General features: G+C 43.2%; 1 protein-coding gene and 1 non-coding gene across 2 annotated transcripts; both read right to left on the minus strand.

The window, feature by feature from the left end:
• Positions 1-479: 479 nt before the first annotated feature.
• On the minus strand, positions 480-87,554 carry LOC126209802 (innexin inx2-like). The gene is made up of 5 exons (XM_049938938.1): positions 87,129-87,554; positions 59,525-59,689; positions 33,824-34,063; positions 24,709-25,680; positions 480-2,311 (listed from the first exon to the last, which is right to left on the minus strand). Exons 1-5 carry the CDS (start codon positions 87,552-87,554, stop codon positions 2,090-2,092), a joined length of 2,025 nt encoding a protein of 674 aa, XP_049794895.1. The 3' UTR covers positions 480-2,089.
• On the minus strand, positions 59,888-59,962 carry Trnas-gga (transfer RNA serine (anticodon GGA)). Its single transcript has one exon. It is a non-coding gene; the product is annotated as a tRNA-Ser (tRNA).
• Positions 87,555-134,032: the final 46,478 nt, after the last annotated feature.

Consider the following 134,032-nt stretch of genomic DNA (forward strand, 5'->3'; position numbering starts at 1 on the left):
AAGACTATTAGTATCACTGTTTTGAAGATTCTTACTTAAAGAAACTGTTAATTCTTTTTTCTTATCACACTGGATACACATTCCTAGAAATTATTTCAAAAATATATTACCGAAATTATCTCAAAAATAAAATAAAAATGTTGATAACTTTTCTCTTGTCTCATAGGCTACAGATACTTAGAAACCCCTGTATCATGTTTTAAATGTGTATTACGGTTTTTTTTACTTTCTCTCATCAACGTTCACTATGAGATAAAGTGTTGATAGTGTTATTTTAGAGATCTTCGTTTCAATGCTACTGTATATTAGTGATTCTACAACAAACATCTGCAATCGTAAAATATAACACTTTGTATTTTATAGAAAAACAAATATGGGTAAATATCTTCATATCAGAGCAAATCACAGGTGGTTCTGGAACAATTGCACATTTGCTACGGTGAGTATAACTACACAGCTAACAGCTTTTTTTTTTGTTTTTTGTTTTTTTAGCATCATTGCCATTACACAAAGTCTTAGTGTTGCAGTTTAACATTTTGACCATATTCCTGAATTTGTAGTATTTACCCTCAACTAGAAAAAAATCGTCCAAGAAAAATCAACAAACTATGCACTAAATTCTGTTGATATGAGTTACATGTCTATGCAGAAAATTTCTCTCCTTTTCAGTGGATCAGCCAGGAGAAGGAAATTTTATATTTGTTGACATAGAACAGAAGTTATAACAATAAAGCTATAGTAACTGGCATACATATAATCAGTCAATGTGAACATAAAGAGACCAGTGGAAAATGAAGTAGTTGATGAGGCCACAGAAATACAGTATCTGAAGTAGATTACTGAGAACTCTGTTTATAATGTCTATATGTAGCAGAGTGGGATAAAACTGGAGCATGAGAGAAAACTGAAGTTCCTCAGGAAGGATTTCTGGCTCCTCTTTATGTCAGCAATTACCATTCTCTTTTATATTCACTGGATGTTTGTTGTAATACACATCATTTAGTTTGGAAATTATTTTAAGATTTTAATCGTTTTTCTGTTTAGCTTTAACATACCTTGTCTTTCTGATACCGCAGAAGTCTGCAGTTCTGTTTAGACAGTTCATTGATTACTTGCTTCATAATAAATGCGGTCAGTATTTGCAGTTATTGCTGGAATTATTTAATGTCTGCTATCAATTGTACTTCAAATCATTCTTTGTCTTTGATGTGAACAATTGTAAGCTTCAATAAATATAAATGTATCTACTAGTTCTTAGGATACAGCTGGATTTAAAATGAAAAAAATATATTTCATCAATACCGCATTTCATAGCTTATGACATGATGGAATGGAAATAGATTAGATGTATTTAAAGTGACAGATGTAGTTCAAATTTTTAGTGCCTGCAACAGTAATATCGTCAACAGTCATACAGTTTTGTGCTTAATGGCGCATACCATACCTCATTCCGTGTGTCCACAGCAAAGGCTATCTTTTATAAATAATCATGGCAGGCTTTGTTCTTTAAGATATGGTTTAGCAATGCACAATGCTATTATAAAGTGTTATGAAACCTCTAGTGTTAAAACTGGAAAGAAACACACCATTGTCCCATATCAAAGATTAAGAAATGTTGTTGGAAATGTGTTAAATTATCACCAACGGAGATTCAGAATAGTTAATTACGCCTTATTGAAGTGTACTCTGTGAGTCTAGCTAGGGACAACTAAATACTGCATATGGGATGCCAAACTGTAAACAAATTTGTGGTGGGAAATATCTTCCTTTCGATACGTTACCTGGTACATTATTTTATCCTGGAGGCTTGGTTCGTCACAAAATTCTATATATATCTAGATGCTTAGCGTCTACTTTCTTACACTTTGAATTATGACTAATACTTAGTTTAACAGATGCTGTTGGTATGTTTGTTGTTGTAGGTGACTCGCCAGAGACAAATATGGTGCTGCTAATGCATTATATTCCTGCCTGGAAGAATCGCAGGTGAGGACATGTGCGTAGCTGGAGTGACTCTTCTTCTCCAGTTGGCTGGAACATTTTCTAGGTCCGCTGGCGAATCGCTTGCTGTGGTGTTACTGGACAGCATTCAGACACAAGACACCTTGTCCTTATCATCTCCGATGGACAGATTATCTGGGAATTTCGGCGTCTCCCGTTCTGTGCGTATAGCGGTTGGAGGCTCCCGCAGCGAGTAACGATCTTGTTCCAGCCGGTCCCTCTGTGACTTTACACCTGCGTGACTCTCCTGACCTGGCGAAGACGTCTCGATCTTCTCGATCTTCTCTATGCATTTCCTCACAGTGAGTCCCTGTAAAAATTGTGTGTATATTTTTATCTATTTACTAGCTGACTGACAAAGGTAGACCACTTATACATGCAGCCTGACAAAAAAAAAAGTGAAGCAGCCAGAAGTGGAGAAGCAGACGAAATGGAACCCCACAGTTTGTAAATTTGACTCGATACTGAAATTACCTCTCAAAGAACTTGGCAGTGTGAGCCTAAATATCAGTGTGATGTCACACCCTTTCTGGCGAGGAAGCTCCCGCTGTTCCAGCTGGGATAGGGGGTCATAAAGCCGTTGTATACTCTCCTGAGGCAAGGTAGCTCACAACTATTGAACCTGTCCTTGATATTGTGGATAATGGCACTGGGACAGGACAAAGTTTATGTCCAAGCTGGTCCCACACATGTCGTATCTCGGACAGTGATGGAGACAGTTTTACATGTGAATGAGCATTTTCATGTTGAAAGCTGGCACCACGATACTGTCGCACGAGAGGCAACGCCTGAAATACCATCAGAACTCAAATGATGCCCGATAATAGCTCACACTATGACACAAGAAGTAACCACCGCAGTGTCTCCCCAGAACACTAGGAGAATGGTACCTCTACACAGGTCGCCGCCAAACTGTCCGACCACAGTCATCCAGGCTAATGCAGAATGGTGGTTCATCGCTCAACACTTTGCCCCGGGGTTCGATTCCCAGCCGGGTTGGGGATTTTCTCTGCCCAAGGACTGGGTGTTTATGTTGTCCTCCTCATTCCATCATCATTCGTGAACGTGGCGAGTTTGGACTGTGTGAAGATTGTGACTTTGTATGGGCGCTGATAACCGCGAATTCGAGGGCTCCACAAACCAGACATCATCATCATCATCATCATCATCATCATCATCATCATCATCATCATCAACAACAACAACACTTTGCGACGCCAGTCATCACCACTCCATGCTACCCAATCGGCAACACTCTGAATGGACCCAATTTTTGTTGTGGTGATAACAGCAGTTTGTGCACAGCACTGTAAGTTCCAATTCTGGCTACTGCTAATCTCTGATGAATGGTGTGGGGTAACATGGAATATGGCATGGGGTCCATTTCTTGTTCTCAGATGGTGAGCGCAAATGTGAAAGGTTAACAGCATCTATGGTACACACCCTTCTGATCGTTATGCCTGTCCTCAGGTTCCTATTCAGTGCAGCACTGTGCCATTGCCACACATGAATGCCCAACGACTCGACCAGCTTGCCAGTTCCATCTGATAACGCAGTCTCACACATGTATGGTGCGTCTCCATGTCCTTCCCAGTGATCATTCAGCACCTGACGCTGTTTGCGCCCCCTTATATACCGGGGCTGGTAGAAACACTAAAGACAATCAACAATAATGTGCTGTTGAGGCCATTCTATCTATTACAGAGAATTGTAATGCTGATCATTTACATACCAGCCGATGGTGTACATTGATATCAGGCCATGTCTTCAAGGTGGTTCACTTTTTTGTCAGGCAGTGTACAATATACATTTTCGTCTTTTTTCATGTCACTTATGTCAAAATTCCCACTCCACCCCTAAGAGAGATAGAGGTGTCTTACACCAATACATTGATTTACTGATAGTAAGTCATATACACTGATGGACATGGGGAAATGTTACACCATAAATCTTGGCCGAATGTTACTAAAATGACCATTTCCATTGGCTATAGGATTTGTTCATCATAATGTTATCCTTCTCCAAGCTTACAGACAGTACAGAAAAAAAGCCATTCGTACATATGAATGGTGTGAGTGTGAGCTGTCTATTGGGTTTTAGTGTGCCTAACATCACTGGAACCTTTCAGGTGGAGGTCTCAACACAGTACCCACAGAGAAAGAGCCCGTGCAGCTTGTTGCCATCTTTTGGACTTTGAGAAGTGTCACATAAATGGAGCATCATACTGACAGATCACATACACATTTGGCTGTAGTGCAATTACTGCAGCACAAGTGGTGACGAGGTGAGGCCAGAAGAGTTGTCACTGCTCTTTCCAGAAAGATAACACAACAGTAAGATCGTATGAATAAACCACAGGCTCTGAGGAATAGGCGGACGACGATAGTTGATATTCGGAGAGGTGGGGGTGGGGGTGGGGGCTACACAGGCAGTGTGGGGCAGTCAGACCAACACCAACGTGTCTGTAGATGACCTGAAACCCCATACCTCTCCAGTTCCCAGAATCATGGTATGGGAAGGTATTGGATATAACAATAAGAATGGTTTGATAATTGTTGAAGCAAGGTCGAAGTTGTTAACCTGTAGTGATTCCCATCATAAACAGGACCCCAAATGATATTTTTCAGTAGGATAATCCCACACTGCAGGTCACACCACTTTGAGGTCTTGCCCAGCGACCTGATTTTTAATTCATAGATCATGTCACACATGTGATGGTAAGACGTATACTTTGATACCAGCCTCTAATTAGCAGTCTTGATGGTCGGACAAGGCATGTGTTCCAGGCATGGCAAGAAATTCCTCAAGATATTTGGAGGCCGTTTGTTTCCATGATACAAGAAGAATACAAGAGTTATTGATGATTGCAATGTGTGTGTGTTTATACTGTGGTGTCACTGCCAGACACCACACTTGCTAGGTGGTAGCCTTTAAATCGGCCGCGGTCCGTTAGTATACGTCGGACCCGCGTGTCTGTAGATGACCTGAAACCCCATACCTCTCCAGTTCCCAGAATCATGGTATGGGAAGGTATTGGATATAACAATAAGAATGGTTTGATAATTGTTGAAGCAAGGTCGAAGTTGTTAACCTGTAGTGATTCCCATCATAAACAGGACCCCAAATGATATTTTTCAGTAGGATAATCCCACACTGCAGGTCACACCACTTTGAGGTCTTGCCCAGCGACCTGATTTTTAATTCATAGATCATGTCAGACATGTGATGGTAAGACGTATACTTTGACACCAGCCTCTAACTAGCAGTCTTGATGGTCGGACAAGGCATGTGTTCCAGGCATGGCAAGAAATTCCTCAAGATATTTGGAGGCCGTTTGTTTCCATGATACAAGAAGAATACAGGAGTTATTGATGATTGCAATGTGTGTGTGTTTATACTGTGGTGTCACCGCCAGATACCACACTTGCTAGGTGGTAGCCTTTAAATCGGCCGCGGTCCGTTAGTATACGCCGGACCCGCGTGTCGCCACTATCAGTGATTGCAGACCGAGCGCCGCCACACGGCAGGTCTAGTCTAGAGAGACTCCCAAGCACTTGCCCCAGATGTACAGCCGACTTTGCTAGCGATGGTTCACTGCCTACAAACGCTCTTATTTGCCGAGACGACAGTTTAGCATAGCCTTCAGCTACGTCATCTGCTACGACCTAGCAAGCCGCCGTATTCAGCTACTATGTCTTCTGAACAGATAATATTGTGACTCATGTACCGTCAAGAGCGACGTTCATCATTAATGGATTAAAGATAAGTATCAAACTCATTCCGTCGGCTTTCTGAATTCTAATTCCTTGTCATGTTCCAGAGCTCACGTCAGTATAGTCCTTCCTTCCTCACGCCAGCCTGCGTGAGCTAAAACGCGTGCATTTCGGCGTCCATTCGTAGCACGGTGTTGGCTCTTCTGCCAACACAACATATACAGTGTTTCCTTCACATTCCAATGTCCTTCAGACATGCATGAAGGCTTCGGTGACATATGGAAGTTTGGATCAGTCCTGGAGTCATGCCAGGGTAACCGCTCTCAATGAGAAAATCCGGGCTCGAGTCGCGATCCGGCATAAGTTTTCATGTATCACAAACAGCTGACGTCAATCCGGATTCGTAAAACGCGAACCCATTTCGGAGTACAAAAGCGTATTCGTGCCTGTGGGAGTCTGAACTCCTAATGCAGATGAGCCCCGAATGGGAAGTTTTACCATTGCCCCTTTATGTGACGAATACGTCCACAATTTTTGTGCCGTGTTGAGGCATGTTTTTATTCTCCGTGGCCAGAGAGTCATTTTCGGGGGATTGTCGCGCGAGGGAGAGCAACACGAGCACGTGATTGGCCCTAGCGCTTTCGTGACCGAAGTGGACGCAGTAACTGGGCGGTGTGGTCAGCTGCTGGGTTGCCGACGATGAAAGAGTGCACAGCACTGAAAGCCTCTACTAGCTTGGCGACGGGAAGTCACTAACGGTCACAGTGTGGCGTGGCGCACTGTGGACTCAGCAACCTGGTAGAGCGGTTGGCGTCTTCGGTACCCAGGCGAGAGGGTAGCAGTTGCAGCGGAGGCGGAGGTGGGGCCGAGCAGCGTCTGCGTGCTGTAGCAGCTCACGGTTGCACCCGAGTGGCTGAATGATTCAGAACTGTGTGCAGTGCTGACAAGGGAACCTCCCCATCGCACCCCCATCAGATTTAGTTATAAGTTGGCACAGTGGACAGGCCTTGAAAAACTGAACACAGATCAATCGAGAAAACAGGAAGAAGTTCTACATCTACATCTACATTTATACTCCGCAAGCCACCCGACGGTGTGTGGGGGAGGGCACTTTACGTGCCACTGTCATTACCTCCCTTTTCTGTTCCAGTCGCGTATGGTTCGCGGGAAGAACGACTGTCTGAAAGCATCCGTGCGCGCTCGAATCTCTCTAATTTTACATTCGTGATCTCCTCGGGAGGTATAAGTAGGGGGAAGCAATATATTCGATACCTCATCCAGAAACGCACCCTCTCGAAACCTGGACTGCAAGCTACACCGCGATGCAGAGCGCCTCTCTTGCAGAGTCTGCCACTTGAGTTTGTTAAACATCTCCGTAACGCTATCACGCTTACCAAATAACCCTGTGACGAAACGCGCCGCTCTTCTTTGGATCCTCTCTACCTCTTCCGTCAATCCGATCTGGCACGCATCCCACACTGATGAGCAATACTAAAGTATAGGTCGAACGGATGTTTTGTAAGCCACCTCGTTTGTTGATGGACTACATTTTCTAAGGACTCACCCAATGAATCTCAAACTGGTACCCGCCTTACCAACAATTAACTTTATATGATCATTCCACTTCAAATCGCTCCGTACGCATACTCCCAGATATTTTACAGAAGTAACTGCTACCAGTGTTTGTTCCGCTATCATATAATCATACAATAAAGGATACTTCTTTCTATATATTCACAATACATTACATTTGTCTATGTTAAGGGTCAGTTGCCACTCCCTGCACAAAGTGCATATCCGCTGCAGATCTTCCTGCATTTCGCTACAATTTTCTAATGCTGCAACTTCTCTGTATACTACAGCATCATCCGCGAAAAGCCGCATGGGACTTCCGACACTATCTACTAGGTCATTTATATATATTGTGAAAAGTAATGGTCCCATAACACTCCCCTGCGGTACACCAGAGGTTACTTTAACGTCTGTAGACGTCTCTCCATTGATAACAACATGCTGTGTTCTGTTTGCTAAAAATTCTTCAATCCATCCACACAGCTGGTCTGATATTCCGTAGGCTCTTACTTTGTTTATCAGGCGACAGTGCGGAACTGTTTCGAACGCCTTCCGGAAGTCAAGGAAAATAGTATCTACCTGGGAGCCTGTATCTAATATTTTCTGGGTCTCATGAACAAATAAAGCGAGTTGGGTCTCACACGATCGCTGTTTCCGGAATCCATGTTGATTCCTACATAGTTGATTCTGAGTTTCCAAAAACGACATGATACTCGAGCAAAAAACATGTTCTAAAATTCGACAACAGATCGACGTCAGAGATATAGGTCTATAGTTTTGCGCATCTGCTCGACGACCCTTCTTGAAGACTGGGACTACCTGTGCTCTTTTCCAATCATTTGGAACCTTCCGCTCCTCTAGAGACTTGCGGTACACGGCTGTTAGAAGGGGGGCAAGTTGTGTGAAACTATGAAAAAAATAAGCAAAATATACAAACTGAGTAGTCCATGCGCAAGATAGGCAACGTCAAGGATAATGTAAGCATAGGAGCGCCGTGGTCCCGTGGTTAGCGTGAGCAGCTGCGGAACGAGAGGTCCTTGGTTCATGTATTCCCTGGAGTGAAAAGTTTACTTTCTTTATTTTCGCAAAGTTATGATCTGTCCGTTCGTTCATTGACGTCTCTGTTCACTGTAATAAGTTTAGTGTCTGTGTTTTGCGACCGTACCGCAAAACCGTGCGATTAGTAGACGAAAGGAAGTGCCTCTCCAATGGGAACCGAAAACATTTCATCGCAAGGTCATAGGTCAGGAAAACACGTCTGATATATTCTATACAACACTGGTGACGGCATGTGCGTCACATGACAGGAATATGTTCTCGACCAACCTAACTTGTACACTTGGCGAATGGGTAGAAAGATTCTTCTACCTTTCCCGATTTAGGTTTTCTTGTGGATGTGATAATCACTCCCAAAAAAGTGATGAAAACATGAGTTTGTGACATAAACAGTAAAAAAAAAATTTTCACTCCGGGGAATAATTGAACCAAGGACCTCTCGTTCCGCATCTGCTCACGCTAACCACGGAACCACGGCGCTCCTGAGCTCACATTCTTCGCGATGTTGCATATGTTGCGCATGGACTACTCAGTTTGTATATTTTGCTTATTTTTTCATAGTTCCACACAACTTCTTCCTGTTTTCTCGATTGATCTGTGTTCACTTTTTAAGGCCTATCCACTGTGCCAACTTATAATTAAATCTGAGGGGGGTGCGATGGGGATGTTCCCTTGTGAGTACAATCACCGAGTGTATTGGATAGCAAGCACTGTTCATGCTGCAGTTACACACCGAAGTTTACTAAGAGCTATATTTGCCTGTAGGGAGAGCTACTGTTAAAGCTAAGTTTTGGAGAACAACGACAAGTCGCACTTTGTACCTTTTATTGACCGGTTTCGCTCTTCAAATGAACAAGAGCATCAACAGAATAGACAGTTTAAAGTTAGCTGACAGCTATGCAAACACAAAAAATACGAGAGCTACAAACCCAAGTGATGAAGTTAAATTTCTTGGATGTGAGGTCCAGCAGTTACGCAAAACACCCTTTTTTCAAAGTTCCCTAACATGTTTCAGCACGTCTGTCCCATCATCAGTCGGTTTCTGTTTTATTTAATGTGTAATGTGAACATATTACTAAATAATTACAAAATTACGCAAATATTTAGTTCAAACAACTATTTGTTTCTGTTAGTTAATACCTGTACATTAGGTCTGCATGATTTTGCAGGACCACTTGCGCATTATTTCGTACAGGTAACTTGTCATCTGCAACCAAACGAAGCTTTTTTTTGTTATGGTTTTAGGGCGCAAAACTGCTACGGTAATTAGCGCCCGACCAAACGAAGCTGATGAGAAATTTTGTTGGGAGTTAACCTCTCACTTTACACTTCAAATATTGTGACAAACTAAAATACGTTTAAAACATAAAATGATAGGTTAGCTCCTAGCCGGCCGCGGTGGTCTCGCGGTTCTAGGCGCGCAGTCCGGAACCGTGCGACTGCTACGGTCGCAGGTTCGAATCCTGCCTCGGGCATGGATGTGTGTGATGTCCTTAGGTTAGTTAGGTTTAAGTAGTTCTAAGTTCTAGGGGACTGATAACCACAGCAGTTGAGTCCCATAGTGCTAAGAGCCATTTGAACCATTTTTGTTAACTCCTAACAAAATTTGCCATCAGCATCGTTTGGTTGCAGATGACAAGCTACCAGTACGAAATAATGCGCAAGTGGTCCTGCAAAATCATGCAAGCCGAATGTAAAGGTATTAAGTAACAGACGCAAATAGTTGTTTGAAGTACAGGGTGTTTCAAAAATGACCGGTATATTTGAAACGGCAATAAAAACTAAACGAGCAGCGATAGAAATACACCGGTTGTTGCAATATGCTTGGGACAACAGTACATTTTCAGGCAGACAACCTTTCGAAATTACAGTGGTTACAATTTTCAACAACAGATGGTGCTGCGGTCTGGGAAACTCTATAGTACGATATTTTCCACATATCCATCATGCGTAGCAATAATATGGCGTAGTCTCTGAATGAAATTACCCGAAACCTTTGACAACGTGTCTGGCGGAATGGCTTCACATGCAGATGAGATGTACTGCTTCAGCTGTTCAATTGTTTCTGGATTCTGGCGGTACACCTGGTCTTTCAAGTGTCCCCACAGAAAGAAGTCACAGGGGTTCATGTCTGGCGAATAGGGAGGCCAATCCACGCCGCCTCCTGTATGTTTCGGATAGCCCAAAGCAATCACACGATCATCGAAATATTCATTCAGGAAATTAAAGACGTCGGCCGTGCGATGTGGCCGGGCACCATCTTGCATAAACCACGAGGTGTTCGCAGTGTCGTCTAAGGCAGTTTGTACCGCCACAAATTCACGAAGAATGTCCAGATAGCGTGATGCAGTAATCGTTTCGGATCTCAAAAATGGGCCAATGATTCCTTTGGAAGAAATGGCGGCCCAGACCAGTACTTTTTGAGGATGCAGGGACGCCGGCCGCTGGTGGCCGAGCGGTTCTGGCGCTACAGTCTGGAACCGCGCGACCGCTACGGTCGCAGGTTCGAATCCTGCCTCGGGCATGGATGTGTGTGTTGTCCTTAGGTTAGTTAGGTTTAAGTAGTTCTAAGTTCTAGGGGACTTATGACCTCAGCAGTTGAGTCCCATAGTGCTCAGAGCCATTTGAACCATTTTTTTTGCAGGGACGATGGGACTGCAACATGGGGCTTTTCGGTTCCCCATATGCGCCAGTTCTGTTTATTGACGAAGCCGTCCAGGTAAAAATAAGTTTCGTCAGTAAACCAAATGCTGCCCACATTCATATCGCCGTCATCAATCCTGTGCACTATATCGTTAGCGAATGTCTCTCGTGCAGCAATGGTAGCGGCGCTGAGGGGTTGCCACATTTGAATTTTGTATGGATAGAGGTGTAAACTCTGGCGCATGAGACGATACGTGGACGTTGGCGTCATTTGGACCGCAGCTGCAACACGGCGAACGGAAACCCGAGGCCGCTGTTGGATCACCTGCTGCACTATCTGCGCATTGCCCTCTGTGGTTGCCGTACGCGGTCGCCCTACCTTTCCAGCACGTTCATCCGTCACGTTCCCAGTCCGTTGAAATTTTTCAAACAGATCCTTTATTGTATCGCTTTTCGGTCCTTTGGTTACATTAAACCTCCGTTGAAAACTTCGTCTTGTTGCAACAACACTGTGTTCTAGGCGGTGGAATTCAAACACCAGAAAAATCCTCTGTTCTCAGGAATAAACCATGTTGTCCACAGCACACTTGCACGTTGTGAACAGCACACGCTTACAGCAGAAAGACGACGTACGGAATGGCGCACCCACAGACTGCGTTGTCTTCTATATCTTTCACAACACTTGCAGCGCCATCTGTTGTTGAAAATTGTAACTACTATAATTTCGAAAGTTTGTCCGCCTGAAAATGTACTGTTGTCCCAAGCATATTGCAACAAACGGTGTATTTCTATCGCTGCTCGTTTAGTTTTTATTGCCGTTTCAAATATACCGGTCATTTTTGAAACACCCTGTATATATTTCCGTAATTTTGTAATCATTTAGTAAAATGTTCACATTACAGATTAAATAAAACAGAAACAGACTGATGATGGCACAGAGATGCTGTAACATGATTGGGAACTTTGAAAAAACAGTGTTTTGCATAACTGGCGGACCCTACATCCAACAATTTTGGCTGACAGCATTAAAGATTGCCTTTAAAGTTAGTTGACAGCCCCAAAGACTACTCTGGCTGTATTACAGTACCTAAGCTTGCGTTTAAAGTACGTTTAAAGTACAGTGGTAATGATGACACTGACACCACCAAAGAATCAGTCTCATCTTTAGCACTGTCAGTGTCAATGTCACCATTACCACTGTACTTTAAATGTACTTTAAACGCAAGCTTAAGTACTGTAAGACAGCCAGATTAATCTTTAGAGCTGTCAACTATATATTCTGATGATGCTCTTGTTCATTTGAAGAGCGAAACCGGCCAGTTAAAGGTACAAAGTGCGACTTGTGGCTGTTCTCGAAAACTTATCATGTGACAAGTGTCATTGTTGTCTGATAGCATGCTGCACGTGCCAGTGTGTTCTCTGGAAGTGACTGCCATTTTGATTTTGCTACATCGCACGGCGTATGAGTGAACTATTTGCATTATACAGATAAGCGAAAGATATTTTCTTTGTGTTACTTGATGCCTTTTGTCCAAAAAAAGTCACTTTGTTATGAACTGCTCTGTGCTAGTGATTAGTTGGGCGATTTTTGTACAGGCGTTTATTGAGTTACGGGATTTCTCTCCCAAAAGTCATCAGGCGCGTTTCCCTTGCTGTTTCGGCAGACATTTGCGTTTTCGTTTGTACGTTGTGTAGCTCCAATCAGACCAAACAACTACTGTTGGTCGCGACTTTCATCCGGCGCCCGTTGTCGACGGAAAGCAACGGTTGGTTTCCCTTTACAAACAAAATTATTTTTAAAGTGAAATTTCACGTTCTCATTCGGTAGAGCGGTCACGGATTAGTCTAGAGCGATATTTGTTTTATCGACATGTATAAACGGTGTTGTGACGGCGACCAAAACAGTCGCGGGGTTGTAGTGACGGAAATGCGGCGGGGCCCGCGGAGCGGCCCGCAGACAACAACACAACGGGGTAGGACGGACACGACCAACGGAGGACGTTACAACACAACAAGAGCAGACAACCGAGTTACGAAAACCAAACAAGACAACCACGCCTACTCGTAAAGAAAACACGAAAGTCAATACGCTGTCTAATGCGAGGCGATATGTCCTGAGACGGACGCGACATTAGACTGGCAAGCAGAGTTTTTTTTTTTTCTTTATTGAATTTCAATTCCCCCCGAAGGGGGGCGGGCTGGCAGCAGCTTAGTATGCCGCTCTTCAGCCTACAGACGTTGTGAGAAAGATGCAGAGAATAAATAATAAAAACAGGCGATAAAATCGGAGAGTTAAAGAGTAACATGGCGAAAAGAAATCGTGGAACTTAAAACAAAGAACAGAGGGATGATGAAGCTAATAAAATACATACGAAGCAGACAGGTAAAACAATAGACAGACAATTAAAAAACACGGCGACAGTCTGGATTCTGTTCGCAAAAGACATAAAATTCACACCGAGCGACAGCATGGTTTCTGTTCGCAACATGAGAAAGACAAACAACACTGAATAGTCACTGGAACACTGCACTAAAAAGTTGGCAAATGTGACAGACCACAGTCGAGAGCAGGTGGGGGGAGACGGGACAGAAGATGGGAAAACAAAAAAGGGGGGAAAGGAGAGTAAAAGCGAAGGGGGGAACCGGGAAAGGAGCCGATGGAGGATGAGGACCCATAAGAGGGGTGGGGGGCAGACGCGACAGGGAGTGGGGTAGGCAGAGGAGGGGAATACGGAAGGACTTGGGGGGGGGAGGTAGGGAGAAGTTTAGTGGGGAGAAAACAGGATGGAAGGGGGAAGAGGGAGCCCAGGGAAAGGACAGAGGAAAGGAGGGGGAGTGAGGATCAGAGTTGATAGGAGGGATAAATGGAGGGAGAGAGGGCATCGTCCGGGAGGGGGAGTTGATGGAAACCACCTTGGGAAAGGAGATGGAGGGTGTAGAGATGGAGGGTAGGAGGGCACAACGGTGATGACGTGGCAGGGGGCGGGGATGGGAGAGGAGAGGAGCAACCAGGGGGTGAGGGGGTTCAAGACGGCGGGAGGTGTAGAGGATGCGGATATGTTCGAGGAATAGGAGCAGATGGGGGAAAGGAATGAGATCATAGAGGATCCGCGTGGGGGACGGGAGGCGTATACGGAAGGAGAGGCGGAGTGCACGACGCTCAAGGATCTGGAGGGACTGATAGAATTTGGGGGGGGGGGGGGGCAGATATCCAGGCAGGACTGGCATAACAGAGGATGGGACGGATTAAGGATTTGTAGGTGTAGAGGATGGTAGAGGGGTGCAACCCCCACATCCGGCCAGAGAGGAGTTTGAGGAGTCGGAGGCGGTTGTGGGCTTTGGATTGGAGGGAGCGGAGGGATCCAGGTGAGGTGACGGTCAATGGTGAGGCCAAGGTAGGTGAGGGTGGGGGTGAGGCGGACAGGACGTGCGCAGACAGTAAGGGAGGAATCCAGGAGCCGGAAGGAGCGAGTGGTACGACCTACGATGATCGCCTGGGGCTTGGAAGGATTGAGTTTCAGGAGCCACTGGTTACACCATGCAGCAAAAAGGTCAAGGTGATTCTGGAGAAGGCGTTGGGACCGTTGGAGGGTAGGAGCGAGGGCGAGGAATGCGGTGTCATCAGCATATTGCAAGAGGTGTACTGGAGGGGGGGGGGGGGGTTGGGGCATATCCGCCGTGTACAGGAGGTAGAGGAGAGGGGAGAGCAAGCAGAGCGACAGGCAGGCGCTAAAGTACTCTATCGGGGGCGCCGCTATTGGCCGCTGGGACCACGTGTTCCACTGTGGCGCCCTCACACTAAAAGCGGGCCCGGAGGTGCGCGCCGCCCCAGCTTACGACGTGATGGTGCAGACACCTCCAGGGGTCTTTGACGTCCATGACGTCTGGCGGGCATTCAAATTCCCCTGCTCGTGGTACCAGAAACGGGGACTGTAAGACACGAGGAATAAACAGTATTGCAGCAGCGACTGAGTAGCGCTGCATGCTAGACACTGCTGTCAACTGCTGGAATACTGGTCATTCTTCGTGTTGTACTGTCTGTCTGTGATAGCAAATACCAATCTAAAAAACGCACTAGACTAATCTGGGACCGCTATATCGAATGGGCACGTAAAATTCCTCTTTAAACATCATTTTGCTTGTAACTTGTAATGGTACTTGAACTACGTAACCATTACGGCAGCTCCCTGAACCTCTCGATACCAGCAATATTCTACTGTATTTCCGTAAAGTAGTTGACATATTTCTGAGACAACATTCAGATTTTATTTGATTAATGTAGAGGTACTTTGATACATCGATATATTTATATTGCAATGATATTATTCTTATGTGTATTCTTTCCTTTGCCACTATGATCTTTGTCGTACTTGTAACTCTGATTTTTGGGCGCATAAGTGATAGTGAGTTAGAGTCGGACCTTGAGAAACTCAAGTGTTGGACGTCATGTTGGAAAGACACATATTGTAGCCAGTTCATAAAATGTGAACTTCAACAGTGAGGAAGATGTTTTCAAGTATGTTTTGTATTGTGAAGTGAATAAAAAAGAAGTGTAACTTAAATTCGGAGTGCTGATAATTTTTTTTTTTTTTTTTTTTGCATCACTATTGTGCTACCTTTGAAAGGTTTAATCTTCAAGAGTGGTTTGTGAAGCGCATCTACAAAGCTTGTGAATATAGCGGGATAAAACCTAGGTCTCTTTGCATCCGAGCTTGGAATCATCACCACCTAGATTTTCGACGATAGCCATGATTTTACAACGAGACCAGTGTGGGAAACACGAAGAGATGAGTGCCTAGTTTATTCATTATTACATGAAATGACTTTATTAACTTTGCTCTAATGACACCTGCCACATACACTCCTGGAAATGGAAAAAAGAACACATTGACACCGGTGTGTCTGCTTGTACAGCCCTCTCGCAGTGTCCGGAGCAAGTACGGTGGGTCTATGATCACACGCACGGCACAGCGGACACACCAGGAACCGCGGTGTTGGCCGTCGAATGGCGCTAGCTGCGCAGCATTTGTGCACCGCCGCCGTCAGTGTCAGCCAGTTTCCCGTGGCATACGCAGCTCCATCGCAGTCTTTAACACTGGTAGCATGCCGCGACAGCGTGGACGTGAACCGTATGTGCAGTTGACGGACTTTGAGCGAGGGCGTATAGTGGGCATGCGGGAGGCCGGGTCGACGTACCGCCGAATTGCTCAACACGTGGGGCGTGAGGTCTCCACAGTACATCGATGTTGTCGCCAGTGGTCGGCGGAAGGTGCACGTGCCCGTCGACCTGGGACCGGACCGCAGCGACGCACGGATGCACGCCAAGACCGTAGGATCCTACGCAGTGCCGTAGGGGACCGCACCGCCACTTCCCAGCAAATTAGGGACACTGTTGCTCCTGGGGTATCGGCGAGGACCATTCGCAACCGTCTCCATGAAGCTGGGCTACGGTCCCGCACACCGTTAGGCCGTCTTCCGCTCACGCCCCAACATCGTGCAGCCCGCCTCCAGTGGTGTCGCGACAGGCGTGAATGGAGGGACGAATGGAGACGTGTCGTCTTCAGCGATGAGAGTCGCTTCTGCCTTGGTGCCAATGATGGTCGTATGCGTGTTTGGCGCCGTGCAGGTGAGCGCCACAATCAGGACTGCATACGACCGAGGCACACAGGGCCAACACCCGGCATCATGGTGTGGGGAGCGATCTCCTACACTGGCCGTACACCACTGGTGATCGTCGAGGGGACACTGAATAGTGCACGGTACATCCAAACCGTCATCGAACCCATCGTTCTACCATTCCTAGACCGGCAAGGGAACTTGCTGTTCCAACAGGACAATGCACGTCCGCATGTATCCCGTGCCACCCAACGTGCTCTAGAAGGTGTAAGTCAGCTACCCTGGCCAGCAAGATCTCCGGATCTGTCCCCCATTGGGCATGTTTGGGACTGGATGAAGCGTCGTCTCACGCGGTCTGCACATCCAGCACGAACGCTGGTCCAACTGAGGCGCCCGGTGGAAATGGCATGGCAAGCCGTTCCACAGGACTACATCCAGCATCTCTACGATCGTCTCCATGGGAGAATAGCAGCCTGCATTGCTGCGAAAGGTGGATATACACTGTACTAGTGCCGACATTGTGCATGCTCTGTTGCCTGTGTCTATGTGCCTGTGGTTCTGTCAGTGTGATCATGTGATGTATCTGACCCCAGGAATGTGTCAATAAAGTTTCCCCTTCCTGGGACAATGAATTCACGGTGTTCTTATTTCAATTTCCAGGAGTGTAATAACTTTGTTGTTGCCCGAAAATGCAGTATTTAGCAGCGTGAGCAACACCACAATCATTATTAAATTTTGACCTTTGTTGTGGTAGGGTTGTTAGAAACTCCAACAAACCAACGCTTTCCATCGACAACGGGTGTCACATTAGACACGTTGTGAGCACTATTTGTTTGTGCTGACTGCAGCTACATGTTGCAAAAACGAAATTGCAAACGTCTACTGGAACGCTAGTGAAAATGCGTCTGACAGCTCGTAGGAGAGACCCGCTGAATATCTGTGTAGATATTTTTGTAGGGCGTTTCAGGTAGCTTCTCATCGTAGTTAGTTGGTGACGGCAGTAGTAGAAGATGAGTACCCATTTACTTGCCGTCTAGATGATTTTAAATAAGTCTGAGAGTTGTTGCAGTATCTCATCGTGAATTGCAGAAATGTTTAGTGTATTTCCTGTGTGTGGTCGAGACGTAACATTGTAATTCTTACTATTGTTGCCTGATTCTGTGTGCTGGGGCAAATTTTTCATTTTAATTCTGTTTATTACACTGAAGGTTTCATTTGTATCCTCTTGCTTGCTATATGGGGCTGCAGATGAAGATTTATTTACTCTTACTGAATTTTTGTTCACTTATCAAGAGGAATTTTATGCTGAGTAAATTAATTGTTGAACTGGGTCGGACATCCGCACAACCTCCAGCCCGAACCGCACTACATGCAAAACCTACGCTATAATTCGATAAAAATCAGTGTACTACTTCATGGTGTAACACGTTCCATTTCTGGTAGTTTATGTACCAAAATTGGTTGAAATTGTCTGGGCATTCCGGAGTTATGCTGAAGATACACACATAAATAATTTCTAAGTATTCAGATTTATTTTTAACCCGTTGGACCTTCCTTTGGATGACATGTAATAACGCAATACATCAAGACATACCAGATGGTTATAAATAAACTGCAGCTACTGACGGGATTCCAGTGTTGGCTGTAATTATCGCACGACAGCGAAACTTCGTACATTTGCTAATGCGTTAATGCGGAACTGATTACGTAGGAAATAACATTAGTTCTCATTGTGGCCAGTAGGTGCTCATCTGGCGCTGTACACTGTTTGTATGACGGTATGGCGTCCACGCTGTCATTTCAACTACCGCGAGCAACTGTTGATCACGTCATTTTACGGATTCAGCGCTTCGTCGACGCCTCCGGTGTCCATACTGAACAAATTGTGTAAGCTGCGGTTAATAATAAAATCAACATTTTGCCTTTCTCCCTTGTTTGGCATTTTCTGTCCACGTTCCGATCGTAATCCATTAGATATGGAATCATTTCTATACGTCTTTCATTAACTCACAGCGCTAGATTTGCACCTGGTGGCCAAAATTGGAACTAACATTTTTACCAGCGTAGATCGACTCCGCACAACACTGTGTTGTAGGGCGTCTACATCCACATCTACCAAGTTTCGCTACCCACACTGGACGTCTGTGGGTAGCTGTAGTTTAATTACAACCACCTGGTATCAAAAAAATGGTTCAAATGGCGCTGAGCACTATGGGACTCAACTGCTGAGGTCATTAGTCCCCTAGAACTTAGAACTAGTTAAACCTAACTAACCTAAGGACATCACAAACATCCATGCCCGAGGCAGGATTCGAACCTGCGACCGTAGCGGTCTTGCGGTTCCAGACTGCAGCGCCTTTAACCGCACGGCCACTTCGGCCGGTTCCACCTGGTATCTATAACTTATTAAAAGATAAATTGATATAAATGAAATTCTGTCGTAAGTTGCATTAGGAGGAATGATATATTTATTGGTCGTGATTAGTGTCGGACCTTGTGTCCATTCTCAACTCATCCGTCTTAATAAGTAATTGACATACAGTGAAGTGGATGTTTGTAACAGCCACAGTAGACACCCAAATGACAGTGCAGATAGTGTAACATACAATAGGCAAGTCAGAGTCATGTGTATTGCATTTCTTTTGTGTGCTGTAACTGCATACTTGACTGTATTTCCATTACTTACAAAGGTAGTTGGTTTGGGAATGGGCACAATGTCCGCAAATAGTCACCGCCAATAAATGAAAGCTATTTCTTAATGCATGGAATTCCAACCATTTATTTGAATAAAGGAAAAGTTGCGGTTCTACTTCACCTTCAGCATGCTAGAGATCTGTCATAGATTATAGTTAGAATAATAAACTAGTGAACTGTAGAGATGGAAAATTAACAACACAAGTATTTAGGCGTCCTTTAACAAAGACAGCTGATATGCAACATGCATCATATGCTTCCTGGGAGATCAGCACTGTGTTCTGGATTTGAATTCGAGTCTGGGACTTTTGCGTTTCGTGGGCAAGTGCTCTACCGACCAACCTATCCAAACATGACATATGACCCGCCCTCACACGAGGAAAGGTGCAGGTGAAGGTAAATTTGTGAGGTCGCGTCGCGAGCCGTGCTTTCACAGATCAGCCGGGAGAGCATTTGCCCACGAAATGCAGACATCCCAGTTTTGGGTCCTCGTCCGGCATACAGTTTTGATCTCTCACAAATTTTCAAATCAGCACACTCTCTGTTGCAAAATTAACATTCATTCTGGAATGCATCACGAAATCATGTACCACAAGAACTTCCTTTTTTGTAAACTATTTGGAAAAGTCTATTTTGTAGCCACTTATCTTAGAAAATAGATAAAGGAAAGGCAAACCTACATTTCTATCATTTGTGGACTTAGAGAAAGCTTTTGACAATGTTGACTGGAATACTCTCTTTCAAATTCTAAAGGTGGCAGGGGTAAAATACAGGGAGCGATAGGCTATTTACAATTTGTACAGAAACCAGATGGCAGTTATAAGAGTCGAGGGGCATGAAAGGGAAGCAGCGGTTGGGAAGGGAGTGAGACAGGGTTGTAGCCTGTCCCCGATGTTATTCAATCTGTATATTGAGCAAGCAGTAACGGAAACAAAAGAAAAATTCGGAGTAGGTATTAAAGTCCATGGAGAAGAAATAAAAACGTTGAGGTTCGCCGATGACATTGTAATTCTGTCAGAGACAGCAAGGGACTTGGAAGAGCAGTTGAAAGGAATGGACAGTGTCTTGAAAGGAGGATCTAAGATGAACATCAACAAAAGCAAAACGAGGATAATGGAATGTAGTCGAATGAAGTCGGGTGATGCTGGGGGAATTAGATTAGGAAAGTAGTAAAGGAGTTTTGCTATTTGGGGAGCAAAATAACTGATGATTGTCGAAGTAGAGAGGATATAAAATGTAGACTGGCATGGCAAGGAAACCTTTTCTGAAGAAGAGAAATTTGTTAACATCGAGTATAGATTTAAGTGTCAGGAAGTCGTTTCTGAAAGTATTTGTATGGAGTGTAGCCATGTATGGAAGTGAAACATGGACGATAAATAGTTTGGACAAGAAGAGAATAGAAGCTTTCGAAATGTGGTGTTACAGAAGAATGCTGAAGATTAGATGGGTAGATCACATAACTAATGAGGTGGTATTGAATAGAATTGGGGAGGAGAGGAGTTTGTGGTACAACTTGACAAGAAGAAGTCACCGGTTGGTAGGACATGTTCTGAGGCATCAAGGGATCACAAATTTAGCATTGGAGGGGAGCGTGGAGGGTAAAAATCGTAGAGGGAGACCAAGAGATGAATACACTAAGCAGATTCAGAAGGATGTAGGTTGCGCGAAGTACTGGGAGATGAAGAAGCTTGCACAGGATAGAGTAGCGTGGAGAGCTGCATCAAACCAGTCTCAGGACTGAGGACAACAACAACAACAACAACAACAACATTTTGCAGCCATCAGTACATATGCAGTTCTATTGCTGACTTATATTTCTGGCCTCATTAATAGCATAAGACAGGTCTGACGGAAATCCAGAGGAAAACATGGGCATTCTTACGAGATATGTCATTGACAGTCTTACTATGTTTGGGTAGCCGCGTGGTTTGAGGCGCCTTGTCACGGTTCGAGCGGCTACCCCTCTCGGAGGTTCGAGTCTTCCCTCTGGCGTGGGTGGGTGTGTTTTCCTTAGCGTAAGTTACTTAAGTTACATTAAGTAGTGTGCAAGCCTATGGACCGATGACCTCAGCAGTTTTGTCCCATAGGAATTTACCACAAATTTTCAATTTCGACTGTTAAACGACTGTCCATGCCGCTTCAGAACCTAGGGAGTGGGCTGACAGATACCAAGCAGCTGTATGATGAGCAACGTCTCATCGTGGTGCAGTACTTTGATAGGAGCACTCAGTAGGATTCCTCTGAATGTCCAAACTGGTGTGCCAAAGAACAGCAGCAGTGGCTGTTTACTATTCCACGAGTGAAAGAACCTTTCCTGTGTGCTACATATCTGACCTATCTGAGAAAGTTGATGTAGCACTTCTAATGGAAATGCTCAATCGCTCATTTCCTTCATTTAATGAACACCTCAGTAAGTTCCATAAATTCGCGATTCAACCCAGTAAAGCTCAGTTTGCAATTTCACATTTATTGTAGGCTGAATGTCATAAATAAAATGGTTATGTGTACTTAAATAAAGGACATAATTTAAACATGAATACTGAATTTATTTAAAAAATAAATTTGTTGTCTGATATGAATACGCTAGAAGTCATTGATGTTGACACTGTTATCTGGAAACCGTCAGTCTATCTTCAGAGGAATTTTAGGGTAAGTACTGAGAATTGCAAGTGTTGTGTTCTTTCTGTGAACATTTGCTTGAATTATATCATTTGGTATTGTGAAAGAAAACTAGTGCGAATTTACATTGAAAATAATATATCTTATAAAATGAGTCCTACACCCTTTTGCGCAAGGCATGAATAATACATTGTGCAAGGCACTGTACCGAGACTTAGAATACTGTATAATAGACATCATCAAAGAGGATAAGTTAACATAATTACTTACAACATTCACATTCAAATTGAAATTGAAGTTCCAACCGTCGAGATCTTTGCTTCAGATCTTTAAGCAGTTGGGTAACATTGAGTCATGCCAGTTCACTGTCAAGGAAGCGAGATTTTCTAGAAACATCATAATTTTCAATACTAATATTTGGACGAAGAGAGGGTAACGGGTTTAGATTCTGTACGAAACTCATCATTGGCTGTTCGAAACCTACTGGCACAGGAAAGATCTATCAGTTGGCTGTAATGAATTTACTGAGACTTCTAAAGGACGCAACTGCCAACGAAGAGAGAATGAACGGATAACGATCACCGTATAGCATTCACTCACCTAAGCAACGACTGAAATCAAGAAATATCTCCTTCACGGCAACCAAGGGCTACAAATATCAAACTCAGCCTAAAACCGAGATGTTGTCAACATCATAAGACTACCTCTGTATGGAAACATCACAAAAAGTAGTCCCAGGACATCTCGAGAATAGGGACTCTGGCAGTACGTCAGCAGACTGCAGACGAGAAAACAACATCCAAAGCAAATCTTCTAATATGGGGATACCCATAATATTCCAACGTGTGCAATTGTCGTGAGGTCTAGACAACCAGCGCATGTATTCCTGCCCAATCTAGGGAAGCCCATAGAACATCATCTCAGCAACTCATAATGTAACTAATGTCGTTAAAGTAGCTTAACATTTGGCATAACTAATGTATTCTGTTTTGTATACATATTTATTTGTCACTTCTGTTGATCCCTATAAGAGCACCTATGCTATTCACATAATTTGTGCTGTTTTTCCCTCTTTCAGTCTGTAATATGATGCCACCATCACGGATAATTACAACAAAAGCAATGGACAGAAGCGCGTGGCACTATCACCATTTTACAGCACTTCAGTCAGATTCAGGCCTCTTCCCTGCTAAATGACGCTGCAGACAGCTTTATGTTTCCTGTGTGCCCTTTTTCGCAAATTCCACTATGCTATGATAAAGTGAAAGGACAGCAAAGGCAATACAATTAAATACATTTGTGAAAAAATGGTTCAAATGGCTCTAAGCACTATGGGGCTTATCATCTGAGGTCATCAGTCCCCTAGACGTAGAACTACCTAAACCTATCTAACCTAAGGACGTCACACACATCCATGCCCGAGGCAGGATTCGAACCTGCGACCGTAGAAGCAGTACATTTGTGAACTCAGTTTATTTGGACAAGATGTGATCATTACACTCACAAATGCACGATCGTGAAATTTTGGAAGATAAGTTTCAGTTCTAGCATTTGCCTGATAGACAAAGGAAATCTCTCGAAAATATTGGTTGTAACCAAGACTATGGATGTATGAGGGTCATTCCAACAAGTAACGCTTCCTAGTATGGTCCACATACTGAAATACTTTTGTTAAATTAGGTCAACTTGCTTGAACAATATGTGATCATCTGGACAGTAAATTTCAGTTCTAGCATTCACTCGTCAGCCATGAGAGGACTCTCGAAAACACTGATTCGATCTATGAGGATCATTCCAAAAATTAATATTCCCCATTTTTTATGTTGACATTGAATACCTGAGACAGATCAGTTCTCATCCCTCTTCATGAACAGCATCTCGATCAAGTCATCTCTGATGATCGGTGGATTACGATCGAGGGACTTTCTACCCAAGTCGACCTTGCTCAGCTACAATCTCTCTTCATGAATAGCGTCTCAATCAACTCATCTCTGATGATCGGCATATTTAGATCAAGGAATTGAAGGTTGCGCAACATATTGTCTAGCAGCCAATACAAACGACATTCAGTTCTGCATACGTTACCCGCTATATGTATGTGAGATGGGTCACACGGAATCCAAAAGACAATCTGTGGAATGACAGCATTCAAATATTTCAACAAACAGGTAGTTCAAGACTCAGCCATCAGCAGATGAACAGATGTGCGCAGCCTTCTGGGATAGTTTGCGTAAGGTACTTTTGAATATCCAGGAGCATAAAGCAGCTATGAGTTCAGAACGCTTCAAGACGACACTGACTAGGCGGGAATCCCGAATTTCTACAGTCGACCTAGAAAAGAAGACAAATTTCCGCTTGCCAGGCCCCACAATAGTTTTGCTACCGTGGAACGCATTGTTAAATCTGGCTATACTGTCCTACGACATCAGCCATAGAGTCCTGATTTAGCAATTTCAGATTTCCATACCACTGAGCCTAAGAAAGAGAGACCATGTGGCCAACATTTCCACTTAGAAGCAAACCTGTAAGATGGTGGCTAGCCTCAGCAGGTTCAGGTTGCTAAGAGCGCGATATGCAGCCTCTTGTTCATCGTGGGCAAAAGTGCATAAATAATGTGGAAAAATTACAGTATTTACCTGATATACCGTTCTATGTAATTGTGTCATTGAGCTTTCTTTATCTGCTACAGTTTCCATGAAAATAAATGGGAAATGTTAGTCTGATAATATGACATATCAAGGTACTCCATTGTCCCAGACGAAAATGAAAAATAGGTGTCTGAACGTAGACTTACCATTCGTGAGAGATCCGAACTGGGGCAGAGGGCGCCATCATTGTCATTGTCACGAGGCACGTCCCAAGTCTGGCGCCGCTTTGGATCATCTGGGAACATGCGCCCCCCTGGCAAGGGCCATTCCGTACTGGTCGACCTAGCTCCACTTGCAGAACATTGTGCCAGACTGCGACTGGTAGACAACTTGTTACTGGAATGGTTAGAAGCCATGCTCGAGCACTTGCCAACAGGACCAGGGTCGGCACCTTGTTGCTGCTGCGAGCCGTCGGCTGGGGGGTCGGAACTTCCACCGACTGATTGACCTGTGTGGTCAGCTGGTTTGGTACTGTCACAGCTGACCAGGTAGGCCGATCGAACAGGGTATTCCACGGCGTAAGTGCAGAAACGCCTGTCGTTCGGTGGCTCTAAAGTCCCACCAGGAGCAGGTTCTTTACCGGACAGCTTCTTCTTGGCAGTAGCGGGGGGCTCAGAACCGCCACTGGAGGACTGTCCCACATGGTCAGCTGGCTTGCCACTGTCGCAACTGACTTTGTAGGCTGACTGAATAGGGAATTCGCGGGTGTGACTGGATAACAGCCTGTCTGAAGTCCCAACAGGAGAAGGCTCTTTACTGTACAGTTGCTTTTCGCAAGTAGCCGGGGGCTCAGAACCACCAGTGGAAGTCTGGTCAGCGTGGTGGGCTTTCTTGGTGCCGTTGCAGTTGACTCGGTAGGATCCTCGGACGGGGAGCCCCACGCTGTATCGTGCGCCTCCCATCTTGGCCTTCACCGCCTCCTCCACTTGCTGCTTCATGTCCCTGACCACCTCCGCCAGCAGGTCTCTGAACTCCTCGCGGCCTCCTAGCTGCCTGCCCAGGGTCACGGCCAGCATGAACTGGCTGAACGACGATCGTCTGGCGAAGTACTTGGCGTCGTCTGTGTTGCACAAGAAGCCAGCTCTGAGGCGCCACTCGCGAACTGATGGGGACACCACCTGCTCAACAGACAATAAAATTATGTTCTTCCTTACTCTAGAACATCCATACCTGATGGTATTAAAGAAAAAAATCCAGTTGGTTTTTTTGTTTCGATTTTGCCTCTAGAGTATGTGCTCTATTCAACCACGTAAAAAACAAGTTCACACTGCACACTTAATTGTACAAAGAAAACACATAAAGTCGTATTTATACAGGGTGAAAAGTATTTAAACTGACAAACTCTGGGAGGTTGTAGGGAACATCGAAACAAACATTTTTCGCTTATGTCATTTTTTCGTATGAGGAGTATTTAAACCGCTAGAGGAAGATTTCTCTGGCGCCTCGTCAAGTTGGAACCGCATGCTTGCCTTGTAGGCAGTGGGACGTCTTCCAGCAATTCTGGCAACGCACTGGCGAGACAATTTTAACAGTGCCTGCCATTTAATGGCGTAAGTAGCAGATACGGCCCAATTAAACAGTCTCCAACAACACCGACCCACACATTAACGAAGAACCGCACTTGATGAGCGCTAGTAACTGTGGCATGTGGGTTATCTTCACTCCAAACATCCGAATTGTGCATATTGAAGACTCCATCACGCCCGAACATTGCTTCATCGGTAAACAACACAGAGGATGGAAATGTAGCATACATTTCACACTGTTCCAGGTACCACTGCGAAAACTGTGTTCTGGGTGGATAATCAACTGGTTCAGGTTGTGGACACTCTGTAAGTGAAATAGACGTAACAGTTGCTCTCGAAGGACTGTTCTTACGTTCCTCTGATTCATCCCCATGTTACGTGCAGTTGCACAAGTGCTGATTGAAGGATCCCACTCCACATGCTGCAAGACAGCTTCCTCAAATTGCAGCGTTCTTACCGTGCGACGGCGTCCCTGTCCAGGTAATCTGCTAAATGATCCGGTCTCACGCAGACGTTGGTACACAGCAGCAAAGGTCGTATGATGCGGGATACGGCGATTAGGATATTGTTGTTGATAAACCCGCTGTGCAGCTCGTCCGTTGTGGTGCGCTACGTAGTACGCACCAACCATATCAGTGTACTCACTCCAGGTCTATCGCTCCATTAGTAAACAGAGACAATGCACTACTACACTGGTGGACAGCAGTTGCCTACAACTGAAGAGCGTAATACGCTGTCCAACAATTGAAGATCGTAATACGACATCTAACAACTGAAGAGCGTAATACGGCCTCCACTGGTTTGAATAATCCTCATAGTAAAAAAATGACATTAGGGAAAAATATTTGTTTTGATGTCCCCTACAACCTCCCTGAGTCTGGCGGTTTAAATACTTTTCACCCCGTAGAATTAAAAGCTCAAGTTGTCGCATCATTTTGCACAGTAAATTTCTAACAAAAAGCGAGATAAGTAAATTAGATATTTTTGTGTTATCACTTAACACTATCTCTTAAACTGAAGCTCTGGGTTGGGTTGGATTGTTTGGGGGGAAGAGACCAAACTGCGAGGTCATTGGTCTCATTGGATTACGGAAGGATGGGAAGGAAGTCGGCCGTGCCCTTTCAAAGGAACCATCCCGGCATTTGCCTGGAGCGATTTAGGGAAATCACGGGAAACCTAAATCAGGATGGCCGGATACGGGATTGAACCGTCGTCCTCCCGAATGCGAGTCCAGTGAAGATCTGGATGTTAGTAAACACTGCAGAATTTTCCGTATAACCTTAAACAAATTAACAAACACTCTATAACTGCGAATGTCTTCATTATACAAAGTGGATCAGCTTATCGAGGGAAGTTGTATCCGATATTCATTAATTATCATCATTACCGTCGTCGTCGTCATCATCATCATCATCATCATCATCATCATCATCATCAAATCGGCGATCGAGGATCCTGTAGCTGATGTGCCGACCTTACAATGCTCCTCCATAGATGGCAGTACTGTGCACTTTGGATCCAGTTGTCACGTACTCGCATCGCTTTCTGAGTCTTCCGGTTGCACGTGTAGCCTCAAGTTTTCCCATACGAACGGCTTTTGCCCGAGAGGTGTCTGGCCGCCTAGCATTGGCGCCTGCCAAGCTTATTCTCCACGTTTTCAGTTTTTGAACGATGTTCGGTTGCCTCATCAGCTCGATATTTATTACTCACTTCAAAAATTCTGAGGTGTGATAGTCAAATTTGGGACACGCAAACAAGATGTGATTTGTATCAACTTCTGATCCAAACTCTCACTCAAATGCAGGAGAACCGTAAATCAGGTTAGACCGCTTTAGGATTCGTTGTCCTCTGCGACTGAAATGATTATAATCAGGAATGAGCACAGCAAACAGTCACGTATCAATTTGTATTTTATTTCAAATCGAACTAGATTTCAGCTACAGTACAGCCCATCAGAATGGAAAAGAAAATTGAGAATGCGCTAGGTGACGATCAGTTTGGCTTTAGGAAAAGTAAAGGGACGAGAGAGGCAATTCTGACGTTACGGCTAATAATGGAAGCAAGGCTAAAGAAAAATCAGGACACGTTTATAGGATTTGTCAACCTGGAAAAAGCGTTCGACAATATAAAATGGTGCAAGCTATTCGAGATTCTGAAAAAAGTAGGGGTAAGGTATAGGGAGAGACAGGTTCATATACAATATGTACAACAACCAAGAGGGAATAATAAGAGTGGACGATCAAGAACGAAGTGCTCGTATTAAGAAGGGTGTAAGACAAGGCTGTAGCCTTTCACCCCTACTCTTCAATCTGTACATCGAGGAAGAAATGATGGAAATAAAAGAAAGGTTCGGGAGTGGAATTAAAATACGAGGTGAAAGGATATCAACGATACGATTCGCTGATGACATTGCTATCCTGAGTGAAAGTGAAGAAGAATTAAATGATCTGCTGAACGGAATGAACAGTCTAATGAGTACACAGTATTGTTTGAGAGTAAATCGGAGAAAGACGAAGGTAATGAGAAGTAGTAGAAATGAGAACAGCGAGAAACTTAACATCAGGATTGATGGTCACGAAGTCAATGAATTTAAGGAATTCTGCTACCTAGGCAGTAAAATAACCAAAGACGGACGGAGCAAGGAGGACATCAAAAGCAGACTCGCTATGGCAAAAAAGGCATTTCTGGCCAAGAGAATTCTACTAATATCAAATACCGGCCTTAACTTGAGGAAGAAATTTCTGAGGATGTACGTCTGGAGTACAGCATTGTATGGTACTGAAACATGGACTGTGGGAAAACCGGAACAGAAGAGAATCGAAGCATTTGAGATGTGGTGCTATAGACGAATGTTGAAAATTAGGTGGACTGATAAGGAAAGGAATGAGGAGGTTCTACGCAGAATCGGAGAGGAAAGGGATATGTGGAAAACACTGATAAGGAGAAGGGACAGGATGATAGGACATCTGCTAAGACATGAGGGAATGACTTCCATGGTACTAGAGGGAACTGTAGAGGGCAAAAACTGTAGAGGAAGACAGAGATTGTAATACGTCAAGCAAATAATTGAGGACGTGGGTTGCAAGTACTACTCTGAGATGAAGAGGTTAGCACAGGAAAGGAGTTCGTGGCGGACCGCATCAAACCAGTCAGTAGACTGATGACAAAAAAAAAAAAAAAAAAAAAAAAAGCCCATCGTCAGTGATTTTGTAGCAAGTCGTATACATCTTGCTTGCTCTACGTGACTCGCTACAAAACGCACCGATGGTGGCTGTACTGTATCTGAAATCTAGTTATATCTGCAATAAAATACAGGTTGATACGTGACTGTTTGCCGCGCGCATCCCTGAGTTGAACTATAAATACTGGTTCTATGTAGCTGTAGAGGAGAGAAGATGCACTATTGAAGCCGAGTTGAATGATATTGGAAATCAACGATTAATCAAAATGAGTCGTCGTGGAACACGGCCTTGTAGGAATCTGAAGATGTTACGCCACTTAATATCCACCTGATGTTTATTGTGACACGTTCCACATCTCTCACCATTGACGATTTCTCTAGTTCTTGTATTACACTGAAGCGCCAAAGAAACTGGTATAAGCATGTGTATTCACATACAGAGATACGTAAACAGGCAGAATGCGGCGGTGCGGCGGCAACGGCTATATAAGACAACAGGTGTCTGGCGCAGTTGCCAGATCGGTTACTACTGCTACAATGGAACGTTACCAAGATTTAAGTGGGTTTGAACATGGTGTTATAGTCGGCGCACGAGCGATGGGCACAGCATCTCCGAGGTAGCATCAGGAATCCGGTAAAACATCAAATCTTCGACATCGCTGCGGCCGGAAAAAGATACTGCAAGAACGGGACCAACGACGACCGAAGAGATTTGTTCAACGTGACAGAACTGCAACCGTTCCGCAAATTGCTGTAGTTGGACTGTTGATGATTGGAAACATGTTGCCTGGTCGGACGAGTCTCATTTCAAGTTGTATCGAGCGGTTGGACATGTTCTGGTATGGAGACAACCTCATGAATCCATGGACCGTGCATGTCAGCAGGGGACTGTTCAAGCTGGTGGAGGCTCTGTAATGGTGTGGGGCGTGTGCAGTTGGAGTGACATGAGACCCTTGATAAGTATAGATACGACTCTGACAGGTGACACGAACATCAGCATCCTGCCTGATCACCTGTATCCTTTCATGTCCATTGTGCATTCCGAGGAATTTGAGCAATTCCTGCAGGACAATGCGTCACCCCACACGTACAGAATTGCTACAGATTGGCTCCAGGAACACTCTCCTGAGTTTAAACACTTCCGCTGGCCACCAAACTCCTCACACGTGAACATTATTGAGCGTATATGGGATACTTTGCAACGTGCTGTTCAGAAGAGATCTCCTCCCCCTTCATGCTCTTATGGATTTATGGACAGCTCTGCAGGATTCATGATGTCAGTTCCTTCCAGCACTACTTCAGACATTAGTCGAGTCCATGCCACATCGTGTCGCAGTACCTATGAGTGGTCGCGAGGGCAATACACAGTATTAGGCAAGTTTACCAGTTTCTTTGGATATTCACTTTGAAACGATTTAGCGGCCATTCACTATCCACTCTGAATGCACAGGGTACGTCTCAGTCATGGGAAACGTCTGATAAAGACGGCGAACTCCCAGCAGAGCACCCTATCTCAACTAGATGACATACAGCGTATTTCTCACGAAGGTTCGTGCTACTCCACTAGACTGTATCTACTACTTAAAGGAAATTTTTCTAACTAGACTTCACTAAAAGTTTATCATGGCGCCAGTTGAAGGTGTCGATCGCTCGCTCGTTCATCACGCAATGTGCGCCCAGTCGATATGCCGACAACACACCAATAAAAGTCGTTCTCCGTTCTCCGTTCCAGCAGATGCTACACGGCTCCAGTTGATCAGTGCTACATTCGTCGGCAGCACGGCACTGCACCTCGTAGAGATCAGAGCATTCTTCGATGGCGCCAGCAGCTTCGAGACACTGGTTGTTAATGTCCACTGGCTGCTCCGGAGTGCTCGTTCAAGACATAGAGCGCATTCACAGAAAATTTTCTCATTGTCTGTGTTTTGAAACACATCGAATTCAGTTGATACAATCCCTTCATGATGCTGAAAACAACAATACCATGTAGATGTTTGTGAATTCTTGGAGAAGAGCATGAACAACAGGTGTTGACGCACTAGGGCATGTATAACAACTCCGTAATACTGAATTGATAATGGCTAGTTCGTAGCGAAATCTGGATCTGCTCTAATGAAGCTAGAACAGAAACAGAGAATAATGCTGCTCTTTATCACTTTGAAAATTTCGATCAAGGTCAAGGGCGTAGCATTTCAAACACACTATTTAACATACACGTTGGTCATATCACTAAGGAATGATAAAATTGTATCTTGGTACAACAGTAAACGTTTTACTGTTGACAAGTGACCTTATAGAAAAATCTGAATATGTTACTGAAATATCTGTGTAGGAATCTGAACTAATTGCCAAAGAATCTGACTTAGAAATTTCGCTACATAAAACTAGGTTAATGGAATTTCACGGAAAAATATCCAGTCCGTTCAATGATAATAACAACAGGACACTAAATCTCTCATTTCTGCTATCTACGAGCAGACATCAATTTAAATAAAAATAAAGATATGAACACTTCAACTATAAAAAATGGTAAGGGATAAGTTAATTGTTTTGAGAAATCTCATAAATCTATTTCATTGTGATTTATTTATTCAGATAAGTCACTGTTTTCGAATATTTCTAGAGTAATGACATATTTTTAAAATCGTAAATTATAACCACAATTGTATTCTTAAAACTACGTCAATGGATACTTAACAGTGTATACTTGCAGACTTAGCATTGATTTACTGCTGTTTACTTTTTGAGCGAGTTGGTGAAACGTTACTGTGAAACCTCTCAAAAATACAAATTTAAAAGGTCCGAATTGTATCAGTTTATGATATGTAGGGTTTGTGTTACCAATTTTTGCGAACAATAAAGTGCAAAAACCTCAGAAATTCATCAATGATTCTTCACAATATAAAAGAAATTTTATTTTAGTCTTACTGTGGCACATAAACTATGTTAATGATGCCATCACAATTTCAGTAAATTCACGTGAAACATGGTAAGGGACGTAACACTGTTTGCTTGCTTAAATAATTATTCACATTTATCTAATTAGCAACCACCTTTGAATTTGTGTGCGAGAACTTAAGGATCTTTATTTGAGACGTAGTTAGTCACATTATGCTTGGATTTCTACAAACCACCCTAGAGAATCATTTTCCTGGCAAGAACACTACACACGTTACTACAACTGGCAGCATTGTTTCTGGCACTTACACTGTTAACAACCACACATGGTGGCAAAGTTCCTATTAGTGAGAATCTGAAATTACAGACAGAGCTCCCATTTCTCAGTTTACCATGGATGTGTCAACTAAAATCAATAAAGCATAATACATACCATGTTTTACATGCAATAACTCTGTCATCAACTGTCTCTTACCGAAAGTATGCACGTATGTCTGGGATCTCCTCTCAAATCCCTGGATCGATTTCAAGCAAATTTATCAAAGAAACAGCTGCCCTGAGCAGCCAGAAACATCATTTGTGGGTTTTATAACATCACAGCTCATGTACGAGCAGAGATACTGGTAGAAACGGGTTTTTCCAGTTTCTGGCATACACACTGCCCTGCACAACAGGCATGTTATGAGGTAACAGTATTGGCCGGCCAACTCAACCTGCTTTGCAGGGCAGCCTGCATGTCTGTAATGACAAATAGTTATCTGGTCAACGACACGTAGGCTGCCCTGTATGACAGATGAGTTGTGGAGTAATGTCAGCCCGTTTTTTTGAACTGTTCTGCAAGGGCTACACGTGTGAATGAGTATGGCTGGGGACAAGTTGAGATCGGTAGAGGAGGGGACGGAGTCAGCAAGGGGTGGAGGAAATGGAAAGAGAGAGGGGAGGAGGAGAAATGCATGGGGCAGGTGGGAAGCATAGACAGGTGTAAAAAGAAGAGGAGGAGATGGAGATGGAAAGAGAAAAAGGATACGGCCAGTGGGAGATGGGTGAAGATATGGTTAGAAAGTGGCGTGGAAAAGATGAAGAAGAGAGGAGCAGCTGAAGAGAGAGAGCGAGAGAGGTGAAGGAGACATAGAGATGGGAGGATGAAGTGAATAGACCGAAGGAGGGAGAGGTGGAGGAGGTGTGTTCAATATATGCAAGTGATGTTGCAGGGAAAAACTAGTGGTACTATAAATAGAATGTTTAATAGCAAGGACTGACACCAAAATGAAAATATATAAAGTGAAGGTAACACTGGTTTTAATGCATGGGAGAGAGACTTTGGATCGCACTCAAGTCCCCTGTATGCACCAAACAGGGGAAACTATATTTTCAACGTAGGTTCAAGCATGCTGAAGATTAGATGGAATATGTAACTTAATTTTTTATAATATCGAGCGAAGAGTGGACGATTACAGAAGAAAATGAAGAGTTCATATAAACAGAATGAATGAGCATAGATTGTCAAAAAAGATAAGACTTTATGAGCCATAAGGATGAAGAGATCCTGGAAGACCTAGAAAAAGACGAGAATAACTGTGAATGTGAAGTCAGTACAGGCATATTGCCTAGGTCATGAAGCGAGGAAGGAGACGTGATACAGATGTTGTTACTTACGAGGATGGCCCGGTAGAGCAGGTTGACGGCTGCAATACAGGCCAGCACCCAATACCAGAACCAGAGCACCACGTACACCTTCTCGTTGAACACATTGATGGGCAGCACGCACAGCCCGTCCAGCGTCTGCACGTCCCCGGAAGGCCCGTACTGGCGGAAGGAGCACTTGGTCACCCTGGGGAACAGCCGTGCCAGAGCGTCCTCGCGGCTCTCCTCGCCCAGTGCAGACTCGGGGAACACCTGTGCACGGGAGAACCGTAGGCACCAGTGACGTCACAGCTGGCTGATAGCACTCGGCAGGCGGTCGTCATTCCGAAGACTGGTTTGATGCAAGCGCTCCACACTAGTCTACAGACACAGCTACACAGATACTCCGGAAGCTACCATAGGATGCATGGTGGAGGCTACCTTGTACCAGTATAATATTACACCTCCACAGAACAAATAGTCCTGATACGGGAAAAGCCACGTATAACACAATTATACGGGGAATTGTGCTTATGGTATACACCTGTTAGCACTTTTACAGGAATTGACCGTGATGTATGACTAATGTATATGGTAAGCAGGCTATTAGTTCCTTTTCCTAAAACTTCTAGCTGTTAGAAAGAAATGCAGTGAAATGGAATAATACTGAATGTAGGATCTTACTGCACCAAGTTCATTAACTGGTTTGTCTAATGGATTAACGGTCGCCAGCGTGTCTAGGCAAAGAAATGATTAAGTTTCAGAAAAGCAAAAGTAAATTTGGCCTATTTTCCTGCTGCTCCCCACATTGGTTTCACAAATAAATATAACTTTTCAGGATATGGTTCTGAGACACAGGAACCTTTTAGCTACCACACCCATATACATGTTTATTGACCGCACACCGTGTTACTGGAGGAGGCCGAAATGCACGCGTTTTAGATCACGCAGGCTGGCGTGAGGAGGGAAGAACTATACTGACGTGAGGTCTGGAACATGACAAGGAATTAGAATTCAGAAAGCCGACGGAATTACATACTTAACTTTAATCCATTAATGATGAACGTCGCTCTTGACGGTACATGAGTCACAATATTATCGGTGCAGAAGACATAGTAACTGAATATGGCGCCTTGGTAGGCCGTAGCATATGACGTAGCTGAAGGCTATGTTAAACTGTCGTCTCGGCAAATGAGAGCGTATGTAGACAGTGAACCATCGCTAGCAAAGTCGGCTGTACAACTGGGGCGAGTGCTAGGGAGTCTCTCTAGACTAGACCTGCCGTGTGGCGGCGCTCGGTCTGCAATCACTGACAGTGGCGACACGCGGGTCCGACGTATATTAGCGGACCGCGCCCCATTTAAAGGCTACCACCTAGCAAGTGTGGTGTCTGGCGGTGACACCACAATACATATATAGTTTTGATCTAGAAATGCCATGAATTTTTGATCATCACTACGTGCAAAAAGAAATTGCCAGGGGGGAATTCTGTGTTTGCATTTTGTATAACCAACAAAAAAATTAAATACTTAAATATTCAGACAGCATAATACACACATTTAAATTTATTAACACACTTTATTTACACCTTTCTCTTAAGAAATGATCTTCAAAATCCAGAGGTAGGGTGCGGTCACACTATATTGTCATTCAGTGTTTTTATGCAACCTGACTTCACTGTTACTCAGCCACATAAGCAATTTTCTTTTTTCAACTCTTTGTACTTTACTGAATTTAATTTATAACTGAAAGTACTTCGCTCAAAACTTAATGGCTCACTTTCCCTTTCCTTATTGTCAGAAAGGGAGTAACAATTTTAAAATCGTTAAATTTGTGTGATAACTTCTGCCTCAGTACCTAATCAAAATTTCAGTACACACATTTATTCAAAGATGAAAATTAGTGCTTGTCGATAATGTAAAATCACTTCAAATGTTTTTGTAATAGGTTTACTCGGAATAATCCAACACCTATAGGTGAATGATTAGAAGTAAAAAAAAAGGTTGAACCAAATTTTATGTTTAACAAAATAATTATTCAAAAAAAGGTAATTTTGAATTATGGTTCACGCTACTACAGTTCTAATCACACAGTTCGTAACCTGTTGGCTGTAGTCGTTGCGTGTGGCTGATAGCAATGGCGGTTACATTACCCATGGTACGGCGTACAAGTTTCTTGAAGTATTAACAACACTGGTCAACACTCATTTTCTTGCCAAGGATATTTGAGTGGCTTTAGGATGGGTTAGTGGTGCTGAGGACGACTATAGCAACCATTTATGCAGTTTGGCTCTAGTTTTTGAGATAATGCATGATTTATTCAAAAAATTAGAAAAAATTGCTAATACTGAACTCGAGCGCTACAAACTACAATGAAAAAAGAAAATAATCTTTATAAATAGCTTCTATGAAAACCTGATAGGCATTTGTCCACGTATAAAACATAATTGAAAAGTTTCTCTATAAGTATATCATTTTCCGTCCATGACGAACCGCTTCCTGCACGCTTTCCTTTTATAGGTCTCTTCAGAACAGTCACGTTGCAGATTCCAGCAATAATCTGCCATCATATGCCTGTCCCATCTTCCTTTATATCTTTCCTCTATTCCTTTCATATCTTGATGGAACCGCTCTCCTTGTTCCTCACTAAAATCACCTAGATTACGAGGAAATCGATCCAAGTGGCTGTGAAGGAAGTGCAATTTTATGCTCATGTTAGCTCCTAAGTTTTGAAAGTTAGTGAGCATGTTTTTGACCAGTTCCTCGTAATTGAGAGCTTTATGATTGCCCAAAAAACATTTTACAACAGCGACAAAACTGTTCCAGGCCGATGCTTCAGTGACAGTCATGACACTTGTAAAATTGGTATCGTTGATGAGCCTGCGAATTTGAGGACCATAAAATATTCCTGCCTTAAGTTTTTCACTACTGAGTCCAGGGAACGTATTGCAGATGTATGTGAAGCAATTACCATTTCTGTCTAAAGCTTTGGTGAATTGCTTCATTAGTCCTAACTTAATATGTAATGGTGGAAGAACAATCTTGTCCCTACTAACCAGAGGTTCATTAATGATATGGCTGTTGGTGAAGCAAACATGTTCCCTTGGAGGCCATGTTTTCTGCTTCCAATGTTCGTGCTTTGCCCTACTATCCCACATGCAGATAAAACATGGGTCCTTTGTGTATCCACTTTGTTGTCCAAGCAAGAAGTTCACCATTTTCAAATCAACACAAATCAACCACTGGTGCTGCATATACTGAATTTTCTGCAGAACCATCTTGATGTTAGCATATGCTTCACAAAGTTTTGTTGAGTGGGCAATTGGAATAGATGCGTAACGATTGCCATTGTGTAGGAGAACACATTTTAAACTTCTAGTGGAACTGTCTATGAAGAGACGCCAGTCCTCTGGTCTATATTCCGGCAGCCCCAATTCAAGTAAAAGTGCAGGTATATTGCTGCAATACACTATAACCTCTTCTTGGTTGAAGTGTGGAAGAAGGTTTTCTTCTCTCGTCCGGTAAGCTGTTATTTTAACACTTGGATGAAGACAGTTCTTTTCCTTAAGCCTGGATGCTAAGAGTTCTGATGCTTGCTTTGAAAGATTGAGTTCTCGTATCAAGTCACTGAGCTCCTTCTGGTCGAACTGCTGGGGTTGTGTCTCACGTCCTTCGTATTTCGAACCACTACTTGTACATTCCTCGCCGTGCACATCGTCATCTGATGATGTTAGCGTGGGTAATGTTGTGAAGGTTGGTACAGGAACATCGTTGCTGTGCACCACCGGTCTTCTTGCTGACTCCAAATCGGGATATTCCCACTTTCGTTTTTTGAACCTATTAAAACCTTTCACATTAACAATGCAAAAATAGCAATCATCTGTATGGTTCTTCTGCTCTCGCCATACCATAGGCACTCCGAAGTTTAAGCTTTTCCTTTTTCGTTTTGTCCACTGCCGTATGCACTCCACACAGCATTTACAAACTTTATGGGGTGCCCACGCCTTGTCTTGATCTCCAAGTTTAATTCCGAAATATGCCAGATACGCTTCCTTCACAAAAGGAGTGATATTCTTCCTGTTCTTTTGAAGAACGTATTCACCACAAATGTAGCAGAACTCATCTGGATGGTTCACGCAAAGACGGCGTGAAGAACTCATGTTTTCCTAAAACAAAATTGCACAAATACTACATATTATGCAGAACTTTCTTGTATTTGCATGTCAATCACATCCAACAAACATCATTAATTGTTTTGTGTGAAATGAATACTCACCTCTTATTTGCTACGTCACGATGAAAAGGTTCTATCTCCTTGAAGCTGCACTGCATATGTGTGTGACTTTCGACCATCGCCATTTTTCTTGTTTACACTGAACGCTACCTATCGGCTGTTGCGGGGATTACCTCGGCCAACAAATGAATGTCGAGTACCGCCGAATTCAAATCTGCACAACCCTCAATATCTTCAACACACGCACCGCACAACAGGACTGAACACATGCTGACAGTGTGATGTTTGCATGATGTAATCCTCAACCACACAGATGCACTCCCTGAGCACAATTGTTTAATAAAGATAGTACAATATCACTAATTAAAAAACAGGTAGCAAATACATTACACCATATATGGACCCTGCAGTCGATATTATCCACATGAAACTCTCATTTCCACAAATAACCTATATCTCAAAAACCAGAGCCAATTTGGAAAAAGTACAAATATACTCGGAATGAGTATCATAACAATATCCCATTTTCGTTCAAACTTCCCTGGCAACGAAAGAAAATTTTTATTTTGTAGAGCTGTGTAATTAGTTCATCTAAACGTCCTTGACATAGCCCAACAGCTTGTACCAAAGCTGTAATAAATCAGCAGTCGTCATGCGAGGCTACTGTGCAACAATTTCCAGGCGAGTCATCAGGTGCTGCGTCCTATTGTTGCCTACAGACTGTCTTCTCGTTCCCGCTCGCTCTGCAGGTAGCGCGCCAAAAACCTAAGCCGTTTTTTAGGCTTACCACAGTAACTTCCACACACTACAAAAGCACTCCATCTTGTACATTACACATACCCTACACAATGTCCCTAGGTGTGTACCGTTTTCTGCAAATGACAACTTGCACAAATATATAAAATTACATACACGAACATTTTCACTTCATTAACCCATAACAAAACATTATTGAGTAAATCATGTTACCTATATTTCTTTACGTAAGTTACAAACATAAACTAGCAAAGCACTCTAATATCACACGTATCACGCTTTCTGTATAGTCTTTGCATATCACAGATATATTACAACACATTTAAAATGCAAATATTCCTTATAAATTTGATGACTGATTGAATAATAGTGTTATACCACAGAAGAAATATTGAATTTAATTGATGAAAGGAGAAAATATAAAAATGCAGTAAATGAAGCAGGCAAAAAGGAATACAAACGTCTCAAATATGAGATCGACAGGAAGTGCAAAATGGCTAAGCAGGGATGGCTAGAGGACAAATGTAAGGATGTAGAGGCGCATATCACTAGGGGTAAGATAGATACTGAGTACAGGAAAATTAAAGAGACCTTTGGAGAAAAGAGATTCATTTGTATGCATATCAAGAGCTCAGATGGAAACCCAGTTCTAAGCAAAGAATGGAAAGCAGAAAGGTGGAAGGAGTATATAGAGGGTCTATACAGGGGCGATGTACTTGAGGACAATATTATAGAAATGGAAGAGGATGTAGACGAAGACGAAATGGGAGATAAGATACTGCTTGAAGAGTTTGACAGAGCACTGAAAGGCCTGAGTCGAAACAAGGCCCTGGCAGTAGACAACATTCCATTAGAACTACTGACAGCCTTGGGAGAGCCAGTCCTGACAAAACTCTACCATCTGGTGAGCTAGATGTATGAGACAGGCGAAATTCAGTCAGACTTCAAGAAGAATATAACAACTCCAATCCCAAAGAAAGCAGGTGTTGACAGATGTGAAAATTACCGAACTATCAGTGTAATAAGTCACAGCTGCAAAATACTAACGCGAATTCTTTACAGACGAATGGAAAAACTGGTAGAAGCCGACCTTGGGGAAGATCAGTTTGGATTCCTTAGAAATGTTGGATCACGTGAGGCAGTACTGACCCTACGACTTATCTTAGAAAAAAGATTGAGAAAAGGCAAACCTACGTTTCTAGCATTTGTAAGAGAAAGCTTTTGACAATGTTGACTGGAAAACTCTCTTTCAAATTATAAAGATGGTAGGGGTAAAATACAGGGAGCGAAAGGCTATTTACAATTTGTACAGAAACCAGATGGCAGTTATAAGAGTCGAGGGACATGAAAGGGAAGCAGTGCTTGGGAAGGGAGTGAGACAGGGTTGTAGCCTCTCCCCGATGCTATTCAATTTGTATATTGAGCAAGCAGTAAAGGAAACAAAAGAAAAATTCGGAGTAGGTATTAAAATCCATGGAGAAGAAATAAAAATGTTGAGGTTCGCCGATGACCTTGTAATTCTGCCAGAGACAGCAAAGGACTTGGAAGAGCAGTTGAACGGAATGGACAGTGTCTTGAAAGGAGGATATAAGATGTACATCAACAAAAGCAAAACTACGATAATGGAATGTAGTCGAATTAAGCCCGGTGATGCTCAGGGAATTAGATTAGGAAATGAGACACTTAAAGTAGTAAAGGAGTTTTGCTATTTGGGGAGCAAAATAACTGATGATGGTCGAAGTAGAGAGGATATAAAATGTAGACTGGCAATGGGAAGGAAAGCGTTTCTGAAGAAGAGAAATTTGTTAACATCGAGCATAGATTTAAGTGTCAGGAAGTCGTTTCTGAAAGTATTTGTATGGAGTGTAGCCATGTATGGAAGTGAAACATGGACGATAAATAGTTTGGACAAGAAGACAATAGAAGCTTTCGAAATGTGGTGCTACAGAAGAATGCTGAAGATTAGATGGGTAGATCACATAACTAATGAGGAGGTATTAAATAGAATTGGGGAGGAGTTTGTGACACAACTTGACAAGAAGAAGGGACCGGTTGGTAGGACATGTTCCGAGGCATCAGGGGATCACAAATTTAGCATTGGAGGGCAGCGTGGAGGGTAAAAATCGTAGAGGGAGACCAAGAGATCAATACACTAAGCAGATTCAGAAGGACGTAGGTTGCAGTAAGTACTGGGAGATGAAGAAGCTTGCACAAGATAGAGTAGCATGGAGAGCTGCATCAAACCAGTCTCAGGACTGAAGACCACAACAACAACAACAATACTCCTAGTCTTTCCTGTTCCACTCACAAATGGAACGAGTGAAGAACAACTCTCTACGACGGTGGTTTGATTAGTCTGATAAATGGAACATATCTGTCGCGCCTTCATGGCTGGTAAGCTTGAGTATTCCAAGGATCATATAAAGAATTTCAACAGTGTACAGTTGGCAACTGTCTGAACAGATCAGTGCGTCGACTATGACTGAAAATGTATAAAACCAAGTTTTGTGCTGTTATTAACCATTCTCATTTGGAATGTTAGACAGCTGCACAAATCAAACCAGAACTGGAAGAAGTTCTCGCGGACTCCGCACCAGACCATTTACTTTTGTATTAGTGGATATAAAGGTGACTAGACAAGCACTGAAGACGAAGCGCGCTCCAGCCATCCGATACACGTCACCACAAAGGAAAACAATAAAATCCAGGATATGGAATGCAAGACCTCCGAATGAAAATTCGTGAGATTTCTGAGACTGGAGCCTCCTCAACTGCACGGAGAAATGGCTATGAAGAAGCTGTGTGGGAGGTGGTTGCCGCGATTCCTCGCAGTCACCAAAACTGCATCCGGCACAGCAACTCGAAACTTTGGCTTGCTGAGAAGAAATTTTCATCAAATGAGGAAGTGACAGGCACAGTCAACGAGTATTTTTCAGAATTTGACAGAACCTGTTTTTTCGATAGGATGGAAATACTGGAGGATCGATGGTTGCTGTTGCTGTGGTCTTCAGTCCTGAGACTGGTTTGACGCAGCTCTCCATGCTACTCTACCCTGTACAAGCTTCTTCATCTCCCAGTACTTATTGCAACCTACATCCTTCTGAATTTGCTTAGTGTATTCATCTCTTGGTCTCTCTCTACGATTTTTACCCTCCACACTGCCCTCCAATGCTAAATTGGTGATCCCTTGATGCCTCAGGACATGTCCTACCAACCGATCCCTTCTTCTAGTCAAGTTGTGCCACAAATTTCTCTTCTCCCCAATCCTATTCAACACTCCCTCATTAGTTATGTGATCTACCCATCTAATCTTCTGCATTCTTCTGTAGCACCACATTTCAAAAGCTTCTATTCTCTTCTTGTCCAAACTATTTACCGTCCATGTTTCACTTCCATACATGGCTACATTCCATACAAATACTTTCAGAAATGACTTCCTTGCCGGCCGAAGTGGCCGTGCGGTTAAAGGCGCTGCAGTCTGGAACCGCAAGACCACTGCGGTCGCAGGTTCGAATCCTGCCTCGGGCATGGATGTCTGTGATGTCCTTAGGTTAGTTAGGTTTAACTAGTTCTAAGTTCTAGGGGACTAATGACCTCAGCAGTTGAGTCCCATAGTGCTCAGAGCCATTTGAACCATTGACTTCCTTACACTTAAATCTATACTCGATATTAACAAATTTCTCTTCTTCAGAAACGCTTTCCTTGCCATTGCCAGCCTACATTTTATATCTTCTCTACTTCGACCATCATCAGTTATTTTGCTCTCCAAATAGCAAATACTTTAAGTGTCTCATTTCCTAATCTAATTCCCTCAGCATCACCCGACTTAATTCGACTACATTCCATTATCGTAGTTTTGCTTTTGTTGATGTACATCTGATATCCTCCTTTCAAGACACTGTCCATTCCTTTCAACTGCTCTTCCAAGTCCTTTGCTGTCTCTGACAGAATTACAATGTCATTGGCGAACCTCAAAGTTTTTATTTCTTCTCCATAGATTTAAATACCTACTCGGAATTTTTCTTTGTTTCCTTTGCTGCTTGCTCAATATCGATGGACCAAGCATATATCCCTAAAACGCGATTAGTCGAGAAGTAAGGTGTGTTGTGTATGAAACAAACACTTTCCTAGCTTCTTTATCAGACTAAAAGAAGACTACCCTCGTACATACTTCCGTAGGAACCCTAATTTCTCTTGTTTTCTCTTCATTTGCACCTACATCTGCATCTACTCTGCAAATCGCGCATGTCTGGCAGAGCGTTCATCGAACCACTTTCACAATAATTCTCTATTTTTTTCCAGTCTCGAACAGCGCGCGGGAAGAAGGAACACTTATATCTTTCCGTGCGAGTTCTGGTTTCCCTTATTTTATTATGGTGATCGTTTCTCCCTATGTAGGCAGGCGTCAACAAAATATTTTCGCACTCGGAGGAGAAAGTTGGTGATTGAAAGTTCGTAAGAAGATTCCGCCTGAACGAAGAACGCCTCTATTTTAATGGTGTCCACCCCAAATCCTGTATCTTTTCAGTGACGCTCTCTCACCTATTTCGCGATAATACAAAACGTGCTGGCTCTTTTGAACTTTCTTGAATCGTATCCGGTAAGGATCCCACACCGCGCAGCAGTACATCGTGAGGGGATGGACAAATGCGGTGTAGGCAGTCTCTTTAGTAGGTCTGGTACATTTTCTAAGTGCTCTGCGAATGAAACGCAGTCTTTTAGTTTGGTTTCCCCACAACATTTTCTACGTGTACTTTGCAATTTAAGTTGTTCGTAATTGTAGTTCCTAGCTATTTAGTTGAATTTACGGCCTTAAGATTAGACTGATTTATCGTGTAATCGTAGTGTAACGGATTCCTTTTAGCACTCATGTAGATGACCTCACTCTTTTCATTCTTTAGGATCAGTTGTCAATTTTCGCACCATACAGATATCTTTTCTAAGTCGTTTTGCAATTGGTTTTGATATTCTGTTGACTTTATTAGTCGATAAACGACAGCATCATCTGCAAAGAACCTAAGACGGCTGCTCAGATTGTCTCCTAAATCGTGTAGACATACACTCCTGGAAATGGAAAAAAGAACACATTGACACCGGTGTGTCAGACCCACCATACTTGCTCCGGACACTGCGAGAGGGCTGTACAAGCAATGATCACACGCACGGCACAGCGGACACACCAGGAACCGCGGTGTTGGCCGTCGAATGGCGCTAGCTGCGCAGCATTTGTGCACCGCCGCCGTCAGTGTCAGCCAGTTTGCCGTGGCATACGGAGCTCCATCGCAGTCTTTAACACTGGTAGCATGCCGCGACAGCGTGGACGTGAACCGTATGTGCAGTTGACGGACTTTGAGCGAGGGCGTATAGTGGGCATGCGGGAGGCCGGGTGGACGTACCGCCGAATTGCTCAACACGTGGGGCGTGAGGTCTCCACAGTACATCGATGTTGTCGCCAGTGGTCGGCGGAAGGTGCACGTGCCCGTCGACCTGGGACCGGACCGCAGCGGCGCACGGATGCACGCCAAGACCGTAGGATCCTACGCAGTGCCGTAGGGGACCGCACCGCCACTTCCCAGCAAATTAGGGACACTGTTGCTCCTGGGGTATCGGCGAGGACCATTCGCAACCGTCTCCATGAAGCTGGGCTACGGTCCCGCACACCGTTAGGCCGTCTTCCGCTCACGCCCCAACATCGTGCAGCCCGCCTCCAGTGGTGTCGCGACAGGCGTGAATGGAGGGACGAATGGAGACGTGTCGTCTTCAGCGATGAGAGTCGCTTCTGCCTTGGTGCCAATGATGGTCGTATGCGTGTTTGACGCCGTGCAGGTGAGCGCCACAATCAGGACTGCATACGACCGAGGCACACAGGCCCAACACCCGGCATCATGGTGTGGGGAGCGATCTCCTACACTGGCCGTACACCACTGGTGATCGTCGAGGGGACACTGAATAGTGCACGGTACATCCAAACCGTCATCGAACCCATCGTTCTACCATTCCTAGACCGGCAAGGGAACTTGCTGTTCCAACTGGACAATGCACGTCCGCATGTATCCCGTGCCACCCAACGTGCTCTAGAAGGTGTAAGTCAACTACCCTGGCCAGCAAGATCTCCGGATCTGTCCCCCATTGAGCATGTTTGGGACTGGATGAAGCGTCGTCTCACGCGGTCTGCACGTCCAGCACGAACGCTGGTCCAACTGAGGCGCCAGGTGGAAATGGCATGGCAAGCCGTTCCACAGGACTACATCCAGCATCTCTACGATCGTCTCCATGGGAGAATAGCAGCCTGCATTGCTGCGAAAGGTGGATATACACTGTACTAGTGCCGACATTGTGCATGCTCTGTTGCCTGTGTCTATGTGCCTGTGGTTCTGTCAGTGTGATCATGTGATGTATCTGACCCCAGGAATGTGTCAATAAAGTTTCCCCTTCCTGGGACAATGAATTCACGGTGTTCTTATTTCAATTTCCAGGAGTGTATAAGGATCAGCAGAGGACCTATAACACTACTTTGGGGAACGCCTGAAATCACTTCTGTTTTACTGGATGACTTTCCGTCAATTACTACGAACCGTGACCTCTCTGACAGGAAATCTCAAATCCAGTCACATAACTGAGACGGTATTCCATAAGCACGCAATTTCACTACAAGCCTTGAAGGGTCGCCGGTTCCTGTCGGACGTGGGTGTGTGCAGCAGGCAGTTTCGGACTCCTTCACACAGCAGGACAAGAAGTTTTACCAAACTGGTACTCTCTACCTGCGCAGCAGTGGGATTACTGCTTCAGTGCTCACGGTGAGTTTGCCCGATTGGCACACCGATTCTGGACTGTATGGCCTTCGAATGGAAACTTTTGGATTGCACTTGATCAGCAGTAGAATCGTTCTGCAGTCAGCTGCAAATCCCGGATGTCTGAAGTTTTCTCAACAACCTTTCGCGAAAAGAATTCCAGTTTCAGTTCACGAAGAATCTGGCGTGTTGATCGAATCTAACAGTAACAAACGTAGCAAAACGCCTCTGAATAGCTTCGACGTCTTCCTTTAACCCAAACTGGTGTGGATCCCAAACACTCGAGCATTATTGGAGAATGGGTCGTGCTAATGCTACATATGCCGTCTTCTTTACAAACGAGCTAAGTTTCCTGGAATTCTTGCAGTAAACCAAAGTCGATCATTCGTCTTGCCTTCTACCGGTCTGACGTTCTACCTCCTTTCGTAATCGCTGTGCAACGTTACGTCCAGGTACTTCATCGCCGTGGTTGTGTCAGGCAACACACGACTAGTTAGTTAGTTAGTTAGTTAGTTAGTTAGTTACGTGTTCCACTGATCAGTCTCACGGTAACCGTTATGATGTGGAACGTGTCAAGTGCATAAGAAATGCACACATGAATCAAGGTTTTTTCTAAGCTTAAAATTTTTATCTACCCCATTCCCTTAAATGGCACAAAATGCGTATATTATACCCATAAATTTATTTATTCCTGTTCAGGAACTCATCTATGGTATAGAAGGAATTGTCAAGGAGATGTGATTTCATTTTATTTTTGAAACTATTACTGCTGTCCGTCAGACATTTTATTTAATCTAGTAGTTTATCGAAAAGTTTTACAACATAATATTTTACCCCTTTCTCTGCCAAAGATAGGTTAAGTAGAGAATAGTGTAAGTCTTTCTTTCTTCTGGTATTATAATCATGAATGCCACTGTTGTTTTTGGACTGGTCCATGTTGCTGAGAACAAATTTCATTACAGAGTAAATGAACTGTGAAGCTGTTCTAAGAATTTCTAATCTTTTAAACAGACGCCTACAAGATGTGCGACTATGAGTCCCATACATTTTTCTAACAACATTCTTTTGAGCAGTGAATACATTTTGACTAAGTGTTGAGTTACCCCAAAATATTATTACGCAATGACATCAGAGAGTGAAAGTATGCAAAGTACGTTAGCGTACTAACTTCTGTATCCTCAAAATTAGCAATTATTCTGATTGCAAAAGTTTCTTATCCTAGTCGCTTTAGGAGATAAAAATATGAATTTTCCAATTAAGATTCTCATCTATATGTACACCCAAAACCTTAGTATGCTCTACCCTGGGTATTGTCTTCTGTTTGTTTCCTATTATGAATGATTCATTGCTCGAACGAATTGAGAACTACATAATTACATAGATAGGAGGAAAAATTACACAGTCATAGCTCAGTCACTCAAAATGATTCAGAAATTTTACTTGTTAGAATGAAATCAGGCGATGATTCTTCTTCTCTGCAGGCTCGTGCTTTGCGGCAGTCTGCTAATCTGTACAAATAAAATGCCTCGTATTTTTGGGAGCGTTGTATAATCAGTCGGGAAACCTCAGATCAAGCGGATATTTGGCTTTGATGAAGTTTAACCTTCCGAAGAAGTAATGGAGCTCTTGGATTATTAAATGCAGGTTCGTATCCAGTCTTTCGGAAGTTCCCTTCTGATTAACAACTACGCAATATATCGATGAATATCATTAATTGTCAAATGTCAAATAATGTAAATTGTTACAGACCTTTTGTATGAAGGAGCAATATATATATATATATATATATATATATATATATATATATATATCCATTTTAATAGTACAATTTCGTATCAATTATCTTTTGTCATAAATCTCAATAATCAGATTACAGTTCTTGAAACAAAGCTCAGGCACGAAGACAATCTCGGACGCTTTTTTCTAACAACCACCAGAGAGAGTACTACAAAGAATAATTATGTGCTCATGGCATAGCCATTGTATGAAACTACTTGAAACTACATGGATTCGGCGAGTATGAAGATAGAAAATTACTAAACGTCATTCAAGGGCAGAATTGTATCAGAACAATTCATCGAATATAATGAGATATTACATGTTGATGTGTTCTATTTATTGAACTGTACTCCTTGCAGCAGAAAATTAGATGTATTGTGTTTTTTCAAAGTTCAGAAGAAGCCCATCCGCAGAAAACCAGTTAACAACTTTTCCAACGACCTTATTTATATCGTTTTCTATTGGAGTTTCTTTTGTTGGGTTAATCATCATACGTGTATCATCAGCAAACTAATACTGTATTCGAGCCTCACAGAATTGTTTTTCCTACTTATCTACGTTTACTTGTATCTTCCTCCTTTAGAGCCCGCTGCCACCAATAACACCAAACAGAAATTTTGTCTACGTCATCTTGTGTCCCCCTGAAATCACTCAATGATGATGCCTTCCCGCACACCACAGCGTCATCAGCAAACACACGCACATTGATGCTCATCTGACAGACCATTTATGTATAAAGGGAACAACACCGGTCCTATCACACTTCCATGGGGCATTTCTGGCGATAACCCTCTCTGATGCCGGCCGGAGTGGCGGAACGGTTCTAGGCGCTACAGTGTGGAACCGCGCGACCGATACGGTCGCAGGTTCGAATCCTGCCTCGGGCGTGGATGTGTGTGATGTCCTTAGGTTAGTTAGGTTTAAGTAGTCCTAGGGGACTGATGACCTCAGAAGTTAAGTCCCATAGTGCTCAGAGCCATTTGAACCTCTCTCTGATGCACATTCACATAACCTACTGGGTTCTATTAATTAGAAGCTCTTCGAGCCATTCACACATGTGAGGTCTTATGACGTACACACGGACCTTACTTAACAGTCTGCAGTGGAGCACTGTCAAACGCTTTAGTGAAACATAGGAATGTGCAATGCGCAAGCCTCTTCGTCTCTCCATAGCGACCAACTTACGTCCATATGGAGGTGCTCGCCGTAGTGAAGAGATATTCCTGTAGAACTTCTACCCACATCATTTATTTCTGTTATCAAATTGAAGGTTCCTCCATGCTCCAGGTTGTGTCTGATCAATTGAGTCCTCTTATAGTCAAGATGAGCCATAAATAATTTATTTTCTCTCCAATTCGATTAGTAAACTGTCGAAAGATGTTGAGAAATAGACGTACTTACAATATATGAGGTGTTTCTCCGCTGTATCAGTGGGAAGAGGAAATTGTGGAAACCACAGACAAGAAGTTACAAGAAATGGTACAGAATGATAGGACGTGGGTTAGGACGTCAAGAAACAGTCTTCATCGCACTTGATAGATTTGTAGAGAGCCCTTTAACTATTTTAACTGTCGTTTGGCTTCTGTACAAGTTGTAAACAACTTTCCGCTGCCTGTATTGTGTCCTTGGTACTTTCAGGGTAACAACATGGGTATTCAAGTCAACATTACATATCACAGTAACGGACATCGCAGTTACTCTTACTCTGTAGCCATACGTTGAAATACCGTAGTTGATGGCGTAACGTCTCACTCTGTAGCCATACGCTTAAATACCGAGCTTGAGGGCGTAACGACCTCAGTTACATGATTCAGAAAAAATCCTTTATTGGTCAAGATCGTAATTTATTGTTATTATTATTTTATTAATTAAATTGTGATCTTGAACAATGAAGGATTTGTCTGAACCCATTAACCACTAACAATTACAGATCGCGTATCTGCAACTTGATTACGTCAGGAAACAACAGTTTAATTTCCTGTCGACTGCCGGCTCGTTATCGGTGAAGTTCCAGGTGGAAGACGGATGTGAACGAAAACCATCAGTTTCGTTTTTCGAAGGAACCGTCCCCAAATTGCCTTCGGCGGTTTAGGGCAACCTTAGAGAACACGAATCTCAATAACCAGATAGGGAATTCAAACCAACATATCTGTTTGCAAGCCCAAAGTCAGCACCAGGGACAATCAGCACCGTTGATGGGTGAAGGACCTCCAAAACCGGCTGGGCACTACGAGAGGTAGTCATAAAGCTTCCGTTACCACCTCGGAAAAATTGAGTTACGAAACCAATTTTTTGTTTGCCTACGGGCACATTCCTGTAGTTCTGTTACAAATTTAAAAGCGCATGCCAGACTGCCACAGTACATTGCTAGGGGAGCCAAAATAGCGCAAACTACCGCATTACACGTCTAGAGGAGCCAAACTGGTGTAACGCATCTTCAAGATGATGATGATTATAGTTTTAAAGAGATGAAGCATCTTCGTCATTTGTGTCTTAATCAGTCTCTGACCCCCCTCTCCCACTCTACGGAATCTGTATACTTGAATTGCCTCCGTGCGCGTGCGAGAACATTTGTAAATGTATGCGTGTCGTGTATGTGAGGTTGACTAAGGTATTCACCTAATGGAACGTGAGAAACTACCGAAAAACCACTTCCAGACCGGGATGGCGATTATCGCTGAAACAACCCGTTATCGGTTACACTGGTACCTTTCGTCTGCAGTTTAACCTGACTGTTAAAACCGCTCAAAACAACCATCTTCTGAAATAACTATTTTCGTATTTCTTTTCTGTTACTTCCACTAATAAACGTAGATTTCGAACGTAGAGTGAAAAATTCTAGTGGAAGTGAAAGAGCAGATGATCACGATCGATAGAGTGTTGGGGCTACGGCAGAAGTCGATTTCATCGTTTCCAGCAAAGATTACCTAAATGAAGGCGTAAGAGAGAGGGAAAGGTCACGAGATGGTGACATCCCTGCATCGTCCCTTTTGGATGGCATCAGTTTTTCACGTTGAGCAACCAAAAATTTAAGGGTTCAGTCATTTTCTCAAGTGTACAGTACATCAATAAAATTGTAGGTATTATAGCGATAAAATTTGCCTGCTCTTCCAAGGATCATTGCTAATGTTTCCTCCTTATACAGCGTGAAAAGAATTTAAACCGACAAACTCTGGAAGGTTGTAGGTGGCACCAAAACAAACATTTTTCCCTAATATCATTTTTTCCTATGAGGACCATTTCAGCCTGTGGAGGCCGTATTACGGTCTTCACTTGTTAGAGGGTGTATTACGCTCTTCAGTTGTAGGCAACTGCTGTCCACCAGTGTAGTAGTGCATCGTCTCTGTTTACTAAACCTGGAGTGAGTACACTGATATGGTTGTTGCGTACTACGTAGCGCACCACGACGGACGAGCTGCACAGCGGGTTTATCAACAGCAATATCTTAATCGCCGTATCCCGCATCATACGACCTTTGCTGCTGTACCAACATCTGCGTGAGACCGGGTCATTTTGCAAATTACCTGGACAGGGACGCCGTCGCACGGTAAGAGCGCTGCAATTTGAGGAAGCTGTCTTGCAGCATATGGAGCGGGATCCGTCAATCAGCACTCGTGAAATTGCACGTAACATGGGGACGAATTAGGCGAATGTAAGAACAGTTCTTCGAGAGCAATTTTACGTCCATTTCACTTACAGCGTGTCCACAACCTGGAACCAGTTGATTATCCACCCAGAGCACAGTTTTCGCAGTGGTACCTGGAACAGTGTGAAATGCATCCTACATTTCCATCCTCTGTGTTGTTTACCGATGAAGCAACGTTCGGACATGATGAAGTCTTCAACATGCACAATTCGGATGTTTGGAGTGAGAATAACCCACATGCCACAGTTACTAGCGCTCATCAAGTGCGGTTCTTCGTTAATTTGTGGGTCGGTGATGTTGGGGACTGTTTAATTGGGCCGTATCTGCTACCTAGGCCATTAAATGGCAGGCACTATTACAGTTTTCTCGCCAGAGCATTGCCAGAATTGCTGGAAGACGTCCCGCTCCCTACAAGACAACGCATGTGGTTCCAAAATGACGGGGCGCCGGCACATTTCAGTCGTCGTGTGCGTCGATTGCTGGATCGACGGTTCCCAGAAACGTGGATTGGCAGAGGTGGTGGTGTACCATGGCCTGCTCGATCCCCAGATATGTCCCCTCTGGACTTTTTTGTGTGGGGAGAGATGCGCAACCTTGTTTACGCAACTCCTGCTGCATCAGAAGACGATCTGGTTGCCCGGATAGTAGAAGCAGCAGGAACAATTCAGGATACTCCTGGGGTCTTTGCCCGTGTCAGACAGAACATGATTTGACGGTTTAACCTTTGTTTACGTGTCAATGGAGGCATTTTTTTAAATCTACTGTAATTGAAATCGGATTGTGTTAATGTGTTGCCTCTTGGTCATAAAAAAATGGAAAAGTGTTTGTTGGTTTAATTAATTTGCCACCAGAGAAATCTTCCTCTACCGGTTTAAATATTCCTCATAGGAAAAAATGACATTAGGGGAAAATATTTGTTTTGATGTCCCCTACAACCTCCCAGAGTTTGTCGGTTTAAATACTTTTCACCCTGTATAATGTCGTAGGCTTGTTGTGTCATCTCCTACCTTTAATCTTTTAAAGCACATGGAGCACTGCACTTCATTGCTACAGCACTTCGTAAAATCCAGGATTTCAAATCAATCACCTTTCAGCAGTCTAGTTTCGGCGATTTACACTACTGACCATTGAAATTGCTACACCAAGAAGAAATGCCACCGGCGCCAACCTTGTGTGAATGCTCTGAAAAGCTAATCATTTGCATATCAAAACATCTTCTTTCTGTCGGTTAAATTTCGCGTCTGTAGCACGTCATCTTCGTGGTGTAGCAATTTTTATGGCCAGTAGTGTAGCTCAGTATGATAAATCAAGCAAACATAAGTTGGCTTCTTCTATGGCTGTTGCTACAGTTTGTAAACTCAATTAATTCTTCGCCAAAAAAAGGGGACATTCGTTTCACACATCCTAAGAAATTCTGCTTAGGTTCTTTGAAACATACAAAAATGTAAAACACTGTCAGCATAAACATGTTATCTATAAGGGGCATAATGAAATCAAAGCCTCGATATTCTGGATCACAGAGTTTTTACATTAAGTATAATAAGGAAAGATATAATATTATCTTTGGGGGTTGGCCTAATGCTAAACCGAAATTTCTATAAGACATTTCATTAAAGTCGGCTCTCTATAGTAAGAACCATACGTGTTACAGTTATGAACTTTAATTTGTATCAAGATATAATGATTAACTAGCAAACGCATAATGTGTAAAATGTCAAGAAAGGAAGTGGCTACATTCGCTGCAGCTGAAGGAATTTTTGCGTACCATACCGTATGTCATAATCAAAGCTACAGTTCCATGCATTGCAAAACAAATGCCATTAAAAGGTCTATGGTGTCAAGTTTAGTTGTGAATGAACAGAAGCTGAACCTATTGTCAATAATGTTTTAATGCTTTGGTCCAAACAACTTCTTAAGGAACAGACTGACTATGTAAACTTGGTAAGTTTATCCATTACTTACTTACTTACTTACTCACTTACTCACTGGTCATACCGGACTCGAGAGTCCATTACCGCAGCAACGTATTTTCGCCATCTGTCCCTGACTTGGGCTATTTCCTTCCATTCACCTTCAGTACCTAGGCCCCTCAAATCAGCCTTCACATTGTCCTCCCATCTACGCCTCGGTCTCCCCACAGGACGTTTTCCCCCTACCAGTACTCTGCGCGCTGCCCTGCCCTCACCCATTCGAGCTACGTGACCCGCCCATCGCAGCCTACGTGATTTAATAATACTGATTATGTCAGGGCTTGAATAGAGTTCGTGAAGCTCTTCGTTATGCAGTTTTCGCCACTCTCCGCTAATGTCATCCCATTTCGCTCCGAAAATTTCCCTCCAAATTTTGTTTTCAAATACTCGAAACGGCTTTTCATGTTGCACAGTGAGAGACCAAGTCTCACACCCATACAGCATAACTGGTAGAATAATAGTTTTGTATATTCTAATCTTTAAATTCCTAGACAATATCCGTGATGAAAGTAATCTATTCAGTGAGAAGTAGTACGCATTTCCCGCCCGTTATCTCTTCTTCAGTTCGGATTCAATCTCATTTCTCGAAGTGATGTCCAAGCCTAGATACTTAAATGTGTTCACTTTTTGAAACTGCATATCTTCAACTCTTAACATTTCCTGATCTACTGCTGTTGGCATTCTAGTAGTAACCAGGTATTTAGTTTTGTCTTCACTTATCCTTAGACCTACATCTTCACTAGCCTTGATTAGCGCATTCGCATTTGCTGTTACAGATTCTTTCCTATCGCTAATGATGTTTAGATCATCTGCATACCCTAATATCTTAATATTTCCATTTAACTCCACACCCTCTGAATTATCTGCTGTCATTCGTACAATATAGTCTAGGACTAAATTAAAAAGTAGCGGAGACAGGGCATCTCCTTGCTTAAGTCCGTTCTTTATTACAAATTCTTCTGACTTCAATTTCCCCACGCGTACTCTACCTTTTGTGTTTTTCAAACTCGCTTCTATAAGTCTAACATACTTCTTTGGTATTCCAAGTTCCAAAAGAATTCTGTACAATTTTGACTGCAATACTGAATCATAAGCTTTTGTAAAATCTATGAAAAGATTATGAACTGGTTTATTGTATTCCCATTTCTTTTCCAAAATTTGACGCAGGGTGAATATTTGGTCTATAGTTGATCTGTTCCTCCGAAATCCGGCTTGGTAACCCCCCACAATTTCATCTGCATATGGTGTAAGCCTGCTTAGCAGAATATTCGAGGCAATTTTGGAACATACTAGTAATAGTGATATCCCTCTATAATTACTACAATCCATTTTGTCGCCCTTCTTAAAAACTGGGATCAGAATCGACTCCTGCCACTCTTCAGGTATCATCTCTGAGTTCCATACTTTAGCTATCACTTTGTGAACTACTTCCACCAATTTCTGTCCCCCATTTTTAACTAACTCTGCAGTTATGCAGTCTGATCCTGGTGCCTTATGGTTTTTCAATTTGTTGATTGCATCTCTTACTTCCTTTAACGTTGGCTCAGGTATCTGGGGTTCTGCTGTATGTATTTCGTACTCCTGCTCATTTCCTGCTTCCTGGTGTACATTTAATAGATGCTGAAAATGCGCCCTCCACTTACTTAATACAGCACTGGGGTCTGTCAGTATTCCCCCAGCATCTCTCGAGGTGCATTTGTCCTAGCCCTGAAGCCCTTCCTATACCCATTTACGCCTAGGTAAAGTTCCCTAATGTGTTTTGTTTTACTGTTTGTTTCCGTTTTTGTAATTTGATTGTTCAAATAATCCCTCTTCTTTGCCCGTAGCCTACGACCAACTTCCCTTCTCAAGTTCAAGAACTCCTCTCGTTTTCTGTCTCCCACTGTATCCCAATCTAATCGTGCTTTTTTCCTTTCTTCTACCAATTTCTTGCATTCCTCATCAAACCACGGTTTCCTCCTGTTCTTCTAAATTGTACCTATTGTGACCTTCGCTGCCTCTTTGATATTATTCCTCACAGTGATCGACTGTTTATTTACATCCTCGTCTTGATCTTCGTGTGTCCTGAGAGCATCTAACATATTTGAAATTTCAATCATGTACCTTCTTCTAAAGTTTTCATCATTTAGCTTGTCAGCGTTGAACCTAACAAGTTCTGCATTGTGACACCCTGATGTTGCTGTAGATAGCCGTTGGTGAACTTTGGCAACTACAAGAAAATGATCAGAATCGCAGACTGCTCCCTTGAAAGTCCTAACATTTTCTATACTAGTGTGCCATCTCCGATCTACAAGAACATCTATTGCTACCAGTAATCATAAATCAAAAAAATTTCTTACAGTATTAGTTAAATTTTTCGTTTCAGAAAACAAGGTGTATCCAAAAATATTGGAATTCATATCTAGTGAAGATTAAATTTCTAATCTAACATCTAAAAATGTGATGTCAGTTCTGCACGATCACTGCCAAGAATCAAAGTTTATGTTTTTTTCTGCTGGAAATACGAACAGTATGTTTGGTGGAGTAAACAGAAGTGGCAGAGGAAATGGTTTTGTTAAATTATAAGCCAGCCTTGGTAGGAATTATGGATGTGAGTTGAAGGGCGCATGTAATCCACAATAGTGTGGAAACAGTCGTTGGGAAACTGGCAGTTGATGCAGAGAATATCATCTGTAAAATTTTGAAGTATTTTCATATTTATTCTTTAAGGGTGCAAAACTCCAAGAGGTCTACGATTTTGTAAATGGCAGTTACCGCTAACTGCTAGGTCAAAGCAGTACCAGATGGTTGGCATTACTTCCTGCTTTAGAAACAATTGAGAAATTATAAACCGCTGCATCCTTTATTGTATGATTATATGACTGCGGAACAAACACTGGTAGCAGTTACTTCTGTAAAATATCTGAGAGTATGCGTGCGGAACGATTTGAAGTGGAATTATCATATAAAATTAATTGTTGCTAAGCCCGGTACCAGGTTGAGATTCATTGGGAGAGACCTTAAAAAATGTAGTCCATCAACAAAGGAGATGGCTTACAAAACACTCGTTCGACCTATACTTTAGTATTGCTCATCAGTGTGGGATCCGTACCAGATCGGGTTGACGGAGGAGATAGAGAAGATCCAAAGAAGAGCGGCGCGTTTCGTCACAGGGTTATTGGTAAGCGTGATAGCGTTACGGAGATGTTTAGCAAACTCAAGTGGCAGACTCTGCAAGAGAGGCGCTCTGCATCGCGGTGTAGCTTGCTCGTCAGGTTTCGAGAGGGTGCGTTTCTGGATGAGGTATCGAATATATTGCTTCCCCCTACTTATACCTCCCGAGGAGATCACGAACGTAAAATTAGAGAGATTAGAGCGCACACGGAGGCTTTCCGGCAGTCGTTCTTCCCGCGAACCATACGCGACTGGAACAGAAAAGGGAGGTAATGACAGTGGCACGTAAAGTGCCCTCCGCCGCACACCGTTGGGTGGCTTGCGGAGTATAAATGTGGATGTAGATGTAAAATCATTATTCCCTCTCTTGAATCAGATTGGCCTTTATTTTTGAAATCAGTTTTCATCGACGAGGAATATAAATTATAATTGAGGTTTGCTCGTAGTTAGAGCAATCTTTTTAAAGAAAAATTCGAGAAATCGAAAAGCAGAACGCCTGCCTTACTGGTAGGAAAAATAAAAACCAGAAAGAAAATAATTTTGTGAGTTTTCAATCTATATTGAAGACATTATACGCCGATGATCAAGTTTCCCACAGTAGTTTTCTTCCTATGCTCATTCATTCTAAGCATAACGTAGCATTTGAATATTTAATTTCACGAGGGAAGCAGTTTTGAAATTATAATTCCCTTTGTTCGACCACTTTGAAAAACGTGCTCCAGCGGAGTGATACACATAGAACGAAGTATACCATTGATTCAGAAAGTAAGCTGTGTAGAAACAGACAATGCAGAACTATTTGAAGAATACTGTATTGTCAAAACGAATGTAGCTGAAAAATTAAATTACTACAACGATTCCGAGGACGAGGTGCACTGATGATGCTTTACCTCAATAAGGCGAGTTTGGTGGAGCAACCCGCATTTTTCTAGTTGCAACGACAGAACAAAAATACCCACAAGAATAGTAAAGCAACTACAGACAACAGGGCCACACAAATGAAGAAGTGTAGAAAATGACTAGTACTGCCACGCACCTTACGGCGGCATGCGGCGCATGTACGTAGATGTAGATCCCCTCAGTGTAGCAGACACACGGACTGTAATCATCAGTGAGTTCCTTCAGCTGTATACGGTATAACTGAATAAATTTATGGACTCTCTTCGTCTTCGAGGCTAGACGAGGGGTACGCGATATTGACGGCAAGTCTCGCAGGGGTGTCTAATTTTTTTGTCCTGTGTGCATATCTATAATCTAATATACACTACTGGCAATTAAAATTGCTACACCAACAAGAAATGCACATGATAAACGGGTATTCATTCGACAAATATATTATACTAGAACTGACATTGTTGTGTCTAGACCATACAGCCTAGACACAATTTTGTAGCCGATAGGGCACGCAATGCTAACGCAGACGGGCGTGAAGTCTGGAACATGAGACTTATAAATGAATAAGAAGAAAAGTACGTAGATGCTTGTTACTTAACTTTTAATTAGTCCTTGGAATACATCTCTCTTGAATATTAGTAAGCTATAGGCACTGATACAAATGGCGCCTTGCTAGGTGGTCGCCATTTAACTTAGCAGAGGGCTATTCTACTGTCTATCTCTCGGCAAATGAGAGCAAGGCTTAGCACGTCCAATCGCTAGCTATGTTGTCCGTACAACTGGGGACGAGGTCTCCTCAGTCTCTCGAGACCTGCCTTGTGGTGGCGCTAGGTTTGCGATCCCACAGTGGCGACACGCGGGTCCGACATGTACTACAGGACCGCGGCCGATTTAAGTTACCACCTAGTAAGTGTGGTGTCTAGCGGTGACACCACAGACATGTGATTACATTTTCACGCAATTTGGGTGCATAGATCTTGAGAAATCAGTACCCACAACAACCACCTCTGGCCGTTATGACGGACTTGATACGCCTGGGCATTGAGTCAGACAGAGCTTGGATGGCGTGTACAGGTACAGCTGCCCATGCAGCTTCAACAAGATACCATAGTTAATCAAGAGTAGTGACTAGCGTATTGCGATGAGCCAGTTGCTCGGCCACTATTGACCAGACGTTTTCAGTTGGTGAGAGATCTGGAGAATGTGCTGGCCAGGGCAGCAGCCGAACATTTTCTGTATCCAGAAAGGCCCGTACACGACCTGCAACATGCGGTCGTGCATTATCCTGCTGAAATGTAGGGTTTCGCAGGGATCGAATGAAGTGTAGAGCCACGGGTCGTAACACATCTGAAATGTAACGTCCACTGTTCAGAGTGCCGTGGATGTGAACAAGAGGTGACCGAGACGTGTAACCAATGGCACCCCACACCATCACGCCGGGTGATACGCCAGTATGTCGATGACGAATACACACTTCCAATGTCCGTTCACCGTGATGTCGCCAAATACGGATGCGACCATCATGATGCTGTAAACAGAACCTGGATTCATCCGAAAAAATGACGTTTTGCCATTCCTGCTCCCAGGTTCGTCGCTGAGTGCACCATCGCAGGCGCTCCTGTCTGTGATGCAGCGTCAAGGGTAACCGCAGCCACGGTCTCCGAACTGATAGTCCATGCTGCTGCAAACGTCGTCGAACTGTTCGTACAGATGGTTGTTGTCTTGCAAACGTCCCCATCTGTTCAGGGATCGAGACGTGGCTGCACGATCCGTTACAGCCATGTGGATAAGATGCCTGTCATCTCGACTGCTAGTGATAGGAGGCCGTTGGGATACAGCACGGCGTTCCGTATTACCCTCCTGAACCCTCCGATTCCATATTGCGCTACAGTCTGGAACCGTGCGACTGCTACGGTCGCAGGTTCGAATCCTGCCTCGGGCATGGATGTGTGTGATGTCCTTAGGTTAGTTAGGTTTAAGTAGTTCTAGGGGACTGACGACCTCAAATGTTAAGCCCCATAGCGCTCAGACCCATTTGAAGCATTTGGTTCCATATTCTGCTAACAGTCATTGAATCTCGACCAACGCGAGCAGCAATGTCACGATACGATAAGCCGCAATCGCTATAGGCTACAATCCGACCTTTATCAAAGTCGGAAACGTGATGATACGCATTTCTCCTCCTTATACGAGGCATCACAACGTCGTTTCACCAGGCAACGCCGGTCAACTGCTGTTTTCGTATGTAAAATCGTTTGGAAACTTTCCTCATGTCAGCACGTTGTAGGTGTCGCCACCGGCGCCAACCTTGTGTGAATGCTCTGAAATGCTAATCATTTGCATATCACAGCATCTTCTTCTTGTCGGTTAAATATCGCGTTTGTAACACGTCATCTTCGTGGTGTAGCAATTTTAATTGCCAGTAGTGTAGTACAAAGCTCAGTGAAAAGAAAAACAAAGACTGAGTACTGAATAAGTGACGGTAAAGGTAGCATTCATAGTCCGCAATTACCTCGAAGCCATGCCGAAAGAACTCGCCGTCCAGGAAGAGGTTCATGAAGAACATCTGGCCGACATCGACAGCGAAGTTGAGGGCCTCGCAGAAGAGGACGACCCAGCCGGTGAAGGCGCCATTCCCCCTGTGTCCCAGCAACAACCTGCCAGCGCCAGGCAAGCCCTGCAACAACAACAGACACTCTACAACACCAGCTAGGTCAGTCTTCAGTTGTGTGATGTTAGTGACGTGCTGCCCTGAAGACTTATCAAGGCACTTTCATAAGATGTTTCGATCCAGGGAAAGCGTTCGACAATGTAACGGGAGCAAGATGTTCGAAATCATAAGAAAAATTGATACTTCCTGGCAGATTAAAACTGTGTGCCGGACCGAGACTCGAACTCGGGACCTTTGCCTTTCCCGGGCAAGTGCTCTACCAACTGAGCTACCCAAGCACGACTCACGCCCCGTCCTCACAGCTTTACTTCTGCCAGTATCTCGTCTCCTACCTCTCCGCTGCAGAGTGAAAATCTCATTCTGGAAACATCCCCCAGGCTGTGGTTAAGCCATGTCTCCGCAATGTCTTTCAGCAGTGCTAGTTCTACAGGGTTCGCAGGAGAGCTTCTGTAAAGTCTGGAAGGTAGGAGACGAGATACTGGCAGAAGTAAAGCTGTGAGGACGGGGCGTGAGTCGTGCTTGGGTAGCTCAGTTGGTAGAGCACTTGCCCGCGAAAGGCAAAGGTCCCGAGTTCGAGTCTCGGTCCGGCACACAATCTGCCAGGAAGTTTCATATCAGCGCACACTCCGCTGCAGAGTGAAAATCTCATTCCATAAGAAAAATTGTTATACACCGAAGCGCGAAAGAGACTAGTATGGGTGTCCGTATTCAAATACAGATATATGTAAACAGGCAGAATTCTGCGCTGCTGTCGGCAACATCTATACAAGACAGCAAGCGTCTGGCGCAGTTGTTAGATCGGTTACTGCTGCTACAATGGCAGGTTATCAAGATTTAAGGTAGTTTGAATGTGGTTTTACAGTCGGCGCACGAGCGATAGGACACAGCATCTCCTAGGTAGCGATGAAATGGGGATTTTCCCGTACGACCATTTCACGACTGTACCGTGAATATCAGGAATCCGGTGAAACATCTCCAACGTCGCTACTGCAGGAAAAAAATCCTGCAAAAACGGGAATGACGACGACTAAGGACAGTCGTTCAACGTCACAGAAGTGCAACCGTTCCGCAGATCACTGCAGATTTCAATGTTGGGCCATCAAAGAGCATCAGCGTGCGAACCATTCGAAGAAACATCATCGATGTGGGATTTCGCAGCCCACTCGTGTACCCTTGCTGGCTTCAGGACACAAAGCTTTACGCCTCGCCTGGGCCCGTCAACACCGACGTTGGACTGTTGATGACTCGAAGCACGATGCACGAGCGACATATCTCGTGCGGTTCAGGCACTTTGTCTGCCACGAACCAATCAGAGCAGTTGCTGTGGATCTGTGATTGGTCGAAGGGCGTGGCGTGACGTGGAAGCTTCACTCTGGCGCTGAAACTTGTTCTGTGTTAAGTTGTATCATACAACCGGAGAACTTATACAAACAGTAAAATCATCTTATAAAATTCTTAACTGTGGAGTCCCTCAGGGAAGTATTATTGGGCCTTTTCTGTTCATTGTGTACATCAATGATATAATAATTCCAAAAAATGCAGACCTTGCGAATTATGCCGACGACACCTCCTTCATAAGCTGGGGCCCTACAAAACAGCTAGCACTGCAAAATAATATGAAGAACACTAGCCTCATCACAGAATATATGACCAAAAATAAATTGGCATTAAATAAGGAAAAGACAATTCTAATGGAGTTTATGCTAAATTATAAATCAAGACTAGTGGATACTGAGCCAGAGTTATCAATTGAAACAATTGATAAACATAAATTCCTGGGTATTATAGTTTATGAACATCTTACATGGAAGGAGCACATCAGCTATATGTGTAAAAAAAATCTCGTGTAATACCTACCTGCTAAAATGCCTTTCTAGCATAAAAGCGTCACTAGTCTTAAGACAAATCTATTTTGGTATTATACACTCCCACCTACAATACGGTATTGAGATTTGGGGCGGGGCACCAACGGTATACATGGATAGGGCTTTTAGAGCCCAGAAGAGAGCAATTAGGATAATAGCGAATATTAGTAAACGTCAATCCTGTAGAGAATACTTCATTAAGTGTAATATACTAACAGTGTATTGATTATATGTTCTAAGGCCTACACTTTTTGTAAAAGAAAATATGGAGCACAGTATAATAAATAGTGATATCCATAGTTATAATACATCAAGGAAGAAAGAGGATTACCACATAAAATTCAGAAATAAAAAAGCAACTTGTTCGGGTGAGTCTGGTTGAATCCTATAATCGCAAAAGACTATATAGTCGGGGCAACCACAGCTGCGAATGTGTATTAGAAAACCACATCATCTGTAAGAAAATCCTTTATATTGGACTCACGAACGGTTTCATGTCATTACAACAACGCCGGCCGTAGTGGCCGTGCGGTTAAAGGCGCTGCAGTCTGGAACCGCAAGATTGCTACGGTCGCAGGTTCGAATCCTGCCTCGGGCATGGATGTTTGTGATGTCCTTAGGTTAGTTAGGTTTAACTAGTTCTAAGTTCTAGGGGACTAATGACTTCAGCAGTTGAGTCCCATAGTGCTCAGAGCCATTTGAACCATTTGAACCATTACAACAACGTCTTCAGATGAATATCTATATATAAACACTTAAGCCTTATGTTTACCCTGTAGTATAAGTGTATAATCGTAGATGTAGTTGTAATAGAAGGTAAGCACATACCTCAGGTCATAAGAAGATCAACACTGAAGATTTATGGAAGACCCAACCTTCGTTTAGAATGAAAACTAAATCACTGAGAAGGTGGTGTGCCGAAATTTTGAAGTTGCAACGTAGAGATCCTATCCCAGATTAATTGGTGGGGCCTAAAATAAAATGCCGAGTGACAACCAAAGTTAATAGGAAGTTAAAACACACTGAAGCGCCTAAGAAACTGGTATAGGCCTGCCTATTCAAATACAGAGATATGTAAACAGGCAGAATACGGCGCTGCGGTCGACAACGCCCATACAACAAGTGTCTGACGCAGTTGTTAGATCGGTTACCGCTGCTATATTGGCAGGTTATCAAGATTTAAGTGTGTCTGAACGTGGCGTTATATTCGGCGCACTGGCGATCGGACATAGCATCTCCGAGGTAGCGATGCAGTGCGGATTTTTCGATGCGACCATTTCACAAGTGCACCGTAAATATCAGGAATCCGGTAAAACATCAAATCTCCGACGTCGCTGCCGCTGTAAAAAGATCCTGCAAGAACGGGACCAACGACGACTGAAGAGAATCGTTCAGTGTGACAGATGTGCAACCCTTACGTAAATTGCTGCCGATTTCAATGCTAGGACACTGTAGCGGGACTTTGAATTTCGCCGCGCTACACTCGTTCCCTCAGATAAAAATATCCCGTCGCAGCGGTATGACCGCTCGACGGCAGAGAGAAAATACCAAAATTGTAACCTTTTTTGTTTTCTATCCGTTTTCAATGGTCTCTTGATAGCCGAAGCTAAAGGCAGACGTGATCTGATGAAGACGTTAAAAAAAACTTATTAGCTAGTCTTGATCTGATTTTAATGTGTAGACATATTGTGGAAGTTGTTAAGAAATTCGGAGGATGGATGTAGCAAAGTAAATTAAATTGCATACAGTATCAAGATGATTTTAATTGGTATTAATTAGTGATTCCTGGACTATTGCAAGATTTCGGAGCAGACTTCTCACGCAGAAATGAAGGAGATTTTTTAAGACCTGGACGCCGCCCGAAAGAAGACATGTTAACGTGGTAAAGAATGAACTCAAAGCTACGCCATTTCCCCCTGTCAGTTACATTTTGTTGTTCTCTGTTCTTTTTCAAAAATTTTGGTAGTGGTAATTGGTTTAAGTTTTGCTCAAAAACGCCACAAGGACCACCCCAACAATAGCTTTTCCGAATAACGAAGTCCGATAGCTTTTCTGTAATACGAAGTCCGATTTACATTTCATTCTTTCCTTTTTTCACGGTCATTAACGATTTTAAAAAACCCATTTTCACTTACGATTTCTTCCCACATTATCAACCTTTTTCTTTTTCTTTTCTTCTCACTTTTTTTTTATTAACCACTACAACACCAACAAGTGTCAGCGTGCGAACCATTCAACGAAACATCATCTATATGGGCTATCGGAGCCGAAGGCCCACTCGTGCACCCTCGATGACTGCACGACACAAAGCGTCGCATGTGCCCGTCAACACCGACATTGGACTGTTGATGAGTAGAAACGTGTTGCCTGGTCGGACGAGCCTAGTTTCAAATTGTATCTAGCAGATGCCCGTGTACCGGTATGGAGGCAACCTCATGAATCCATGGACCCTGCATGTCAGCAGGGGACTGTTCAAGCTGGTGGGCTCTGTAACGACGTGAGGTGTGTGTAGTTGGAGTGATTTAGGACACCTGATACGTCTAGATACGACTCTGACATGTGACACGTGTATAAGCATCCTGTCTGATCAGCTGCATCCTTTCATGTCCATTGTGCATTCCACTAGGACAATGCGACACCCCACGGGTCCAGAATTGCTACTCTTCTGAGTTTGAACAGTTCGCTGGCCGCTAGACTCCTCAGACATGAACATTATTCAGCATATCTGACATGCCCTGCAACGTGCTGTTCAGAAGAGGTCTTCACCCCCTCGTACTCTTACGGATTTGTCGACAGCCCTGCAGGATTCATGGTGTCAGTTCCTTCCAACACTAGTCCGGACTTAATCGAGTCCATGCGACGTCGTGTTGCGGAACTTCTTCGTGCTCGGGGGATCCCACACGATATTAGGCAGGTGCACCAGTTTGTTAGGGTCTTCAGTGTGCGACCGCTACGGTCGCAGGTTCGAATCCTGCCCCGGGCATGGATGTGTGTGATGTCCTTAGGTTAGTTAGGTTTAAGTAGTTCTTAGTTCTAGGGGACTAATGACCTTAGAAGTTAAGTCCCATAGTGCTCAGAGCCATTTGAACAATTTGTGTGTGTGTGTGTGTGTGTGTGTTTGTGTGCGTGTGTGAACAAAAAGCTAATCAGTGACCTGTTTCGAGAATGAAGAGAGTAATATTTTATTGAAGATGGCGAAATATTGAATTGAGTTGATTTTAGCATCCGGCAGCAAACCCGAAGAGACTTTCAAGACTTACGGCTCCGGGAAAGCCTACAAAGTCACAACATACGTGACATAGTTGAGAACATCGATGGCTTTCCAGGTAAATGGTATCGGTGGATTTTGCTCAACCGGATTGTAAAACATTTTTTCCGTGTGTAACTGTAAGTCGCAGGAGGTTCGCCAATTGTTGCGCAAGAACATCGGCACTGCCGGTCGGAGTGGTCAAGTGGTTCTAGGCGCTACAGTCTGGAACCGCGCGACTGCTACGGTCGCAGGTTCGAATCCTGCCTCGGGCATGGATGTGTGTGATGTACTTAGGTTAGTTAGGTTTAAGTAGTTCTAAGTTCTAGGGGACTGATGACCTCAGGAGTTACGTCCCATAGAGCTCAGAACCATTTCAACCAAAATCGGCAGTGCATAGCTCCCTCTAACATATATTGATGGAACTTTGCCACCATACAGTATACAGCAAATACCCAACTGAGAACTGGCAGAGAGCTGCAAGACTTTCGGTGTGTGAGTGGTCAAAGTAACCACCGCTGTCAATTTATTCCCGGTTTACGGTATCACTTTCTGCCTATAGCCCCACGTTGTCCTGACACGGCACCAAGTGAGTTCTTCCTCTTTCCTCGAATGAAGAAACCGTAGTTTCGACGGAATTGTACAGATGTCTATTCAGCTCCAACTGCCTCCCCTAAGTTCAGTGATTTTAATTGCTTTTACATTCCTGTATTTCGGCATTTATGTGTTGTTCAAAAGATGTAACTGTATGAAGGTCTTCCTCCTTGGTTTGACAAACACTTAACCAACCTAGTGCGCTCCGAATGGCGACCTAAATCGCCGCATCTTAGTCCCATAAAAAGTCCCTGGAACTGTTTGAGTTCAGCAAACGGTAGTACGTACGGTTGTGCGTTAATTTTGTTACAGACACCATTACATGTTTTTCCCCCACACAGCAGTAATGCTGTAATCGTAACATAGTTCGTGGTCTAATGTACGCTGATAAAGCCCAAGCGGACGAAATCAGCTACACGCAGATAACACAGACCAACGACAAAAATTTTTTTTGAAAAACTTTTCTTACTTTGACACCTGATCTTTATAGATTTTTATGAGCTGAATCCAAATCTAGCCTTAGTTTTTTTGTATCACCCACAGTTTTCGAGCAATATGCTTTTTATTCTATGGTATAAAACCCTATGCTATACGGTAAATGGGGAAATTAATGAAACACTTTGTTTCAACATAAGCATGGTTTGTATTTACAGTAAGCTACTTAAAACAATGATATGTGTTAATGGAGGTTTCACTTGACAGCTGGAATTGGTTTGTATTTTTTTCTCTTTTTGCATTGAAGCTTCTTGTGTGGACTAACTGCTTATTTGCTTCTGTCTCGGTTTCCTCGGCCGATGTTCGTCTGATGATTTTACTGACGTTACGCCAGCACGAGTGGATGGCATTGTCAAAGCTTCAGCCTCCATCGCTGGTGGTGAACTGGAGCCGAGCTCGCGGCCGCAGACTATAGGTGCCTGGCGCACCAACGTCAGAGGGCTTCTCCGCGGTCATTTCCGGTGCGGTTCTCCTCTTGCTACCTGCGACGGTCGTTCGCTGCAGTACGGGAAGCCAGGATCCGTTTACCTTAAGGCTTTCCTCTTTCTTGTTCAAACTGTTCGCGTGTTTTTGTATTTCTACAGCTTCTCTGAACAAGCAGGTGTGCAGGGGTTCTCTACAGCCAGAACTTCCGTGCCGGCGAATTTTATTACGTGGTCGGTCTCACTCAGCGCGTGCTCTGCCACGGCCGATTTCTCCACCTCCCCCAACCTGCAATGTGGCTTATGTTCTTTGATCCTGGTGTTGACTGATCGTCCAGTCATTCCGATATTGCACAAACACGGCAAGGAAGATCAAAGAGTGTCTTAGACCGGCAAAGTATAAAAGGGACCCACTCGCAATGTCGGGAATATACCGTATACCAGGGCTACCCCACGTGTGGTCCGCGGACCCCTTAGGGGTCCACCGGCTCTTTCTAGGGGGTCCGCGGCCACCTTTCACCAAATCGTGTAAAATAATGAATAAAATTATTGAATAAAACTGTGAAAATGAAATTCATCACTATTTTTTTCGTGTGAAAAACATGGGTTCTTTTATTTCAGGTTGTATGCCCAAGCAGCCTTTGCGGTTCCTAAGTGAGAACGCATACACAGTTTAGTGCCGGAGAATGCGGCTCCTCTGATCGACTGTTTCGCAACAATACGGGGGTCGTTGGTGCGCCGGCTCACGACGCTAGATGCGCTGAAACCTTTTACGCATGCGCGGAGTGAGCTTTGTCGGCCATTCACACCGCTCGCTAGCACGTATGCGGCCCCAGGCATCATTAAATGTTAAACCTGCTTGGTCAGTGCACTACCTATTTCATAAGTCGATTTTTGACCAGTTTATTACTTCTAACATGGATCGGTGGCTGAAGTCAGGATCTTTGAAAAAGGGTGCAGTTTCTCCACCGCCTTCACAACAAAGGAAGTTTCCAGTTGAAATGACTGAGGAAGGAGGACGACCAAAGGAAGACTTTACATACATTTGAACATTTTTGTTAGGATTTCACGAAAAACCACACACACACACACACACACGACTATTACGAAATGTGCATGCTCTTTACACAACAGTAGCCAAATAGTGGAAGTGAACAGACCATAAGCGGCAGCTTGTCAACAGCGAACGGTTTGGACGTGCCGTTGATTGCTCTTGGAGGAAGACAGCTCCATCGTGTGAAATTTCAATTACCAAGTAATTTTAATCAGGGTATAGTGTGTTGAACAAAGGGAATAAATCCACTAGTAAGTGTCTAGATACAGTGGGAATTCAAATTGGATCGTTAATTTCAAGTTGTTTTCATTCATTTCTAAACCAAAGACTACTGATACTTCGGAGGGGGGGGGGGGCATTGGCGTCGGATGTTGTCTTTCAGCATCCCTAGAGATGTCGGTCGATCACGATACACTTGCGACTTCAGGTAACCCCAAAGCCAATAATCCCACGGACTGAGGTCTGGGGACCTGGGAAGCCAAGCGTGGCGAAAGTGGCGGCTGAGCACACGATCATCACCAAATGACGCGCGCAAGAGATCTTTCACGCGTCTAGCAATATGAGGTGGTTCTGATAAAACCCCATGTCATTCCAAGCATGTGTCAATTTTTACCTCTCTATCTACATTATCCCCCCCATGAACCATGGACCTTGCCGTTGGTGGGGAGGCTTGCGTGCCTCATCGATACAGATAGCCGTACCGTAGGTACAACCACAACGGAGGGGTATCTGTTGAGAGGCCAGACAAACGTGTGGTTCCTGAAGAGGGGCAGCAGCCTTTTCAGTAGTTCCAAGGGCAACAGTCTGGATGATTGACTGATCTGGCCTTGTAACAATAACCAAAACGGCCTTGCTGTGCTGGTACTGCGAACGGCTGAAAGCAAGGGGAAACTACGGCCGTAATTTTTCCCGAGGGCATGCAGCCTTACTGTATGATTAAATGATGATGGCGTCCTCTTGGGTAAAATATTCCGGAGGTAAAATAGTCCCCCATTCGGATCTCCGGGCGGGGACTACTCAAGAGGATGTCGTTATCAGGAGAAAGAAAACTGGCGTTCTACGGATCGGAGCGTGGAATGTCAGGTCCCTTAATCGGGCAGGTAGGTTAGAAAATTTGAAAAGGGAAATGGATAGGTTAAAGTTAGATATAGTGGGAATTAGTGAAGTTCGGTGGCAGGAGGAACAAGACTTTCGGTCAGGTGAATACAGGGTTATAAATACAAAATCAAATCGGGCTAATGCAGGAGTAAGTTTAATAATGAATAGGAAAATAGGAACGCGGGTAAGCTACTACAAACAGCTTAGTGAACGCATAATTGTGGCCAAGATAGATACGAAGCCCACACCTACTACAGTAGTACAAGTTTATATGCCAACTAGCTCCGCAGATGACGAAGAAATTGAAGAAATGTATGATGAAATAAAAGAAATTATTCAGATTGTGAAGGGAGACGAAAATTTAATAGTCATGGGTGACTGGAATTCGAGTGTAGGAAAAGGGAGAGAAGGAAACGTAGTAGGTGAATATGGATTGGGGCTAAGAAATGAAAGAGGAAGCCGTCTGGTAGAATTTTGCACAGAGCACAATTTAATCATAGCTAACACTTGGTTTAAGAATCATGATAGAAGGTTGTATACATGGAAGAACCCTGGAGATACTAAAAGGTATCAGATTGATTATATAATGGTAAGACAGAGATTTAGGAACCAGGTTTTAAATTGTAAGACATTTCCAGGGGCAGATGTGGACTCTGACCACAATCTATTGGTTATGACCTGTAGATTAAAACTGAAGAAACTGCAAAAAGGTGGGAATTTAAGGAGATGGGACCTGGATAAACTGAAAGAACCAGAGGTTGTACAGAGTTTCAGGGAGAGCATAAGGGAACAATTGACAGGAATGGGGGAAAGAAATACAGTAGAAGAAGAATGGGTAGCTTTGAGGGATGAAGTAGTGAAGGCAGCAGAGGATCAAGTAGGTAAAAAGACGAGGGCTAGTAGAAATCCTTGGGTAACAGAAGAAATATTGAATTTATTTGATGAAAGGAGAAAATATAAAAATGCAGTAAATGAAGCAGGCAAAAAGGAATACAAACGTCTCAAAAATGAGATCGACAGGAAGTGCAAAATGGCTAAGCAGGGATGGCTAGAGGACAAATGTAAGGATGTAGAGGCTTATCTCACTAGGGGTAAGATAGATACTGCCTACAGAAAATTAAAGAGACCTTTGGAGATAAGAGAACCACTTGTATGAACATCAAGAGCTCAGATGGAAACCCAGTTCTAACCAAAGAAGGGAAAGCAGAAAGGTGGAAGGAGTATATAGAGGGTCTGTACAAGGGCGATGTACTTGAGGACAATATTATGGAAATGGAAGAGGATGTAGATGAAGATGAAATGGGAGATACGATACTACGTGAAGAGTTTGACAGAGCACTGAAAGACCTGAGTCGAAACAAGGCCCCCGGAGTAGACAACATTCCATTGGAACTACTGACGGCCTTGGGAGAGCCAGTCCTGACAAAACTCTACCATCTGGTGAGCAAGATGTATGAAACAGGCGAAATACCCTCAGACTTCAAGAAGAATATAATAATTCCAATCCCAAAGAAAGCAGGTGTTGACAGATGTGAGAATTACCGAACAATCAGTTTAATAAGCCACAGCTGCAAAATACTAACACGAATTCTTTACAGACGAATGGAAAAACTAGTAGAAGCCGACCTCAGGGAAGATCAGTTTGGATTCCGTAGAAATACTGGAACACGTGAGGCAATACTGACCTTACGACTTATCTTAGAAGAAAGATTAAGGAAAGGCAAACCTACGTTTCTAGCATTTGTAGACTTAGAGAAAGCTTTTGACAATGTTGACTGGAATACTCTCTTTCAAATTCTAAAGGTGGCAGGGGTAAAATACAGGGAGCGAAAGGCTATTTACAATTTGTACAGAAACCAGATGGCAGTTATAAGAGTCGAGGGATATGAAAGGGAAGCAGTGGTTGGGAAGGGAGTAAGACAGGGTTGTAGCCTCTCCCCGATGTTATTCAATCTGTATATTGAGCAAGCAGTAAAGGAAACAAAAGAAAAATTCGGAGTAGGTATTAAAATCCATGGAGAAGAAATAAAAACTTTGAGGTTCGCCGATGACATTGTAATTCTGTCAGAGACAGCAACGGACTTGGAAGAGCAGTTGAATGGAATGGATGGTGTCTTGAAGGGAGGATATAAGATGAACATCAACAAAAGCAAAACAAGGATAATGGAATGTAGTCGAATTAAGTCGGGTGATGTTGAGGGTATTAGATTAGGAAATGAGACACTTAAAGTAGTAAAGGAGTTTTGCTATTTGGGGAGCAAAATAACTGATGATGGTCGAAGTAGAGAGGATATAAAATGTAGACTGGCAATGGCAAGGAAAGCGTTTCTGAAGAAGAGAAATTTGTTAACATCGAGTATAGATTTAAGTGTCAGGAAGTCGTTTCTGAAAGTATTTGTATGGAGTGTAGCCATGTATGGAAGTGAAACATGGACGATAAATAGTTTGGACAAGAAGAGAATAGAAGCTTTCGAAATGTGGTGCTACAGAAGAATGCTGAAGATTAGATGGGTAGATCACATAACTAATGAGGAGGTACTGAACAGGATTGGGGAGAAGAGGAGTTTGTGGCACAACTTGACCAGAAGAAGGGATCGGTTGGTAGGACATGTTCTGAGGCATCAAGGGATCACCAATTTAGTATTGGAGGGCAGCGTGGAGGGTAAAAATCGTAGGGGGAGACCAAGAGATGCATACACTAAGCAGATTCAGAAGGATGTAGGTTGCAGTAGGTACTGGGAGATGAAGAAGCTTGCACAGGATAGAGTAGCATGGAGAGCTGCATCAAACCAGTCTCAGGACTGAAGACCACAACAACAACAACATCTACATTATTCCGTGGTTTATTAAGTTTTCAAATTTATACTGACTTTTTGATCACCCGGTATATTCTGACTCCCTGCATAACATAGGAACAGCAAATGTAAAGGCTTTTTTCTCCTTTTTGTACCATTTTCTCAGATCTTCAACACACACATAACATACCTTATGCGGGGCCCAAGATTTATCTTGACCACCAAGTTTAGATCCAAAGTATGACAGGAAAACCTTTTTCATAAATCCTGTAATGTTTTTTTTGTGTTTTTTAATCACAAATTCACCACAAACAAAAACTGTCAGCAGAGTTTTTACAACCACGATTAGACATTGTACTGGGCACATGTACAGGAAACGGGAAAGTGAGGTTAGGTTGACAGCAAACAAAACACCATCTGTTAACACAAAAATAGAATCGACCTTTTTTTGCCAGCATATGTTTTTCAGCAGTGCTACCAACGTCATCTACATTCATTGCCCCTCCTTTTTTAATTATTTTAACTATATAAAAGCTGTTAAGTTCCTTAAAAATCGCTTAATTTAATAAATGTAACCGTAAAATGTGAAGAAATGGTCGGTGATAGTGTCTTAAGTATCATATTTGGATTTCACACCGTAAAAAGACATAAGAATAAGGTATTTTGAGCAAAAAAGTTTTTCCATCGTTGGCCTGTGTAATGAAAAAAAGCGTTTGTTTCAAAAAAATACAGAGCAGTAATACGCAGTTCCCTAACAGCAGCCGGCGGGGGTGACCGAGCGGTTCTAGGCGCTACAGTCTGGAACCGCGCGACCGCACAGTCGCAGGTTCGAATCCTGCCTCCGGCATGAGTGCGTGTGATGTCCTTAGGTTAGTTAGGTTTAAGTAGTTCTAAGTTCTAGGGGACTGATGACCTCAGAAGTTGTCCCATAGTGCTCAGAGCCATTCGAACCATTTGAACCCTAACAGCAATGTGAACTCTGCCTACGTTCTACGTCAATGTGGAATCACCACTCAAAGGTGCCAGGTGACAACATTAGCAGTGGAGGGTATATAAAGCTTCCCTGGGGGACGAGGAAAACAGTGCAGACGTTGTCGTAATGCGGAAACGAAGCGACTCATATGACGTCCCAAACGTCGTTATCGTTGGCTTTCTGGCCAATGGTGCCAACATTTAAGAAATGGCTAAGCTGTTCGTGTGCCGCCATGGTTGAAGTATACCGTGCTTGGCAAAATGGTGCCATTCAAAACCGGCGCCGAGGCAAATATGATGCGCCACGACTCACAGATGACAGATGTGAATGACGTCTGTGGAGATGTGTGTGGGCGAACAGACGAGCAGCTGTTGAGCCACTGACTGTCCAGATGAACCAAGGGGCTACCCGCGGTGTCTCCTCGACAACCATTCCGCGAATGTTGCTGCTTACGGGCTTCCACGACAGATCCCTGATTCAGGCAACGAAGGCTGTAATTTCCATTCTAATATCGCAACCAGACGTCCAGCGAGTGGCGAGAGGTGGCCTTTTCAGATGAATCAGGCAGACGGCCGTTGGCGGGTCGGTGTGAAACGTCTGTAAGCAAACACCGTCCAACAATCATCGGAAGGGTCCAGGCCAAGGGAGGGAGTGTTATGGTCTGGGGGCTGTTTTCATGGCATTCAAATGGCTCTGAGCACTATGGGACTTAACTTCCGAGGTCATCAGTCCCCTAGAACTTAGAACTACTTAAACGTAACTAACCTCACACACATCCATGCCCGAGGCAGTTTTCGAACCTGCGATCGTAGCAGCAGCGCGGTTCCGGACTGAAGCGCCTAGAACCGCTCGGCCACAACGCCCGGCGCTGCCTATTACACACAGAACTGTCAATCTGAATGATTTTAATACTGACCTGCCGATCACGTTTCATTAGCGCTGGAAGACGCTCTACGGGTACCACAGCACCATCCTGTCAGTGGAGTGGTGTGTCTCCCTCGGCACCCTACACCATGTATGGCAACTGGCAGCCATTGTTTCATTGGAATATAACAATGAGAAATTTCAGTCTTCCAAGGAAACTTGCTGCAAATCGCTTGTGCGTCCAGTCCTAGATTACAGCACGCACGGGGGCATTCACCCGCGCTGCATACACCGCAGGGACGGGAAGAAACCTTTACATGCAATACCTTGCTAAGCACCCTCTGTCGTGCGCTTCACAGTGGTTTTCGAAATATACACGCTGTCCCAGGATGAATGGTCAATGTTAAGGCATATGACAGGAGCGGTCATTGGAAGCAAAGAAGTCCAGTAAAGATGGTCTCTAAACCGCATACCTTAAGAGCTACGATGATTTCTTCATCTTCGATACTGTGCCTGCAACCTCTTTCCCTTCCATATTTTGGGAGGAGGTTGTATCGACCAAAGCAAGAAAAAGTTTTATAGTAAAAGAGGTGCGTTTCACACTAGCGTAGAAAAACAAGTGCTCGTCAACTAGCCTTTTTTGCTTAGAATGATCGTTCTTGTCGTATCCCATAAAATTGACCTCTCCACCTGGACACCCTAAACACAGGGTGACTATTAGTGAACTGGCGTTCTACGGATCGGAGCGTGGAATGTCAGATCCCTTAATCGGGAAGGTAGGTTAGAAAATTTAAAAAGGAAATGGATAGGTTACAGTTAGATATAGTGGAAATTAGTGAAGTTCGGTGGCAGGAGGAACAAGACTTTTGGTCAGGTGAATACAGGGTTATAAATACAAAATCAGATACGGGTAATGCAGGAATAGGTTTAATAATGAATAAAAAAATAGGAGTACGGGTAAGCTACTACAAACAGCATAGTGAACGCATTATTGTGGCCAAGATAGACACGAAGCCCACGCCCACCACAGTAGTACAAGTTTATATGCCAACTAGCTCTGCAGATGACGAAGAAATTGAAGAAATGTATGGTGAAATAAAAGAAATTATTCAGATAGTGAAGGGAGACGAAAATTTAATAGTCACGGGTGACTGGAATTCGGTAGTAGGAAAAGGGAGAGAAGGAAACATAGTAGGTGAATATGGATTGGGGGGGAAAAATGAAAGAGGAAGCCGCCTGGTAGAATTTTGCGCAGAGCATAACTTAATCATAGTTAACATTTGGATTAAGAATCATGAAAGAAGTTGAAAGGTGGCTACACTGAGCCACAGCGCCAGAGATCGCTAGAGAGCATTGTTCCGCCGCCTCCACGGGCAGTCATTATTGAGATGTGCTAGAGGTCAGTGCTTGGGGAGAGCTCGTAGTAGTCAGTTCGTGTTCAGATGTGCTAGTAGGGAGTGCTTGCTGAGATGTGGTACTGAAAAGTTCTTGTTGAGATGTGGTAATAGCGAGTCGGTGTGGAGATATACTGTATAGAGTGATTTTGGTCAATATATGAAGGTAACGAAACTTGATTTATTTTTCATTATTTCCATGTTTTAAATAATGCGTCATTACAGGTTCAGTCAACAAAGCATCTGGCTTGTGTTCTTGTATTAGAGTGTAATTCTGGTTTTCTTGAGTAATTATGGTATTTCTATTTTCTTTAATTAATTCAGTATAAATGATATCTAAAATTTCTTGTGTTGTTGAAGAAGAACCGTGCCAGATGCGTACGTTGAGTCATACTCCTACACACAGAACAGTTACACTTGTGCTTTGGTTTCGTAGGTTTTATAGTTGCTGGGGACTTAATTAATTAATTGTGTTAATGAAAATTTCCATTTCATTCCTTGTTGTTGTTCTAAGCAGTCAGATTGCGTAATAATAACAGTCAGGGCCAACCGTTTACGAGACTTCGTAAACGGACAGACAGCTGCTAAAGCAAGAAATCAAAATCATTTTCATTTCATTTAATTAAGCCCCCATGCACGTGGCGACCACTGCTTCGGATCGTCCCTTGGAATTCTTCTGATTGTAAAAATAGTAGGCAGTAGTATTGTTGTAGTAATTTGTAGTTTAGTAATTGTAGTCTATATTGCATGTGTAGATTTGGTAATTGGCATTCTTCTAATGGTATTTTTCAAAATTTTTGTTGTTGTCTTGTCTATGGGTTTGACAATTTAGTGCAATTATTTCAATTGTTCGATTAATCGTGTTTGAGGGAAACATTTCGTGTGAATGGTATTGTTGGAGATAAAGTGTCATTGTGTGTAATTTCATATAGTGACGAGTTTTGTATGTTTTGTAAATGATTACGCGGTCGATGAAAAAGGCAAAAATGATGGACAGTGAGAATGACGAAATTGTTGACATGGCGAACTCGCCAACACAGGACAACAGTATGATGAATAATGGAGTTGAAAACAATGTAATAAGTCGGGAAAATAGTCCGGAACCATTTCAAACTTTTTCTCAATCAGAAAATTCTCAGAATACGAGATTAACGATAGAAAATTCGGGAATAGTATTGAACACAGATAGCTTTACAGCTATGACGAACGAAACTGGTTTTGCGGGAAATGTTAGGGGCGAAAGGAATTTCGAACAAGTTAATACGGAGCAGTTGATGGGTGTAATATTAAATTTGGGATCTGAATTAAAAACAGTGGTAACACGGTTAGACTCACTGGGGTCACAGTTGGGATCACAAATAGGAACAATTAAAACAGAGATGGAAACAATGGAAACACGGTTTGACTCACTGGGATCACAGTTAGGATCTGAATTAAAAACTGAGATAGGAACAATGGAAACACGATTAGACTCACGAATAGGGACATGTTTCAAAAATATGAAAGATGAATTAAAGAAAGAAATCAGAGAAGTACAACCGATTTTGAATGCTCACAATAATAGCTTAATTTCAACAGAAATCAGACAAGAGGAACAGGACAAGGAACAGGAAGAAAAAGATGGCGTGATAGTACAGAATTTTTCAGAGTTAAATTTACAACGTGCACACGATAAGGAGGAAATATTTGAGAGAATAGAGGAATCCGTATCAAATGACAGCATAAATAACTTAACGCAACAGTATCAACAGTTAACTACTAAATGTGACAATACCGAAACCCGAGTCGCGACACTTACGGAAGACTTAATTCAACAGAAAGAAAAAATAGGTGACTCATCGGAAACAGTTGAGATTTCGGATAAATTGACAAGTCTTAGTTTAAATGGGGATAGAGATTCGGATGATACAGCTCCATTACCATTTGCAGAAACCGAAGAGTACCAGAATATAAATAAGCATGTTGAAAATCCGGAAAAATTTAATGAACGCGTTAAACAGGAATTTGAGGCATTACGAATGCAAGTCAAACAAATCGAAGGCGAAATTGTAGGAAAAGACAGTAGAAGAAATTTGGAATCACAGATAGCAGAGGGGTTTGAAGAAAATAATTTGTTTCATTTACGGGATGCAACAAGAGAGCGCCAGGCGCGCGAACTTGACAATAATCGACATTCGGACTGGGACAGACGCGGTAGGTCTTTGTCGCCACGAGGCGAAAACTTTGACTATAAACACTTTTTAACTGTTCGGAAATTTAAGATCTTTCGCAATTCTAAGAATGACATACATCCATGTGCGTGGTTAGATCAATTTACGTACGCACTTCCGCCGAATTTGCCACTAAGTCACAAACTGAAATTTATGTGCAGCTATTAAAGTCCTCAGGGGATTCACTACACTAAGTGAATATGTGCCGTAGCGATCACAGGGCCCCGAGCTGTAGTGGTGTTATTTCCCTTTTAGTTTTCTGCACCGCTGCCTATCTTTCACTATTCTTTGCATCTATAAAAACAACTCTTCTACTATCCATCTATCTAGACAGTAGGTAAAGATTAACCGGATATGACGATTTTACCCGAAAGTGACTTTGGAAATTACCGTTTGGACTTACTATATTTTCTGCAGCATTAATTCGTAGTTTAAATGAAATTTTACCTGTTTATATTCGTGACAATATTACTTCATATGTTGACGACATTCTTATTGCTAAACGTTCTTGGAGTGAGCACAACAAAATTTTGGATTCATTATTAAGTATTTTTGCAAGAGTTGGCATTACAGTGAACTTAGAAAAAAATCTGAATTTGGTCGTTCTCAGGTGAAATTTCTCGGTCACATTATTTCTACAGAAGGTATTCTTCCCGATCCAGAGAAACTAGATGCTATTCGTAATTATGCTGTTCCTACCACAAAACGTGATGTTCGTAGTTTCCTTGGTGTTTGTAATTTTCTTAGACGCTTTGTTAGATTGGACAATTTGGCCACACCTCGTTTATGTGAACTATCTGGAAAGAAATCTAATTGGTGTTGGGATGAGGAAGCTCAATCAGAATTTGAACAACTTCGTGATGCTTTAGTTGCTGCTCCACTTCTTTCACATCCGGATCTATCTAAAGATTTTTGTTTGGCGACGGACTCATCATACAAAGGCCTAGGTGCACATTTATTTCAAGAGATAGAAGAAGACGGCGTTGTAGTACAGAAGACTATTGCATTTGGAAGTCGTGTTCTCTCTAAATCAGAGAAGAATTATTCGATTACGGAACTTGAAGCTTTGGCTGTTGTTTGGGCTTTCACAAAATTTCGCACATTTTTGTTTGGTAGACATACTAAGGTTTACACTGATCATCGAGCTCTGGAATTTCTTATGTCGACAAAATTAACTCATGGAAGATTGTCACGATGGGCGTTGTACCTACAGGAATTTGATTTTAGTATTGTTTACATACAGGGATCTTCAAATATTGTTGCTGATGCTTTATCACGTGCACCTATGGGTTTGAAACAAAGTGCTGAAGAGGACTGCAAAGAAAACCATTATTGTTTGATGTACATTCAAGGTGTTGCGTTTGAGAACTTTATTTCGTCTTCGCTCCAGGACATCGCTAAGGAGCAAAGTAAGGATCCAATCTGGAAGGACATTAAGGAGAAGTGGAGGAGAAAGGAAAGCGTAGCGATCAGACAGTATTATTTAGTTCGCAATGACATTCTTTTCAAACGAAAATCGGTCGACAACTCTGTTTGGTTAGTTTGTATTCCTGATGAGTGGGTCAATAAATTGATTTGGTACACACATTTCAGTTATGCGCACTTTGGTCCCAGAAAATGCTTTCATAAATTACGAGAAAATTGCTACTTCAGTAATATGGAAAAACGTATTCGATCTGTTCTTGCCAAATGCAAATTATGTCAACAGGCTAAGCCGCCAACTGTTTCTCACAGAGCACCGTTGTTTCCTATCATTCCAGCGAAATTAAAGGACATGGCTGCAGTCGATTTGTTCGGTCCAGTGGTTCGTTCTACTAATGGTTTTGCGTACATTTTCGTAGCAGTGGAGTTGACATCAAAATATGTGTGTTTTACACCTTTACGCAAAGCAACAGCTCGTTCAGTATCTAACGCTTTCATCAAACATTTTCTTAAAGAAGTTGGTCATGTTGATAAGGTTATATCAGATAATGGATCACAGTTTCGCTCTAAAATTTGGCTTCGTACTCTACGGCGTCGGAAGATTAAACCAATTTTCATTTCACTTTTTCACCCTCAATCTAATGCTTCAGAGAGATGGATGAAGGAAATCAATAAATTGTGCCGTCTTTATTGTCATCAGAATCACAGAACTTGGGATCAGTATCTTCATATTTTTCAAAACATTCTGAATGAACTTCCTAATGACTCAACTTCTTTACCGCCTCTATTGATATTAAAAAACAAAGCACCGTCAAATCGCATTTCTGAAATCGTTCCTTTTCCGCCTTCACGAAAACTGCGGCATTCTGAAGTTGTGAACCTGGCTCTGCAAAATATTGCATCTGCAGCTGCTAGAAGAGAGAAATCAGCTAAGCGTCCTGGTCGTTTAAAAATCTTGTCAGTTGTCCAGAAGGTGTTAATTAAGTCTCATCGTTTGTCTCATAAAGGAAAAGGCTTGTGTCGCAAATTTTTTCTGCTTTATAACGGTCCATATAGAGTTCGCAAAATTATTCATGATAACACTGTTGAAGTAGAAACTCTTAAATCTCGACGCTCTAAAGGAATACATCATATATCGAACGTTAAAATTTTTGTGGAATGATATAATTTTGAAACATTTTTGTGGAATGACATACTTTAGAGAAACTAACAGCTACATGTAAACATGCGGAGAGTACAAGGATACCGCGCTGTGTTTTGGCGGCGGCGCGTACTCAAAGCAACAGTCAAGTCGGCGCGCCGCACAAGGCAGTCGTTGACCGCAAACAATCACTTCTTACGTCACGCGCCTACAGCTGATCGAGCGCCCAGTGTGAATGCACTGACAGCCGTAAACAAATACACAGTCTAATTTCTCGGATTAAATTCAGTATAAAACTATAGTGATTTGGTAAATTATGTTATTAACGTTCAGTATTTTTCAGGATACGGTTGTGTAAAATATTTAAGACCTTCAGGTAAATTCTGTGCATGTCCGACGTTAAGACGACTTACTATGGAGAAAATTTCAGGAAGAATGTAATTTTGAAGAAAAAAAAAGTAATAAACTAAAAAAGGGTAACTATTAATTGAGTTTATTTTTCAGGTAACATAATTCCACTTAGGTACGTATTTTAGATGTAATTTGCTGCTCGCGATTACGTGATTCATACTTTGTGCTAATTTCATGTTCTATGAATTTACTTGTGAAGCGACGTGCTTGTGTACATTTGCTGATTTTGACAATTATTGATTAATGAACAGTGTTATTACTTATGTATATTATGCATCGCTTGGCTGCATCGCTTGGCTGCACTGCTTTTTTATTATGTGCCTGCTGTGCTTATTTATTTACATTATAATTGCCACCTGATTAGTTGTGCTGTTATGTATGTAGGTTACACTTTGTGATTTATCTGCTTGCGCCTTCATGTTTACTTATTAAGATTACATATAAACATTTATTTGCTTATGCTGATATGATGCTATTGACTTGTTTATCACGTAAGATATATGTTTGCTGCTTTTTGTATGGATTGCATATGTACACATTTCTGTTTTGTTGTCATAACTACTCTTCAATTTAGAATATAGCAATGCTGATGTACAGTGTACGAACATAGAGTTTAGGTTACACTGTGGTATTAATTATAGATTGTTCGCTTGGCAGAGCCTCGTTGTAGGAATTGTGCTGCATCCACTTGTTGACACTCTGTTCTCTACTGGTATATTTACTCGCTATTGCATGTTTTGCTTACGCTTAGTGCCTTATATTTTAAGATAAGAAAATGAACTGCAGTAATTCTACGAACGACATTGGTGCAAGAAAGTCATAGAAGTCACATGAGCTGAGGTTTTATGGAAGCTGTATAAATTTATGCTAATAGGAAGGAAGCTGACGACATGACATACCAACACTAGGTTAGACCATTGACAGTTATTACACTACATTTTTCGTGAGCAATTGAAATAGGAAGTGACACTTGACACAAAAAAATACTCCACATGTTTGCTTCTGCTATGATTCTTGAAGTGGTGTACACACTGTGAAATATTATGATCATTCACACTCCGTAATCGTACTTAATCACTGAGAGTTATTCGAACTAAAGTCTGTTAGAGGTCATGTATGCATTTCTTTTATTTAATGATGGACAAGGAACCAAAATGTATCTTATAATTTATAATGAGTAGAAGATTTGGGTCAGATGGATTATACAGAGGTTGTGTGTGGACACTGTGTCTTCGGATTGCATGGGATGATGAACTGAAGTTTGCACTAGGATTTTATCTGTACTTGTTCGAGGAGACTGACTAGAGGAAAGAGTTGTTATGGAAGTGAAATGATATTGGTGCTGAGGTTTATATGTATCGACGTATTATTGAGGTATTGAGATTATGTGAAGTTGATGATTATTGGAGTTTCGTGGACAAGAGGTAAGGTAAATGAGGTATTAGTGAAGTATTGAGATTAGTGATGATTATTGGAGTTTTGGTGGATAAGAGGTAAAGTAAATGAGGAGCATATTGTTTTTGTTGGTTTATATGGAACAAGGAGGATGAAGATGGCAGACTAGAACACTAAAGTGGAAGGAAGATTGTCTATACACACACTTTGTTAAATCACTAAGCAGTATACACTTTTTTTTGAAGAGAGGAAGTATTTGCATATCTTGGCTTCCTGACAGTTGTTCAGCAACAGTACAATTTGATCTGGCTTGGCAAACATTGGTCTTGACATGATGACTATGACGTTGACTAACTATTATTGACTGTTATACATTGCTGCCACTACTACTTGATACACATGATGAACATAAAATTTTGACAGAATTGCATTTACACAGTTAACACTATTCAATTACACAGTAGTACTTAATGTGGATGAAAGATGAGTGGATGTGTTTTGTGTGTTTTCCTTTTATAATCCCAGAGAAGTGATCCCAACCTATCTCCTAAATATTATTTCACTTGTTTGTTGTGGCTTGCACTGACACCCATAAATATTATAGGTTAACTGTTATTGTGTACTGTAATAGTTAATGTGACAATTACCTGATATCATTTGTGTGTTTATTATGGTTTGTATGTTTAGTGTAAGAGCATTGATAATAATTTGTTAAAGAAATTGTATGTGCATTCAAACTACTGTTCATGACTGAACTGTCTCAGTAGTTATGGTGAATAGTATGGACTGTTACTTGCACTTTTTCTACATGATTGGTGCCACAAGGACATGTTTAATTTCTGCTGATGAACTGTGTGATCAGTGATTGTAAAAAATTATGGACTGTTACTTGTACCTTCTCTACATGATTGGTGCCACTAATGGACTGCTTCTACTGAAATGGTGTTACTTGTTGGTGACTGCACCTGCTCAACATTGCTGGGTGCCACTGATGGATTGCTTCTACTGAAAGAAGTCACCTGTTGCTGTGTGCACCTGATCAACATTGCTGGTGCTACTAATGGACTGCTTCTACTGAAAAGGTGTCACCTGTGCTGTGTGCATCTGCTCAACATTGCTGGTACCACTGATGGACTGCTTCTACTGAAAAGATGTCACCTGTTGATGTCTGCACCTGCTCAACATTGCTGGGTGCCACTGATGGATCGCTTCTACTGAAAAGATGTCACCTGTGCTGTGTGCATCTGCTCAACATTGCTGGTACCACTGATGGACTGCTTCTACTGAAAAGATGTCACCTGTTGATGTCTGCACCTGCTCAACATTGCTGGGTGCCACTGATGGATTGCTTCTACTGAAAAGATGTCACCTGTGCTGTGTGCATCTGCTCAACATTGCTGGTACCACTGATGGACTGCTTCTACTGAAAAGATGTCACCTGTTGATGTCTGCACCTGCTCAACATTGCTGGGTGCCACTGATGGATCGCTTCTACTGAAATGAAGTCACCTGTTACTGTGTGCACCTGATCAACATTGCTGGTGCCACTAATGGACTGCTTCTACTGAAATGGTGTTACTTGTTGGTGTCTGCACCTATTCAACATTACTGGGTGCCACTGATGGACTGTTTCTACTAAAAAATGTCACTTGTTGGTTTTGCACCTGTTGACCATTGCTGGGTGCTACTGCTGGAACTGTCAACTGCTTATTCTTGAGCTATGGAAAGCGTTTATGTGAATATTTGTATAAACTGATTTTTTGTGTATTACTGTTTGTGAAAAGTTATGAGACTCTTACCTGCACATATTCGTCATTGCTGACGCTATTGATTGAACTGTTTAACCACATAATACTTGTGTAAACTGTTATGTAAAGTCACATGTATGAAAAAATTTTTATTGCTTACTGTATTCTATATAATAGGTTATTGAAAGGTCAGTGCAAAGCCAAAATTTTGTCTAGTTATATGATATTTACGTATTAATATTATCTTTTATTTTTGTCTGTATTTTTTTGACGAATTTGGTGGTATTTTCACCACCAATGCTGGCAAAAATACCATCAAATTCTAGCCGTGGAGGAAGGGCATATGAAAGGTGGCTACACTGAGCCACAGCGCCAGAGATCGCTAGAGAGCATTGTTCCGCCGCCTCCACGGGCAGTCATTATTGAGATGTGCTAGAGGTCAGTGCTTGGGGAGAGCTCGTAGTAGTCAGTTCGTGTTCAGATGTGCTAGTAGGGAGTGCTTGCTGAGATGTGGTACTGAAAAGTTCTTGTTGAGATGTGGTAATAGCGAGTCGGTGTGGAGATATACTGTATAGAGTGATTTTGGTCAATATATGAAGGTAACGAAACTTGATTTATTTTTCATTATTTCCATGTTTTAAATAATGCGTCATTACAGGTTCAGTCAACAAAGCATCTGGCTTGTGTTCTTGTATTAGAGTGTAATTCTGGTTTTCTTGAGTAATTATGGTATTTCTATTTTCTTTAATTAATTCAGTATAAATGATATCTAAAATTTCTTGTGTTGTTGAAGAAGAACCGTGCCAGATGCGTACGTTGAGTCATACTCCCACACACAGAACAGTTACACTTGTGCTTTGGTTTCGTAGGTTTTATAGTTGCTGGGGACTTAATTAATTAATTGTGTTAATGAAAATTTCCATTTCATTCCTTGTTGTTGTTCTAAGCAGTCAGATTGCGTAATAATAACAGTCAGGGCCAACCGTTTACGAGACTTCGTAAACGGACAGACAGCTGCTAAAGCAAGAAATCAAAATTATTTTCATTACTTTTTAATTAAGCCCCCATGCAAAGTATACATGGAAGAATCCTGGAGATACTAAAAGGTATCAGATAGATTATATAATGGTAAGACAGAGATTTAGGAACCAGGTTTTAAATTGTAAGACATTTCCAGGGGCAGATGTGGACTCTGACCACAATCTATTGGTTATGAACTGTAGATTTAAACTGAAGAAACTGCAAAAAGGTGGGAATTTAAGGAGATAGAGCCTGGATAGACTGAAAGAACCAGAGGTTGTAGAGAGTTTCAGGGAGAGCATAAGGGAACAATTGACAGGAATGGGGGAAAGACATACAGTAGAAGAAGAATAGGTAGCTTTGAGGGATGAAGTAGTGAAGGCAGCAGACGATCAAGTAGGTAAAAAGACGAGGGCTGGTAGAAATCCTTGGGTAACAGAAGAAATATTGAATTTAATTGATGAAAGGAGAAAATATAAAAATGCAGTAAATGAAGCAGGCAAAAAGGAATACAAACATCTCAAAAATGAGATCGACAGGAAGTGCAAAATGGCTAAGCAGGGATGGCTAGAGTACAAATGTAAGGATGTAGAGGCTTATCTCACTAGGGGCAAGATAGATATTGCCTACAGGAAAATTAGAGACCTTTGGAGATAAGAGAACCACTTGTATGAACATCGTGAGGTCAGATGGAAACCCAGTTCTAAGCAAAGAAGGGAAAGCAGAAAGGTGGAAGGAGTATATAGAGGGGTCTATATAAGGGCGATGTACTTCAGGACAAGTAGAATATAATAATTCCAATCCCAAAGAAAGCATGTGTTGACAGATGTGAAAATTACCGAACTATCAGTTTAATAACTCACAGCTGCAAAATACTAACGCGAATTCTTTACAGATGAATGGAAAAACTGGTAGAAGTTGACCTCGGGGAAGATGAGTTTGGATTCCGTAGAAATGCTGGAACCTGTGAGGCAATACAGACCTTATGCCTTATCTTAGAAGGAAGATTAAGGAAAGGTAAACCTACGTTTTTAGAATTTGTAGGCTTAGAGAAAGCTTTTGACAACGTTGACTCGAATACTCTATTTCAAATTCTGAAGGTGGCAGGGGTAAAATACACGGAGCGAAAGGCTATTTACAATTTGTACAGAAACCAGATGGCAGTTATAAGGGTCGAGGGGCATGACACGGAAGCAGTGGTTGGGACCAGTATCAGTTGCAAAGCGATTTAGAAAAGATTGCTGTATGGTGTGGCAGGTGGCAGTTGACACTAAATATCGAAAAGTGTGAGGTGATCCACATGAGTTCCAAAAGAAATGCGTTGGAATTCGATTACTCGATAAATAGTACAATTCTCAAGGCTGTCAATTCAACTAAGTGCCTGGGTGTTAAAATTACGAACAACTTCAGTTGGAAAGACCACATAGATAATATTGTGGGGAAGGCGAGTCAAAGGTTGCGTTTCATTGGCACGACACTTAGAAGATGCAACAAGTCCACTAAAGAGACAGCTTACACTACACTAATTCGTCCTCTCTTAGAATATTGCTGCACAGTGTGGGATCTGTAGCGGGACTTAGAATTTCGCCGCGCTACACTCGTTCCCTCAGATATAAATTATACCGTCGCAGCGGTAACTCTTTTTTTGTTTTCTATCCGTCTATTGTCTCTTAATGCAGATGTAAAAAACTTATTAGCTAGTCTTGATCTGATTAAGACGAAAAAACTTATTAATGTGTAGACATTTTGTGGAAGTTGTTATGAAATTCGGAGGATGAAAGTAGCAACGTAAAATAAATTGCATTCAGTGTCAAGATGATTTTGATTTGTATAAATTAGTGATTCCTGGACGATTGGAAGATTTCGGAGCAGACCTTTCACGCAGAAATGAAGTACGAGATTTTTGAAGACCTGGACGCCGCACAAAAGAAGACACGTTAACATGGCAAAGAATGAACTCTTATCTACGCCATTTCCCGCTGTCAATTACATTTTATTATTCTCTGTTCTTTTTCAAATAATTTTTAAAGTGGAAATTGATTTGCCTTTTGCTCAGAAACGCCACAAGGACCACCCCAACAATAGCTTTTCCGAATCACGAAGTCCGATAACTTTCTGTAATGCGAAGTCCGATTTGCATTTCATTCTTTCGCTTTTTCACGGTCACTAACTATTTCAAAAAACCCCTTTTCATTCACCATTTCTTCCCACATTTCAACCTTTTCTTTTCTTTTCTTCTCTTTTTTTTTTATTAACCACTACAGATCCTTACCAGGTGGGATTGATGGCGGACATCGAAAGGTTGCAAAAAAGGGAAGCTCGTTTTGTATTATCACGTAACAGGAGAGAGAATGTGGCAGATATGATACGCGAGTTGGGACAGAAGTCATTAAAGCAAAGACGTTTTTCGTCGCGGCGAGATCTATTTACGAAATTTCAGTCACCAACTTTCTCTTCCGAATGCGAAAATATTTTGTTGAGCCCAGCTTGCATAGGTAGGAATGATCATCAAAATAAAATAAGAGAAATCAGAGCTCGAACAGAAAGGTTTAGGTGTTCGTTTCTCCCGCGCGCTGTTCGGGAGTGGAATGGTAGAGAGATAGTACGATTGTGGTTCGATGAACCCTCTGCCAAGCACTTGAATGTGAATTGCAAAGTAATCATGTAGATGTAGATGTATATGATTGTGGTGGCGTCGCTGCAAGGCGACGGGGGTGGAAAATAGAAACATGTGGGAACCCAACCGCCAGACGATGGTTGTAGTGTTGGCAGAAGAGCCAACACCGAGTTACTAATGGAGGCTGAAATGAGCATGTTCTAGCTCACGCAGGCTGGCGTGAAGAGGGAAGAACTATACTGACGTGAGGTCTCGAACATGACAAGGAATGAGAATTCAGGAAGCGGACGTAATTAGTTTCATACTTAACTTTAATCCATTAATGATGAACGTCGCTCTTGACGGTACATGAGTCACAATATTACCTGTTCAGAAGACATAGTAACTGAATATGGCGCCTTGCTAGGTCGTAGCAAATGACGTAGCTGAAGGCTATGCAAAACTGTCGTCTCGGCAAATGAGAGCGTTTGTAGGCAGTGAACGATCGCTAGCAAAGTCGGACTGGGGCGAGTGCTAGGGAGTCTCTCTAGACTACACCTGCCGTGTGGCGGCGCTCGGTCTGCAATCACTGATAGTGGCGACACGCGGGTCCGAGTAATCGTGTACATGTAGAAGCAGACGGGTGGAATCGGACTCTTCCGTTGACCCTCGGACTCTGACCACTTCCGGTGAAAACTGACCTCCTTGGTGGCCGCGCTGGCTGCGGCGCCGCCCTCGTAGGCCCTCCAGAGGCAGTGCGGCGCGACGCTGGCGGCGGCCTGGAAGAGCAGCACGTAGCACACCCAGCGGTAGTAGGCATGGTGGCGCATCGGCTCCCCCGGAGCCTCGGGCCCCACCCCCGGGTGAGCCCGCTCCTCGTCCGGGTCGAGGGCGCGCGCCAACGTGAAGGTGGACTGCACCCAGCAGTAGGCGTCGAGCGTGCGGTGCTCGCCGGCGCCGCGGAACAGGCAGTCGATGGGGTCGCCCACGTACTGGCGCGCCGACACCACCACCGAGCACAGCAGCAGCGCCGCGAACGTCAGCCCGTGGTGCAGCCAGCACGCCCAGTTGTCGACGCGCGGCCCCCCCTCCAGCAGGCCCTTCAGCGACGACACCGAGCTCAGCATGGCGGCCGCTCTCTGTTTCTGCCGCGACCGAAGAGCGCGAAACGCCGAGTCGCGACCGGCTGCACGCTGCGCGAGCGTCCGAACGCGACGGCTGCCTGCGACGGACTGAGCCCGGAGCACGGCTGACAGCACCCCTAGCGGCTACGAGCGGCAGCGGGGCAGCCCCGCGTCACAGATATTATACCACGCAGCTCCGTGTTCGTTAGCGATCTCTAGGCGAGATATCGAAGTGTGGTTGCAATTCTTTTTATTTTGCGCTCGATTATTTCAATTTTATCTGAACAAAACATAAATTCATATTACCATACGCCAAACTCCGGAGGTAACTGAACACCCATTCACAGCGACAAAGTGCAAAATTCATTTCTATGCGTCACAGATATTATACCACGCAGCTCCGTGTTCGTTAACGATCTCTAGGCGAGATATCGAAGTGTGGCTGCAATTATTTTTATTTTGCGCTTGATTATTTCAAATTTATCTGAACAAAACGTAAATCCATATTACCATACGCCAAACTCCGGAGATAACTGAAGAAACAGTCACAGAGACAAAGTGCAAAATCCATTTCTATGCCTCACAGATGTTATACCACATAGCTCTGTGTTTGTTAGCGATCTCTAGACGACAGATCGAAGTGTGGCTGCAATTATTTTTATTTTGCGCTTCTATCTATCTATCTATATCCGAATCCCGCTCCAGCTACTGCTGGGTCTGGGTGTTGACGAGTCCTATCCATTTGGCTCGGTCCTCCCACCACTTTTCTTTCTCCACTTGCTGCCAGGTCACACCTCTCCTTTCTACAGATATTCTCACTCCCATTTTCCACCGTGTTCTTCGACGCCCTCTAGGTCTTTTCCCATCCATCTTTAGTTCTTCCATAATTTAGGGGAGTTTCTGCCCATGCATCCTCTTAACATGCCCATACCATCTTAATCTCTTTCTTTCAATTTCTTCTCTCATACTTTCTCGTTTGAGGTCCTTTCTAATCTCTACATTCCTTACTCTCTCCATTCTTGTTTTTCCCTTAACTGCTCTGAGAAATTCCATTTCCCCTGCCTGCAGTCTGCTCCAGTTCCTTTCTGTCATTTTCCATGTTTCTCCACCATAGGTGGCAATAGGGATGTAATAATTCTTATTAAAAATAAATAAAGATAAGGGTGAAGTAATGGTATTTGGAAGAGAGAAAGGAATCAACGGAAATATTACCTTGAATGGAGAGCCCCTCAAAGTGGTAGAAAGTTTTACTTATTTAGCGAGTGAAATATCTAGGGATGGAAGAATAACGAACGAAATTAATAGGAGGTTACAAAAGGGAGGCAATTTCTACCAAACAATAAAACACCTGATTTGGAATAATGAAGTTTCAGAAAGAGCAAAACTCCTTATGTATAAGAATTATGTATTTTGCGCTTGGTTATTTCAAATTTATCTCAACAAAACGTAAATCCATATTACCATATCCCAAACTCCGGAGGTAACTGAAGACCCATTCACAAAGTACAAAATTCAATTCTATCGAGCAATTTCAAAACCATTTGAAACATAAACTGGTGTGAGCAAATTTTCGAAAGATGTAACCGCCATTTGACTATACAACAGGTTATTCCACAATCTACACTACTGGCCTTTAAAATTGCTTCATCACGACGATAACGTGCTACAGACGCGAAATTTAACCGACAGGAAGAAGATGCTGTGATACGCAAACGATTAGCTTTTCAGAGCATTCACACAAGGTTGGCGCCGGTGGTTTCCAACCGATTTCTCATACACAAACAGCAATTGACCGACGTTGCCTGGTAAAACGCTGTTGCGATGCCACGTGTAAGGAGGAGAAATGCGTACCATCAAGCTTCCGACTTTGATACAGATCGGATTGTAGTCTATCGCGATTGCGGTTTATCGTATCGAAGCATTGCTGCTCGCGTTGGTAGAGATCCAATGACTGTTAGCAGAATATGGAATCGGTGCGTTCAAAAGGGTAATACGGAACGCCGTGCTGGATCCCAACGGCCTCGTATCACGAGCAGTCGAGATGACAGGCATCTTATCCGCATGGCTGTAACGGAACGTGCAGCCACGTCTCGATCCCTGAGTCAACAGATGGGGACGTCTGCAAGACAACAACCATCTGTACGAACAGTTTGACGACGGTTGCAGCAGCATGGACCATCAACTCGGAGACCATAGCTGCGGTTACCCTTGACGCTGCATCACAGACAGGAGCGCCTGCAATGGTGTACTCAACGACGAACCTGGGTGCACGAAAGGCAAAACGTCATTTTTTTGGATGAATCCAGGTTCTGTTTACAGCATCACGATGGTCGCATCCGTGTTTGGCGACATCGCGGTGAACGCACATTCGAAACGTGTATTCGTCATCGCCATACTGGCGTACCACCCGGCGTGTTCGTTTGGGGTGCCATTGGTTACACGTCTCGGTCACCTCTTGTTCGCACTGACGGCACTTTGAACAGTGGACGTTACATTTCAGATGTGTTACGATCCGTGAGTCTACCCTTCATTCGATCCTTGCGAAACCCTACATTTCAGCAGGAGAATTCACGACCGCATGTTTCAGGTCCTGTACGAGCCTTTCTGGATACAGAAAATGTTCGACTGCTGCCCTGGCCAGCACATTCTCCAGATCTCTCATCAATTGAAAACGTCTGATCAATGGTGGCCGATCAACTGGCTCGTCAGAATACGCCAGTCACTACTCTTGATGAGCTGTGGTATCGTGTTGAAGCTGCAGGGGCAGCTGTACCTGTACACGCCATCCAAGCTATGTTTGACTCAATGCCCAGGCGTATCAAGGCCGTTATAAATGCCAGAGGCGGTGTGGGTACTGATTTCTCAGGATCTATGCACCCAAATTGCATGAAAATGTAATCACATGTTAGTTCTAGTATAATATATTTGTCCTATTAATACCCGTTTGTCATCTGCATTTCTTCTTGGTGTAGCAATTTTAATGGCCAGTAGTGTATTTCCAGTAGTGAAAATTCGTCGACACGCGGTCTCAGGCAGGCAGTATCTCGACGGTTTGACAGTATTATTGAAGGTGTGAGGGGCTCTTTCGTTAAAAGATTTTCAACTTTTCTGATACTGACACTTCGACTTACATTATAAGACAAAAAAAGAAACACGACGCACTATGAAGGAATTATACGAATGATGAGACGGAAACCGGTAGATGTGATATACATGTACAGACAGAGAAATGATTAGAATTCCAGAAAATTGTATTATTTATTTAAAGGGACGAGCTTCACAAACTGAGGAAGTCAATAACGCATTGGTCCATCTCTGTCCCTTATGCAACCAATTGTTCGGCTTGGCATTGACTGACAGCGTTGTCGGATGTCCTCTTGAGACATATCGAGCCAAATTCTGTCCGACTGGCGAGTCAGAGCGTCATAACCCCGAGCTGGTCGGAGAGCCCTGTCCATAGCGCTGCAAACGTGCTTAATTGGTGAGAGATCCGGCGACCTTGCTGGCCAAGGCAGGCTTTGGCGAGCAAGAAAACAAGCAGTAGGAACTCCCTACGTGTGCGGGTGACCATTATCTTGCTGAAATGTACGTCCAGGATGGCTTGGCACGAGGGGCAACGAAACGGGGCGCTGAATATCGTCGACATTCCGTGCAGTAAATGTTCCGCGGATTACAACCAATGGGGTCCTGCTGTGGAATGAACCGGCACTCCACACCATCGCCCCTGAGTGATGGGTCGCATGGCGAATGGCAGTGAGGTTGCTATCTCACAGCTGCCCAGGGCGTCTCCAGACATGCGTTCACTGGTCATCGGGGTCAGTTCGGAGCGGGATTCTTCTCTGGAGACTATTCTACTCGAGTCGATGAGATTCCAGCTGTGGAACACCAACTTTGTAATCGTTTGTTTCTCTGCAGATTTACATCACTAAGCCACATCGCTGGTGGATCATCGGCGGTCGGCTTATCTTTGGCGCGTCCCCGGGCATGAGCATCTTTGCGTTTTCGGCTGGGGCGCGCGGGACGGCGAGAGGCGGTCGGTTTGGGGCGGCCGGTGATTAGATTAGATTAGATTAGATTAATACTAGTTCCACGGATCATGAATACGATATTTCGTAATGATGTGGAACGAGTCAAATTTTCCAATACTTGACATAATTAAGTTAATTTAACAACATAGTTAAGTTAATATAACATTTTGTGTTTTTTATTTTTATTTTTTTATTTTTTAATATATATATATATATATATATATATATATATATATATATTAATTTATATCTAAAAATTCCTCTATGGAGTAGAAGGAGTTATCATTCAGAAATTCTTTTAATTTCTTCTTAAATACTTGTTGGTTATCTGTCAGACTTTTGATACTATTTGGTAAGTGATCAAAGACTTTAGTGCCAGTATAATTCACCCCTTTCTGTGCCAAAGTTAGATTTAATCTAGAATAGTGAAGATCTTCCTTTCTCCTAGTATTGTAGTTATGCACACTGCTATTACTTTTGAATTGGGTTTCGTTGTTAATAACAAATTTCATAAGAGAGTATATATACTGAGAAGCTACTGTGAATATCCCTAGATAAATAAATGTCTGCAGGATGATCTTGGGTGGACTCCAGCTATTATTCTGATTACACGCTTTTGTGCAATAAATACTTTATTCCTCAGTGATGAATTACCCAAAAATATGATGCCATATGAAAGCAATGAGTGAAAATAGGCGTAGTAAGCTAATTTACTAAGATGTTTATCACCAAAATTTGCAATGACCCTTATTCCATAAGTAGCTGAACTCAAACGTTTCAGCAGATCATCAATGTGTTTCTTACAATTTAATCTCTCATCAATGGACACACCTAAAAATTTGGAATATTCTACCTTAGCTATATGCTTCTGATTAAGGTCTATATTTATTAATGGCGTCATACCATTCACAGTACGGAACTGTATGTACTGTGTCTTATCAAAATTCAGTGAGAGTCCGTTTACAAGGAACCACTTAGTAATTTTCTGAAAGACATTATTGACAATTTCATCAGTTAATTCTTGTTTGTCAGGTGTGATTACTATACTTGTATCATCAGCAAAGAGAACTAACTTTGCCTCTTCATGAATATAGAATGGCAAGTCATTAATATATATTAAGAACAACAAAGGACCCAAGACTGACCCTTGTGGAACCCCATTCTTGATAGTTCCCCAGTTTGAGGAATGTGCTGATCTTTGCATATTATGAGAACTACTTATTTCAACTTTCTGCACTCTTCCAGTTAGGTAAGAATTAAACCATTTGTGCACTGTCCCACTCATGCCACAATACTTGAGCTTGTCTAGCAGAATTTCATGATTTACACAATCAAAAGCCTTTGAGAGATCACAAAAAATCCCAATGGGTGGTGTTCGGTTATTCAAATCATTCAAAATTTGATTAGTGAAAGCATATATGGCATTTTCTGTTGAAAAACCTTTCTGGAAACCAAACTGACATTTTGCTAGTACTTCATTGTTACAGATATGTGAAGCTACTCTTGAATACATCACTTTCTCAAAAATTTTGGATAAAGCTGTTAGAAGGGAGATTGGACGGTAATTGGAGGCTGGCGGAGTTGTGGCTCGGGCGTAAGCACACGTGTGGTGTCTGTTACGCTGGAGCTGTTTGCGAATCGTGAAACTCCTGCGGCGGTTACTGGTTGCCTGGAAGGCATTTCGTATAAACTGTGCCGAGCTTCGCAGTGAGAGGGGAGTACGGAGTCGGTGTTGACCTAGATGTTTGTACAAACTGAGGTGCGTGTGTGAGAAGCAAAGTGTGGGCCTGTCGGTTACTTCGTCCTTCTGGCAGCCACCGCAAGCGGATGTTCGGCCGGAATGTCTGCAGTTTGTGGTCAGCATAGTGTGAACAAGTTCTCGTAGGATGTGCTCCCGGCCTGACTCTTACCCTGTGTTACTTGTGGGTGCCGACCCCTCGTCTGTTACTGCTTCCGGGTGTCCTCTAAGATTTCACAGTAAAACTGCGTTTTTGTGGCATTATATGTTCCTGGCTCAGCCTCTTCCTAGGAAAGGGAAAGATTTCTAATTCTTTAATGCTGTAATTTAAACATTAAAAAATGTTTTTTTATTCCTGTTTAATGTGAGACAGATTCAAATGTAACTTCATTTATGTATTTGAAATAAATGTGTTGGATTGACCTTACTGAATTATGTGCAATCCAAGTGAGAGACCCAGTCCTTCATTGGTCCTTAACAGTGGCGTGTGGTTCGGGTATCAGAACTGGTCCGAACACGGGGCTCACAACCCATACAGTAAAGCTGCATGCCCTCGGGAAAAATTACTACTGTAGTTTGCCTTAGCTTTCAGCTGTTCGCAGTACCAGCACAGCAAGTCCGTTTTGGTTGATGTTCCAAGGCCAGGTCAGTCAATCATCCAGACTGTTGTCCCTGCAACTATTGAAAAGGCTGCTGCCCCTCTTCAGGAACCACATGTTTGTAATCCTGGTTTTCCCGCCATCTCCTTCAACAGGTTGATCTGCTCTGTTGTTTTATCAGTGATTTCGGAAAATATTGCTAAATCATCTGCAGAGATTAGACACTTGGCTTTGACGTTCGAGTTTTTATGTCCCAAACTGATGTGGCAGAGAAAAAAAAATGTCATGCAGTAGTTATTGAACGCCCCCGTTTTTTTAGGTTAGAGAATTCCCTCCCTAGGCCCGACAAGACGCCTCCTGAAACGCGGCAAGGTAGGAGTAGGCAAAATGCAACAGGGAATAACAATATCAATATGCTAATAGTAAACTGCAGGTGTGTCTATAGAAAGGTCCCAGAACTGCTCTCATTAATAAACGGTCACAATGCCCACATAGTACTAGGGACAGAAAGTTGGCTGAAACCAGATGTAAACAGTAATGAAATTCTAAACTCAGATTGGAATGTATACCGAAGAGAGGGGCAGGACAGTGAAGGGGGAGGCGTGTTTATAGCGATAAGAAGTCCAATGGTATCGAAGGAAATTGACGGAGATCCGAAATGTGAAATAATTTGGGTGTAGGTCACGGTTAAAGCAGGCTCAGAGCACCTGAAGGATAATTTGGAAAACATTTCGAGTAGATTTCCCCACCATGTTATAGTTCTGGGTGGAGATTTTAATTTGCCGGATATAGACTGGGAGACTCAAACGCTCATAACGGGTGGCAGGGACAAAGAATCCAGTGAAATTTTTTTTAAGTGCTTTATCTCAAAAAATACCTTGAACAGTTAAGCAGAGAACCGACTCGTGGCGATAACATATTAGACCTTCTGGTGACAAACAGACACGAACTATTTGAAACAGTTAACATAGAACAGGGAATCAGCTATCATAAAGCGGTTACCGCATCGATGATTTCAGCCTTAAATAGAAATATTAAAAAAGGTAGGAAGATTTTTCTGTTTAGCAGAAGTGACAAAAAGCAGACTTCAGAGTATCTGACGGCTCAACACAAAAGTTTTGTCTCAAGTACCGATAGTGTTGAGGATCAGTGGACAAAGTTCAAAACCATCATACAATATGCGTTAGATGAGTATGTGCCAAGCAAGATCGTAAGAGATGGAAAAGAGCCACCGTGGTACAACAACCGAGTTAGAAAACTGCTGCGGAAGCAAAGGGAACTTCACAGCAAACATAAACATAGCCAAAGCGTTGCGGACAAACAAAAATTACGCGAAGCGAAATGTAGTGTGAGGAGGGCTATGTGAGAGGCGTTCAATGAATTCGAAAGTAAAGTTCTATCTACTGACTTGGCATATAATCCTAAGAAATTTTGGTCTGATGTCAAAGCGGTAGGTGGATCAAAACAAAATGTCCAGACACTCTGTGACCAAAATGGAGCTGCAACAGAGGATGACAGACTAAAGGCCTAAATACTAAATGTCTTTTTCCAAAGCTGTTTCACAGAGGAAGACTGCACTGTAGTTCCTTCTCTAGATTGTCGCACAGATGATAGAATGGTAGATATCGAAATAGACGACAGAGGGATAGAGAAACAATCAAAATCACTCAAAAGAGGAAAGGCCGCTGGACCTGATGGGATACTAGTTCGATTTTACACAGAGGACGCGAAGGAACTTGCCCCCTTCTTGCAGCGGTGTACCGTAGGTCTCTAGAAGAGCGTGGCGTTCCAAAGGATTGGAAAAAGGCACAGGTCATCCCCGTTTTCAAGAAGGGACGTCGAACAGATGTGCAGAACTATAGACCTATATCTCTAACGTCGATCAGTGGTAGAATTTTGGAACACGTATTATGTTCGAGTATAATGACTTTTCTGGACACTAGAAATCTACTCTGTAGGAATCAGCACGCGTTTCGAAAAAGACGATCGTGTGAAACCCAGCTATTCGTCTACGAGACTCAGAGGGCCATAGACACGGGTTCCCAGGTAGATGCCGCGTTTCTTGACTTCCGCAAGGCGTTCGATACAGTTCCCCACAGTCGTTTAATGAACAAAGTAAGAGCATATGGACTATCAGACCAATTGTGTGATTGGATTGAAGAGTTCCTAGATAAAAGAACACAACATGTCATTCTCAATGGAGAGAAGTCTTCCGAAGTACGAGTGATTTCAGGTGTGCCGCAGGGGAGTGTCGTAGGACCGTTGCTATTCACAATATACATAAATGATCTTGTGGATGACATCGGAAGTTCACTGAGGCTTTTTGCGGATGATGCTGTGGTATATCGAGCGGTTGTAACAAAGGAAAATTGTACTGAAATGCAGGAGGATCTGCAGTGAATTGACGCATGGTGCAGGGAATGGCAATTGAATCTCAATGTAGACAAGTGTAATGTGCTGCGAATACATAGAAAGAAAGATCCCTTATCATTTAGCTACAATATAGCAGGTCAGCAACTGGAAGCAGTTAATTCCATAAATTATCTAGGAGTACGCATTAGGAGTGATTTAAAATGGAATGATCATATAAAGCTGATCGTCGGTAAAGCAGATGCGAGACTGAGATTCATTGGAAGAATCCTAGGGAAATGCAATCCGAAAACAAAGGAAGTAGGTTACAGTACACTTGTTCGCCCACTGCTCGAATACTGTTCAGCGTACGAGATAGGGTTGATAGAAGAGATAGAGAAGATCCAACGGAGAGCAGCGCGCTTCGTTACAGGATCATTTAGTAATCGCGAAAGCGTTACGGAGATGATAGATAAGCTCCAGTGGAAGACTCTGCAGGAGAGGCGCTCAGTAGCTCGGTACGGGCTTTTGTTGAAGTTTCGAGAACATACCTTCACCGAGGAGTCAAGCAGTATATTGCTCCCTCCTACGTATATCTCGCGAAGAGACCATGAGGATAAAATCAGAGAGATTAGAGCCCACACAGAGGCATACCGACAATCCTTCTTTCCACGAACATTACGAGACTGGAATAGAAGGGAGAACCGATAGAGGTACTCAAGGTACCCTCCGCCACACACCGTCAGGTGGCTTGTGGAGTATGGATGTAGATGTATAAATAAAAGAAAGAGTTAATCTACGATTGGCTTTCTCGCCGCTAGATGCGCCGGTGTGGACCCACCTGTCAGGTGGTACCAACTTTGCCAGCAGTGAGGGCCGCGTCTGTATACACCGGACTGTGGTCAAAGCCCGCTACTCTCCTGCCCGGCGCCCCTCGGCGAAACGCCCCGGCGCTGTCGGGCGTGGGACAGAGCCGGCACGCACGCGTCAGAGCCTCCGCCGGACGCCTTCCGGGAAGGCGGTGTCTGTCTGCGCGTCGCGGAGTGCGGCAGAGCGCCCGCCGCCAGCCATCCGTGATGGCGTGCCGGCGTCTCTGCCGCAGCAGCTGTCGCCACAGGCGGCGCGGGGCAGCTACACTGCCGCGAAGCGGCGTAGGCCTCGCCGACCAGTGTGGAAATCTCGCATTACGCAACCCACACAGGCGCGCGCGTGAGACGGCCGTGCGAAGCAATAGCTGAGGAAGGGGGCGGGGGTGGCGGGGGAGGGGCGTTGCTGGATGGAGGGGGGAGGCGGGCTGCTAGAGGGAGGGCAACAAGGAGCACTTGCCCTTTCTGGGATTTCAGATACAAATTCCTTGTAGAATTTCCACGCTTGCTTGGACACGGTTTTCTACCACCGACCGCAGGTTCAACATTCGTGGAGTTTCTGCTGGAAAACTGTAGGTGCCAACTGTGTGTTAACGTGCCTCAGCAATGCGTCTGCGACGTCTAGGTTACCGTCGTCGCTGGCGGCGCAGTGTACCTGTGTACAGGTCGTTAAAAGCAATTGATAATGACTTGGCAGGACAGTTTAATAAACAGCAATTAATTGGAGGACCAAATGTTTTTCGTGGACTGCGTCTGAACTTCACCTGTGATGTACAAGTTGTGTTTGGAGGCTCAACATGGCTTAGCTTAGCTGTTGTTTGGGGCAATCGTGCAGACTATGGGGGGGGGGGGGCTTGAAGCTTTTTCAGATTCCAGTATTATTACTTGGAAGACTGGGAGTATTGCTGAGTCGACAGGACTGTTGGCTAAACAGCCTTATGGTACTCCTGTTCCCAGTATGCCTTTTGTTTTGTCAACCAGAAGAAAGAAGAAGTTGAATGCTGATGAGTACCTGTTTATAAGGGCCAACGTCGGAAATGGTAATTGTAAAATAAAGATCAATGGTGACTGTATGTTGTATTATAGACAATAAAGTTCCTTATCTCCTTTCCTTATCTCCTTTTTAAAAAAATATTAACAATTATCATACATGTAGTGTAGACTTGGTTTCGTGCTATGCAGCATGTGACCTTGAACTGCACGTAACATCTCTGACTTGGAGTATTTTATCTCTGGTGCTCAAGCTTTTTGGTCAACATGGGATTTTAGATACAAATTCCTTGTAAAATTTCCACGCATGCTTAGACACGGTTTTCTACCACCGACCGCAGGTTCAGCATTCGTGGAGTTTCTGCTGGAAAAATGTAGGTGCCAACTGGAAAGACCTGTCATTAGGAGTAATAAGTTTATTCAGTGGGTCATCAGTATTCTGACTGGTTTGAAGCGGTCCGCAACAAATTCCTCTCATTTGCCAGCCTCTTCATGTCAGAGTAACACTTGCAACTGACGTCCTCAATTATTGAACGTATTCCAATCTCTGTCTTCTTCTAGAATTTCTACTCTCTGCTGCTCTCTCTAGTAGCATGTAAGCTATTCCCTAGTGCCTCAACCTACCATCCTGTCCCTTCTTCTTGTCTACATCTACATCTACGTGATACTCTGCTGTTCAAAGTAAAGTGCCTAGCAGAGGGTTCAATGAACCACTTTCAAGCTGTCTCTCTACTGTTCCACTCTCGAACGGCACGTGGGAAAAACGAGCACTTAAATTTTTCTGTGTGACCCCTGATTTCTTTTATTTTATCGTGATGATCATTTCTCCCTATGTAGGTGGATGCCAAGAGAATGTTTTCGCAATCGGAGGAGAAAACTGGACCCACCGCTGATGGCCGAGCGGTTCTAGGCGCTTTAGTCCGGAACCGCACTGCTACTACGGTCGCAGGTTCGAATCCTGCCTCGAGCATGGATGTGTGTGATGTTCTTAGGTTAGTTAGGTTTAAGGAGTTCTAAGTCTAGGGAACTGATGACCTCACATGTGAAGTCCCATAGTCAGAGCCATTTGAACCATTTTTGAGAAAACTGGAGATTGAAATTTCACGAGAAGATCCCGTCGCAACGAAAAACGCCTTTGTTTTAATGATTGCCACTCCCAATTCACGTATCATGTCTGTGACACTATCCCCTATTTCTCAATAATACAAAACGAGCTGCCTTTCTTTGTACCTTTTTCGATGTCATCCGTCAGTCCCACCTGATGCGGATCCCACACCGCACAGCAATACTCCAGAATAGGGCGGACAAGCGTAGTGTAAGCAGTCTCTTTGGTAGACCTGTTGCACCTTCTAGGTCTCCTGCCAATGAATGGCAGTCTTTGGTTTGCTCTACCCACATTATTATCTATGTGATCGTTCCAATTTAAGGTATTTGTAATTGTAACCCCTAAGTATTTAGTTGAATTTAGAGCGTTCAGATTTGTGTGAGTTATCGCGTAATCGAAATTTAGCTGATTTCTTTTAGTAATCATGTGAATAACTTCATACTTTTCCTTATTCAGGGTCAATTGCCACTTTTCACACCATACAAATATCTTACCTAAATCATTTTGCAAGTTCGTTTTGATCATCTGACGACTTTACAAGACGGTAAATGACAGCATCATCTGCAAACAATCTAAGACGGCTACTCAGATTGTCTCCCATGTCGTTAATATAGATCAGGAACAATAGAGGGCCTATAAAACTTCCTTGGTGAACGCCGGAATTTACTTCTGTTTTACTCGATGACTTTCCGTCTGTTACTACGAACTGTGACATTTCTGAGAGGAAATCACTAATCCAGTCGCACAACTGAGGCGATACTCCGTAGGCACGCAATTTGATTAGAAGATGCTTGCGAGGAACGGTGTCGAAATCTAAAAATATCGAATCAGTTTGAGATCCCCTGTCGATAGCACTTATTACTTCATGAGTATAAAGAGCTAGTTGTTTTCACAAGAACGATATTTTCTGAAACCGTGCTGACTATGTGTCAATAAATCGTTTTCTTCGAGGTATTTCATAATGTTCGAATATAGTATATGTTCCAAAACCTTACTGCAAATCGACGTTAGTGCTATGGGCCTGTAATTCAGCGGATTACTCCTACTTCCCTTTTTGGGTATTGGTGTGACTTGAGAAATTTTCCAGTCTTTACGTACGGATCTTTCTGTGAGCGAACGGTTGTATACAGTTGCTAAAAATGGAGCTATTTTATCAGCATACTCTGAGAGGAACCTGACTGGTATACAATCTGGACCGGAGGCCCTGCCTTTATTGATTTAAGCTGCTTCATTACTCCGGTGTTTTCCATAAATTTAATTCCTCGGTAATTCTGATGGGCCCATTCCTCGCCTTAGCAGTACGCCTAATTTTCAACATCCCTCTGTAGCACCACATCTCAAATGCTTCGATTCTCTTTTGTTCCGGTTTTCCCACAGTCGATGTTTCATTGAGATACCATGGTGAGCTCCAAATGTCAGAAATTTCTTCCTCAAATTAAGGCCTACGTTTGACACTAGTAGACCTCTGTTGGCCAGGAACGCCAGTTTCGCCAGTGCTACTCTGCTTTTGATCTCCTCCTTGCTCCGTCTTCATGTGTAGCAGAATGTTTTAACTTCATCTACTTCTTGGTCACCAATGCTGATGTTAAGGGTGCATGGTCAAGATAGTATCAGGAGCTCAGGTGGGCATCCGGGGTGTTGTTGCTATTAGGAAATGCTAGGATTCAGAGAAAACTGGGTTTATTCACAAGAACTACCACTAATGGGTACAATACTCGCGAAAACTGGCCGCAGAGTGAACCGCACATGGTACGGAGAGAGAATTTTGCCCTCAGTAGGAAGTGCTGGTGGACGCGTCCAGAGGATAAGACAGCTGGCAGGCAAGAGAGCGACCCACTGCTGCGGCCGCTACCTCGCCCTCTTGTGTACCTCACGTGACAGCACCCGGTCCTCCCATTGGTGGGGTTGTGGCAAAAAGTTGGCGTGTCTCACTCAGCAATACCGTGGTGGCGTCCCCAGAGCGGTGAAGCAGCTCATAAGTACAGCGGAGACGTTTACGGCACTGCTCTCGCCACTGCTTGATGCTAACAAGGGAACCTCCCCATCGCACCGCCCTCAGATTTAGTTATAAGTTGACACAGGGATAGGCCTTGAAAAACTGAACACAGATCAATAGAGAAAACAGGAAGAAGCTGTGTGGAACTATGAAAAAAATAAGCAAAATATACAAGCCGAGTAGTCCATGTGCGAGGTATGCAACATCAAGGAGAATCTGAGCTTACGAGCGCCGTGGTCTCGTGGTTAGCGTGAGCAGCTGCAGAACGAGAGGTCCTTGGTTCAAGTCTTCTCTCGAGTGAAATGTTTCATTTTTTAATTCAGACAATTATCAACGTTCAGGCACTCACACATAATTCGCCATCCAAAATTCCAGGACATGTTCAGATTTGCTTGGACATATGCAGGATTTGACGGTCTACACACGGAAACATTTGAAAACGTAAAAAACATATGTTTTGACAGAGCACAGCGAAAACTGTGCGACTGTGAAACTGTTGCATTCATTTGTTGCAGTTTATGTGACAAACTCTTATGTTTTCATCACTTTTTGGGGAGTGATTATCACATCCACAAGAAAACCTAAATCGGGCAAGGTAGAAGAATCTTTTTACCCATTCGCCAAGTGTACAAGTTAGTTGGGTCGACAACATATTCCTGTCATGTCACGCACATGCCATCACCAGTGTCGTATCGAATACATCAGACGTGTTTTCCTGTCTAGGAATCGGTCGACCTATGACCTTGCGATCAAATGTTTTCGGTTCCTATTGGAGAGGCACGTCCTTCCGTCTACGAATCGCACGGTTTTGCGGTGCGGTCGCAAAACACAGACACTAAACTTATTGCAGTGAACAGAGACGTCAATGAATGAACGGACAGATCGTAACTTTTGGAAAATAAAGAAAGTAAAATTTTCACTCGAGGGAAGACTCGAAGCAAGGACCTTTCGTTCCGCAGCTGCTCACTCTAACCACGGGACCACGGCGCTCTTCAACTCATATTGTCCTTGATGTTGCCTATCTTGCACATGGACTACTCAGTTTGCATGTTTCGCTTATTTTTTCATAGTTCCACACAACTTCTTCCTGTTTTCTCTATTGATCTGTGTTCAGTTTTTCAAGGCCTATCCACTGTGTCAATTTATAACTAAATCTGAGGGGGGTGCGATGGGGAGGTTCCCTTGTAAGTTAGATTGATGGAAGCAGAGTACAATAAAAATTTTTGCCATTATCACCCGTTACCACGTACATAAGTTTCTCACCGTTCTCATTTCTGTTACTTCTCATCGCTATGAATAGAGGACCTTATCTTCACTGACTGAATTTTCTCATGTTCGGAAGGAGCGATCTGTTTCCACTCAGGTAATACATGGCAAAAACTTTCTAAAGCCAAGACCGCATAAACATCTCATTATTTACAAACTACCTGTTGCGACAGACTTTGCTGTCATCGCCAGCTCGTCAAAAATTTGTTATAAAATGTGTTCATTTTGAGTTGGACCTTGGCGTGAGGTCCAACTTAAAATAAACACATTTTATAACACAAATTTTGGAAGACCTGAAGATGACAGCAAAGTCTGTAGAAACCGGCTGTCTGCAAATAATGAAATTTTAATGCCATCTTGGCTTTAGAAAGTTTTTACCTTCACCGACCCTGAACAAGCTTTTGACAATGTGAATTGAGAGCCGCTCTTCAAAAGTACGAGAGAAAGAGGACTGGGCTAGAAGGAAAAAAATGGTTCATCAACTTCTACATCTACATCTATACTGTGCAAATAACATTTAAGTGCCTTGCAGAGAGGGTTCATCGAACCACGTTCACAATTCTCTATTACTCCAATCTCCTATAGCGCGCGGAAAGAATGACCACCTATATTATCTTTCCGTACTACCTCTGATCTCCCTTATTTTATCGTGGTGATCGTTCCGCCCTATGTAGGTCGGTGTCAACAAAATATTTTCTCATTCGGAGGAGAAAGTTGGTGATTGGAATTTCGTGAGAAGATTCCGTCGCAACGAAAAACGCCTTTCTTTTAATGATTTCCAGCCCAAATCCTGTATCATTTATGTGCCACTCTCTCCCATATTTCGCGATAGTACAAAACGTGCTGTCTTTCTTTGAACTTTTTCGATGTACTCCGTCAGTCCTATTTGGTAAGGATCCCACACCGCGCAGCAGTATTCTAAAAGAGGACGGACAAGTGTAGTGTAGGCAGTCTCCTTAGTAGGCCTGTTGCATTTTCTAAGTGTCCTGCCAATAAAATACAGTCTTTGGTTAGCCTTCCCCACAACATTTTCTATGTGTTCTTTCCAATTTAAGTTATTCGTATTTGTAATACCTAGATACTTAGTTGAATTCATGGCTTTTCGATTAGACTGATTTATCATGTAACCGAAGTTTAAGAAGTTCCTTTTAGCACTCATGTGGATGTCACACATTTCGTTATTTAGGGTCAACTGCCACTTTTCGCACCATTCCGATATTTCTTCTAAATCGGTTTGCAGTTTGTTTTGATCTTCTGATGACTTTATTAGTGGATAAACGACTGCGTCATCTGCAAACAAACGAAGACGGCTGCTCAGATTGCTTCTAAATCGTTTACATAGATAAGGAACAGCAAAGGGCCTATAACTCTACCTTGGGGAACGGCAGAAATCACTTCTGTTTTACTCGATGACTTTCCGTCAATTACTACGAACTAGTTCAAGAATCATAAAAGAAGTTTTAATACATGGAAGAAGCCTGGAGATACTGACAGGTTTCAGATAGATTATATAATGGTAAGACATAGATTTAGGAACCAGGTTTTAAATTGTAAGACATTTCCAGGGTTAGATGTGGACTCTGACCACAATCCATTGGTTATGAACTAGATTAAAACTGAGGAAACTGCAAAAAGGTGGGAATTTGAGGAGATGGGACCTGGATAAACTGAAAGAACCAGAGGTTGTACAGAGTTTCAGGGAGAATAATTGACAGGAATGGGGGAAAGAAATACAGTAGAAGAAGAATGGGTAGCTCTGATGGGTGATGTAGTGAAGGCAGCAGAGGATCAAGTAGGTAAAAAGACGAGGGCTAGTAGAAATCCTTGGGTAACAGAAGAAATATTGAATTTATTTGATGAAAGGAGAAAATATAAAAATGCAGTAAATGAAGCAGGCAAAAAGGAATACAAACGTCTCAAGAATGAGATCGACAGGAAGCGCAAAGTGGCTAAGCAGGGATGGCTAGAGGACAAATGTAAGGATGTAGAGGCTTATCTCACTAGGGGTAAGATAGATACTGCCTACAGGAAAATTAAAGAGACCTTTGGAGAAAAGAGGGCCACTTGTAGGAATATCAAGAGCTCAGATGGAAACCCAGTTCTAAGCAAAGAAGCTGAAGCAGAAAGGTGGATGGAGTATGTAGAGGGTGTATATAAGGGTGATGCACTTAAGGACAATATTATGGAAATGGAAGAGATGAAATGGGAGATGGGATACTGCGTGAAGAGTTTGACAGAGCACTGAAAGACCTGAGTCGAAACAAGGCCCTGGGAGTAGACAACATTCCATTAGAACTACTGACGGCCTTGGGAGAGCCAGTCCCGACAAAACTCTACCATCTGGTGAGCAAGATGTATGAGACAGGCGAAATACCCTCAGACTTCAAGAAGAATACAATAATTTTAATCCCAAAGAAAGCAGGTGTTGACAGATGTGAAATTTACCGAACTATCAGTTGAATAAGTCACAGCTGCAAAATACTAACGCGAATTCTTTACAGACGAATGGAAAAACTGGTAGAAGCCGACCTCGGGGAAGATCAGTTTGGATTCCGTAGAAATGTCGGAATACGTGAGGCAATACTGACCTTACGACTTATCTTAGAAGAAAGATTAAGGAAAGGCAAACCTACGTTTCTAGCATTTGTAGACTTAGAGAAAGCTTTTGACAATGTTAACTGGAATATTCTCTTTCAAATTCTAAAGGTAGCAGGGATAAAATGCAGGGAGCGAAAGGCTATTTACAAATTGTACAGAAACCAGATGGCAGTTATAAGAGTCGAGGGACATGAAAGGGAAGCAGTGGTTGGGAAGGGAGTGAGACAGGGTTGTAGCCTCTCCCCGATGTTATTCAATCTGTTAATTGAGCAAGCAGTAAAAGAAACAAAAGAAAAATTCGGAGTAGGTATTAAAATTCATGGGGAAGAAATAAAAAGTTTGAGGTTCGCCGATGACATTGTAATTCTGTCAGAGACAGCAAAGGACTTGGAAGAGCAGTTGAACGGAATGGAACGTGTCTTGAAAGGAGGATATAAAATGAACATCAACAAAAGCAAAACGAGGATCATGGAATGTAGTGGAATGAAGTCGGGTGATGCTGAGGGAATTAGATCAGGAAATGAGACACTTAAAGTAGTAAAGGAGTTTTACTGTTTGGGAGCAAAATAACTGATGATGGTCGAAGTAGAGAATATAAAATGTAGACTGGCAATGGCAAGAAAGCGTTTCTGAAGAAGAGAAATTTGTTAACATCGAGTATAGATTTACGTGTCAGGAAGTCGTTTCTGAAAGCATTTGTATGGAGTGTAGCCGTGTATGGAAGTGAAACATGGACAATAAATAGTTTGGACAAGAAGAGAATAGAAGCCTTTGAAATGTGCTGCTACAGAAGAATGCTGAAGATTAGATGGGTAGATGTACTACTGCACCAGTGGAGGCAGCGGAATAATAATCTTTGGCGCAATCTCTGGCGCTGTGACTCAATGTAGCCACCTTTCCATGTACTGGATTGGCCCTTCTGACATTTGTGTTTATAGTGGGCTGTTGACGAAAGTCATGGAATAGCGAGATGCACGTATGCAGATGCCGGTACTATCGCGTACGCAAGGTATAAAAGGGAGTTGCATTGGCGGAGCCGTCATTTGTAGTCAGGTAATTCATGCGTAAAGGTGTCCCACGCGATTATGACTTCACAGCGGGAACTAACAGAGTTTCAATGCGGTATGGTAGTTGGAGCTAGACGGATGGGGCGTTACATTTCGGAAATCGTTAGGGAATTCAGTATTCCGAGATCCACAGTCTCGAGAGTATTCTGAGAATACCAAATGTCAGGCATTTCCTCTCACCACGGAGCGTCGATAGGCTTCACTTGACGACCGACAGCAGCGGCATTTGCGTAGACTTGTCAGTGCTAACAGACAAGCAACTGTGCAGGAAATAACCGCAGAAACCAATGTGGGACGTATGTAGTGTCCCCAGTGAAATAATACGAAAAGACTTAAAAAACAGTTTTTGTAAAGAAGAGACATTTAAATATTGAATAATATACATTTTTCTCGTGTACCCATAAAATAATAATTTATCTGTGTAAGTTTCCAGGGCAAAGAAACATAACAAAATGATCTAAAGAGACGACAAGATACGCTCTTTTGTTAATTTTTTAGTCGTCTTCACTTCTTCTCTTGTCTTGGTTGCGTGTAGACAGACATCTTGCGAGTGCTGGCAAATGTAAGCATATTTGTACTAATTAAGCAGATAATATATTGATTTAATATTATTGTGCACTTTTAATTTGTGAGAGGTGATCCCGATTTCTTTTCCCCTTTCCTTGACTTAACCTGCATTCGAGTAATTTACAGTTCAACAATCGCAGCGGCCGATGCAGCCAACGAAGCCATTACGTGGCGATATTAACTTACAAAAAATTAGCGGAAGCGAAAAACTCGCCCGCTATTAACATAATATTCATTTTTCTCCACAGCCGCCCGAAGTTGCAGAAAATACGTAGCTTTGAGATTCTTATTTTCCGTACCACAGCCGAGAGCCGGAGCCAGGACTCCGACTACAATGCAATGGTTATCGGAGGTAAGAAAATATACTCTCACGCGTGTGTGGGCCGCAATTGTAATTAATAACTAAAGATTTTTTTGCCTTAAAGTGAACTGACTAGCCAGGTAATTAATATGAAAAGTTTATTACATTGTTCAACTTAGATGTTCATGCTTTAAGATTCAGCGAGTCTAATTCCAATGAAGATTATTATTGTTAAAAAAGAGAACTTCACAAAAGTGTTTAATTGTAAATCAAAATAAAATGAAATATCATTTTTATTAAGGCAACAATCAACATAATAATAATATATTAAATTACGGCGGCCGGCGGACGCGAGACGTACTAAGATTGTACACGTTAGGACAGTTTGGGGAACTTAGGCGTGAATGAGCTGTGGCAGAAGCCACCCGCCGCGAGTGCCTTTGCTAATTTCGTATTTCGTGGTTAGGAGCAGGAAAAGGTGAAAATCTCTCGGTACTGCAGTGTGAATTAAAATCACCTTTACTTTAGCAACTAGAGTAATACACAAGTTTGCCCTGAGGTGCGAATCTGAAGCTAAGTGTCCGGCCGTCTGCTCAGATGGGCTGAATCTACAGTGCTGCTTGTAGAGCTGAACTGCGGCTGCTAGAGGGCGCTGTCGTCGTTGTCTGTCGTAGTGCCAACTTAACTGGCAGCTACGCCATGGCATCCTAAGTTCAATTCTTTTGCATGCCCGCGCAGACGCGGGACATTGCTGCGTTGCCAGTTGCACGCGCCAAGAGAAGCAGCGCCATAGTATAGTATAGTATAGTACAGGTCGCAAACTTACGTTTAGGGGAGAGCGCGCAGCTTATGAAGCAAAGCCACCACAGCCGCTTTAACCCTTTCGCTGCTACAGAGGCGTGCTCCCCGCATTCCGCGCTGTGCGCGATTTTGCCATCAATGCACTGCTCGCCTGTGCAGACACATGGTGTTCCGACTGCTTTGACATGCTTATCATTCGATTTAACAAAAACTATTTGGCCCAAAAATGTGATTTTTACACATCTTCTTGACTGATACCTTCCCCCCATAAATGACTTAATTTTGTTTCGATGTTCAACGCAGTTATTGTGCAGCATTAAATGTAGTAAACCATTGCACGAAATTTTGAAGAGTTTGCAGAGGTTAAAGTCCACAGCATATACTTTCCGTATGGTCGATTTTAGTTGCCACTAGAAATTTCAAAAAATTACATTCCAACGGATAAAATTCATGAAGTAAGACACTTCGATATTCTTTTTAATTAAAGAAAATAAAGCACCAAACAAGGTTTAAACTCGAAACCTTTAGGTTAGCAGCCTAACACCTTAACCACTACGCTAATGCAGCTCACCATTCAACAGTATTCCTGGAGGACTTTAAAGAGTCACGCAAAATACCGACAAACACTGTTGGTATGCCTATAAATTATTACCGAGCGAGGTGGCGCAGTGGTAGCACACTGGACTCGCATTCGGGAGGACGACGGTTCAATCCCGTCTCCAGCCATCCTCATTTAGGTTTTCCGTGATTTCCCTAAATCGTTTCAGGCAAATGCCGGGATGGTTCCTTTGAAAGGGCACGGCCGATTTCCTTCCCAATCCTTCCCTAACCCGAGCCTGCACTCCGTCTCTAATGACCTCGTTGTCGACGGGACGTTAAACACTAACCACCACCACCATCTATAAATTATTCACGTTTCGTCGAAGTACAATAGGAAATAAACAATTACCGCTGTTGTTTAGTGCGAAAAAGCGGTTAGTGAGAATGAATTTCCTTGCTATGCCCTGAATTAGAAGGCTTATTGCTTGTTTGGTTTAATTAATTAATAGAATATGAAGCAATTGGTATAAAGAATGCTTTTTCCAAACTTTCTTTTATAGAAAGTCTGCTATCAAGACATTGCTTTTGTTCAGTTACTTTATTTATGACTGAACCTTTCTAAAACTGAAGACGCTCGTCCATGCTTTGCACTGCAGTCGAGCTCTGGCAACGTCTTTCTCTGTTCATTGGCTGACTGTGTTTTGTGACGTCAGATGCGCAGAACGAACCTAGACTCGGCCGCCATCGTACATGACGCGCACTTTAGCTATCGATACCACAGCTAACAGCGCGACATCGCCTGCGGCGCCCCTCCTGGGCTCGTTACCGAATCCGTTGGACCCCAGGCGACCGGAAAATCGTGCTCTGGTCAGATGAGTCCTGATTTCAGTTGGTACGAACTGATGGCAGGGTTCTAGTGAGGGGCAGGCCTTAAGAAGCCTCGAGCTCACGTTGTCAACATAAGACCGTGCAAACTGGTGGTGTGGGTTGTGTTTATATTGAGTGGACTGGGATCTCTGATGCAACAAAACCGATCATTGACTGGAAATTGTTATTTGTGGTTACTTGGAAACCCTCTGCAGCCGTTCATTGACTTCATGTTCCCAAACGACTACACAATTTTTAAGGATGGCAAGGTGGCGTCTCACTCGGCCAGAATTGTACGCGGTTGATTTGAAGGAACATTCTGGACAATTCGAGCGAATTATTTGGCCATACAGCGACATTCATGGGACACAATCGAGAGGTCATTACGTGCACAAAATCCTGCACAAACAACACTTCCACAGTTATGGACGAATGTAGAGGCAGCATGACTTAAAATTTTTACAGGGGACTTGAGTCCATGCCACGTCGAGTTGTGGCGCTACGCTGGGCAAAAGGTCCGACACGATATTAGAAGGTATCCCATGGCTTCTGTCACTTCCGCCAATATAGTGTAAGTAACTGGACATATTTACTTTTGTGGTTAAATATGTGGAACTGATGCATACGATCATAAAAATAATCGGGGCATTTTCCTTTTTTTCGTTATTTTTTGTCGTTTCGTAACACCTACAGCGAACATCAGTGAGGTACACGATCTCTTTTAGGTGTTCGACAACTTAATTGTGTAAAACCGCGTTCCCAGATGGCGATATTGACAATATTGTTGATCGTGTGAGAGCCGCTTCAGTGTATTGAACTCTGACGAACTAACAATGCCATCAGATACTGAATGTGTGCAGACAGGCCTCAGTAGGTAACTAAATAGTGAGACTAGCACAACCAATAATAAATGTGCAGCGGAAACCACCGCACACTGAAGTTTCTCTGAGAGACATAAGTAATATGGTATCATATACGTATCAACAAGTAGACACATCAAAAAAATGTTTTGCATCACCCCGGTTCCCAGAACTCCTGAAGACAGACGTCTGTGGATGTTATATCACAGACTCAGTCCCTTTGACTGTCCAGACACGTCACTAAACCCGCCAAAAGACGTAAACAACCAGGCATGAGCAGCATCTATTAGACGGAGGGAGTCCGACAGCCAGTCAGTTCCAGTCATTTCACCAGGAAGAAGGTACACGGCTCGTGTTGTCTGTAGTTCAACCATGCTTAGAGGGTCAATACCGCTGTGCGATCGCGACCGCATTGTTAGTTTGTGCCAGGCGTCTCGGAGTGAACCAAAGCGATGTCGTTCGTACATGGAAGAGATACACAGAGACAGGAACTCTCGATGACATGCCTTCCTCAGGCCGCCCAAGGGCTACTACTACAGTGGATGACCACTACCTGCTGATTAGGGCCTGGAGGAACCCTAAGTACAAAGCCACCATGTTGAATAATGCTTTTCGTTAAGCCACAGGACGTCGTGTTACGACTCAAACTACGCGCAATAAGCCGCCCATGATGTGCAACTTCACTCCCGACGTCCGTGTCGAGGTCAATCTTTGCAACCACGACACCATGCAGCGCGGTACAGACTGGCACAACAACATGCCGAATGGACCGCTAAGGATTGGCATCACGTTCTCTTCACCGATGAGTGGCGCATATGCCTTCAACCAGACAATCGTCGGAGACGTGTTTGGAGGCAACCCAGCCAGGCTGAACGCCTTGGACACACCGTCCAGCGAGTGCAGCAAGGTGGAGGTTCCCTGCTGTTTTGGGGTGGCATTATGTGGGGCCGACGAACTTCGCTGGTGGTCATGGAAGGCGCCGTAGCGGTTGTACGATACGTGAATGCTATCCTTCGTCCCATAGTGCAACGATATCGACAGCATATTGGCGAGGCATTCGTCTTCATGGACGACAATTCGCGCCCCCATCGTGCACGTCTTGTGAATGACTTCCTTCAGGATAACAACATCGCTCGACTAAAGTGGCCAGCATGTTCTCCAGACATGAACCCTATCGAAATTCCTGCAGTAGTGGGTGTTAGAGCTGCACCTTTTTTAGATTGAAGTCAGCTGATAGGTATTCCTGCTTAATGGAAGTCTCTATAACAAGGGAATCACTTTTGACAAAGCTTAGGTATCCGAGTAATGAGGGAATTAGTATATTTCATCAAAATATACAAGGTATTAGAGATAAAGTTAGTGAACTGCTTATAGATGTTGACTCTGAAATTATTGGTATATCTGAACACTTCTTAAATAAGGAGATAATTCAGAGGCTTCCTTTACCAGGATACAGGTTGGCTGGCAGCTTTTCGAGGAGCTCTTTGCGGTGTGGGGGAGTAGCCATGTATGTGAAAAACGGTATCCCATTTGAGTCAATTGATGTTTCAAAGTACTGCACTGAAAAGGTGTTTGAATGTCGTGCAGGTGTGGTTAAATTTAACGGAGCTAAACTTCTAACTGTTGTTATTTATATATCCCCAGACTCCGATTCCACAACATTTTTGCTAAAGCTAGAGGAGGTTCTTGGTTCACTTTATAGGAAATACAAAAAGTTAGTTATATGTGTTGACTTCAATATTCCGGCGGGGTCAGGGATTTTCTTTGCCTCGTGATGGCTGGGTGTTGTGTGCTGTCCTTAGGTTAGTTAGGTTTAAGTAGTTCTAAGTTCTAGGGGACTTATGACCACAGCAGTTGAGTCCCATAGTGCTCAGAGCCATTTGAACCATTTTGAACTTCAATATTAATTGTATAAGTGATTGTGCAAGGATGAGGATGCTGGTAGACCTCTTTAATTCATATAATCTTATGCAAACCGTATTCTTTCCAACGAGAGTGCAAGGGAACAGTAGAACAACCATAGACAACATTTTTGTTCATTCCTCTTTACTAGAAGGGCATTCTGTTAGCAAAAAGGTGAATGGCCTTTCAGATCATGATGCACAAATTTTAACTTTAAAAGATTTTTGTGCTGCAACACGTGTTAAATATAGTCATCAGCTGTTCAGGAAAGCTGATCCAGTTGCTGTAGAGTCCTTTGTAAACCTTATAAAGGAACAAGAGTGGCACGATGTTTACAGCGCTGATACAGTAGACGATAAATATAATGCTTTTCTCAAGACTTTTCTCATGCTCTTTGAAAGTTGCTTTCCGTTAGAACGTTTAAAACAGGATACTAGCACAAACAGGCAGCCTGGGTGGCTGACTAGAGGGATAAGAATATCTTGTAGAACAAAGTGGCAATTATATCAAAACGTTAGAAACAGTCAAAATCTAAATGCAGCAGCCCATTACAAACAGTATTGTAAGGTGCTTAAAAATGTTATTAGGAAGGCAAAAAGTATGTGGTATGCAGATAGAATAGCTAAGTCTCAGGATAAAATTAAAACCATATGGTCAGTCGTAAAGGAAGTGGCTGGTCTGCAGAGACAGGTCGAGGATATAGAATCAGTGCGTAGTGGGAATGTCCGTGTTACTGATAAGTCGCATATATGTACAGTATTTAATAATCACTTTCTGAATATAACAGATGAACTAAATAGAAACCTAGTCCCAACAGGGAATCATATAGCGCTCTTAGAAAAAAGTGTTCCGAGACTGTTACCTGAAATGCTCCTCCATGATACTGACAAGAGGGAGATTGAGTTAATAATTAAATCACTAAAGACCAAGAACTCTCATGGATATGACGGGGTATCTAGCAGAATACTGAAGTATTGTTCTATGTATGTTAGCCCAGTTCTCAGCCATATCTGTAACTTTTCCTTTAGGAATGGTCGATTTCCTGACCGATTAAAGTACTCGGTAGTGAAGCCACTTTATAAAAAGGGAGACATTGATAATGTTGACAATTTTAGACCTATTTCTATGCCATCGGTGTTTGCTAAAGTTATCGAGAAAGTTGTATATACAAGGTTACTGGAGCATTTAAATTCACATAATTTGCTGTCAAATGTTCAGTTTGGTTTCAGAAATGGTTTAACAACTGAAAATGCTATATTCTCTTTTCTCTGTGAGGTTTTGGACGGGTTAAATAAAAGGTTGCAAACGCTAGGTGTTTTCTTTGATTTAACGAAGGCTTTTGACTGTGTTGACCACAAAATATTACTGCAGAAGTTGGACCATTATGGAGTAAGGGGAGTAGCTTACAATTGGTTCGCCTCTTACTTTAAGAACAGAAAGCAGAAGGTAATTCTCCGCAATATTGAGAGTGGTAGTGATGTTCAGTCCCAATGAGGCAGAGTTAAGTGGGGCATTCCCCAAGGGTCGGTGCTGGGCCACTGCTGTTTCTTATTTATTTAAATGATATGCCTTCTAGTATTACAGGTGATTCAAAAATATTTCTGTTTCCTGATGACACCAGCTCGATACTGAAGGATCTTGTGTGTAATATTGAAACAGTAACAAATAATGTAGTTCATGAAATAAGTTCGTGGCTTGTGGAAAATAATTTGATGCTAAATCACAGTAAGACTCAGTTTTTACAGTTTCTAACTCACAATTCAACAAGAACCGATATTTTGATGAGACAGAATGGGCATATTATAAGCGAGATGGAACAGTTCAAGTTCCTGGGCCTTCGGATAGATGGTAAGCTGTTGTGTAAAGCCCGTGTTCAGGATCTTGTTCAGAAGCTAAATGCTGCTTTATTTACCATTAGAACATTATCTGAAATAAGTGACAGTTCAACACGAAAAGTAGTCTACTTCGCATATTTTCATACGCTTATGTCATATGGTATTATTTTTTGGGGTAATTCTTCTGATTCAAAAAGGGTATTTTTGGCTCAAAAACGGGCTGTTCGAGCTATATGTGGTGTAAGTTCGAGAACGTCTTGTCGACCCCTATTCAAAAATCTGGGAATTCTCACATTGCCCTCACAGTATATATTTTCTTTAATGTCGTTTGTTGTTAGCAATATTAGCCTATTCCCAAGAGTTAGCAGCTTTCACTCAGTTAATACTAGGCAGAAATCAAATCTGCATGTAGAATGCACTTCCTTGACTCTTGTGCAGAAAGGAGTGCAGTATTCTGCTGCATACATTTTCAATAAGCTACCACAAGAACTCAAAAATCTTAGCAGTACCCCAAACACTTTTAAGTCTAAACTGAAGAGTTTCCTCATGGCTCACTCCTTCTATTCTGTCGAGGAGCTCCTGGAAGAGCTAAAAAATTAAGCAAATTCCAGTGTTACATTGTTGATTTTCTTCATTTAAACTTACGACTTGTCACCTGAATATGTTTTTTTTATATTTCATTTTATCTGTTTCTAATATCGTGTTATAATTTCATGTATTGACTCGTTCCATGACCATGGAGACTTCTCCTTAATTTGGTCCCACGGAGCAATAAATAAATAAATAAAAATAAAAAAGAACATGCCTGGGATAGATTAAAAAGGGCTGTTTATGGACGACGTGACCCACCAACCACTCTGAGGGATCTACGCCGAATCGCCGTTGAGGAGTGGGACAATCTGGACCAACAATGCCTTGATGAACTTGTGGATAGTATGCCGTGACAAATACAGGCATGCATCAATGCAAGAGGACGTGCTACTGGGTATTAGAGGTACCAGTGTGTACAGCAGCCTGGACCACCACCTTTGAAGGTCTCGCTGTATGGTGGTACAAGATGCAATGTGTGCTTTTCAAGAGCAATAAAAAGGATGGAAATGATGTTTATGTTGATCTCTGTTCCAATTTTCTGTACAGGTTCCGGAACTCTCGGAACCGAGGTGATGCAAAACTTTTCTTGATGTTTGTATTGATGTGTCTGCCTCTGTAGTTCACAGTGGAACATACCGGGCAATCTGGTTTATAAATTTGGTTTAAGCATGAAGTCTTGGAGCTGTGGACTTCATAACAGTGTAGTCATGGATTCCAAACTTTGTGAGCAGAAAGCTACAAATGTTTTGTTTGTTGGATCAATGTCTATTTCAGCTGAAAAACTCTAAAGTGTTGTCAATGTAGGTTTGTTCAGAAAGTACAATGATGAAATTGCCTTTATCTACTTTCGCTGTGAGGGGCTTACTTTATGATAGTTTAAGGTTTATTTCTTCGATGGTTTTAAGTTCATGGATGTTAAGTGGCTTCTTGTTAGCTAGGTGACTGTGTGTGACATTATTAGCCTTAAGGCCTATTGAATTTCTTTCGTTTGAGCTCACTTTTCCTACTTCACGAGCTGCTTTTGTGTATGCAGTTACGTTTTTAAGTTCTCACTGTTTGGTTTAAGGGCAATGTTACATTTAAAATTTTTGTTTAAGATCTATCATTCTTTATCACTAAAGGTAGTTGAATTGACGACTCTGTTGTAAAATTTATACTGATACGTAACTGTTCTTTCAGAGCAATGATAGTACTGCTCCATTTTTAAGGCTTTTTGCTTTTGTTGCCTCTAAATGAAATACGTTCCTGCTGCACGCTAACCAAGTCATAAAAAATTTTTGTCATGAGAGAAAATTGCAGCTCGGGATAAACTGTTTCCAAGGTCAGAGCTCAGCTAAGGTAGGTCTCTATGAGCAGCAAGGACACCTGATAACCCCATCGAGGCGTCTAGCACACATAGGTGTCTCAGTAAACCACATAACAAAGGTAAAAGGAGTAATACAACAATAATTAAATCCAATGTTTAGAAGAGATAAATAGCAACTTAGGACAGAGTCTAGTGTGACTGAGACAAAACAACCAGAATGTAATACAACCTAAGAGTAAAAAGTAGTGGCAAAGATAAGCAAAGTGGGGGGGATGTACACACTGGGATCGGCTGGTACTTCTTCGGAAGCACTGCCATAGCAGAACGTGACGTATAGCGAGGATCTGCTCTCAGTTCCCAGGCAGATTTGGTGGGGTTCGCGGGTAGCAGAGACTTGATGCCTTTGAGTACTCGGTGGTTTGGAGAGGGCAGAGTGATATGCCGTCTTGATAGTTACTAGTGGTGTTGAAACTAGTTTTTTCCCAGCAAAATGTAAGATACATTTATATTTCTGTTACAGCTGTTAGGCATTTATGGTGAGAATTAGTACGGGTCATGCAGAAGCAAAAGCAGAAATTTATTGGATGTGCTGACATATGCAATGATATGCTGATGTTTTTCTACAGACTTCAGAGACGTACATGTCATTAAGTTTAAGGTATGTAAGCACATGTTTTATTGGAGTGCTCACTCTCCTGGCGACGCATTCATAATACGAATTTTAATGTGTCACGTTCTTTGCCAACTTCCCTTCGTTGGGTATCGGCCTTTCAGTAGAGGGGGCCAGCCTAGACATGCTTAGATATAATAAGGGCTCCTCTCACCTAAGCCACACCTGTTTATAATACTCGTACTGGACTGTTAGGAACTTCCTTCTCTCTTTTTAAGGGTGAACAACATAGAGTGGTATTGTGTCTCTGTGGTGCGCGTACTGTAAGACCTTCGGTACACACACCATCAGATTATTTGACTTGTCGCTCTAACGAAGTAGGCGAGTGGCAGCAATATGTCTCGTGGTCTTATCGTGGCGCGTTTATCTTCTGCCGTTAGGTCAGACGATAGAAGTGCCACTTGCACGCTTAGAGTAGCAGATTGACGGTGACCAACTTTAAACAGAACTTGATTAATTTTCACACACAGTTATTAAAATAATAAAAAAACATAGATACTACGTAACTTGATTCTGGATGCTGTTTACAATTTTCAATCTGAAGTTCCTTTGATCTTGGTGCGTTAATCTTATTCTCATATATCTCTGATACTTGACAAAGTGTCTATACATTTCTCTTCATGGCTATGTACAGGAATATGATAATCTTATTAGGCGCAGACTGAAACTTGACTATAGACTGGTACAGACAAATGCAGACCAATGCCGACTGGTGTAGACTGACTAATCGGAGGTCTGTACACTCGTTATAATACCTCGAGCATTCAGGTATCACTGCGCGAGTGTGATCCACGAGGAGAAAAGGTTCTACGTTAGCAGCAATCTCATTGGCTGCGAGACATATTAATACGCGGATCGGCGGAAGCAGAATTTGGTCCATCTCTAAGACAGCGCCATCTCGTAGTGTGGAGACGGACGAGCGCTGCGCCTGTGCTGTTGTGCTTAGCGGAGCGCGCTCTAGTGGGAAAGTTGTGTACGCGCTGACTACGCGGAACTATGTACACAACAGTCTCACTGTTTAGAGGCACAAAACACGTGGGTGTTTTCAGCTCGTTACTACATGTAAATAAGTAGGAGGCCGAGTTGATAGGAGCTGAAGGAGTCCAGGTTCCAATATTATGCGGTACGGCACACTGTTAGAGAGAAGGATTATTATTCAAGAAACACATAGTGCAATGAAAATTACTTATCTTCAGTAGTTTGTAGGACTGCGGCTACGGCTATAACTAACACAACATATTCTCAGGGACTAAGCCTGATGGACCCTCCTCAGAGAATCAATGTAAACAGAACTAGCTGAGGGCCGATTATGAAAGTGCGTCTGGCTAGGTTGAAGTCTAGCTAAGAAGTGCACGAGGCACACTCCAGTTCTGTCGAGCTGCACAGCCCTCTAGAGTGCGCTGTGCTCGGCAGATGACGGGCTGCCAACCTTGTGTTGGCGCGGCGTTGTAGTACTATCTGTGGCAATGATACTACAAGTGGAATGACTAAGTAATTAAAAACGATGACCACAAGAATCGTCTCATCGAGCTTGTGGTGGATACCAATGGCCCCATTTCAGAAGCCGTCAGTAATGATACGGAGTGCCACAATCTGCACAGGAAGGGCTTCAGCCTGCACAAAATCGTGAGGTCTGGAAGTGACTAGATTGTTATGTCATGTAACTTCGCAAATATGTACCTTGTGGATTACTAGTTAAGTAACCGAAGCTGTTGTGAATGCAAAGGTTGCTCTGAGCACCACAGTACTTTACTAGGTGTTGTGTTGGCAGAAGAGCCAACACCGTGTTATTAGTGGAGGCCGAAATGCACGCGTTTTAGCTCACGCAGGCTGGCGTGAGGAGGGAAGGACTATACTGACGTGAGGTCTGGAACATGACAAGGAATTAGAATTCAGAAAGCGTACGTAATTAGTTTGATACTTAACTTTAATCCATTAACGATGAACGTCGCTCTTGACAGTACATGAGTCACAATATTATCTGTTCAGAAGACATAGTAACGGAATGTGGCGCCTTGCTAGTGTAAGTAGGCTGTTTAGGTTTTTATGTTGGTAACGCCATGTAGCGCTCTGTATGAAAATCACTGACTGTGCTGTGTGCAGTCTGTGGCTGGTTTGCATTGTTGGAATATTCGCCATTGTAGTGTTGGGCAGTTGGCTGTTAAGAGCGCGTAGCGTTGCGCAGTTGGAGGTGAGCCGCCAGCAGCGGTGGATGTGGGGGGAGAGATGGCGGAGTCTTGAGAGCGGATGATCTGGACGTGTGTCCATCAAAGACAGTAAATTTGTAAGACTAGATGCGATGAACTGCTATACATATTATGACTTTTGAACACTATTTAGGTAGATACATTGTTTGTTCTCTATCAAAATCTTTCATTTGCTAACTATGCCTATCAGTAGTTAGTGCCCTCAGTAGTTAGAATCTTTTATTTACCTGGCAGTAGTGGCGCTCACTGTATTGCAGTAGTTCGAGTGACGAAGATTTTTGTGAGGTAAGGGATTTGTGAAACGTGTAGGTTAATGTTAGTCAGGGCCATTCTTTTGTAGGAATTATTGAAAGTCAGATTGCGTTGCGCTAAAGATATCGTGTGTCAGTTTAGTGTTGATCAGAATAGGTAAAGAGCGAAATGTCTGAGTGCGTTCAGTTCTGCTCAGCTGTTTGAAAATCTAATAATGTAAGAGGTTTATCAGCCCAGTAATTCATTAATTTTTCTAAGGAGACGTTTCACTAGGTCGTAGCAAATGACGTAGCTGAAGGCTATGCTAAACTGTCGTCTCTGCAAATGAGAGCGTATGTAGTCGGTGAACCATCGCTAGCAAAGTCGGCTGTACAACTGGGGCGAGTGCTAGGGAGTCTCTCTAGACTAGACCTGCCGTGTGGCGGCGGTCGGTCTGCAATCACTGGTAGTGGCGACACGCGGGTCCGACGTATACTACCGGACCGCGGCCGATTTAAAGGCTACCACCTAGCAAGTGTGGTGTCTGGCGGTGACACCACACTGGGCGTGACCTATTGGTGTTCGTACGTCCTAGAATTTCTCCAAACACTGGACTGAAGGGGAGTCTGCTGCCGAATCGCCTCCGTCCGGCACCCAAGAGACTGCTGCGGGCTTACCGGCCCTTCTTTTCCCCCGCCTCGTCTGTTTGGCGTCCTCGCCTGCTGGTCCTTCTTCCTCGACTTCCGTTGCTTCGTGCAGGCGCTGCTGCGGCCTGAGAAGGGCTGACAGCCTCGCCAGTTGGCGACATGCGGCCGACCGCAGCGAGCGCACGTCGGGTTTCATCATCGCTGGTGCCGTAGTTGCGGCTAAGTGTTGTACTGTTTGCCATTGCCATAAATCCAATTATGGATTGTCTCCTTCCCGATGTCCCGGACTCCCTCTTTGTGGACGATTTTGCGATCTATTACAGCTCTCGACGGACCAGCCTTCTTGAACGACGTCTTCGAGGATGTCTCGATCGCCTCCACTCTTGGAGCATCTAAACCGGCTTCCGCTTTTCTCCCACGAAGACCGTTTGTGTCAATTTTTGGCGACGTAAGGAGTTTCTTCCACCCTCCTTACATCTAGGACCTGTCAACCTTCCGTTCGCGGACGTCGCTAAATTCTTGGGTCTTACGTTTGACAGAAAACTGTGCTGGTCCTCCCACGTTTCCTATCTTTCGGCTCGCTGTCGGCGATCCATCAACACCCTCCGTGTCCTGAATGGAACCTCCTGGGGAGCGGACCGAGTGGTCCTTCTCCGCCTCTATCGCGCCTTAGTGCGCTCGAAATTGGACTATGGAAGTATAGTTTACTCCTCTGATCGGCCGTCTATTCTTCGGCGTCTCGACTCTGTCCACCATAGTGGATTACGTTTAGCGTCTGAAGCTTTTTACACCAGCCCTATGGAAAGCCTTTATGCCGAGACTGCTGAACCTCCGCTGTCCAATCGGCGAGCTGTCCTGAGTCGTTATGCTAGCCACCTGTCTTCCATGCCTGCTAATCCGGCCCATGACATTTTTTTTCGACGCGTCCTCGGATTTAGGGTCTGCAGGCCGCCCTTCCTCCCTACTACCACCGGGAGTCCGCTTCCGTCAACTGCTCCATTCTCTTTCCTTCCACTTTTCTAAAACTTTCTCGACAACTTGGGGTACAGCACCGCCTTGGCTCCGGCCCCGGACCTGCCTGCTCCGCGACCTTTGTCAATTTCCCAAGGATGGTATCCCTTCTCTAGTTTATCGTCGGGCATTTGCTGCTCTATGCGCACAAAAGAAAGATGCCACATTTATTTACACTGATGGCTCAAAAACATCATTTGGTGTTGGGAGTGCCTATATTGTAGGCGACATTCCTAATCGATTTTGGCTTCCCGACCAGTGTTCGGTTGTTACTGTGGAGCTTTACGCTGTTCTCCAGGCTATCCATCCGTCGCCATCAGCGGATACAGTATGTTATCTGCTCAGATTCGCTCAGCTCTCTCCTCAGTCTCCAAGATCTGTACCCTGTCCACTCTCTGTTCCACCGGATTCAGGACTGCCTCCACTTGGGGGGCGTCTCTGTGGCGTTCCTCTGGATCCCAGGACACGTTGGTATCTGTGGAAACGAGGCGGCCGATATAGCGGCCAAGGCTGCAGTCTCTCTACTTCAGCCTGCTGTTCGCATGGTTCCCTTCGCCGATCTACGGAGTGTTTTATGTCGTCGTGTTGCTCTTTTATGGCACACACATTGGTCGCCACTTCCCAATAATAAATTGCGGGACGTGAAAGCTCTTCCCTGTCCTTGAAGCTCTTCCTCCCGAACTCGTCGTCGGGAGGAGGTAATTTTAAATAGACTCCGGATAGGGCACTGTCTTTTTAACCATCGACATCTTTTAAGTGGCGATTTGTCCCCACTGCTCTCAACTGTGGACGGTGAGACACCTTGTACTTGAGTGCCCCTATTTTACTCCGTTACGCGCCCGTCTACAGCTGTCGCCTGATATATCTTCCGTTTTAGCAGATGACACGCGCTCAGCCGATCGCGTTCTCGAGTTTATTATAGTTGAATTCTTTTATCTCGGCGGCTCGCGCATGCCCGCCCAGACGCGGGAGATTGCTGCGTTGCCAGTTGCACACGACGCACGCGCCAAGAGAAGCAGCGCCATAGTATAGTATAGTTCGCAAGCTTACGTTTAGGGGGGAGCGCGCAGTTTATGAAGTAAAGCCACCACGGCCGCATTAACCCTTTCGCTGCTACAGATACGTGCTCCCCGCATTCCGCGCTGTGCGCGATTTTGTCACTGCACTGCTCGCCTGTGCTGACACATGGTGTTTCCGACTGCTTTGACACACTTATCATTCGATTCCACAAAAACTATTTGCCCAGAAAATTACAGTTTTTCACATCTTCTTGACTGATACCTTCCCCCCACTTCCTTTGACTGATTGAAGTGCTTTAAAATAAAGCCAAACGCGCCCGGTGTAAATAAAACTTTTATTACAGTCGCGAAAGACGGAATGTTTCTCAATATTACATACGACACCTATGTGGTACTTAAATTAAATGAGATATTGTTATACAGTAAATTTTATATGAAATTTAGGTACCTTGTCCACATTTCTTTCTCAACATTGTGGCAACTAAAATCGACCATACGGAAAGTATACGCTATGGACTTTTACCTCTGCAAACTCTTCAAAATTTCGTGCAATGGTTTACTACATTTAATGCTGCACAATAACTGGGTTGAACATCGAAACAAAATTAAGTCATTTATGGGGGGAAGGTATCAGTCAAGAAGATGTGTAAAAATCTAATTTTCGGGCCAAATAGTTTTTGTGAAATCGAATGATGTGTCAAAGCAGTGGGAACACCATGTGTCTGCACAGGCGAGCAGCCGCGAGGGATTAGCCGAGCGATCTAAGGCGCTGCAGTCATGGACTGTGCGGCTGGTCCCGGCGGAGGTTCGAGTCCTCCCTTGGGCATGGGTGTGTGTGCTTGTCCCTAGGATAATTTAGGTTCAGTAGTGTGTAAGCTTAGGGACTGATGACCATAGCAGTTAAGTCCCATAAGATTTCACACACATTTGAACATTTGAACAGGCTAGCAGTGCAGTGATGACAAAATCGCGCACAGCGCGGAATGCGGGGAGCACGTGACTGCAGCAGCGAAAGGGTCAATGAAGAGACAAAGCACTAGAAATTTCAAAAAACTGCATTCAAACGAATAGAATTCGTGAAGTAAGACACTTCGATATTGTTTTTAAATAAAGAAAATTTTTAGCATCGCACAAGGTTCGAACACATTACCTTTTGCTTACTAACCTAACACCTTAACCGTTACGCTAGCACACCTCGTACTGCAATGTTTCTCCATAAGGATTATAACAGGTCACGCAAAATTCTGACAAACACTGTTGGTATGCCTATGAATTACTCGCACTTCGTCGAAGTACAATAGGAAATAAACAATTACCGCTGTTCTTTATTGCGAAAAAGCGGTTCGTGAAATTGATACAAACACCTTTCCTTGCTATCGCCTGAATTAAGAGTCTTATTGCTTGTTTGGTTTAATTAATTAATAGAAAATGAAGGAATTGGTATAAATAATGGTTTTTCCAAACTTTCAAAAAACAAAGTCTGCTATCAAGACATTGCTTTTGTTCTATTACTTTATTTATGACTGAACGTTTCTAAAACTGAAGACACTCGTCCGTGCTCTGCTCTGCAGTCGAGATCTGGCAACGTCGTTCTCTGTTCATTGGCTGACTGCATTTTTTGACGTCAGATGCGCAGAACGAACTTAAACTCAGCTGCCAACATAAATGACGCGCACTTTAGTGTCAGTGAGATGACGTCTGTCATTTGAAGCTCATTTTGGGGACAAACAACCCCCCTTCTATAATGGTTTTTTAAGCTTTCCTTCTGTTTTTAGTTTCCCCACTTTTTTTGAGTTACGCTCCAATTGCTGCTGGTTTCCAGTTTGGTATTTTTACCTTTTCCTAAGTCACAGACCGGGCGCTAATGACCGTAGCAGTTTTGCGCCCTAAAATCATAACACACAAAAAAAAAAAAAAACAGTTGCGGCTGCCGTGCTCGACTGAGCGCCTTGCGGCAATATTTTGATACGTGACCTTCTCCCTGTAGCATTGGGGCTTCGGCACCAGACATGACGCTCTCTCGCCCCTTATATACCCTACCAGGCCTGGTAACAGGGCAGATTTAAAGCGCAAGCGGCACAAGCCGCCTCTTGGACCGTCAAGTTCAAAGGTGCGCTCGATTCGCCACAACTGCGATTTCTACGCAGGATTTATCACGATTAGCAGAAGATGCTTGGGGCGCCAAGCTGAGAGGGGCGCCCAAGTACAAGATTTGTATCTACATGTATACTCTGCAAACCACTGTGAAGTGCATGGTAGAGGTTGTGATCTATTGTACCAGTTATTAGGGTTTCCTCGCTTTCCATTCACATGTGCTGCGCGAGGAGAATGATTGTTTCAATGCCTCTCTGCTTGCTGTAATTATTCTAGTCTTCTTCTAATGATCCCTATGTGAGTTATAGTATATACCTAGAGTCATCAATTAAAGCCAGTTGTTGAAACTATGTAAGTAGGTTTTCTATGGATGGTTTACATCTACCTTCCACTATTTGCCAGTTCACATTCGTCAGCATCACTGAAACACTTCCTCGTGGCTCAAACAAACCTGTGACAATACGTCTTGCCCTTCTCTGTACACGTTCAATATCCCGTGTTGGTCCTATACGGCACAGGCGCACACACTTGGACGATATTCTAGAATGAATCACACATGCGATTTGTAAGCCATCTGTTTTGTAGACTGATTGTACTTCTCCGATATTCTACCAATAAACCGAAGTCTACTACCAGATTTACCCACGGCTGAACCTATGTGACAATTCCATTTCATATCCATACAAAATGTTACATCCAGGTGTTTGTATGAGTTGGCCGATTCCAACAGTGGCTCACAGATATTAAAGTCATAGGATGCCACGTTTTATCGTTTCGTGAACTGCAAAATTTTACGTTTCTGAACATTTAGAGCAAGTTTTAAATGTTATCAAGATCTGACTGAATATTTATGCAGCTTCTTTGAGATAGCACTTCATTATAGATAACCGTATCATCTGCAAAAATACTGTTTTACTATTAATACTGTCTGCAAGGTCATTAATATACAATATGATCAGCAAGGGTTCCAACACACTTCCCTGGGGCACATGCAAAGTTACTTCTACATCTGACAATGACTTTCCATCCGAAATGACTCTCTGTCCTCACTATCCAAAATTCCTCAATCCAGTCACAAATGTCGTTTGATACACCGTATGATCATACACTGAGCGTAGATGTGGTACTGAGTCAAATACGTTTAGGAAATCAGGATTTGTATGCAGCGTGTATCACAATTAGTAGCGACAACTGACAAGGGTGCAAGTGTACAAGGGAAAAAGGGAAGGGGGGCAACAAATTATAAGTTTCTTGTTTATAAGAACGTTCTCGAACTGCTAAGAACACCAAACATAACGTCTGGTGAACGTCCTATCAAGCCCAGAAAATTGCTCCTCTAACCATTTACAAGCTCGCTGATGGCGTGTACATGTATGAAATTCCACTGACATCTGAGCGTGTGTATGAAAACACATAGAATACAGACAATGTGTATGAAGTCACACTGACACCCGATCACATGTATGAAGTTACACTGACATCTGGCCATGTGTATGAAGACACATTGACATTAAATCATGTGTATGAAATTACACTGACATCTGACCACATGTATGAAGCTACACTGACATCTGACCATGTGTATGAAGTCAAACTGACATCTGACCATGTGTATCAATTCAAAGTGACAGCTGACCATGTGTATAAAGTTACATTGACATCTGACTGTGTGTATGAGGTCACGCTGAGATCCAACCTTATGTATGAAGTTACACTCACATCCAATCATGTGTATGAAGTCGCACTGACATCCAACTGTATGTATGAAGCTACAATGACATCCAACCATGTGTATGAAGTTACACTGACATCTGACTATTTGTATGAAACTATACTGACGTCAGACAATGTGTATGCAGTTAAACTGACGTCCAAAAATGTGTTTGAAGTTACACTGACATCCGACTATGTATGAGGCCACACTGACATCAAACCATGTGTTACACTCACATCTGACCATGTGTATGAAGTCATGCTAACGTCCAACTGAATGTAGGAAGTTACACTGACATCTGACCATGTATGTGAAGTCACAATGATATCTGACCATGTCTTCTGGGTGCTTCACTTTTTGTTTCGGGTAGTCTGTTTACTTGATGACAATGTGCGCTGCAGTGTAAGTGAGAAAAATTGATTTGTATTTCTACTCTTAGTAAATACTGTAGTTTTGTTTGACGCCTCTTTTTAATCTTCTTTAATAGTAGTAATGACCCAGTTACAAAATTTCACATTTCATTGTGCTGTGAGTGGCCATCGTCATTCTAATGCTCATGTTAAGTGTAGGATTGCTAGTAGTTGTCAACATTACTTTTCAATTAGGTCTCAGACACTGTATCTCTGTTTTCGTGAATCAACCAAGAGTAACAAGGTAATCTTTAATTCGCACTAGCTGACGCCTGCGTGCACTTGGTACAGACTATATTATGGGCGTGCCTCATTTACTCACGTAAGTTTTACCGTTGTTCCTTTCTAGGAAGTACTTAAAACAAAGCTCTTTTGCTAAAGCCTATGTAACATCCACGAGATAAATTTTAGCTACAGTGCGACGAGAGGAAATTATGCCTCTAACAGTTATAAACATTATCTATCCGACATTTATGAAAAAACAGTGAAAACGATGATAAATATTAATTATTTATATAATATTTTATGATGTAATTGGACATATCGATGTGTATCATACAAAGACAATGATAATTGTAAATCCCTTTTATGATCTGCGTTTTGTCTTCCTTTGTTTTTACCTTTTGTTGGTTGGCTTTGTACGTTGCAGACGCAAGACGCATATCAAACTGAGGTCTGTAAAGAAATTGTAATTATTTGTTAATTATTACTTGAGAATAGAGTTCATTATTATTATAAATATGAATGAATAATTATTTGTAACTTTAAGTCCTCTCTCAGTAAGCATTACCTGTGTTAATTATTTCTTTCCGCTACAAGGAGCGCAGCCATTAATGATTGCGATTTGTATCGCGTTTTTGTCTGTGTTTTCCTTAGAAAAAAATCAAATGTTTGCTTGATGAAGTCTAAATAGTGCACAATACGAAAGTAAAGTTTAATAAGCATTTGAAATATTTATCCTATTTGCTCTTACAATAGAAAGTCTCTATCAATTGTCTGCCCGCCATCTTAACAATTATCTCAGCGGCAAATTCAAATTACGCAACTCTGCAGACATAAATGCCGAAGGTAATAAAATTGTGTAAAAATAAATGTGCACCGATGGTCCCGAACTCATTTTAATGAAAATAATTTTAATCAGATTGGTTCTTTAAAAACCGTGCTCATAGCGCGATCCATATAACAAACTTTTTCTTGCTGATGTATGGAGCCGAAATTAATTACGCACGAGTTGCGAAGCATATTGTTACAGGTAACATACGTCAGTGTTGTGCGCGGCTGATATTCGGTGGTTTTAATGATCATTTTGCTGAAGATAACTGTTTCCATCATAATCCATAGTTGTATAGAATTTGTTGTATGAACTGTGATTTAGTGACACTTACACAACTTATAGACAGCACTTTAACACAACGTTAACTTGGAGGTTTTTAGCAACTTGACCAAGTCTTTAGCCGGGAGAAAAAATATTTAGTAATTACTCAATGTAATAAAATAAGATTATCATTTTCATTTCCAAATTAGTTAAATAAACCACTGAATAACACAGCGAACGCCACACCTACCTGAAATATCTGGTCTCTGCTGTTTCCATTCCTTTCTGTGCAGTCCAGTTTCATCAATGTGACCAACTCCTCTGTTCGGCGTCAATGAACAGTAACCAATCACAGACAGCAGGTGCCAGCACTACCACCAGACGGTATATAAAGTGTATCGGAGGGACTCATGAAACTGTGCAGTCGTTGTCGTAATGTGGAATCAGAGCAATTTATCTGACCTCCAAAAGGGCATAAGCAATTGCTTTCGGCCCAAGAGTGGAAGCATTTGCGAAACGGCCAAGTTTGTAAACTGTTTGCGTACCGCTGTAGTTAAAGCATTACGTGCGTGGCAAAATGGCTGTATCCAAAACTAGTCCTGAGGCAACTGTGGTACACCGCAGGCCATAGACGACAGGGGTGAACGAAGCCTGTGGACATGTGTACAGGAGGATGGACGAGGAACTGTTGAGCAACTGACAGCCCAGATGAATCGAGGGGCTACCTCCAGTGTCTCCTCAACGACCGTTCAGCGAAACTGGAAAGCTGGAGTTTGCACGCCAATAGCGCGACTGGACCTCAACTGAGTGGCGACAGATGACCTTCTCAGATGAACCGTGTTCTATGCTCCATCTGACAGACAGCTGTTAGATCGTCGGAAGGATACAGTCCAGAGGATGGAGATTTATGGTCTGCAGGATGTTTTCGTGGCACTCCCTACGTGATCTCGTCATTCTAGAAGGCACAGTGAATCAACACAAGTATGCATCTACAGGGTGTTACAAAAAGGTACGGCCAAACTTTCAGGAAACATTCCTCACACACAAAGAAAGAAAATATGTTATGTGGATATGTGTCCGGAAACGCTTACTTGACATGTTAGAGCTCATTTTATTACTTCTCTTCAAATCACATTAATCATGGAATGGAAACACAGAGTAACAGAACGTACCAGCGTGACTTCAAACACTTTGTTACAGGAAATGTTCAAAATGTCCTCCGTTAGCGACGATACATGCATCCACCCTCCGTTGCATGGAATGCCTGATGCGCTGATGCAGCCCTGGAGAATGGCGTATAGTATCACAGCCATCCACAATACGAGCACGAAGAGTCTCTATATTTGGTACTGGGGTTGCGTAGACCAGAGCTTTCAAATGCCCCCATAAATGAAAGTCAAGAGGGTTGAGGTCAGGAGAACGTGGAGGCCATGGAGTTGGTCCGCCTCTACCAATCCATCGGTCACTGAATCTGTTGCTGAGAAGCGTACGAACACTTCGACTGAAATGTGCAGGAGCTCCATCGTGCATGAACCACATGTTGTGTCGTACTTGTAAAGGCACATGTTCTAGCAGCACAGGTAGAGTATCCCGTATGAAATCATGATAACGTGCTCCATTGAGCGTAGGTGGAAGAACATGGGGCCCAATCGAGACATCACCAACAATGCCTGCCCAAACGTTCACAGAAAATCTGTGTTGATGACGTGATTGCACAATTGCGTGCGGATTCTCGTCAGCCCACACATGTTGATTGTGAAAATTTACAGTTTGATCACGTTGGAATGAAGCCTCATCCGTAAAGAGAACATTTGCACTGAAATGAGGATTGACACTTTGTTGGATGAACCATTCGCAGAAGGGCCAATCAGCTGCTGATAGTGCCTGCACACGCTGTACATGGTACGGAAACAACTGGTTCTCCCGTAGCGCTCTCCATACAGTGACGTGGTCAACGTTACCTTGTACAGCAGCAACTTCTCTGACGCTGACATTAGGGTTATCGTCAACTGCACGAAGAATTGCCTCGTCCATTGCAGGTGTCCTCGTCGTTCTAGGTCTTCCCCAGTCGCGAGTCATAGGCTGGAATGTTCCGTACTCGCTAAGACGCCGATCTATTGCTTCGAACGCCTGCCTGTCGGGACACCTTCGTTATGGAAATCTGTCTCGATACAAACGTACCGCGCCACGGCTATTGCCCCTTATTAATCCATACATCAAATGGGCATCTGCCAACTCCGCATTTGTAAACATTGCACTGACTGCAAAACCACGTTCGTGATGAACACTAACCTGTTGATGCTACATACTGAAGTGCTTGATGCTAGTACTGTAGAGCAATGAGTCGCATGTCAACACAAGCACCGAAGTCAACAATACCTTCCTTCAATTAGGCCAACTGGCGGTGAATCGAGGAAGTACAGTACATACTGACGAAACTAAAAATGAGCTCTAACATGGAAATTAAGCGTTTCCGGACACATGTCCACTTAACATCTTTTCTTTATTTGTGTGTGAGGAATGTTTCCTGAAAGTTTGGCCGTACCTTTTTGTAACACCATGTATACTTGGAGACCAACTCCAACATGCAGTTTACTTTCCCTCAGCGTGATGGCATCTACCAGCAGGGCAATGCGAGTGTCACACTGTGGTTTCAAGAGTACCGCGATGAGTGTTCCCACGGCCGCCAAACATCCAATCGAGAAAACGTGGCACTAGCTACATAGGCTGTCCAAGTCAAAGACCCTCAACCGAGAAACCCAGCACAGCTGGCCACAGCGCTGGAGTTGGTTTGGTTTCTCACCTCAGTCGGTGCCAACCAGAACATCACTCTGGTACCGTGTGCCGCGGAATTTGAATCCCAGCTAGCCGTCATGGACGTCGAAGACCCCTGGAGGTCTCTGCACCATCGCGCCGTAAGCTGTGGCGGCGCGCGCCTCCTGGCCCACATTTAGTGTGAGGGCGCCACAGTGGAACACGTGGTCCCAGCGGCCAATAGCGGCGCCCCCGATAGAGTACTTCAGCGCCTGCCTCTCACTCAGCCAGAGAGTCTAATCTTGCGTACGCCCGCATCTCGTGGTCGTGCGGTAGCGTTCTCGATTCCCACGCCCGGGTTCCCGGGTTCGATTCCCGGCGGGGTCAGGGATTTTCTCTGCCTCGTGATGGCTGGGTGTTGTGTGCTGTCCTTAGGTTAGTTAGGTTTAAGTAGTTCTAAGTTCTAGGGGACTTATGACCACAGCAGTTGAGTCCCATAGTGCTCAGAGCCATTTGAACCATTTGAACCATCTTGCGTACGTCTCTGGACACATCGCCTCGCCTTAGACAGCTTACTTACTTTCTTGTTCTGTGTACGAATGGATGTGGGTGTTAGGTTTCCTTGTGATTCCGTTGTTTTGATCTTCTTGTTGTTCGTTCTGTCCTTTGTTGGTCACGTCCATCCTCTCCTGTTGTGTTGTTCGCGGGCCGCTCCGCGGGTCCCGCCGCGCTTTCTGTCACTTCAACCCCACAACCGTTCCGGTCGCAGTTACAACAATCACTGACTCTGACTCAGTCTGACAAGTATGACTGGACAGTGTATATTACTAAGCGAATAAGTTCTAGTTGATGGCTGCCTGTCTTACCGCTTTCAGGGGCAACAAAAATCTCGTTTTCAGTATTTCATACAAGTATTTATCGAACTCAAAAATTTGAAGCTCTGTCTTGATCTGCTCATTAAGAGGTATAATCTTAGGTAACAGGTTCAATTCACAAAGGGAGGCCACAGATTTACTTCAAAGTGCACCTTCAGTAGGCCATTAAAACGACGTAATGTGCAAGTAGGAAGGTTTACTGCTCTGGTAATTCCGAGAAAATCGCAAGAGAATCTTACACTTCTACAGTATTATGTATTATGTAACTGATGTACTTGTGGGCAGGTGCCAGACGTTATTACGTGTTGGTGAAGTGCTTAGTGTTCGAGATTCGTAAAGCAAACCCCTATGAGACGATGGTTCAACTCCTGCTCAAACTTAATTTTTAACCTACATTTTCTTCATCAGTAGTCATACTTTTTAAAATTTATACCACATTTTAGAGGTAATATTATTAAAAAACACGTCTATTTGTACGAAGTTTTAGTGAATTTCATGTTATTTGACTACTTGCTATTTGCAGCTATCGACAAGTAATCGGAGAAACGCATAGAAGCCGGCCGCTGTAGCCGAGCGGTTCTAGGCGCTTCAGTCCGGAACCACGCTGCTGCTATAGTCTCAGTTTCGAATCCTGCCACGGGCATGGATGTGTGTGATGTCCTTAGATTAGTTAGGTTTAAGCAGTTCAAGTCTAGGGGACTGATGACCTCAGATGTTAAGTCCCATAGTGCTCAGAGCCGTTTGAACCATTTTTTGAAACGCATAGAGTTTTCCTGACAATGTATGCCTGCCGTGATTTGCGAAATCCCTTATACATGCAGTCTGGTAAGGTATCCAGAACTACTTTACTCATAGACACTTGAACAGCAGACTCAAAGGAAGACCTGTGTAGCAATGTAGAAATGTAGAAAAGCCTAATCGTGTAGGTGCAAATTTTTTGAATATCACAAAGCTTACACTTGTGCTGTAGACAAGAGGGTTTGAGCGGTAGTCGAACCGTTTGTCTTTCGAAGTTCGAACGCTAACCACTTGACCACCATGAACTCTAACATTCGTAACCTACGCACAGATACATAACAGACGCATAAAATTTCTCTTGCTATTTTCTCGCAATTGCCACAGTAGTACACATTATTACTTGCACATTATGCCGTTCTAATGGTCTACTAAAATTGTACAAAGTTTGAAGTAAATCCGTGATCCCAACGTCTTCGCCACCCCTTGTCAGTAAGACAAGCATTACAGTTACAAACCGTGTAGATACGAGGGCTGTTCAGAAAGTAGGGAACGTTTCCGTCTGACGTCGCTAGGCGCGCCCCGATCGCGTATATTTTGGTACGTGCGTGCTCGGTAGCTCAGTCGGCATCCATCCGTGACGGCGGAAACGTATCTGCGCGTCTGGCTTTTTTTGATATTCGAATTTGAAATGTGCGCTGCGATCAAAAATCCCGCCAGTTGTGAGGTGTGGTCTGTGATACAGTTTTTGTTGGCAAAAAACCTAAAACCTACAGAAATTTAACGACAACTGCACGCAGTGTACGGAAACAAGGTAATATGTGAATTTTCCGTCTCCAAATTGTGCATTTGGTTTAACAATGGCCGAACCGACGTTCATGATGAAAAGAAGAGTGGACACCCGAACATGTGACTTACGATCTTGTCGCTATTGCTGATGAAACGATTCGTGAAAACCATCGCTTCATAATAACAGAGCTTTCGCTTTCTTTTCCACAAGTTTCGCGGACTTTGTTGTTTGAAATTGTCTCTCGAAAGCTAGATTACACAATGGGTGCCCAAAATGCTTACAGAGCACCAAAAAGAACAGAGACTGGGGGCAACGTAGACATTTCAGCAGGCCTACCACAAACATGGTGTTTCATTACTGGTTCGAATCGTAACTGGTGACGAGACTGGGTGAAACAAGTCCATTGCGAAACAAAATTACAGTCCATGGAGTGGGTACACAGAACCACAGAACCAAGAAAATGTTTGCGAACCTTGTCAGCAACGAAGTTGATGGCGACAGTGTTTTGGGATAGGCAAGGTGTGCTTCTTACTGACTTTCTCAAACGTGGAGCAACCATAAATTCTGCCTGGTACTGTCAAACTTTGCACAGCCTTTTAAGAGCAGTTCAAAACAAACTCCAAGGAAAGCCGACGTCCAAAATTTTGTTTTTGCACGACAATGCCCGACCTCACACGGCAATCCGCACTAAAGAAATCCCCTTAATTCATTAATTTGCATCATACCGGTTCCTATAACTAGTGAATATAGACATTGACTGTGGATATTGTATCACAGGCTCAGTCCCTTTGACTGTTCAGAGATGTCACTAAACCCGCCCAAAGATGTAAACAACCATGCATGAGCAGCGCCTATTAGACGGAGGTAGTCCGACAGCCAATCAGTTCCAGTCATTCGACCAGGAAAGAGGTACATGGATCGTGTTGTCTGTGGTTCAACCATGCCTAGATGGTAAATGCCGCGGTTCGATTGCGTCTGCATTGTTACTTTGTGCCAGGAAGGGCTCTCAATAAGGAAAGTGTCCAGGCGTCTCGGAGTGAACCAAAGCGATGTTGTTCGGACGTGGAAGAGATACAGAGAGACAGAAACTCTCGATGACGTGCCTCGCTCAGGCCGCCCAAGGGCTACTACTGCAGTGGATGACCGCTACCTACGGATTATGGCTCTGAGGAACACTGACAGCAACTCCACCGTGTTGAATAATGCTTTCGTGCAGCCACAGGACGTCGTGTTACGACTCAAACTGTGCGCAATAGGCTGCATGATGCGCACTCCCGGCGTCCATGGCGAGGTCCATCTTTGCAACCACTACATCGTGCAGCGCAGCACAGATGGGCCCAACAACATACCGAATGGACCGCTCAGGATTAGCATCACGTACTCTTCACCGATGTGTGTCGCATATGCCTTCAACCATACAATCGTCGGAGACGTGTTTGGAGGCAACCCGGTCAGGCTTGAACTCCTTAGACACACTGTCCAGCGAGTGCAGTAAGGTGGAGGTTCCCTGCTGTTTTGGGTGGCATTGTGTGGGCCGACGTACGCCGCTGGTGGTCATGGAAGGCGCCGTAACGGCTGAACGATACGTGAAAGCCATCCTCCGACCAATACTGCAACCATATCGGAAGCATATTGGCGAGGCATTCGTCTTCATGGACGACAATTGGTGCCGCCATCGTGCACATCTTGTGAATTTCCTTCAGAATAACGACATCGCTCGACTAGCGTGGCCAGAATGTTCTCCAGACATGAACCCTATGAACACGCCTGGGATGGATTGAAAATGGCTGTTTATGGACGACTCGACCACCAACCATTCTGAGGGATCTGCGCCGAA

Source organism: Schistocerca nitens, chromosome 10 (assembly GCF_023898315.1).
Source record: "Schistocerca nitens isolate TAMUIC-IGC-003100 chromosome 10, iqSchNite1.1, whole genome shotgun sequence".
NCBI lineage: Eukaryota > Metazoa > Arthropoda > Insecta > Orthoptera > Acrididae > Schistocerca > Schistocerca nitens.

Coding starts and splice junctions, on each gene's coding strand:
- LOC126209802 (XM_049938938.1), bottom strand. CDS start 87,554: ATGCTGAGCTCGGTGTCGTCGCTGAAGGGCCTGCTGGAGGGGGGGCCG. Junction 25,681..33,823: donor TGCTCTACCGGGCCATCCTC/GTAAGTAACAAC, acceptor TCTGTTGAGCAG/GTGGTGTCCCCATCAGTTCG. Junction 2,312..24,708: donor GTTCGGATCTCTCACGAATG/GTAAGTCTACGT, acceptor CAATTTTTACAG/GGACTCACTGTGAGGAAATG.